Raw genomic sequence first — 144,179 nt, 5'->3', positions numbered from 1 at the left:
CTGTAAGGCTAATTTTATCTTTTTTTAAGACTAATAGTTTGGAAAATCAGCTTATCTTCATTGCATGACTTGCATAGCTATCAGCTTTTACACTTTTAGAGTCTACTTTTTAATTACATGTACATATATATAATGTGAACTGGCACATGAGATATTCCTTACCTGGAGGAAATATTTTGGAAAGGAAATATACCTTTGAAATATTTTTTCTGTGTGGCCTAATGTGGACTAACTAGTATTTCCTAGTTAATCATCAGCAGCATGAAAATATGCTTTTGATTTAACTTCAAAAAATATTTGTGATTTCTGTGCTCATTATTATTCTTCAAAGAAGTTTTAAAAGTATATCTTCTGAGTTTGGGGAAGGACAGTTCCTTTACAACATAACTCAAGAGATGTGCTGAGCCATTCCAAACTATTCTGCTCTTAATAACTCCATCAGGGAAATAAATCATCCATACTGTGAAGCTAACATGCAAAATAGCTGACTAAAAAAGGCTTTAAATTTATGAGGAAGCCAGTGGTTTCAAGGATCTGAATAGATGGCCCATAATATAAAATATATCTCTTCCACCAATCTCTATATTAGGAACAATATATTTTTTTTTTCAAAATGCATAGTTTCAAAGGAGATGTACTTGTTTTAAATTCTAACTCAACACTTAGTCAAGGTTTCCCCAAAGTTCTGACAAAAAGTCACTATGAACTGTGAAGTGTCTACATTGCTCCTAATAGATAGCTCAAATTCATGGAACACACGTTTTTCTGACAAAATTGGCAGTATTTCTAAAATCTCTAATCTTATTAGCTCTAAAATTTTCTTATGCCTGCATTTTTTTTCCCTAGGAAATAAAAAGACTACCTCAGAACCATTTTCTACAAAAATCAGTACAAATAATATAAACAAACTAACACATCCTGTGGAAGTAAAGATATTCCAGTCATAATTCTTGTACCTCCAGATTTGCTGACTAAAATTGGGTAAGAAGAGGAGGAAAGCAAAGCTTTAATTCTTTTCTTCATTGTCAAATGAAAATGTTAAATATTTTTATCAGAAGGTCTACAGGATATACTCTGGTGCCCAGATAACATTGTCAGAATAACCTGAGTTTGGGGCTCTTTCAAAATACATCAGCACTAGGTCTTTCAGTCTTATCACTGTGTTTTCAAAATACATTACTGCAATTGTTTGAATAACCTTCTGATTTGCTTAGCTCTTTAATGAATTTTAAACAAGTTATTTCATGTTATGGATTATTACTTTGGGAAGTTAAGGTGTGGCATATTTGAAACAGTGATTTGGAGATCTGCTGTAATTCAGAAAGGCGGAAATAAACCTGGAGCCCATCTAGGAAAATCTTTTTTAAAAAAATGGTAGAATTGCAAAAATTTCTGATTTTTCTTTTTTTAAAGAATGATTTTAAAGAACAAGTTCTGCATTATCTAAGATCACGGAAGTTTAAGTCACCTTCTCTTTTCAGAGAGTTATCTTCTAGCTGAAACCTTTGCTAGGGGCTGCAAACTTGGGTAATAAAACTAAGTTACAGGAACATCAACAGTTAGCATTGACTAGGGACTGCATTTTTTGCTACCTAAATGAACATTCAGTCAAAGGAGGGTTATTGTAAAGGTTGATTTCATAAAAACTCAGTGAGTGGAAGATTCACAGATACTATTTTTCAGTGAGAAATAGTAATCAATAGTAATCAAGGAAAGAACAAAAATTCTGTTTATAAAAGCATATAAGTAGCAGGGGATAAAAGTCACCAATATAAGCTTCCTTTGTCCAGAGACAGAAAAATGAAATTCTAGAGCAAACAGAGCCTCATGCAAGGCAGCAAGACTGAACAACCAGATACTCTCAGATGCCCTTTTAGGAAAGAATGGGACCTGCTGTGGCAGAAGCAAACCTTGTGCTACACAGTGATTCCACACACAATTTCATTTATAAATGCTAACTCTTGAAGATAGGCCTTTATTTTTCAAAGCCTCCTTTTTTGCCTAATTGTGCTTTCTTTTCATGCTCTGTTTTCTCTTTTCCTAAAATTTCTTCCTTCAGCCTCTCCCCACTTTGTCTGTCAGGAAAAACTTTCCCTTCACTCTGGCTGTCATTGTCAGTTAACTCATAAATTGACACAAGCCTGGCTTGTACCTCCAAATCAAACGAAATAGTGAAAACTAGGGTATTTAGTCAAATACAAATCCACTTACAGAGAGCATGAAAAAAAGTTAACAAAAGTTCCAATTTGTGCAAGGAATAAAGATCAGTTGTATATACTTTTATAATTTTACTTCCTTATATTGTAAGATAAAATGAAAATATGTTCATCACTGATTAATTTATATTACAGTGAATTTAACGCCGATGAGCTGGAAAAACAGGGCAAAGGTTTATTTGCTTCATGTAAGTGATACATTAAACAAACTAAAGCAGACAAAACAAACAGTCTGGCAAAATGTTGACAGTGGGTCTAGAAGTAACTACAATTGCAAATACTGACAATCTTTGTTTGCGATGAATCACTTATAAAAATAACATTCAGTTAATGATAAAGGGAAAACCAATCTGGCTTTAACCACTGTGCAAAATTTCAGCTAATGAGAACCTTCCACCCACCACTCCAGAGGCACTGAGGCAGCATTAAATTTCTGGCAAAATGGACACAGAAATGAAGCAGTTGAAAGGAGTTCTCTGGAAGCTTAGCAAAGACATTTAAATGCTCCTGATTAAAGTAAGGAATTAAGAAATTACATTTCTGAGAGTAGGGTTGAGTGAGGGATGTCGTTTGAACCTTTCCAATACCAGTTTCTAAGTCCACAAGATTCTATAAAATTCTGCCCAGTCATCCACAATAATACATCTCCCAGAAAAATTACAGAAGAAATCCAGATGAGGTGCCAGGGACGAGGGTCCAGAGGCCAACATTCTCAGATTGATGAGGGAAAAAAAAATGCTTGCTTAAAAAAAAAAAAAAAAGGTAAAATAAGAGATGTATTAATCTGATCAGTGGAGGTCAGGAGAGGAAAATGAGAGAATACAACAACAACAAGGAAAAAAAAAAAGGAGAAAGGAGATGAGAAAAAAAAAACACTGAACTAATTTATGAATTTAGAAAAAGGCTTTTAGTACCCACAGCTCTAAGAATACACCAGCTAACATTCAAGAGAAGATCAGATAAGGCAAGGGAAGAAAAATATAACTGTATTTTCAGAAGCATGGAAATTACTTTGGAAAAGACTCCCCAAAAAGCTGTTCATAAGTTGGCAGGTTATAAATAAACTAGATTAACAGAGCTGCTCATGAAGTTCAAAAGAACCTCTAATCTTTTAACTTATTAGACTTAATTGATCTATATGTGAGGATCAAGCAGCAAACTAAATACTAAAACATCATTCCTCAGGGGTTACTACTGCACATACAACTTCCCTGAGGCAAAAAATATCCAGTAACTTGGCAATTATCTGGAAGATATAGTGACTAGTTTATAAATGCTGCCCAAGAAGCAGCATTCAAAACCATGCTGGTTATTAGACACCTTATTATCTCCTGTGAATTATCTCTCTCATATTTGTCTCCTAGAAGAAAGACGCCCGATTAGCATCCACTGAAGTTTTCCAAATGGCTCTAGCTGCTGAAGACGGCCAGCTCCTGAGTGCAGCTCCCTTCTGATGAAGATGAGCTCTACCCTGGGAATGGGGGAAAACTACAAAGTGAATTTAAAACTGATTTTTCTATGCTTAACATTGCAAACTATTTCCCCAATCTAATTTAAGGGAAGCACCAATACTGCAATAATTCATGTTTGGTGGAAAGTCTCCCAAGCAGCAGATGGACCGTCCCAGAATAAGCAAGAGTGCAGCATAAGTGGAGGCATGCTCTTCCCAGACAGTTTTTAAAAAATGCTTTTTATGTGCCCTGTCTAATAGTAGTGATACACGCCAGTGCTTTATAAGGAACACTTACACTAAGTTATTACAAGGCAAATGATTGCAGGCTTATTTTTAGCTGCAGGAAAGAAGCTGCACAGAAAATGGTTGTGATCTAGTCATCATTTTTCAGGAAAATCTTCAGTGACAGTAGAGCAAGAAAAATTTAAGGTCACAGGGAATGAATATGTGTGGTTAGTGCTGACAGAGCTGCCTTAGCTTGTTTACTGAAGGACCACGGATGCTCCAGTCCTGGTTGGCAGTTTCACTTCGACAGTCATCTACGGATCCAGAGGTCTCCTCTTGCTCATTCTTCTCAGATTTTTGGTTCAAGTTCAGGTGGTTCTAGGGGTTTGACTGAGAAAAATAAATAATAACACACAAGTTTTGCAGGTTTGATTCAAAACATTTATAAGAAAATGGTTCCTCTTCTTTCAGGAGAAATGAACTGTTATCTAGTTGGCAGTGCTCTACCAAGCAGCCAACAAAATATCCAAGGAAAAAAAGTCTGCCTCACTTTTGGACTGCTTATAACACTGCAGGATCATAAGTGCATAACATGTTAAATGATGTACAATGCAGCCCTATGCCGTCTACGTCCCTAGCTTTCCAAAATATCTTGGCAGAAATTGACCTCTATTTTCACATTTTCCCAGTCCTGAATTTCACTCGGATCATCAGATTGAAGGGTTACAGGAAAAACTTCCAAAAACCTGGGACATGCTTGGCCAATGCCAGGAAAGACCCACGAGATGCAGAGAATGGGCAAAGACCTCTGTGCTGTGTGCATCTGCTTTTGGCATGGCTGTCTTCACCACAAACAGCTCATCACTGAGGCAGCCTCTCTGATCCAGCATGCCACAACAGCACACAGTCGTATTCATGGAATGACCTTTTATCAGTGACAGCAAACTCAGTCCTCATCATCGAACCTATCACCTGCTTTTCTGTTTTTTTTTTTTTTTTTCATGTTGCACCACTACAGCCTACAGAGCAAGGTCACTGAGTTGGCTGCACAATGACCACAGCCATTATCTGCAGATGGGGTCCACGTAATAAGGCTATGTACAAGTCCAAGTGACAATGTATACTGTGGAGCAGTGCCCTATACTTTGACTTGATATCAAAATGTCAAATACTATTGGTATTCAGCATTTACTCTTGTTTGCTTTGGCAAGATGCAGGTTTATTAGATAATCTCTTCTTTTGATACCATTGTGTAAAAAGTTAAATGCTTATTGGCACATGATATGTAACCCACATGTACTATGTCCTTTATGAATTTTCTAACCAGCAGCTCTCTCACAGTTTTCTCTCACACCGTGTAGCTACAACAATTCAAGAATTGCAGTAAAAATATCACTAGGGTATTCGGGGACCAGCACTTAATAACCTCATGGTTGAAGTGCATAACTGGAAAATAAATTAACCTAGACCTCTTATTAGATGGATGATTTTTATATTGTATTTATGCAATGGCTTAGAGGTTATAACACCATTAACACTAGTATTAATCACCCATTTCTGCCCCCAGTCACTGCACTATGACGCTGCAGCTGTGCAGCTCCAGCCTTGCTGCAGCCCTGCTCTTGCCCAGCCTTAGCCCGTCCCCGAGACAGTGCCTGAGGCTGGGGCCACCCTGTCCGTCCCCAGTGCCCTGTGCCCTTGGGGCAGAGGGATGAGCTCTATGGCCAGGCCCAGGCCTACCGCAGGACAAGGACCCCAACACTGGCCCTGACAGTGACCAACCTGTGCAGAGTGTCCTAACAGTTCAAATGCCAAAATATCATCTGACTTTTCAGCAAAAGATTTCTTTGGATGATTTGCAAATTCAATACCAACACTGAAAACAAAAGGAATAGAGCGGAGTTTTGTTTTCATGCTCCTGAAAGTACTCTGCTATTAAACACCACTTATCAGGTCTAGTTTATAAATGCATTAAAAAGATATCTGAAGTGCAGATGAAAATAATGAAGGATGAAGCACTATAACCTCAAAATAATTCTGACAATACACAGAACAGAATATGGTGCTGTCTTCTTTTCCTCCTGCACTTCATATTTCCTCAGCTATCTGGCAATTTACTTTATCTCTTTCTGCTCAACTGCACATTTTTATCTGACAGATAATTCAACATTAAGCACTTTAGGCTTGCTCGGTGTTATCTGTCCATTTACTACTGTTCAGCCAGAGAGCAATGCTATAAAGACAGAAGCCAAATGGCATCAAAAAGGTGAAAGTTGGCATTCAAACCAGCACACCAATTATGCATATATGAAAAAAGCAGGAAATCTGACTAGCTCAGGCATGATACAATTAGCTGCGATCTGATAGATGGGTGAAAAGCACATACATCATCTGACAAGAGGATAAGTGCATACATGGGCAGCTGCTTATAGTTGAGTGATAGAGTGCTTTTGAGGTACTAAGTGAATGGGACATCAGAGCCTTGGTTAATCACAACAGGATACCTTTGATCTGGCTTGCATCAGCTATGAAATGGTCTTGCTCAACAAGGACAAAGACCTGAAAAAGATCTTAATATAACATTTACCACAAACTAAATGAGTGACACTAACAATGGCGGTTCATGCTTAGCATGTAAATAAAATTATTAACTAATTAGGGGGTGTATTGCACAGAGGCAAGAAAGGAGACTGATAAACAAACCTTACTGGGGAGGAAATAGTAAAATGAATTACAGTTCCCTCTCTAGAGCTGCTAAACTCTGACTGCTACAGAGTAAGACTGGACAAAGTGCACTGCCAACCTCCTGCTTGTTTCTTCCTATATTAAATAGTAAAGCAGTCTGAATGATGAATTTGAAGTCAAGGATTATGTCTGGAGAAGGCAGGGTAAGTGATTTCTGGAAGAGGTGTGTTTAGGGGTGTGATTGTCCAGCTGTGACCTGTGGAAAGGCAGAGGGTGAACATAGCTATACCAGTTGCCAGCTTGTAAAGTCCAACACTAAGTCTCTAACAGTAACCTAAAGCAGATAAAGGTAAGAGCAGTGCAAGCAGGTAGAAACGCTTCTGCCAAGTGCTCTCCCAGAATCCAACAACTTGCAGGTGAAAGGTTCTTAAGCCAAATACATTTAGCAATTCCCAAAATTGCTATCCTTCCATGCTATCAAAATTACTATCTCTTCCATGATCTTATTCCATCTGCCCTTGACATAAAAATTTCTGGCACTCTCAACCTCCTGAAGTAAGGAGACAGGTTAAAAAGTGAGAGGTTCCTCACATATAGATTATCTGGTGAGGTGAACCTGAGGTGTAATTACTGCTAATCGAAAACTCCCAAAGCCCTGCTGTAGCAGCTTGCAATGTCACAACTGCAATTTAACTGACTGAATAGCAGAGCTCAGGGGATTTTGATCAGTGGCACAAAGTCTAGTTGAAGATCTGTAGTCGGGGATCTTCACTGACCGGGAGTCAGTACTGCCTCCAGTATTGTTCAATTTACCAGAGACCTGGATAATGGTCCAGGGTGAACGCTCAGTGAGTTTCTCATCATACAAAACTGGGAGCAGTAGCAGATGCACCAGAGGGCTATGCTCCCATCCAGAAGGACCTCAACAGGTTGGAGACATGGGCAGAGGGGAATGTCATGAAGTTCAAAAAAGACAAGTGCAGGGTCCTGAACCATGGGGAGAATGACCCTATGCACCAGTACAGTTTGAAGTTGACCCGCTGGAAGGCAGCTCTGCAGAGATGGACCTAGGAGTCCTGACAAGTTGACCATGACCAAGCAACGTGCCCTGGTGGCCAAGAAGGTCAATGATCTCCTGGGCTGCATTAGGAAGAGGTTTGCCAGCAGGTTGAAGGAGATGATCCTCCACCTCTGCTCAGCCCTGACTGTGGCATCTCCTTCTTTGGACATATTCAAAAGTGATCTGCACCAGGTCCTGGACAATGTGCCCTACAAGGCCCTGCTTGGGGAGAGGGGTTGGACCATGCGATTTATAGAGGTCCCTCCAACCTCAACCATCCGGTAATTCTGAGTCTTTGACTTAATCAGTAATTTCTAGAATGGAAGTCATCCCATAACTCTCATTGATCTTATCTTTTTTCTTTCTTTCTTTCTTTCTTTCTTTTTTTTTTTTTGGCAGTTCTGCTAGGACTGTTCTGAGATGAGAGGAATAATGTCACTTATAAAATTGCTGACAGTCATTTTTGTCTAGCCTCTTCCTTGTCTTTTCATTACTCTTTATCTCTGAAAACACCTTTCATTTTATTCAAGGACTGTTTTTATAGAATTCTGTGGTAAGGGAACTGATAGAATGCCTTTTGCAAATCTATGTGGATAAGTTTGAGGAAATCTTTCTCCATGTGGCTCAGAGTTCTTTGCTGCATGCTACACATTTTTTCTCTAATAGTATATCAGATTTATGCAAGTATCCAATGATCATATTCTTTGAATAAAAATACTTTTTATATAATTTATATATAGTTTCCTACTAATTTGCTTGCTACAAATATCAGGTTTACAAGAATTTGTTTACCCCAGATATCTAATGCAGCCCATTCTAAAATTCCTGTCACACCCGACACCTTCCACTCCTGAAGTGTATGCCATTTTTAAGGATGGGGCTGCATGCCCCTAATAGTAATTCTGAGATTTCATACTTCATCCTGGATAAACACTCTCTGTTCCTGGCAATTTGCTACAGTTCAGTTTATCTATTTGTTCTGCAATTTCTTCCATTAACACTTCATCCTGGAACAAATACTTAATAAATTCTCCCTCAGAGCAATTCCAGCGTAGAGACCTCTTGACTTGATTCACATTGAGCACAAAGCTTCATTTTAGTTTTCTGATATATGTTTACCTTCTCTAAATGCTTCTTTCATGCTTTGGTATCAAATGGTTCAATATAGCCTCTAGAAGGCTCCCTCCTCCTTCTGTCTTTGAAAAAGCATTTGATGTTGGGGTTGGGTTGGAGATTTGCCAGCTGCTTGTTGTTCCTTGAGGTTTTTTGCCTGCTTTATTAAGTTTTACATTTAACTGATAAGTATCTCCAGCATTGCTGCGCTTTCTGAAGGATACTTTTTGCTTTTAATAACTGCCTTTCCTCAGAGTTCTGTGTGAGCTGGCGGATGTCATAGCTAAGCTGCTCTCCATCATCTTTGAAAGATTCTGGAGAATGGGGGAGATGCCAGAAGAAAGCCAATCACGTCACATTGGTTTTCAAAAAAGGCAAGAAGGAGGGCCCAGGCAACTACAGGCCAGTCAGCCTCACCTCTATCCCCGGAAAAGAGACGGAACGGTTCAAACAGGCCGTTGTCTCCAGGCACATGGAGGCCAAGAAGGTGCTCAGTAGTAGTCAGCATGGGGAAATCATGCTTGACTAACCTGATAGCCTTTTATGATTTAGCTGGAAAGATGAGGGGAGAGTAGTGCATGTCTTCTACCTCAACTTCACCAAGGCTTTTGACGTCATCTCTCAAAACATCCTCCTGGGCAAGCTCTGGAAGTGTGGAATAGATGAGTGGACGTTGAGGTGGATTAGGAATTGACTGGATGGCAGAGCTCAGAGGGTGGTGATCAGTGGTGCAGAGTCTAGCTGGTAGTCTGTGGTTAGCGGTGTCCCCCAGGGGTCAGTCCTTGGTCCAGTCCTGTTCAATTTATTCATCAATGACCTGGATGAAGGCACAGAGTGCTCCCTCAGCAAGTTTGCTGATGATACCAAACTGCAAAGAGTATTCGATACCCCAGAGGGCTGCGCTGCCATCCAGAGGGACTGGACAGATTGGACAACTGGGCAGTGAGAACTCTTACGAAATTCAACAAGGCCAAGTTCAAGGTCCTGCACCTGGGGAGGAATAACCCCAGACACCAATACAGGCTGGGGACTGACCTTCTGGAGAGCAGCTCTGCAGAGAGGGACCTGGGTGTCATGGTGGATGACAAGCTGACCATGAGGCAGCAGTGTGTCCTTGTGGCCAAGAAGGCCAATGGGATCCTCGGGTGCATTAAGAAGAGTGTCTCCAGCAGGTCGAGGGAGGTGATCCTGCCCCTCTACTCAGCCTTGCTGAGGCCACATCTGGAGTATTGTGTCCAGTTCTGGGCCCCACAGTACAAGAGGGATGTGGAGCTGCTGGAGAGAGTCCAGCGCAGGGCTACAAGGATGATCAGGGGCCTGGAACATCTGCCCTGTGAGGAGAGGCTGAGGGAGCTGGGCCTGTTCAGCCTGGAAAAGAGAAGACTGAGAGGAGACCTGATCAGCGTCTATAAGTACCTCAAGGGAGGCAGTGAGGAGGATGGTGATGGCCTCTTTTCAGTGCTGACCACTGATAGAACTAGAGGAAATGGCCAGAAACTGAAGCATCAAAAGTTCCACAGGAAATTAAGGAAAAAATTCTTAACAGTGAGAGTGACAGAGCACTGGAACTGGTTGCCCAGAGAGGCTGTGGAGTCTCCGTCTCTGGAGGTCTTCAAAAGCTGCTTGGACACAGTCCTGTGCCACGTGCTCGAAGTGACTCTGTGTGTGCAGGGGGGTTGGACTAGATCACCTCTAGAGGTCTCTTCCAACCATAAACCTATGATTATGTTCATAGTCATACCACTCCATTTGATTTTTCTTAGGGACTTTATTTATCAGATAAACAGTATGCATTTGCTTTGTAACTCTGCTATCATGTCCTTAAATATCAACTTCAAACCATCCAACTTAACCAGGCAAGCCTTCCAAGGAATGTATAACTGGTCTTGTCTTTGGTTACTCTCTTCATTTACTCTACCCAGTGAGAATACAGAGATTTCCAGATGTAATATTTATTTCTTCCTAAATGCACCATAGTTTTCTCTAAACTTGGCCCAATACACCTTCACACTTTCTCATATGAAGATATGCCTCTCTTTCCTTACTCAGGAAACTTACTAAATCCTTATTAGTCTTGCAGATCTGTAACATCGTAAATCCCTAACAATCACCTGGTAATGCAATGGAAAGGCTGTACTCTCCCCGTCTTAGGGAGGGAAAGGGACCAAATATAAGGAACCATCTCTACCCAGCCTTCCTCCCTTTGCCAAATGCAGACCAAAACTCATTTGTTTCTTCTGTTAAGAAGAAGTATGTAAGATGACAAGAGTAGTTTCAGGGGTTCTAGACTGAACAGTAGTTAACATCTTATAGAAAAAGAATGGAACTTATTTGTAATTTAGTGGACAAATGCTTTTTCATAGATTCAAGGAAGTAGAATTCCCTCAGGGTGAGGTTGGGTTGACTGCTTTGCAGTCAACATTTGAACCAAGTCAGATGAGCAGCTCACATTCAAGACATCATTGTGAAGAACATGAATATCTCCCTTTCAGTTCTGCAGATTTGAAGTTCTGCAGGCTTCATATGACATACTCTGAAAAAATGAAGTTTATTGATTTGAGAACATTAATCCACTAGGGAACAGGGACTACGGGGGAATTTACTGAAGTGATTTTTATTCTATCAAGCAATATCTCATACTCAGAATCCCAACTGTTGTACTATTGTTGGCCAGTAGCCGACTTTTTTTTTTTTTTTTAATTGTTGTTACAAAGATAACAACAATTTCTGTTATCTTTGTCTTCTTTCATTTTAAGCACACTGACAGCCAGACAGATTTTTGAAATTGTTCTAGAGAGAAATGGAGAAAAACTACAGTAATTTTCTTCTTTCTACTATCAGATGACAATGCTGAACAACAACAAAAAAAAAAAGGTCAGTGAAATTGGTATGTTTCAGAGAGATCACAATCATGAGTTTTTCCCCAAAATTTTCCTTCTTGGCATGAAATTACATGGTCAAAGTTTGTAAATAATTCAAGCCAGAACTTGGTCTCATTTGTGTCAAAGTCAAACAAGGACAGATTTCCTGGTGCTAATGAAAACAAAAATAGGATGTGACCTCTTTGCAATTCTGGGATCAGTTCTTCCTACAGCATCCTAAAGCTTTGGGCAGACACAAATAGAATTGATCATGCCCTTATTCTGGTTACATCAATTGTGGTCCCTGAAATAATAGAATTATTATGGACCAGTCCCCAAGGTCCATAACTGAGAGCATCTTACACTGCACCAGCATAGCTCCTTGTAGAAATGATTCATTCCCTAAGATATTAGGATAACAAGATAGTTACTGAAGTCCTATAATCAGGCACAGCCCTCGCTCCCCAACCCACTTAATATTCTCCGTCTATGTGTGTAATGGTTTTCGACACACAATAATTGCCCCTCCAGGAATTTAGAATAGATGCCAAACATAACAGTGTAGTTTAATAGCATAAACAAGGTAGATGTGTGAGCACACAGGGAAGGGTGCATAATGAAGTAGAAAAACAGCCATCACATTTCAGTGAGAGCAGGTCTTCAGCACTCCATCTATCTATAGATGCAACCAATTTTCTCTCTCTGAAATTAAATTCTTGCATAAATACTTATTTCAAGTAGATCTAAGATAATTCTGCAGCTTTTGTCTTGCTTTCTTAGGAATGACAATGCATAACAAATTATATAAAAGGCTTTGTAAATACATACATGCACAACACAGCACTGTATAATAGAACTGTACATTTCTCCAAGATATCATAATGAAGGTCTCCAATGAGATTCAAATCTTAAATTATAGCAGCACCACATGATACCTTCTATTTAAACTACAAAATAAAAGTTTTTAGAAGTAATTTGGAACCTAACATCACTACTCCGCAATTAAGCAAGATTTGCCAAAATATGTTATTATAAATCAACTGACCAACCCATGACTATATGTGTCAGAAGTTAATTATTTTTTTACTAATCTGTATGTTGTAATCATCAAATAAATATAGTACACCTCTATGTGAGTCTGCATGAACTGTGTGCAACCTACTATCATTGATTCCTAGTAGAGTATGGAGGGAAGAATTGGTACATACTAACCTTTGCCTTTAGATTATTTTAAAGCTCAGTTCTAGAGTTAATGAGAATACTATCCAATTCACTCAAGCAGAGAAACCAGAACACTCAAGGCTCAATGACTTCCCAGAAATTTTGCAACCAGCGTGTGGCAGAACAATGATGAAGATGTTTTAGTCCCTGTGGGAACTATTCCTGTAAGATTGAAAGATCCCAGTTTTCACCTGCCACTTCCAGAATTTCTTATCTGCTTCAGGTACCAGGTTCCTAGCACTGCTACAAAATGTAATATTGGAGACACTATTTTAAGTATATTTAAGTATATGTATATTTAAGCATATATAAGTATATATATATTTAAGTATATATTATGTAAGTATATATAAGTATATATATATTTAAGTATATTTAAGTCTTCAGTGTTTTCTCAAGTTTTTCTCAGTCTACATGTTACAGCTTTTAATTTAACTACCTCAGATAAATCCATGTAAATAAATCTAAATTCTGAATTTCCAGGTTTACCCAGTGCTCCTTATTAGGGCTTTTTTTTTTCCCCATCATAATGTGGTGTTCAAACAACAGCTGTAAAGATGGAGCCTTTAGGGTAAACACACTATTTGATATATCAGTTATAATAAGAAAGATGGAAAAAATATGCAGTGGTTTTTCTTTTAAAGCTTTCCTGTACTCAAATGACAAAACAAAGTTAAACTGAACAGAAAGCACTAGTGGATTATTTTAGCCAAAAAGATGTGTGATTTTTCTTCTTTATCAAATAAATTCTTTTGACATCTTTGTTCAGCAATGCTCCATTTTTTAATGATCTTTATTTAAAATCTACACAAAGAACCATGTTTACTCTTGTCCAGTGTAATATGTAGTTTCCACAGTGAAAACATCATATTCAAACTGACTCTTAAGGTATTTTCTGAAATATGTTTAATGTCAAATTTGCAACTGTGAATTGAACTATTTGTTCTATTTTCTCTTTTGAAAACTTTTTGTTATCTTCTGCAACACCTGACAACAGACTCTAACCTGAGCCACAAGGACATTCAAATTCTTGCAGATCCGTGTTCCCTATGACAGCTACAATAAACTAGCAAGGACATGCTTACCCTTTGTGCAATGCAGCTACTTGCTGCTATCAATGGAAAGATCAAACAATGACAGAAACTTGGATGCACTTCAGATTTTGCTCCAAAAATGCAAACCACTATAAAAATTCAAAAAAACTCTACTTTTCAAAATACATTGTCTGGACTTAGAATTGACTACTGTTCCAAGCTGGTCTTGTTATTTTATTTCAACTATCACTCAGGTCACTCTGTGTTCCTGTTGTTTCTAACATTCATTATCAAAATTAAATGTTTTCTACAGAAAAACACGCATCCTGTCTCTACAGGCCTTTTCCTTAGTAAGGAGAAGAAGCTTAACAAGGTTTTTTTGTAAGCTAATTCCAGTAATAAATGCATGAACTGAGAATAAGACAGAAATGATGACAGGCTGTTGATTCCTGTTTTCAGGATATTCCTTTCAAAACAGCATGTTCTTATTAGATTCTTTCAATGCCGTGGCTCTATAAAGGGCTAATATTTTTTGGACTTCAGTACAGTAGCATAAAGGTGTAACAAAACTGTCAAACAAATCATGTTACTTAGGTTCTATTTCTGTGGGCATTATGTTATTTTGAGTTATGGATGTAAGCAACACTAAAGCCAAGGGAGAACACCCCTTATGTGCCAAAGTGTGGTACTGGCATGAACTCATTTTCATTTTGAGGATCAGGTTAGAAAGTGAAACAAGGCATTAAAAGGCTGCTTGTAAAAAAGTGTGAAGGAAATGAGCAGCAAGTCAATGGCCCATGGCACGGGGGCATCAGCAGCCCTGGTCCTTGTAATCTGCTCCGCTATGGTGCTGAGGGGCTGCAGGGCTTCCTGACACCATGGGAGCAAAGCTCAGTGCCTGAAATCCAGCAATTCCCCAGATGTTTACCAGCAAAGAGCCCAAGCCCAGCTTTCAAGTGCCCTTTCACAAATAGGACATGCAGGTTCTTCCCCATCAAAAATGACATTATTTTTCTTCCTTGAATAAACAAAGCACTTCATGTGTAAGTTAAAGCCAAACATATAAACTCAGGAACATTTTGTTCTTCCTGACAATAAAAGACAGTCACAACACTCAAAACAAGAGTAAGTAACAATATAAATCAGTACGATTTCCCAATTAAGACAATTTAATTGGGAAATTTAATTGGGTATGCTCATATTACCAGTAGCATACCCTTTTTTTAGGTCTTGCATACACTTTCCTTTTTCTCTCTAAAAACAATACAATTTTAAGGGAAGAATTTTTATCAGTGTACAGTTACAGTAATAATTTACGTGCTGATAAAGTAGGAAGAAAGGTAGCACTAAGACCTCAGCCCTAACAAGGCACTGTAGCGCAATTCAAATTACAGCTGTGTTTCAGGTCCCATAAGTCAAAGAATCCCAGAATGCTTAAGGTTGGAAGGGACCTCTAGAGGTCATCTAGTCCAACCCTCCTGCACACGCAGGGTCACCTAGAGCACGTGGCACAGGACTGCATCCAAGCGGGTTTTGAAGATCTCCAGAGAAGGAGACTCCACAACCTCTCTGGGCAGCCTGTTCCAGTGCTCTGTCACCCTCACTGTTAAGAATTTTTTCCTTAAGTTCCTGTGGAACTTTTGATGCTTCAGTTTCAATCAATAAACTTCATTTTTTCAGAGTATGTCACATGAAGCCTGCAGAACTTCAAATCTGCAGAACTGAAAGGGAGATATTCATGTTCTTCACAATGATGTCTTGAATGTGAGGTGCTCATCTGACTTGGTTCAAATGTTGACTGCAAAGCAGTCAACCCAACCTCACCCTGAGGGGATTCTGCTTCCTTGAATCTATGAAAAAGCATTTGTCCACTAAATTACAAATAAGTTCCATTCTTTTTCTATAAGATGTTAACTACTGTTCAGTCTAGGACCCCTGAAACTACTCTTGTCATCTTACATACTTCTTCTTAACAGAAGAAACAAATGAGTTTTGGTCTGCATTTGGCAAAGGGAGGAAGGCTGGGTAGAGATGGTTCCTTATATTTGGTCCCTTTCCCTCCCTAAGACGGGGAGAGTGCAGCCTTTCCATTGCATTACCAGGTGATTGTTAGGGATTTACGAAGGTGAACATGTTACAGATCTGCAAGACTAATAAGGATTTAGCATCTGAGTAAGGAAAGGGGAGGCATATCTTCATATGAGAAAGTGTGAAGGTGTATTGGGCCAAGTTTAGAGAAAACTATGGTGCATTTAGGAAGAAATAAATATTACATCTGGAAATCTCTGTATTCTCACTGGGTAGAGTAAATGAAGAGAGTAATCAAAGACAAGACCAGTTATACATTTCTTGGAAGGCTTGCCTGGTTAAGTTGGATGGTTTGAAGTTGATATTTAAGGACATGATAGCAGAGTTACAGAGCAAATGCATACTGTTTATCTGATAAATAAAGTCCCTAAGAAAAATCAAATGGAGTGGTATGACTAAGTATGAACATAATCATAGGTTTATGGTTGGAAGAGACCTCTAGAGATCATCTAGTCCAACCCCCCTGCACACACAAAGTCACTTAGAGCACGTGGCACAGGACTGCGTCCAAGCAGCTTTTGAAGACCTCCAGAGAAGGAGACTCCACAGCCTCTCTGGGCAACCTGTTCCAGTGCTCTGTCACTCTCACTGTTAAGAATTTTTTCCTTAAGTTCATGTGAAATTTTTGATGCTTCAGTTTCTGTTTGTTTCCCCTAGTTTTATCAGTGGCCAGCACTGAAAAGAGGCCATCACCGTCCTCCTCATTGCCTCCCTTGAGGTACTTATAGACACTGATCAGGTCGCTTCTCAGCCTTCTCCTTTCCAGGCTGAACAGGCCCAGCTCCCTCAGCCTCTCCTCATAGGGCCCCTGTTCCAGGCCCCTGATCATCCTCGTAGCCCTGCACTGGACTCTCTCCAGCAGCTCCACATCCCTCTTGTACTGTGGAGCCCAGAACTGGACACAATACTCCAGATGTGGCCTCACCAGGGCTGAGTAGAGGGGCAGGATCAGCTCCCTCAACCTGTTGGAGATGCTCTTCTTAATGCACCCCAGGATCCCATTGGCCTTCTTGGCCACGAGGGCCCACTGCTGCCTCATGGTCAACTTGTCGTCCACCATGACACCCAGGTCTTTCTCTGCAGAGCTGCTCTCCAGAAGGTCAGTCCCCAGCCTGTACTGGTGCCTGGGGTTATTCCTCCCCAGGTGCAGGACCTTGAACTTGGCCTTGTTGAATTTCGTAAGAGTTCTCACCGCCCAGTTGTCCAGTCTGTCCGGTCCCTCTGGATGGCAGTGCAGCCCTCTGGGGTATCGAATACTCTTTGCAGTTTGGTATCATCAGCAAACTTGCTGAGGGAGCACTCTGTGCCTTCATCCAGGTCATTGATGAATAAATTGAACAGGACTGGACCGAGGACTGACCTCTGGGGGACACCACTAACCACAGGCCTCCAACTAGACTCTGCGCCACTGATCGCCATCCTAATATAGCATTCCTGTCATACAGCATAACTGGCCATTTCAGCCACATTAAATCCCCAATTCTTTGAGAACTTGAATTCAATGATTTGTGATCTTTGTACCTGCTCCTTGTTCACTCCCTCTGTTCAGTTAGCTCTTCTCCACCACTTTATCACGAGGCAGATTTCTCCGACGAAATAACACTTCTTGGTAATTGCTTCTGATCTTAAACTTTCTGTGCTTCAGTTCCTGCCTATAAAACAAATCATGAAAATTTTATTCCCCCCATTTTGTAGGAATGTGTGAAGTGGCAGCTCGTCTTCACATACCAAACACACACAGACACACACCATGATTACACATAGAGAAGATCCCGTGAAAATTAACAACTCCGAGAGAAGTCTACATAACTTAAATTGACTATAGCCAAATACTAATCAAACAGGAAAAAGGTGAGATGCAGAATAGATGCTCTCATTTGTCTCCAGACACCTGGTGAATGATAAAGTAGATGATTTCAGGATATTCCTGAGTTTGGTAACATGTTGTTAGTGCACCATATACTCTGCAGGTCTATCTTCAGAGCATAACAATGTCTTTGTGAAAATGTTAAGTTTTTCTCTTTCAATTTCAGATTTTTCTTCCTACAAATAGAGCTGACAGACATGTAGGGCAGTACAGCTTTTGGATACAAACATTGCCAGGATTCTGGTTCATTCCTGCTTGCCTACTCACTTCCCAACTTCCTTTTTACAACTGCTGCAAAGAGCAGCAGCTGCCATAGTCCAAAGGTATCACAATAAGGACCCCAAAAGAAGGAGTAGGATAGCTTTAGCGTGTTGCTCTTTCAGATTGAAAATCATCAGGTTTTGAGCACACTCATCTACTGTTTGAAGGGTTATGGGCCTCTGAAAACATCTTGCTGCTTATCTCATTGAGCATAGCTCTGAAAAAATCATAATTCTGAGTCCTGCTTTGGTGACTTCAGCCTGGTTTTGGTTGCCCTCAGCCACCTTCTGAGGAGAAAATTGCCAAAAGCTACAGCTGTTTTCCCAGTGGGGGTGACAGTCACTGCTATGGGTAGTCTCGGGTAAAGCCCTCGGGATTAGGCTTAGGGGCTTGTGAGCCAGCTGGGCTCATGATACAGTCCTCCTCATGAGGGAGGGGAACTACCATTTGCTAGGAGCCCATTTTGGGTTTCTCCCTCTCTGTCACCTCTTCTGTCAAGGGTCACAGTCCCAAAAATACAGTGATTTTTTTAAATCATATTGACAAGCCACTCATTAGAGTCTATGCCTACATGCTCTTTCCTTCACCTTTCTGGGAATATTATCATATGCCTTTATCTTTACCAAAGGTCAGCTATGCTTTGCCTCATGAGTGCCAAGATAATTTTTATTCTGATAAGAAATGAGCCATATTTGCTGTATTTACTAGTGATTGCTAGTGAATATCAATGTCTTGGCCAGATCAGAAATGGATGTTGCCAAAAGTGGCTTCAGTGGTCAGTGGTTCTCTGGAGGTCATCTGGGAAAGTTAACTGGCCTTGGTATCAGGAAGCTACAGGACACTTGGAGGCTTTGAAGCCCTCAGACAGACAAACTGACATAATAAAGTTTAAAAAAAAAAAAAGATTAAGAAGAGCACACATGCAAAACATGAATGAGAGAAGTTCCTCCAGCTTTAATTTTGTAAGAGAGAAGAAATTGTTAGGAAGCCTAAGAGGAAAACTACTGAGGTTGCACCATCAAGGAGCTAAAAGGTGGTCAGTCAGGGGTTACGGCTGCTCTGTCCTTCAGGCCGCCGGGCAGAGAAGTGTTGTACGTCCAGTGCAAACTGCCTGCACTGAGCTGCTGCTAAAAGGATTTGGTGATGGTGGGAGGAGGAAAAAAGTACTTTAGAGAAAACACTCTGAGTCGTAGGTCTTCAAGATGCATCAAACCCTCTTAATGTGCAGTTTCCAGGGAAAACAGAGAGTGAAGTGGAAATCATTAATTTTTTAAGCTGCCTGTGCAGTGACATGTCTAACAGGTTTTGTAGACTTTTAGAATAATGCAAAAATAATAGCACTCAAGTTAGCGCGAATGCACTTAGGAGCTCAATAGCAATGTAAATGGAGAAAAGTATATGTTAAGGTTTTCCCCAGAGAGGATGCCCGGGAATTTAGCACTGAGTAGTCTGTAGTAGAGTTTCTATAACTTCAGGAAAATCCCATGAGAATGCTGACGCAAACACATGAGGTGCTTGTACATTTACGTTGAAGAACCTGAGTCCTTCTATACAATAAAAAGGAAAGCTTGAACATTGTGTAGATCTTTTCAGTTTCTTGCTCTGACCTATATTACTTTATTAAAAAACTTCTATAAAACTTGTGTAGGGTCTGAGATGCAAAGATCTAACAGTCTTTAAGAAACAAAGTTATCCCAAAAGGCATTTCAGGTGTTTTCTCCTGAGTCATATTGGAAAGGTTAGCACAGATCAATGGTACACTGAGCATGATACCAAATAAAAAATAGTCTTGCTTCTTTAAAAAAGAATTGTCTTGTAAAATTATGCAAATAACCTACAGTCATCTGCAAATGCAGATTTTTTTTTTAACTTGAAAGATTAGAGATTTTAAATTAGAAGCAGCAATGGAATTTTATAGTAACATTTTAACAAAGAGAAAAACATATAGAGTGAGTGAATTGAGGCAAATCCCTTGGCCTAAAAAGCCCTGTTGCTGCATCAAAGCATAGAAAAAGCCAGCTGCAGGAGAGCCCCTAGGGCTCTACTCAAGAGCTTAACTAAGTATGACATCTCTTTATTACCTTGGGAAGACGAGTACCTGGAGAGTGAGCTCATTTTAGTAGTCTTACCTGCTAGTCCTTCACACTGTGTTTCTTGGCAAATAATCCACATTCAAAAGAAAATGTAACCAAATGAACCTTCTGGTATGCTCTCCCTTAAGGCTAAGTATAGACAAATGTGTATAAAAACAGTGCAACTTCCTATTTTATGAAATAAATACGGCACATCAGAAGAGCCTATTTTCTATGAAGAGATGCAAAGCTGCATTTGGCTAAATGGGAATAAAAAGATTCCTGAGAGCTAAAATCCAGGTTGAATGGTGACTCTCTGCAGGAGGCTGCATTTTACTGAAACTGGTTTAGGAATGTGTGGTGCTTTCTAGCTGAAGAAAAACTGAAAATTATTGCAGCTCATTGTTCCAATCTGAAAACGACAAATCAAACAAATTTCTTCTTCCTAATTCAGCAGTGGGCTGGATAACATCAGGATGCCCATCATGATTGAGGACTTGGGCCCTTCCTACAATAATTGGAGCACCTCTATCTACTCTACTGCCAAAAAGCATATCCAAAATTTTAGCCTCCAGAGACTCCATTTGAAGCCAAGGCACTCAACTTCATGTTCTGCAAGATTAGGCAAAGCGTTAGATGGCTCTTGCAAGACTAAGGTCTTTTGAAGATGTGAAGCCCTGAAGCCATAGTACCTGAGAGATTAGGAGGAGACAGCAAGAAAGAGAGAGCATTTAATTTGATTTTCCAAAAATAGGTCACCCAAGAATCTCTGATTGCAGTCAGACACATTGTTCAGGCTGGGTAAAAGGGCTGTTGCTCCTACCCAGCCCCAGGTACTAACCTGTAGCTGTCCTACCAGATGGTATTGTCTGACTAAGCCTGCTGGTTTTGCTGCCTATATGGTGTTCCTCACGGAAAGCTTCCTAACTCTGCTACTCCAAATGCATTAGCCATCCTGGAGCATTTCCACAGAGTACTCCTGTTCCATTAAGTGCAACTAATTGCAGTCCAAGACTAAACAAGCTTCTTCATCAATTTATACTTCTTTTTTCAAAGCATGCTGAAGAGACAGAGAATGGATGAGAAGAGCAAAAGGCATGTGGATTGATTCTCAAATCAGTAGCCTTTAGTATTCAATGAGAAAAGAGGAGTTTGAAAGTAGATGCAGCATAGTAAAAGCTTGCATCCTTGTTTTTTTCCTAGAAATTTATGTTGTATTCTGAACTGACGAGAGCAATGCTGGTAAAAAATAAAGGGGCTTTGTAAGTAGAAATAAAGTGGAAAAGCAATTTGCAGTATTATTTCAGTAATTGCAGTATTACTTCAGTAAATTCACTGCTTCAAAATGTTTAATTAAAAATAAAAATAAAAAAGAGAAACTTGAAACTTGCACCTTCAAGAAGATAAGAAACCTGGGGCAATTCCAGACTCCAGTCAGAATAGCTAAGGAAACAAAACAGAACTACAAGAAGAAAGGATGAGAAAAAGTTAACAATGATGATGCCAATATGCGATCTTTCATGTAATGGCATTTATTGGAAGCCTAGATTGTCCAAGTTTGCTCTCACTTTTAAGTGTCTTCTCCTTTATTGGCAATAGTGTTGGCCTTTTTTGAGTTAGAGAGTTTGCTACAATTTTTTTACTTACGGTAGTCTGAGAGAAACCTCCCATCTGTTTACTCATTCCTTATCACCCTGTTTATGAATCAAGTTCATGTATTTATATATGTCTATAGAGCAGATAAAGTCATGACTATAGCACAATAGAGAAATTCCAAACCTAACTCTAACTTCTCATGAGCACACAGAACTTAGAAGGACCGACTTGGCCAGACTGACGTCTCTCACATACCAGTTTGCCACACTTACATACATTTCCCTTTATCTTAAGCGAGAAAGACATTTTTGCATTTTGAATTTGCCATTCAGGATCTGATCCAAATATCTAGTTTGATTTTCTGATGGCAGAAAACAAAATATACCTCTTACAAATGTTCTTTTCATTTAAGGAGGAATATGTTGCTTAAAATATTCTTATTCTTGGGGTAAGGAACTCCATGATTGATAAGGACACTAACACTTCAAAGTGTTAAAAAACCATCATATAGAGAAAATACAGTGGCTCATCAGGGCCTCCTGAAAATGTGGCAAAGGTATGCTTATGCAGGGGTATTGGACTAGATGATGTCTAGAGGTTGCTTCCAACTTTAACCATTCTGTGATTGTGCATTTTAACCATTCTGTGATTGTGATTGTGTATGCTGCAGGGATTTTAAATATCTGATCGAGAATATTTAAGTGAACCATGTATCACACAGAATATATAGGATCTAGTTTTCACCAGGTGTTGCACTATGTAAAATCACACACCCACTCAGGGACTGCTGAATATTGTGGACTATACTGCTAAAGTGAGCGAGAATAAGTGTGCTGGCTTGAATGGGATCAGTAATGAACCCCTTATATATATACAAAATGAGCACCTGAGTGCAAAATTTATTACAGCTTTGAAATGGAGATGGAAAAAATTCTGAGATACTGAGGTGATTCAGTCTTGTTTGTTGATTGAATATATGCCCATTCCCCAAATTGTGACCAATGTCTGCATGGGATAATGAATTAAGCTTTTATTTGACTTCAGATCTGTTAATTCTATTTAACTTTTTAACAACTTGTTCCTATCAAAACAATTAAAGAAAAATATTGATTCTTTTTATGCACATAAGCTGAAGCTAAAAAATAAACTTTTATGTAGAATTATGATGCTCTCAAGCTTTATAAAACTTGCATTTCCTCTTGGTCTGCAGCAGTTAAATTCAAGGTCTTACTGAATTAGCTATTCAGCTCATTTGTACCTATAATCTAAATATAGAAAACTCAGAAAAAGATTTAACATTTATAAATATTAATCATGAAACATTCATTTTAACAATATGTTATCTTTTCCTTTGTGCACTGTTTTATTTAGTTTTTAGTTAATGCTTTTATCTTTCAAAATAAGACATATTTGTCTGATGAAGTTCACTGAATATATTTAATTGCATTCAAATATTTCCCTATAGATTTTTTTAAATACCTAAAAAAGCCCCTGAAAACAAAACTGACTTTCACTTGTAAAACTTCCACTTCCATTGGATCAGAAGTTAAGTCTAACAGCATGTTTGTGTGCACAAGCTCTCCCTGCTTCTATCTGAAAAAGACAGCATATTTGTGAAGACAGAGAATTAACTTCTTATATTGTCATTTTTTCAAAAAATAGTAAAAAGTAATATTCACTAAAAATAATAGTCATAGCAATTCAGCACAGACTTACAAGATATTTATTAATATAATTTAGTCCCCACATTTTCCAGTAATTCGTAACTTAAAAGCACTAAAGAAAAAACTATTTCACAGAGATAGCCCATTTTGTGTAAAGTTACTAAAAGGAAAAAACAGTAATATTTCCAAAAGTATTAACTAGTTGGCTTGTGATCTAACTGACAACGAGAAGTGAAGTGTAGGGTGGAGAATACTTATATTTCAATGCTGGAAGAGTGGGCACAAATGAGAAGGTTGGGTTTTAATGAAGGTTGAATATCCATCTGGAGCCAAAATAAAAGCGAATGTAAGTATATCCTGGGGGAATAGATTCCTAAGGTTGGGAGGAGGAAGGGGACACGGAAGGACAAAAGGACTCACTGGAAAACATCACAAGCCCCTTAGTGCAGACAAAACTTTGAAAGTTCAAAGCAGGTTAAGTACTGAAGCTGAAGCTTCATTTTAACCTTTTCACGATTTTTTGATTTTTTTTCTCCTCCCTGGAAGACTACGTTGAACTATGTATGTATGTTTCTTAGGCCACTCATCTATCATGCCTTCAGCATTACATTACCAATAAATACAAGCATAGCAGTGCTAAAGAAGACTTTTTCTTCTCTCAAAGAGTGTAGATTCATGAGAGATATGCAAGTACCTAAAATAATAAGCAGCCATGTTGATATATGTATAAGTCCACCCAGAAAGGAAAGTCGGGCACAGTTAAGTGCCTTAAAGAGTATATTAGTATGTGTACACCCCCTTTTTAAATGATTGGCTTCTATCACCTATCATTTCTCTTCATAAAAACAAAAAATATATTTCTCTGTGCAAAATATATAAACTCCTCTCACAGAGGAGTTCTCTTTCCTGTAGTGCCCCAAGAGTGGGTTAAGCTGCTATGTGAGGTGACTGTAGCAACTAGATGAAATGGGGACAGAATATCCCAACATGGAACTCTCAATGGGGAAGAACAGTGAGGGATTTGGATGGCTTGAAGTGATGCTGAGACTTCACAGCTCCATAGTGAGAATCTTTTGTTAGTACTCCTCTGTGTTATACCAGATAAATGCTGAACATCCTTTAGAACTATTTTGTAAACAAAATTATGACAGTTATTGTATTTAGCAGTTATCAAGCATTAGCAGAAGATCTAGTTTTCATTGTTTTTAGACAGCCTACATGGAGGGGGCCATGCTCTTCTGTGCTGTTATAACAAATTACAGGAATTCTACAAATGGAGCCCTGACTGTGATTAATCCTCTCAGTGGTCTTTTGCTGGACCGTCTCCAGTTTGTCAATAGCTCTGGTCCCAGGGACCCTGAATTGCACATAATCCTCCAGATGTGGCTTCCCGGATGTGATGCAGAAGGGCGTCATCACTTCCTTGGGCCTGCAGGTGACCATCATGATAATACGGCCTCCTATGCTAATAACAAGGACACAGTGATGACACAAAAAAATAAAAAAAAGGAAAAAGAAAAGCCTGCTTAGTCTCTCTATAGTCTCTCTCTATAGTCTCTGCTTTTTTTTTTCCAAAATTATACATATTTATTTTATTTCTATGAGCAACAAACAGTTCCAGCTGTTTTCAGCCAGTGCAGACAGCAGCCCCAGGGAGTGAGGAGCAGCCGAGGTGGCAGCCGGGTTCAGGGTGACTCTGCAGCCCCAGTCTTGCTACAGGCTGAGTTAAGCGACCTGTCACCTCGTGCAATTCCCACCCAGTGTAACACTGCGCCTTGGCTGGATGGATGTCATGGGGCCTGTGGTCTACATGAGAATCAGGCCATCAGTGTTTGGGTTACAAGTCTGTTCATGTCCAGCTATGGATCCGCTCAAGAGACTGTATTACTTCTTTTCCCTCCTGTTTTTGCATTTTTCTTACTTGTCAAGCTCTGTGGCCTGAATATGGAAGACAAATGGAGACCCTATAGCCATTCCCAATGGCTTTCTCCCATGCTGGGAGAAGTTGCAGGTTTTGCTGGGACTCTTTGCTCTTGCTTTGGGAAGAGGCTTCCTTCAGGCAGAGAAGCAGCAGGTTACCTCAACATAAAGCTGTTTTCCAGGGAAAGGGTAAACAGGCACTGCTTTGCGTTGCTCCCTCATCCACGTGCCCTTTCGCGCACACACTCCCAGCCCTGTGCAGTTGATCGCAGGGCCTTGGATGCAGCTTTTTCCCCAGAAATTACAAAAACAGGTTTGAGCCACTCTCAGTGAAACGCTCTGTCTCCTGTCATTTACGTAGTACAGCATTCTCCCTTATTGGCTAAGATAGCGACCCAGATGAGGACATAAAATAAGGTTCTGAAGTTTAATTAGTGTCATTAGAAAATTGGTTAGAAAAGCAATTTAAGCTGCTGCTGCTGAGGGAAAAAAAAATCCTTGGTGATAGCAGAGAATTGGACTCATAATGTACTATTCACATACAACTAATCTCCCTATCTCTGAACTGTCAGGAATATTTTTTCAGTAATTTGAATACCAGCTAGCTTGTGCAGGCTTTCTGAATATGAACACTTGTAATGCAATTCTCATTATGTCTATATCTCCATTGCGGCTATGAAAACTTTCATTGTGGATTGATCACAACTTTCTCAACCTGGAGTAAGTCTATTCTGTCATAATTTTGCTCGAAATAAAGTAAGCTAAAAATTTAATCTTAGCACTGAACTTTTCAGAGTGAGTTCAACTCATTGCTTATCTAATGACTTTTCTGGGCAACCATGAGCAAGCTTAGACCATGCTCAGACCTCCCTACCTGGGATTTTTTAAGAGCTGAAAAGCAGATCAACTACTCTCAAGCACCAGTTATTTCTCAAAGATGTCTAAAAGCAGTCAAACCTAAGTTTTGTTGCAATTTAGAAATACTTTACATGTTGCCAGATGATATCCTACCCATATCACTAGCACTTAAAAGAATTCACTTGAAAACCTAAGAGGAGAGTGAAGGGACCTTTGCAAAGTGTTTTGGTGGTAAGAAGGCGTCAGAGGAAAGAAGCAATGAGGGATCCAGCTCCCTGCACCCTGGCTGGACAGTGTACGAGTGTGTGATTTCTTCCCAGACTGAAGGCAGAGAAGCACCAGAAATGCAAGATCCTTTACTCTGTCTTCTGGTAAGGAGAACAGGGAAGGAATAAGGTCGGTACCTGCAGAGGGCTATGGGAATACAGGTGGGAATGCCGTTCTGCCACTGTGGTGCCGCTGCAGCCACCGCGGAGGGGTAGTTTCCTAATTTAGGTGCACTCAGTGGTTCTTCAGTCCCACACTTCTGTCCTTCTCATAGCCAAACATTCCCCTGCCTTCTGTGTTTTGCTGAGTATTGCTGCATCAGTCATCTTAAAACTGCTGTTTGTGCCATCAGAGCTTGTGGTGAACCTAAAATATCTTACTTCATGCATACCCAGATTATTTTGTTTTTCAAATCCTACTCTGAATACTAAAATTCATTCAGAAAAATCTGTCTCAGATCTCTCTGTTTTTTAATTTTTTCTTACTACTTTTTTAGTTTGACAACAATCTGGTTTTATGAATGATGCCTGAATTCAGTGAATGGTTTTTACCAGAAGAAAAAGCAACAAGAAATTTCCAGGATGGTAAAGTATTTAATTTACGACTTCCATAACAGAATGTTCAAATGTTTAGGCTATAATTACACAAAGAAATGTAGAGAGGAAAAGACAGTTACATCAGTGGTGTTACTGCCTTTTACACAGTATAGCTCTTAGCTCACTTAAGATTCAGATAAAAACAGAAATTTGGTTTCCTTCTCTGCCCATCTGGATGCGGAGGTTTGAGCTGAGAACTTCACTTGTCCCAACAACATCCCAGAGCTCACAATAAAACAGCTTGTTTGCTTTACCCCTTTAATCAAGTCCTGTAAATCCTTGTCATATAGCTATTCTATAGCCCTAGAGATGCTGCTGTGATCCAAGCCCTGCAGGAGACACACAGGGATGTGCCATGCCATGCTGTTTTAAAAACACCAGAAGTGTTTTAGCGTGAGCTCGTATGCTTGATCATGAAGAAAGTAGCGCTGTTTTCAACCTGCTGCAGTGCAGGAGACCTTGCAGTCCTCCAACCACCTGCTTATTAAAACAAGATGATCCTGCTGTCTCAGACCTTGACACTCAACTAGTCACATCTGATAGTATTAAATGCATCTTTGCTTACAGTTTAAAATAATAAATGGGCAAGTATGAATTCTGACAGGAGATGGTAACTATGCAATTTGTTCACTGAATTACTACTTTTCAACTAAGAAGACCATTCACTGGCTTGTTTCTCTAAGATTTCTCTGACAGTGTTGTTTAATTTTTCAAATAAATCTGCAAATGTATTATACCTAGAAGGCACTGTAGAAACATGAACTCACCTGGCTTAAAGCTAAAACTCAGTTTTCATTTAATCCCTTTCTTTCTACCCTGCCAGCAATAAAAGACCCCCAGAAATAAATTGAGACAATTATCCATTCAATTTAGATTGCTCAAATTATTTCTAAGTTTGTTTAGCACATTTGTGTTTCAGGCAAGTTGTGCATGAATGGATTTTAAGGCATTGTCTGCAGTTAGAAGCCTATTTACAATGTTGGTGTTTAATTGTAGTTGGTTGCTGTTGCTGTTGGTTGCTTCTATATAATGTGTCCCTGGCATGCTGAAGGCGCTCAGACAGGATTTGCAGCAGGTGTGATTCAATTCGGGCTCAAGACTGAAATGCTGGGTATTCTTGAATGACTGGAGTTCACATTCATCCATCAGAGCTCCTTGGTTATTGAGGGAGGTGGGCTTCATGCTGAGAGATAGAATAGCAAGAGCCACACATATGGTATGTAGAGAAATGTGTTAGCTACATATGAAATATAGTGAGAAAAGTGAATGAATGAAGCACATGAATTCAGTAACGATATTTTGGAGTGAAACAAGGTTTAGCATTTAGGTAATGAGTTTCTTTACTTATCCCAAGATATAGAGCGGAAGAGTGCCCTTAGGAAGGCAGCTGGCCACCAGGCCTCATGCATAACACTGCATGGATCCTCCCTCTCGTCACAGAAACAAAGCAAAAAAAACCAAAAAAACAAAAACAAAAAGAAAAACAAAACAAGCAAACAAACTCAAACAGGACCCTGCTGGAGATAGGATGTGCTCTTAAGACCTCCTCTTCTATGGTAAAACTTCATTGACTTGCTTCTCCTTTTTTGTCTTCCCTTTTATCTTATTTTTTTTCCTTCCCATTTGCTTAAATAGCATGGTGATAACTAACACAGCCTATCCTGTCTGACTGAAAAACGGGGGACTCTTGCTCTTTAGTTGTTCACCACTGTGTAGTAAGATTGTAGCAAAATTGACTGTAGGTCCTGAAAATGCTCATTGGTCTAGTGGAACTGATGCAGCTTTCAGCTTAATTCAACAGTAATCAGCATGAAATGGTAAGCATTCAAAAAGCAAAAAGTTAAATCAATATTTATGGTAAATTCTGGCATTAGCCACAAACAAGCAGCTATGTTTGGTTAGAAAAATACAAACTGTTCGCAGTGTTGCTGCACTCTGTGCTGCTTGCACATTCAGAAGGAAGCAAACCAAACCATGTATATTTCTTCTCTGATTCTAGGTAAAGAAACAAATCGCAGTGAAATGCAGGCATTGTGGGGCCAGGACACTGTTAATGATCCCCCTCAAGAACTGGGGCTTTTTATTGCAGTACTGCAAGATGCAAACAAGTCTTCACTTCTCTGGCGTGTGTTGCTGGAACTGATTAGTATTCCCTTTGCTCATGGATTTGTGTCACCAGATCAGTGGCCTTGTGGTCACACATCCTGCTCCTTCCTCAGCTGCAGGCTCGGCCGCTATCACTTCTGCAGCAGGAGAGAACTATCAGGCAGCAGTGATGCCCTCCGTCACTGCCATTAAGGGGGAGATACTGAGATGCTTTTGCGAGGAATCCTGTTAGAAAATGAGACTTTAAGCCTGCAGACACCTGACTTTTGTCCTTCACTCCCCTATGTCTTCTTCACTATCTTCTGTTACAGACTGTCCCTGCACTTAAGTAATACTCTTCATTTTGAAAATACGTATTCCTTTTATCGCAGTATTTGTATACAATGGAGCAATTGTTACCACATATATAAAATATCTTTTTGAAGATGTTATGCAGCCACTTGGTTAGCTTTGCGAAAAAAAAATATTCAATCTTTTTCTCTATTTAACAAAATTAATGAAAAAGATGTATCAAAAGGACTAGATAACTACAGTTTGCTTGTAAGAAGAAACTTTAAATTTTCTTTAAACTCTAAAACTTTAAAAGTTTTAAAGTTTTTTTTGAGAAAGATCTGAGAAGGCGTATTTTCATACAAAAAATGATATATTTGGTGCAATTGTTATTAAAAATAGCTCTTGGACAGTTCTAGAAATGACACATGACTTCCAGACATTTTTTACACAGAGCGCAAACAGACTTCATAAAATACTCAATCTGATAATTTTACGATAGCTGATTTTGAGCTGAGAGGGAAGTATCTTTTAAAAAACTCACTGAAATATATCTTTTTTTTGTGGGGGGGAGGGAGCGGGGGGGTCCTTTAAATTCTCTCTGGATTCCTAGGGACTGAGAGCAACACCGCAAAAGGATATGCCCAGGTAATCCATTTCCCCTCCCAGCCTCCAGCTCGTGTTTTCAGTTCAGGTTCCAGCTTTTGTTTTAGCATTCCCTAGGAGCCAGCAGCCCCATGCATGGCCCAGCAACTCGCAAGCTCTTTCTGCGGGCAGGATGGGGAGATCCTCATTCATACAGTGCATGAAACTGCCAATCACCAGACGAGTGGGACTTCAATCTTTTCAAGGGGCTACTCGAACAGACACCACAGAATGCTTCTAAAAACTTTTCTCAGTACTGGTTATCTTAGAAAATCAATGTTATTGAATGTCAGGTCTCTTCAACTTATAGCTTTTCCAGTTTCCTTTCTGTCAGGCATTGGTTTAGCAATGTGAACAAGAAAGAAATCCTTGATTCTTTGTAATGAAAATAAAGAAAAAACAATGAAAGTTCATGCAGTCGTGTTTTGCAGGGCAAGAGAGTGAGGCCAGCATGAGGATGACAAGCAGATGACCAAGCCTGAAATACAGTCAAGATGACTGTGTTTACCTGAAGCAATATCAGAAAGGAAATGGGCAAAGAAATAAAAACTCTTTAAATTTTAACTGCGATGCCTCCATCACTGTATGGAGGCAGCTGTGCTCAGCCTAACCAAATACTCCTACTTTCTTTTAACCACATGTGTTTCTCATCTTATAATTAAATGGTGAGCTCAGGATCCATCTTCTTGCTCTGTGTTTGAGCAATATCTTGCACAAATTGCTCCCAAGTCTCTGTCTGTGAATAGTAAATGCTACAGAAATAAAAAAATAAAAACTGTATCCCAATAGTTTCGTAGAAAGATATTCTGAGTAACCTAGATAAAGATAGGGTAAATGAGTTTGGCTTCAAAAGGATGTGAATAGAAAGGAGACAGAAAGGATCAACGACTATGAGGCATGTCGGGGCAAGGGCGAGGGAAGAGAAATTGTTAGTGCTATCAAGTACAAAGGTATCATGTTTGCTTCAGAAGGTCTTAAACACAAATTGCTGGGAGCCAGGAAAGTCTGTTTTGTGTCCAGCCACTGCAGGTGATCTATCTGCCCACTTGGGATGGACTGACCCACTGTGGCCATTGTGATGGTCCTACACAAAGGACCAAGAGATGCTGGGGAAGCAGCTAGAGATGCGGGCAATAGTCAAAGAACAACAACAAGGCAAAAGGGTCCAGGAAGGTTAGGGAAGAGGCGTTTGGAGGATGGATTAGGTCTGGTGGGAGAGAAGTGATTGGGGGACTTTCAAGGCCAGGCTGAAGCTAAGCACTGGAGTGACCCAAAGTGCTATGGGCCTGCAGCTTCGTCCTTTGCTAGCAGATATAAAGAAAGGTGTGATGATGACTAGAAGAGTCATGCACTGATCAAGAAAAATAGATTTGGCCCTTGAGCAGAAGTAAATAGTTACTACAGAGTTGAATGGATTTGCTGTTGTCATTGCTTTTTTCTTCTCACTGCTATCTGTTGGTTTCTATTTCTCTAGCAAAAATTATACCATTAATTCACTTTTGCTTAATTCTGAAACCAAGTTCTTCTGGCCTCCTCTGACTGGAGAGACTTTTCTCTAGACTGTCTGAGTTAAGCTGGTAGCCTGCAGAACATCTGTCCTGTAGCACCTTGCTAAATGAGAGAAAATCACTGCAGCAAGCCAGAAAGCAGCAAAAGGCCTTGCCTCATACACAGGAGAACAGACAAGCACAGGACTAAATAAATTGCAGTTCTCATTTCACACAGCGAAATCAACCAACACATCTAAACAATTATAAAATCAGTCTGATTAGAAGCCAAAGTGAAAATATCTCAACCCAATAAAAAATACTGATGAATTATTAGAGATACATATGCAAATCCTTTATCATTTCTGAAGGAAAAGCAATGCACCCGTTTTGCCAAGACTCACATGCTAAGTTTCAGACATGTGAAGGACATTGACTTTGATAACACTTTTCACATATATGGTTCTTGCAGGATCCAAGTCAAGAGTCGGATTACAGAGCATCTAAAAGCAAATTACAGGAATAATAGCTCTAACCCCATCATGTTTATGGCAGAAATGCTCTCTGATACCTTAGACTTTACACAGATAGAGTCTGTACAGTAAGCTGTTATTATTCTGCAAGCAATCTGATAACTCCCCAGAGGGAACAGCAATGTGACCTCTGTGTGATGGATAGCAAGGAGCAAGACATGATATTGCTGGTGTCCAGACAAAAGCAAAGTATTAACTGGGGCAGACTCCAGCACTTTTTCATCCAAGACTTTCTAAGTGTCTCAAAGAGATATAACAAAGGGAATGAAATATCATAAATCAGATTCTTTAAGAGAGATTGATTCCCCAGGACACATTCTCTCCCCCTCACCCAGGAGTCTGGGCCCCTAACTTTGGGTATCATGCACCCTTTTAAATGCCCTTGAATAGACATATTATTACAACTTATCTATAGGAAGGATAGGCAGCGCCACAAGTGTACAACTCACAAGAGGCTCAGTGGGCAATATGGCATCATGTAGGGCTGGCCAAGGAGCTGCAGGCTGGCAAGCAACAGAACTCTTTGGGCTAGCGAGGACCACAGCTCACCGAGGCCGGGACGCGCACTCCACGGCACCCCCACGAGTACAGTGTCAAAGAATTATGCAGAATAAAAAGATTTAATTCAGAGATTTAATTCTCTATGTTTTTATTTTGGAAATACATTGTTAATTCATATCTCACAAGATATTACATTTAAGGCTTATTTTCTGTACAGTTATTCTGGAATAACCTTGTTACTGAATAGCTCTGGTGTGCTGCTGCTCTTTTTCTAGAGCAAGAATACATCTTTCTGGTGTAGTTTAAGCCACTTTCAATGAACAAAGTGCTCTTATTTTGGACTAAGAATGGCCCTACTTGGAGTTGTTCAAGGGCAGCAATTTCCTTCTGAATAGAGCCTGTAATTTGAGACGACTTTCAAATGTGGACAGGCCCTCTAATATTTCACAGGTATTTCAATGGAAGATACCAGGCAGGCGGGCAGATGTGCAGCCTGACATGCTGTGGGTGCTGCAGCTGCTTCTCGGGAATGAGTCATTCTGTCATTGCAAAGAATCCGGCGAAAACATCAATAGTCCAGTATCCCATTAGCTCTGTCTCCCTTTTTTATGCACATAGAGAAACCGGACTAACAATATATAAATGCTTGCAAATATCCAAGCAGCATTTTCACCAGGTTCTCTGAGGCTGGCTTGAGGAATTTCGCTATTTTCTGTGCCACAGCTGCTGAAATTCAATGGATGCATCAAGTTCTCAGAGACTTGAGACACAGGGTAAGTTTACACCACTGGCAGGTGATAGGAGGAGGTTGCTGGCCTACAGCTGTGCCTTGATGTGCAGCATCCTACACAGGGCAGGTGCTCTACCCAGAGTACAGTCCTCTGTGCTTCCTCTGGGCCCTGCCTTGCGAGTTCTGCTGCTTGGGAGATCATAGATCAAGCTCATGAGATGAATCTGGAAAACAGAATAACAGAGCAGCAAAGAAACTGCGTGCTGTTCTGCTGGATGCAAGAGATGCCTGAAATCCAGCCCTGCGGGGAGTAAGTCAGGAGAGGACTGATGGCGTCTCCTATTCAAGGTGTGAGATTTGACTGGGTCATTCTCCTGCTTCTGGCAGAAGACAAGAGGCAATGTGGAAACATCAGGATTGCTTATTTTGGATGCAAGCCAGAATTTCGCAACATTGATCATGCAGGGTGAGCAACACCAATGTTGTTGATTATTGGAGCACTGGTTCTCAGTATCTTCTGTTAAGTTGGGTCTTTCAGGCATACCTAAAATGTTTACACACTAATTTCAATTTATTTGTAAATTATTAACAACATCTGAAACAAGCGGTCAGAATCCCAGCCAGAGGAAGAATTTTTTACTGTAGATTTTTATGCCAGCTGATTTATGTCAGCTCACATTCTGTGGTGGAGTGCAAGTCAAAGTATATAAATAATTTGTAGCAGTTCTAGTTTTTTAATGAGTCTAAAACAGTTCAGGTATCTCAAATGAAAAGAAGGATACTGAGGTTGGTTCAGTAGTAATTTGTTTAAACAAAAATGAAAGATGCTCGTGTTCAAGTGCAAAATTGCTCCTCTTTTATATGAATGCAGCAGCAATCAGATAATTAAGTTCCTTGTTCTCAATATGTATATTTGTACAAAATTTGAATATCTGATCTTGGAAAAAAAAATAGGATTCTTTTCATCTTTTGTTTAGTTCAATTTAGAATTTGCATTGATTGTCTTGTATGTATCTTGCATTTTTTTGAAAGAAGTATATGTGCTGTAGTATCAGGACATCCTTATGCTGTACTGTGCTGAATAAAGGCTATAGCCAAAAAAGCTGATTTCCAGGTAACTCATGTTATCTACTTTAATCCTCATGATTTGAGTTCTAGTTGCAATTTTAGAGAATTTATCTAATAAAATTTAATCTACAGCAAATTAGCAGATTAAAATTAAGCTGTTGCTTTGATCTTTTTAGACTCTCAATTTTAGCAGGTAACCCTAGGAATTTCAAAGATATCTTGCTGTGAATACTATCTGTCCTAAAGGAGAAATTTCTGAGCTGATTCATCTGACTAAGAAACCTGTATAAAATCTCTTGTGATAGACAAGCTTGATTTCATTCAGAGTGGGGAAGAAGGGCTGTTTCTGTCTTTGGAGAGTAGGCCTTGTGTATTCAAGCTTGTGAAATCTGCCTCCCGTGACACAGAGCTGTGGACCTGCCTTCATATTTCAAGTCTGTGGGGAAGACGCAAAAGATAACACACGAAAATGGTAACACTTCTTTTTCAAGAGAATACCATTGGTGAAGAAGTACAACCCCACTCTTCATCAGGCTACCCCATTCTTTGTCCCCTGTGACCAGAGTAGTTTATTTTCTTGTCATCAATTTGCAAGCAAAAGTATTAAATATTTTAACAAACAGAGCATGTGTCCGCATTGTCGCCAGGAACATTTCTCACTAACCTGAGACCTTAACCGTAAGCTCTAGAAATAGCATTTACTTCTGTAACTGGCCTGAGAAAATTCTTTACTCCTATACACAAGAATATTTTATTCAGAACCATTAGTGCTAACACAGCACAAAAGACAAACTTCTATCACAGACCAAAGCTTCAGTCGCCTTGCAGTGATGCCAGCAGTACTTCCACAAAGCCTCTCAACAGCAGCTCTGTATATTTTCTCTGGCAGCAATACCCATTCTGCCTCACAAATTGATATTGATACCCACCAGATTAAAAGAGGCAGCTTATTCTCCTGTATGTTTTTGGGAGAAAAAAAAAGAAAAAAAAAAGTTGATTTTCTCAAAGGCTTTTCTATAACAGCACCTGCTTGCTGCCAAGGCTGGGAGGAGCGAGGAGGACTGGTTACCTCAGAGGAGAGGTTTTGCTGGAAGGAAGGCCATGCGGCCTGGTGAGCAGCAGCAGCAGGTGGATCAGCAGTGCCATCCAGCGGGAACGGCAGCTGCTCTGCCCCCGCCGGGCCCGCAGGGAGAAGGGAGCAGACCCTGTTCCGCGGGACCCCTTTCGCCTGTGGCCTTTGCAGGCACTGTCACGTATTAATGTAGGAGGGAGAGCAGGTAATTTTCGTTTCTCTAAGTTTCAAAGACTTCCTGAAAATTAGCATCTTTACAGCCTTTTTTCTTTTTGGGAAATTTGCTCAGAGGGAAAACTCAGTAATTGAGTTTATTATAATAGATGTAACACCAGTTTAACGTTCTGCTTTTATTTATTTGGTGTCTGCTTTTCAGATAAATGTTCTGCCTCAATGGCCAGGAAAGCAATTCTCTTCCTAACAACATTAGGTTCCTTCCCAAGGAGGGCAAAAAATGCATGGAAATCAAAAGTTGGTAGTTTCAATTCTCACAATACCTTACAGTTGCTCTTGATCATGTGAATACCATATTGAATGGATAAAAGTACTTATTTTTTAATATTAAAAAAGTTAATTTAAAATAAATTCTAGTGATATTTTAGTTTTTAACATCCCACTAGTTTTGAGACACTGATGACTTCTTAAGACCAAACATATTGACATGTTACAATCCTAAAGTCACCAGACTAAAGAATTTAAACAGCTGGCAGTATTAGGTGAAATCTAAAAGGCAGGGCTAGAACAGGCATGGAATTCACAGCGTGCATCTGCAGCGTCTCTTTGGCTCATGAGGTCTCCATGGGCGCTAGCTCAGCTCCAAGCAGCAGAGAGGATCCTTGGCACAGAGGTCAGGCTGCTCCTCGTCCTCCTCGCCCGCACGGTGCGACACGGCGCTCAGCCCTGCAGGCCGCCCCGCCGGCTCTGCCACGCTGGCATCGCCGGCGCGCTGGGGCTCCATGAGCACCCAAATCCTACTGCTTGCCTCCATGGCAGAGTGGCTGGAGAGCTGTGTGGCAGAAAAGGATCTGGGGGTGCTGGTTGACAACCAGCTGAACATGAGCCAGCAGCGGGCCCAGGTGGCCAAGAAGGCCAGCGGCCTCTTGGCTTGTATCAAGAATAGTGCAGCCAGCAGGACCCGGGAAGTGATCGTTCCTGTGCTCGGCCCTGGTGAGGCTGCACCTCTAATACAGCGTCCGGTTCTAGGCCCTGCACTACAAGACAGACATGGGGGTGCTGGAGCATGTCCAGAGAAGGGCAACGAAGCTGGTGAAGAGGCTGGCACAAGGGCCTTATGAGGGGCGGCTGAGGGAGCTGAGGTTACTTAATGTCTGGGGGAGGCTCAGGGGAGTCCTCATTGCTTTCTACAACTACCTGAAAGGAGGTTGTAGTGAGTTGGGGTCAGTGAGTTGTGGTCTTCTCCAGAATAACTACCCACAGTGCAAGAGGAAATGGCCTCAAGTTGCGCTGGGGCGGGTGGTTCAGGTGAGGCAGTAGGAAAAACTGCTACATGGAGTGGTGAAGCATTGGAACAGGCTGCCCAAGGAAGTGGTGGAGTCATCATGCCTGGCAGCGTTCAAGAAAGGTGTAGATGAGGCACTTGGGAACATGGTTTAGCATACAGGGTGTTGAAGGGCTCATGATTGGACTCAATGATCTTGAAGGCCTTTTCCAGCCATAATCATTCTATGATTTTATGGAACACTTAGCTTTTTAATTTGCCTTTCCTAGCACAACTGGAAATCACAACTAGCTCTTTACGCTTAAGAAAAATTCTATTCCCTACGTTATCCTGACCTTTTAAAATGACAGTGAACTAAAATCTGCTAATGACACATTCGATAACGTTAAAGTCACTAATGAAAACAATGTTAATGCCAACATGTTTTGTGTTGCTATAGCACAATCACAGACATTGCTAAAGAGTGGAAGAATCACTCTCTTCAAAAAATAATTTTATTCTTTAGAAAGAAAGCAGAAAATGTTACAATGAAAATCGTGCATAAACGAATGCATTCATAGTAGTTAAATACCATCAGATTGCCAGATTGCAGCATTCACCTCTCCAAAATGCAGATGAATCATTCCAGAATTTTGACTAGCAGGCCACTGACATACATCCAATCACAAAATATGGAGATTTCCCCCAAATACTGGTACAAACTTTGTGAGCCCACTGTTTTAAAGGCAAAGTAAACATGTCTTTTTAAAGAACGATAAAACACAAAATTAGCATATCTTCCCTTGAAACAACCCCCCACATGTCCTGATTAGAAGTGAGAAAAAAAAGTCTAAAAAATTGAGTGGATAAAGAAAAAGAAGATGTAAAGAAAGACACTTCTATCTCTTGCCTCCTAGTATGTTAAAAAAACAAAGAGACTCCCCAAATGGAATGTTTCTAAAATAGTTGTGCTATGCACCAAACACCAGATTGAAGGAGGCCAGTTACCACTGCACTGTACAGTCATGCACGACAGCTGAACATACATCAGGTATCCTTTTATCTAGATACCAAGAGACAACTGTTTGTGAGACTATTGCGTTTCCATGCATAGAATTGAAAAATTGAAAAAAAAAACAATAAAAACATGGAAGACTAGAAGCAGAACTATCCTAAAAGGCATCAATATGGAAAATACAATTCTAGCTCTAAAGTGCTCTTTTTTATAAAAATACTTCTGTGTAGAAAATTTCATGCAGGCACACTTCACATCTGCAAATGCCACAACTATCAAGTAACTAGAAGATCCGCGGGATCTATGCATCTAGTGGACGTCGTAAAATCCTAATGATTCTATCTAACATTTGTTTGTCATAACAGAACAATGTCTAGTTCCAGCTAATGACTTCACTGAAACAGAAAGCAGAAGATGCTGAAGTTTTTGTGGTTCAAATAAATAAGAAACAAATGATTCATACGGGATATTTTGTTGGTTTGTTTCTGAGAATTTTGAACTGGGGTGAGAATTCTCTTTCAAGTACTGCTTGTTGTCTAGCCATTGCTCCTGAAAAAAAATAGAGAGGAGTTTAATATTTTTAAAGACATATTGCCTTTGTATTAACCTACTACAAAAGATAATGAGCTGAAAGCACAGTACAGGATACAGTGTATTTTCTCTTGCTGGGAGTTGTCACTGGTAAGATCTCCATAGACTATATTTTGTAAATGTGATGTGATGTATGCCATGGTGCTGTCCTCATAAATTAACCCAGCAGTAGGTATATTTACAAAATCAGATTAGAAGATGTACAGAGAAGAGACTGCACCATAAAAGCCTCAACTCGAAAGAGAACAAAATTCAATGGCTTCCAAAAAAAAAAAAAAAACACTTCTTCATCAGCTGCTGGAATCCAGGTAATCCTGCTCGTAGTTCTAATTCAGGTCTGCAGTTGGAAGAATGTTAATTATGAAAATATGTACAATTGAATATATGCACATCCTTTTAATCTCCTATCCAACTATGCTGTGTCAGGACAAGATTCTCACTTCATTTAAATTGCACTATTTTAAAGTCTCCTACAGTTTTATTACAGGGCATTTTTACAGTCCACTTCTTCCAAAAGCCACTCAAGTCCAGTTAGCAGTCCATCTAAAGTAGCAGCTACGGTATCCTGCACCTGTAAAAATCAAAAAAGCCACACCATTACAGATTACAGGCAACGAATCTAACAATATTCTATCAGCACTTCTGTCTATTCTTATGCACTTCTGTCTATATCTTAGAAATATTCATGACAAAAATAAATTTTATCACTGGTTTCTAGGTACTTTGACAGCACAGGTCCCTTAGAATAAGGTTCAAAAAGATGACACTATTCTTTACATAATGAATTACAAGAGATGTTAGGAAAACTGTGCATTTTTGATATCATAGCAAATTTTATACCAATCTCTCCATCAGAATATTTATTATTACTTTAGAGATGATGATCTACTTGAAAATAGTTTTAATAATTCTTAGAGGAAAAATGCTGCCAGCTTTAGAATTCAAGACTTATTATTTCTTCTCCAATTTTCTAATATATTATGAAGTGATTATTATTATAAATGATACTTTAAAAAAACATTCTCCTTGTAAAAACAAAGGAATTAAATCTCTATTTTCTTTGATTATTACCCTTTAACTATGCTATGCTATCAAAGAGAAAAATTTGTGTTACTGAGATACACTGATATACATTGTGCTCAACAGGCATGAAAGAATGGACTCAGGACCTCATGGGCAAGACAAAAACTGTGATTTGCCAAAAACTCAGTACAGCCTGTCAAAACAGTGACAATTAAGTCTCCTGAAAAAATGACAGAAAAGTCTACCTTGTAGCTAAGGCCTTGGGGTGAAGGAAATTCAGAATAAATTATATTTATTGCTCAAGTGGAGTGTTCAAATAACAATGTTGAAAGCTACACATTTACTTCAGTATGTGCATTTCAAGAATACAATAAGCCTAAACTGCATTTAAGCATGCAGAAATGGAGGAAAGCAAAGGTTTAAAAGTAAGTACCATCCAGGGTTGATGTAAGAGATTCAGTTGCAAATGATGTGCCATGTAAACACAAGGAATTCTTTCCACACCAACATGAGAGATACAAGACAAAACCAGCAGAGGTCTGTTTCGCGGCCCAAGAGCAGGATCGGTCATTGCTAAAATATGGGCCAGTTCTTCTTCACGGTCATGCTCTAGGAAATAAGTTGTAATACATAAGTATTAAAGTTGTAATACATAAGTATTAAATATATGCAAATCCCAAGCAATTATTTTTTTAATCCTGACTTTTCAAATACTTATTGTTTTAGTTCACAGAAGTAAGGAAACACAGGGCTTAAAGTGGTCATGTGCAAATTACCTAATTCTGATATCTCAGGGCTGGATCAGCTGCACTCACATCCTTCTTAGCTATTTAAAGACTTCTGCAGATTTGCAGACAATCTTAACATCAGAGCATTTTACAAGTACCCCAGAGAGATCAAAATCACCACTGAGAAAGGCTGATGCCCACACAGTCAGTAACCCTTCCCTACCAACTTAATTCTTCTTGCCAGGATATCCTCCCCATTTTTTTTTAACCCCATGCTTTCCTGAGCAAGTTCTTTCCCTCCATTTAAAGTTGATGAATATAAAAGCTGTCCACCATAACATGTGTTTAGATTTCCCTTACTTAGGCTATTATTATAGGACAATCCTAAATTGTGGTGGTTACATCTTACACTGCAGTGCTCCTGGTAAAAGTTCTGTTTCCAGGTTATTACATCAGCACTGCTGTATTTCAGGCTTCTTCTCCCACTCTCCCTACCCCTATACTCCACTACTGCCTCCCAGGCTTTGTTTTGTTCTTTTAGTGCAGATCATTTCCCAGATCTGACTTGGCATGCAGTGCTAGCACTGACAGAATGGGCCATAACCCCTTGCAGAAAGGAGAAGGAGTGTGTCTGGGAGAGGGGACCTCTCCCTGAAGAAATAGCACCAAGGAAGCAAACATTGAAAGAAGTAGAATATGGATTTCCATGTTTTCTATATTCTTTACAGATTCGTTTATGACATTTCAATCATTTACAAAATATGCATAAATACAATAAAGAGAAACCTCGTACTTTTATGAGCTTCTGCATTAGCAACATAGATGAATCCATCAACTACTTGGCACACCTTTTTCACTTGAGCTATTACACTGTAGTGCACCGCTTGCTGATTTCCCACTGTAGTGCTGTCTTGGTAGAACATCTTATTGACAACAACAGCTTGTTCCGCCCTTGCTCTTCTCCTTTCCACACTGGAAGATATTAACATACTCCAGCCATTTAATAATAGCAGCCAGGTTAATTTAGCTAGAAATGAAAAAACAGAGTCTACGCAGAGATCAGCAGATCAAAGTTTCGGAAAAACAGCCTAACCAGGAAAATGGTTTTGTTGCTCCCATTTTTTTACAGGTGTATACATATAGATGGTTAGCAGGCTGCAATATGCACATTAAAACACACTCCAGGATGAATCTTTAAAATATTTCAAAAGGGAAAACGTCAGAATGTATATAGGGGCAGAATTACCTGTTTATGTATTTGTCTTAAAACATTTATTAGGCATTAGTGTGGGTGAGAAGGATTATTATTTTCACGTGGAATTTGAGCGAGTGGAGAAAGACACAGGGAATAAACCGGGGATGCAACATCTGTATAACGGATAACTATCTAGGCAATAAAGGCATAAGACTTACATCATGAAACCAAGAGAAAAAGTACAAAACAAGTGAGAAATTGTACCTTCTTTCTTTTGAGGAAAATACCCTTACCTGGTGGTTGAATACAATGTTAGAATGTTGAATTTTTGATTGTTACTGAACTGAAAACTTACTCCTGATCCAATCCCTAGAAGGAGAAAATGAATGTATGAGATTACAAGTATATGGTTGTTGAACACAACTTAGTGATAGGCTGAAAATTCTACCAGGGCTGTCAACTAGATGCACCTAAATCTGGGTGTTGTCGCTGCAGGGGAAGCACACATTAATATGAAATTTAGGGTTTGTTAGGAAGTAAAATCAAAAGAAAATCAGGAGGAATTTCTATGTTTTTCGGTTTTTGATACTTGTATTAGAACCTAGGAATTTAAGTCATGGAAGAGCTGATTTGCATCTGCTACCCAAAACTGACATGGGAAAGCTCTAGTCTAGTTAGGACAAGCTGCATTGAAAAAGACATGAAAGAAAAAAGAAAATAACACCAAAAAATGTGTATTTTTCCTATAAATGTAATTTAATTATCCCAATTTTGCTGTGCTTAAATGTTGTCTATGCTTACCTAAAAACAGTTAAAAGAATTGTATCTGTTTTGAACTGAAGCAAAATTACACTTGTCAGAAAGGTTTTTTTTTTAAATCCCTTCTAAATATCAAAAAGAATATTTCGCCTGAACCTCCATCCCCCTTTTTAATGAGAAAAACTTATATTCATTCAACACCAAAATATTTAATCAGATAAAGAATCAGTATAAGAAGACAAGCATAGCTTCCACCACTAAATAATAGTGGCACTTACAGACACTATTTAAAGGAAGTCATGTTCGTACTTTCCCACTACAGCAGCATACGAGGCATGGAAATTAGGGCAGAAATACAAAGAGCAAAATCTTGATCCTCTGATCCTGTACAAGTTTAACCATTAAGTCCACTGGTGCTAAAATTCTGGCCTGCCTTGTTACTGTGTTTGCCCTTTGATATATATATATATATATATAAGAGAAAATATTTTTTTACAATTACATTATTGACCTTCAACACAAGCATTAAAAAAAAATGCTCCTATTTTTCCACCAACGTTTTTTGTTTTTTAAGATGTATCTTTTCATAAAACTCAAATCACCACCAACAAAAGCGTTACCATGAATTCGTCTTTGAGGAAGGCCAGCCACTAGCAGAATTTCTGGGCAAGTCATCATCTTCTGCACTAAAGAGTCATCCAGCTCTTCCAACCCTGGCCCAAACATAGCAAAGCGAGGTTCTGTCTGAGTGACCAGTGATTGCAAGAAAGATGCCACAGCCCCATACCGGGGACGGTTTGATTTCAGACTTCTTCTACTCTGAGGGCAGCTTTTTTTGTATCTGTGTAAAATAGACGCAACTAGAAATTAAACACAAAATATAAAAGACGTATTAATCAAAGAACACCAACTAATTTAGGTCCCCAAATTCTCATGCTGTATTATCAGAGCATCTTAAGCACAGGTCTAAAATGACAGTTAAAAAAAAATCAATGGTTGAGATCACCAGCACCAAGCAGCTAAAACCACTACAGTCCTGCCAAGTTTCAAATGCTGATGTTTAGGACCTTATAACAGTTCTATACGATGGATTTCCTACTTTATAAATATATTCATAAATATTTATAAAGTTCTCATACATATGATATAAAAACTTCCCCCAACCCTCTAGCATCCCTTGCACACACAGTATTTGTAAAATAACAGGGAATGTGAGGAATTTAATACTATGTAAAAACATGAGAATTCTGGGTGAACCTGTAATCAGACCTCCCTTTATGCTTATTATTTCTAAAAAGGCAACTTCATCTGAAAAAGGCCTTATCCCTTCCACACATTAAAAAGGATCCTTTGATTTGTGTTCATTTGATGCAGGAGCTGGAAGGCATGAAAAGACTTTGGCCATCACAAGAGAGGACAGTGAAAGGGATAACAGGCGTTATCCCTGGAGACGTTTCTGCCTTTGCATCTGGTCCTGTGATGCTAGAAAATCACTCCCACAAAACATCAACTGTGTGCACCCTGCCTCCAGCCCAAGGCACTGCAGTTGGCATTATCAAAACAATGAGGTGCTCACAGACACCGTGGAAATCAGGGACGGCTGGCTTCAAATATGTGATGTGAGCAGAAGTATTCAGCCCTGAAGAGATTTAAACCCAATGTTCACAATTAAAGGGCATTTTGTACTTCGAATTCCAGGGTGCCTTTTACCTGCCTGTAAAATGGGGAAGAGAGACAGACAGACTGTCAAGGTTAGGGCATTTATTGCAAAACAAGAGGTTCATGAATCCCTCTAGGAAATTCTTATCCCATGCGGAAGTTGAACACTGCACATTAAATCAGAGCACTGAGTCACGTTACACGCACACAGCAGTCTGCCCGGCTTCGCTTGCCCCCCCGCCCCCAGCCCGAGCGCGGCGGGCGCTACTCACACCGCCATGTAGTCGCAGTGCGCGGCGCCGGCCGCGGGCAGCGGCCCCAGGAGCTGCGCCTCGGGCAGCGACCTCCAGTCCACCGAGGCCCAGACGGGCAGGTCGCGACGCAGCAGGCGCCGCCAGAGCACCGGGTCGCGCACGGCCGCCCGCCAGTAACAGCCGGTGCTGCCCAGGCGGCACAGATCCCGCGGAGACAGGTAGGACAGGATGCGCAGCTGCACGTCCACCTGCAACACGCAGAACGCCGCTCAGCGCCCACCGCCGCGGCCCGCCTGCAGCCCGCCCGCCCGCCCGCGGCCCCTCCGCTCACCGGCAGCGCCTGCAGCGCGCTCGCCTCCTCCGCCTCCCCCGTGCCGCGCGCGCGGCCGCCCCGCGTCCAGCGCTCCCGCAGGCCGCGCAAGCTGCCGCGCACCGCGGCCTCCAGCCGCCCGCCCTCCGCCATGGCACCCGCCCGGGCCCGCGGAGGGCGGCGCCGCAGCGCCTGGCCCGGCCCGGCCCCGAGGCGGGAGGAGGCGGCCGGCGGCAGCGCCGGAGCCGCGCGGCGCTCCGCTCTCCTCCCCGCGCCGCTCCCGGCGCTCCGGCGGCAGCGGCGCGGCGCGCGGGCGCGCTCCGGCGGCCGGGGCTGGGAGCGCAGCGCTCGGCGCCGGCGCGGCTGCCCGCGAGCAGCGGCTTCAGCGGGGGCCCCTGCTCAGGAAGGCCAACATCTGCCGCGCGCTGGCGCTCTTCCAGCCTTGTCCTTTCAGGGGCCCTTCGCAGGCTGCCACGTAGGTCTCCAGCGCCTTGGTGCCCACTCCTCGGAAGTCCGGCGCTGCGCTCTGCTGTCTGCCATGCGCCATGTCTGCTGTCTCGAGGCTTCCCGGCCTGCCCTCTGTGCAGTGCTTCAGTCCCCAGTAGCACATTTCTCCACTGTACACCATCGCGAGTAAGTGGGTGTCACTAAATATACCTGCAAAAAGATAATTTAGAACTCAAGCACTTTATTGTTTTCTTAAACATGTGATTTATTAACTTGTAAGTCTTTTGTGTTATCAAAGCAAGATTTTTTCAAGAAGTCACTAAATGCCTCCTACTAAAGAAGTACACCAAAAAGCGAATTTCTACCCTTAGAGCACTGCCACAAGAACCTGAATCAAACACCAAACTCTTCTCAGTGGTGGCCAGCAACAGACCAAGGGGCAACGGGTACAGATTGAAGCACAGGAAGTTTCATCTCCATATGAGGAAGAACGTCTTTACTATGAGGGTGACAAACACAGGAACAGGCTGCCCAGAGGCTGGTAGTCTCCTTTTCTGGAGATCTTCCAATACCTGCCTGGATGCCACCTTGTGCCAGGTGTCCCTGCTGGAGCAGGAAGTTTGGACTAGATGACCTGTAGTAGATGAAGTCCCTTCCAACCTCAACCATTCTGTGATTCTGTAATGGAAGACACTATGGGAACATCATCTTAACTCAGGGTGATCAGCAGCTGCTTTAATATTTAAACAAACAGAAAGCCACATAAGTGTCCATGACCATTCCAAATAAAATAAAATAAAATGTATGGAACATCAGCTACTGAACTTGGCTTTGCAATCTGGAGCAGACTTGGAGCAACCTATCTTGGTCAGAAAAAAATTAAAAAAATAGAAAAAAATAAATGCAAATAAAATAAATGCATTCAGAAAAAAAATAAATGCAAAGGTGCTCCATCCCGCATGGGCATCTGTTCCTCACAACCAGACTATGGTAAAGTTTAGGGGGTACAATGTTGGCCTCAGCACCAGCTGTTTTACTTGAAAATCCACTTCTGCTGTGTGATGCTAGTTCCATCACACAGATGTAGCTACAGATGCTCAGGTGAAATGCACTGCAGTAACACAACTTAGATAAAGCTACAGTAGAGAGTGATAATGAAGTTTTGCTACTCTGAACAACATACTCTTCTGTGTGAAATCAGTAATTCATCCTATCTGTTTTCTCCTACACCTACAGAGGAATGCAACATAAGAACATTTAACACTCACTGCAGTCATATTTATGCCTCTAAGATTTGTCATATGAGAAACAGATCCTTAGACAATATGCCCAATTTGTGTAAAACACAAGTAGCCTCTCTTGCCAACTTCCCAGGTGCGCTTACAAAGAATAAATGAACATTATCACCTCCTAAAAACTAAGTCAAAAGAAGGGAGAGTTGAAAGGGCAAAATAACACGATTGCTTATTAATCTCCATAACTACTCTCTTCTTGTTCTAAAAAGTTAGTTTTTCAATAAAAATCAAGTCCAGCTTGATCTAACAAAAACGCACAACAGAGTTTTATAAAGCCAGGAAGGCGTCTGGGGTGTTTTGTACTTTTTTATTTACTTATTTATTTTTACCTGCACTGAGTAATCTAGCTGAGTCTTTGTCCTGAAATGAGACATCTTCATCTAGCTGGAGAGGGCATCTAAAGCTAAGCATCTTCATCAAGTAATGGACTCCATCACTGAGACACTGAATACAATTAAAAAAAAAAAAAAAGGAGAGAAGAAAAAATAGACAAATTCTGAGCAACAAGATTGCCATAAATAGTTTCAATGTGACGTACCCAAACAGTTGTTTAAAATAAATAAATAGAAAAGCTGTACTTTAAAAAAATCATACTTGAAAAGTGTACTTATGGACATTCACATACTTATGACCTTTTTTTTTGTTTTTAAATCTCCTTTACCTTTTCAAATATGCCGATATTTTCCTTTAGCCATTCACTCCTTTCTTTCATAGTGTGACAATACATGTAAAGCAGGGCTCCTTTCCTCCAGTAAAGACACTCCAATAACTCTGTGCCAAGGATGCTGGTAGGCTGAAATAAAACCCAATAAAGTGTGCTCAGCCGAAAACAACCATTTGAACTATACACGCACACACTGAAACAAGCAAACGGACCTGCATTGAGCCTCTAGAGGATACTGTGTACCTATTAGTGATGGTCACAGACATAAGCTTAACACGTTGGATTTTAATAGTGGAAAGCTTCTGGCATCCTGAAATACTAGTAAGAAAATATCTTGGCATCCATTTAGTTACTTGAAAAAATATTTATGGGCAATGATTTGGGACTCGCTACTTAACTATAAGTAAGATTTGGACTTTTTCAGCTGATGTCAAATTTTGCTCATCAAAAATGCAAATACCACTTTTTTTGCAAAAATGAAATAATTAGTTTTCTGAGTAATGTTATTACTCACTTCTTCATTTATGTTACATTCTTTCATTAGGTCTTCTGGTTCTGAAAGAATACAAGTAAGTTCTTTAACTTTTTGTAAGGAATAGTCTTCTGGAAAATCTTGATCTACAAGCTGGTTTTCCTCAAAATATGTAATATCTAGAACAGCCTATGAAAATAGGAAGAAACATGATGTAAAAAAAGAAACCAACAAAAGGTAAAAATAAGTAGCATAAGCAAAACACACCACAAAAACTAATCGGTGGCATACAGTAAAGTACAGACTCGTTAAGAGTTTACAGAAATACTATAATTTTAAAGATAATCTATAACATTTAGTTTTTAAAAGTGTTGTAAGTTAAAAATATTAAAATTAAAATAAACTCTGAGACCGTTTTCTTTTTTCCTTCATATACTTCTGCAATTATTATCAACTTTTAACTTGGTTATTTCTAATTAAGAACAAAAGTGAGCCTGTACTTTGGAAAAATTCTGTAATCTGCACGCATTAAAAAGCAGAAATGGAAATACTTTTTAGCTATAGCTGCTCTGCTACACCCTAGCCAATCCTATACTGTACATGGTGGACTGTTTTAAAGTTGGGCCACAAATGCTTTTAATATATACTACCTGTGTATAAAGCTGCAAAAGCTCAGAAGGATATGTTTTTCCTTTCTCTTCTTTACAGAGGTCCTTCAACTTCTCCACAGCAGCAGAACCCTTAACTAAGAAAGTATCTGGAGAAAGAACACAAGGTTTCTTAGCACTGAAGAGCATCCAGCAATAGACTTCCTTACTCCCCCTTTGTATCTCAGATGTATTATCCTCCTTGCAATATCGACAATAGCAGCTGAATAATAAAGTGCTTAGGCACCTGGTCCTGTTAGGACTACTAGTGTCACAACCAAATTCATGGCACTAATACCTATGGTCCGATGCTTCAAAATCACTCATTTGCAAAGATACCATAAAAGAAAAACGTTGCCTGTTACTACACAGCTATAAATTTTAGCCCTCTACCACCCTGACAGGGAGAAAGGGCTCGAGCACTCTCCGTAGTGAGGGCCGCACAGTGCGCCGAGGCGCTGACGGGGCCAAGGTTTTTCCTGAGAGGGGGCTGGGCCTGCGGCCGCTCACCATCGCCTCCCGCTCCCCTCAGCGCTGCCAACCGCCGGCCCAGCGCCGCCAGCCGCGGCCGCAACGCGGACACAACGCCCGCCGCGGCCGCCATCCCAACCGCCACCCACCAACGGCCACCGGCGCGCAGCACGTGACCGCGCCGTGGGCGGCGCTGCGCAGGCGCACGGCGCAAGGCGCGCGGCCGCCCCGTCCTCCCGGCGCCGAGCGGCTGCCGCGGGTTTGCTGGGGGATTCTCGGGCAGAGCCTGCGGCGTGGCGCCCTGTGCCGAGCCGAGCCGAGCCGAGCCGAGCCGAACCGCGCGGCTAGGCTGTCTCCCCTGCACTGAGCTGAAGGGGGGGCTGGCGGGCTGCTCCCACGGCGCGGGCCTCTGAGACCGAAAGCCGTGTGTGTGTTTTTGGTTTCCCCCCCATCGCCCGCCTTCTCTCTCCTTCTCAAAATACTTCTTGGAGGAGGGGCCGGCGGGGGAGGGAGACGTTTTATTTTGAGTATTCAGTATGGGGTTTACTCAGCTCGTATTCATATGATATGTATATAGTGTCATCCAACTTTAGGCTATTTAATAAACCTCAGGTGATAAAGAGCTTCCATGATAGGAAAAATCTGTTTTCTTCCTGTTCTTCAAAACAAAAGGAGGTGTAAACATCAAACCCTGTATTTTATATTGCATGAACATAGCAGTAGAATATAACTCCTTAAAAAGCTTTCTGTCTTAACCCATCAGGAAAAAATAGTGCACATGTACTGTGTCATGATATTACCCAATGTTTTGTGTTTTGTTAGCCTAAATATTTTAAAGTAACTCACAAAAATTATTCCTACTTGCATTATAATCTTAACTTTTTTAAGGCATGTGATGCTTATTTGTTAGTGTCTGTTAGTGTCTTTGAAAGACAGTGGATGCAATTTGCAGATGTGTTTTAAAGGGGACAGTGAAAAGCCACCTACCTATATGTGCACTTTTTTTTTAATATTAACCTTGTTATGCCATATTTAAGAGATGTCAGATTAAACACAAGAAAAAAAGTAAAATCTAGAGGGCAAAATTGTGTTTGCTTCCAGAAAATTTCATTTCTTGAAGAAAACTGTTTATATAGAGATATATGTTGTCATTTACTTCTGGAAACTCTGTATTGAGACAGAGTTTTCTATCTAAAGAGCTGTATTAACAATACCAAAGTTTTCCTGGCAATCAACCATAACCAAGAACAGAGAATATGGTGCTCTGTGCATTAGACGGAAGTACAGCACTTGTCATGTTGTTCATTTGGTGACTGAAAAATGTCCGTGCGTTTAAAAGTTCCCTTTTGGTTCTGCATATTCCTTCCTTGCTTGTTGCTGACCCTGTTTTTGGTTGAACAAAACAACCTTTTTGTTTAAATTCCAGGCTATGGTTTTATGTCTTGCCTTTTTTTTTTTTTCCTTTTTACAGCTAGTCAAGTGGGTCTTTTTCTATCCTGAAAAACTGGTCATTCAGGGTATCTGTGGTAACAGAAAACTGGTAATACTGCAGTATTACCAGTTTTCTGAGGAAAAGGTTTTTACCTTTTACCTTCCCTGTCCCAGCCTGTTTTTGGCCATGAAGCATGGTATGGTTCATCCTCTGTGAGGGAGTGGAAGACAGTAGGAAGTGGCTTTCAAGGCTTTTCTTTTTGTGTCCTGCATTCTTCTTGTTGGGAGCTGATTTGCAAGAGAAGGGGGTGGCATGACCTTGGAGTCTGATAAGCCACAGAGCTAGGAAGGAGAGGCTTGTGCTGAGAGGGAATCGATGGTGCCTCTTTAGTGCACTGCAGGTACCCTGGCCTGTCCCTTGCCCCTGACTGGAACAGCCTCTCAAGAGCCCCTGTATCCATCCCTTCTTTAAACTGTATCCCTGAAGTCACTAAAACCCCAAGCTATATGTGGTAATGTAGAGAGCTACTGTGCTGTCATCCCACACCTTGCAGAACAACTAGTTCTCGAGTCTGAGAAAATGAGGGACGTCTGGTTATATGAGAAAAAAAGTGACTTTAATTCATTTCTTAGAGTCTGTTCAGATCAAATACCGTCCAAATGCTTGAATGAAAAAAATGTCCTGGTTGGGGTTTGCTACTTCTCCCTGTGCTTTTCAGGCCTGGGAAATCAGATTCTCAGAGCTTCACACAAAGAGAAAATTGCATCTACAATTTTTCTGAAAGCTTTACGCATTTAAGAAAACTCATTTCTGCCAGATTACTCTTAGGTAAGTTATACTGAAGCAAAACACCCCCTTTTTACTCTGTTGGTCTACTTTAGGGAATAGTTGCCATATGATAAAACAATTTCTGGTGAAGGCATTGCATGGGATTTGAGATAGTTTACTGCCTGGCAGTTGCAGTTTTTAAAGCTGCAGTTGCTAATGAAAAAAATTATGAAGTGTTGCCTATTTAAAAACAACTATATTCCTAACAGAGTGGAAGCACAACAGGAAAAGGAAGTGCACGGGGGTGTTTAAATAGCTGTGGTTGGAGAAGAGGAAGGCGCTTATGGTTTTGTCCTTCAGAGCCAAGAATGCAGCAGTGCCACAATTACATGTTCCTATCATTTGGCATTTAAATATACCTCTGTGTTTGTTGGCTCTTGCAAGTATCTACATAAACACAACTAATGTGCTTTTACCTAATGTATTTATATATATAATATTCTTTGTTTCTGTACAGTGACTTTGGAATTGTACCAGCAGTGAATAGGGCTGGGTTTTTTTGCTGTGTTGTGAATTTGTGTCTCCAGCACATGCGTTAGAATCTGTTTTTATTGAACATGATTGCTACACACACACACACATTTTAACCACAGTGGGTTTCACTGCTTCTTTCCTTCCAAACCACACAACTCTGTCCTTCAGAGATCTGTGTGTGTAAATGAGAATAATTACAAATGCACACTTTGGAAATAGCTGTGTCCCGTGGTATTCTACCAACACTTAACAACTGATATATATAACAATGGAACTTGGGGTATCTTTAAATCTTTGAATATTTGAAGAATTTAAGCATATGTATATTCAAGTTCTGCATTGTTCTAGCAATTTACATTGCTTTAGAAGATGATTTGTAGCTTCTTTTCTTTGTGAACATTAAAGAAACAATGTTTAGGTCATGACGTATTGTTCCTCTTTATACTTAGCATGACCAAAACTCATATTTATAGAGAGGAACTGGAAAACCACAGTGGTAGGAAAATACTGTTAGCTGCCGTTAGAAATGCAGAATTGTCTGTCAAAAACAGCTTTCCACAGATGTTAGGAAAGATACGTTTTTATCATCACTAAAAGTTTCAAAAACTTTTAAGTTTTCAGGTTGTGCAAATTTTCTTTAACTGTGTGAAATCATACTCATGTACATATGACTTATTGGAGAAAGTACCCTGAGAGAAGTTTTGTTGGGTATGAGTGAAGAAGAAATTTTGATTATCTGGTATTTTGATCTCTGGAAAGAAAGTTGGAAAAAAAATGGCTTTTTTCACTAAATTTCTGACCATTTTTTTGACCAGATGTTACTACACCTGATGAGGAAGATAGCACTGGATTATTTACTGTTTGATTTAGTTCTGGCTCCTCATTTGAAAAAAGGAGGGGGGAAAAAGGGAAAGCAGTTGGCAACATTGAATGGAAAGAGAGGCTGAACTGGACCAAACAAGACTCAAAAAGATACCAGATGTATAGCTATTGCTGATGGCTGATTTATCTGTGTTTTTAAATTATGCTTTTCTATTACACTGTACCTCTAATAACTAAAGAGGATTTTATAAAAATGAGTCCTAGAAATATACTTGTTCTTATTGTAATTTGGTTATATGTTTTAATGATACTTAATTGTACTTATCTTCTATGGATTTGAATAATGGAAGTTTGCTCAAAGGATGTTACTAGAGATCAGTTTCTCTTGAGATTGTTTCTTTTTACATCAGCTGATGAACTTTAGCCAGCAAAGAGGTGAACTCGATGGATGGGGCAACTTCACAGTCTGTTTTGTGGCACAGTGAGTCAACAACTGCCTCAGTAGGAAGTATGTTGTTACACTCAATCCTAGGTGCCAGATTTGCCTCATAGTCTGTGGTAGTTGAGGATTATCTCTGTGGATATAATTGAGAGAATCTTAATTTGTGAAACTATGTTATGGAATATTAAGTCCTTTGTCTGTCTTTTGTCACTCTACTATCTGAAGCAAGTATTTTTGCTCTTGAAGGCTAACAAAAAAAATCTTTATTGTTTCAGGCTCAGAAACTGTTAAGCAAAGGTATGAGAGCTTCCTGAGTATGTTGTACTTAGTATTATCTCTGTTTATAAGAAAGATGGTCTATATTGAGGTAACAATTTTCAAATGTCTTTTTGATTCCCAAAGGGAGATGCATGCTTTTACATATGGCATAGGTGGAACTACAAAAATACAAGTTACCAGGAAAGGTGTGCAAAACTGGAAGTTAATCTGAATGATGCAAAACTGAAGGAGGATTTCATCAAGGATTTCTGTGCATGTGAGATTAAGCTTTGTGAAATTATGTCCATAATTCTGGGTCATGGCAGATAAGAAAGTCATATTGGTGAATGTGAAAATCTGTGCATTTAAATCAAACCTCTTCTGTTTGCTTTTTATTTAGATATATACCTACCATATTGCTCTGCATTAAGTAGAAAAAAAAGAGTCTGTGTATTCAGTCTGAAATATATTCAAGTCAGAGTATTTGATAATTCATATTGCTAGTCTCAAATGTGTAATTGGGGCATAGGGTAATCTGTAATGGGATTTTGCTTTTGGGACAGGGTTGTGAAATGTATTAGCTCTGGAAAAGCATGTGAATGCAGCTATTAAAAGACATAGTTGTGTTGTATTTTTGTTTGCCTAACCTTGCAGGACTGTTCTTTGTTCTACCTGCTTCAAGCATATGCGTAGGTTGCTCCCCTGACAAAATACAAAACAAAATACGAAGCTTTCTCGGGATGCGGCCTTCTGCATGGGGGACAGTGTGGCACTGGCTGTGCAGTTAAACAGGACCCGGACACAGGAGATGATTTATGAGCTGGTTCTTGATTATTAGGAAGTGGCTTGCAGTGAACTTGGAAGCTGTAGCTGCTGTGACCTCCCTGTAAAAGGGAGTGTAAAGGGACCAACAAACAGGGATTGCTTTTTGCAGCTGAAGAGAATTCAAGTAGCTTTTGAAACAGTAACTGCACAGTATGCAAATACCTCTTCTAGAATGACTTGGCTTACTCACGACTGACAAGGAAGATGGATTTTTCTATTGTATGGTTAGTGATCAAAGGACTGCGAGTACTGTGGACACATGTGCAATACAGGAGGACTTGCTCACAGGAGTCTTCACCCTCTGCCTCCATAAAGGAGCATTACAGATTATTGTGTATGTGATTTGGGATATTTTTTAACACATGACTTTTAGCTAACATAAAAATAATGTCGTTTAGTCAAAAAGCAAGTGACCATAACCTTGTCCTTGACTGCATGCTCCCAGCCCTTACTGATGTTAATGCTAGAGCCACGTGACGGTAAAGTGAACGACATCAGCTTGCTTTTGTGATTATTTTTCCCATGGACTGAGCCTCCAGTTGGATCACCAAGGTGGTCTACGAGGCCATGAGCTGCCAAACTGTCAATTTGGAGGGTTTTGCCCCTCTCTGAGACTTGTAGCTTCTCTCCTGAAGCTGTAATGTGTAATTTGTACTTGGGGAACCTTCATCTGCCACTTACTAAAGTTTTATGCCACCATAAGAGGTTTTGTATTGTTAATTCTCTTGGATCATAGCAAAATTAAATCTGCTAATTGGGATTTGTATTAACTGGTGTGGCACTTAGCATTAGGGCTTTTCTGGCCCTTCTGTGGCTTCCCTGAGGGAAAACCAAACAAATCAAACAAACTTTTCCTAGAAGAATTGTGGAATGGATAAGAATGAACTTTAACATTCCTTTATGCTGCACAAATTTCTAAACCAAAGGGAAGCCACAGTTTTATACAAGACAAAGGTATCATGCCACAGTTTGGCAAGCATTTCTTTTGGAAGAGCACTAGTTTAATATCTGCTGTTTTTCCTCTTCCCACCAGCTTTGAAGCTGCCCTTTTCTGTTGTGCTCATATACTGTGGTTATTTAAAGATAACATATGCCAGACTTGGTACATAAGCAGCACCTTGTTGGGACCTGCTAGTTTAAGTGAAGTTAAGGGTGCTTGGGGAAGATATATTTATAACTGACAGGATTGCTGCTGGTCTGTGAAATCCCTGGCTCCCTCAGCAGAGAACGCTAACCTTGAGAAGATTAGAGTGTATCTATGAGATAGGGAATTCGCACGGAGACAGCAGAAAGTTATTAACAAGTTTAAGGAGGTTTTGGCCACGGAGCACAAACTGGCCAAGCTAAGAATCATCCAATCATAACTCTCTCACTAGCTACTGTCCTTTGTAGTCCTCACCAATAAGCAGCAGCCACGACGAGGAAAGCTCGGTATAAATAATGTGCTTGGAAAACAATAAAGCGTAGTTTGCATTGCATCTACCCCAGTTGTTTCTGTTTTTGGCTGCCACAACTGCGACAACTGGTGACCCCGACGTGATAATAAGAAGTGGACTGCCTGGCGACTGGCAGTGGTGACAGAACCCGGCGGAGCTTCAGAGCAGGAGGGAAGCTGCCTGGTCCAGACCTGTGATTTGACTCCTTGTGAAGGTGAGCCGCCGGGAACGGGAACGGGACTGACACCTCTTGAAGGTGCGGAACGGGACTGACACCTCTCAAAGGTGCGCCGCAGACAGCGGAAATACACAGACATGGGTCAAAACCTGACGAAGCAGGAAGCCCTAGTTTTATCTACATGGAAGGCCTTACTTGCTCAGAGAGGCATTAAAGTTACTGACTATGCATTACGCCGCCTGTTGCTCTGGTGCCAAGGACAGGGGTTTGAAGCCACTCCAGATGTTGCATTTAGCGTGAGTGCTTGGCAGAAGGTCGGTGATAAGCTGTGGGATGCCCTTTCTAGAGGCTCTAAAGAGGTAGAGGGTTTACCTACTACTTGGCGACTGCTGCAGGAGACTTTGGAGGGTTGGAAAGCAGAGCACGACCAGAAGAGCATTCCAGTGATGCCCGAAAGTACCCCTCTACTGGGGGAAGACAGAGAGGACCAGGAGAAGCATCCTTCTCCCGTAGAGTCTGTTACGGAGCAAATGGACACTTTGCAGTGCTCCATGGGCACCTCTGGGTCATTGAAACATGAAACCAACTTGAGTCATAACTACCCCTTGCCTGATGAGCTGGTTAAGATGCGGCGATGGGGGAAGTCTCCCAGTGAGCATTTGCCCCCCCTCTATAAGACACCTGCGCAGCAGCTGGCCGAGTGGGAGGCTTCGAATAAACCTGTGCTTCCCTCTGCTCCTCCTGGAGAGAGGGAGAAGGAAAATGATGAAGAAATCCTCAGTAAAAACCATTTCCCCTCCCCTCTCCCCCAAGACTCCTTGTACAAGGAGGAGGAGGCGGTTTCTGCTGTTCGTCCTTCTGTGAAAGAGACTATAGGGAGTTCTCAGTGTCGGACCTTGAGATTAGCAGCTGACCCCTGGACTCTCCCCCCCGCCACGGTGACTGTGTTGCCGCGACAGCCTGGCAAATTCTGGGATCAGGTTAGAAAAAAGGCAGCTGAAATGGGGCAATGGGATTTATTAGATAAGATTGGTTACCCCTCAGAGGCTTCCACTCAAGTTGTCGACTGCGGTTTGGGAGCTTTTCCTGCGTTTAAGGCGGCCCGCAACTCTGGAAGAAGGGATGAACATAGCACGATTGCCTGGAAAGTAGTGCAAGACCTGCAGACATTTACATCAAAATATGGCATTAACTCTCCAGAGGTAATGCGGCTGATCCAAATTATTAATGCGGATCTTTTAGCCCCGTATGATATATCCCATCTTGCTCAGATTCTGTTCCAGCCTGTAGAGAATCAAGTGTTTATGGCACACTGGAGGAGATTAGCTGAGCGGGCTGCACTAGATAACATGCAATTGCCGGAAGGAGATCCGCGGCAGGGAGTTGGGGTTGACGCTTTGATGGGAACGGGTCTTTTTGCTAACCCTGATCTTCAGGCTCAGTGGAACCCTAGTATTCTTGAACAGGCGCAACGTTTAGGTATGTCAGCTCTGGTACAAACTATGGAGCTGGCCTCGCTCCGTCCTAAATATACAACAATCAAACAAAGGGTTAAAGAGCCATTCTTAGAATTTGTGGAACAGATTGCTACATCATTGGAAAAACAAGCAGAGGATGATGACTTGAGAGAGAGACTGTGCACTCTGCTAGCTAAAGATAGTGCTAATGAAGATTGTCAGAAAATAACTGAAGCAATGCCAGGGAACCCAACTATTCCCGATATGGTAACAGCTTGTTCCAAAGTGGGAACAGCAATGCATAAAATGACTGCTTTAGCTGCAATTCTTCGTCCCGGTCCCAAGTGCTTTAGGTGCGGTCAGGAGGGGCATATCAAGGCTGCTTGCCCGTTTCAGAGTGCAGCTCCTAAACGAAAAGGCAAAGCGGCAGGGCATTTTGCCAAGCCTCTGGACAATACTTGTAATCGATGCGGTAAGATAGGGCATTTTGCCAGACACTGTCGATCTAAATTCCATATTAATGGGTATTCTTTGACGGGAAACGAGGAAACAAGTGTGGGGAGGCGCGCCGGCACACAGGTACCTCACACAGCGATTCCATGCATGGGAGCACCTCCGATGGCTTATCCCTCTGCGACCGTCTCGCAGGAAAAACCTGTGGATCAGCAGGCATGGATGTATCCACCACCGACACAGTAACTCTGTCAACTACGGATATTGCTAAAGTGCCTCTGGATGCAAAGGGGCCTATAGGTCAAGGACTCAGTGCGTTATTAATTGGACAGTCTAGCAGTGTTTTGAGTGGATTAATTGTTCATGCAGGTATTATTGATTCAGATTACACTGGACGAATTTATGCTATGATGTCTATTCCCTATCCCCCAGTAACCAATCCCAAAGGTACCCGTGTCGCTCAACTTGTGCCTTTTTCAAGCTGTGTTCCTCACACAGAACTTAAGGAACGACAAGAAGGAGGCTTTGGTTCCACAGGTCCACCTCAAGTTTTCTGGTGGCAAACTGTATCAGCACAGAGGCCACGAATGACGTGTACCGTCTCCAACAAAGGCTATTCACCATCAACGTTGAAGATTACAGGTTTGTTGGACACTGGGGCTGATGTGACTATTATCTCTCAACATTCCTGGCCGTCTTCTTGGCCCATTACGAACACTGGAATGGGTGTAGTAGGGCTGGGGGGATCCACTCAGGGGGCATGTCTCTTGTACCTGTGCTGATCACCAATCCTGAAGGGCAAGCAGCAACGATCAAACCTTACATAACCTCTGCACCCCTGAGCTTGTGGGGAAGAGATTGTTTAGGACAATGGGGGGCTAGGATTACGATGGATTTTTGATGGGGGCCACTGCGTTGCAGGGTGTTTGTCGACCCACACTTGCTTTAACCTGGTTAACTGACAGGCCTGTGTGGGTGGATCAGTGGCCCCTAGCAGAGGAAAAGTTGCAAGCCCGGCAAGAATTGGTGTCAGAACAGCTTGTGACGGGGCACATTGAACCCTCTCACAGTCCTTGGAATACTGTGATTAAGAAGAAATCTGGCAAATGGCGACTTCTGCATGACCTACAACAGGTAAATGCTGCCATGGCAACCATGGGAGCTTTACAGCCCGGCCTTCCTGCACCCTGAATGATCCCTATGGCCTGGGATGTTGTGGTAACAGAACTGAAGGACTGTTTCTTTACCATTCCATTAGCACCTGAGGATAGGGGAAAATCTGCTTTTACTGTATTACCTATAAACCATTCTGAGCCAGCCAAAAGATATCAATGGAAGGTGTTACCTCAAGGTATGAAAAATTCGCCAACAATTTGCCAATGGTTTGTTGCTCAAGCTTTATCTCCTGTTCGGGAGCAATTTCCAGACTGTTACTGTTACCATTACATGGATGACATTTTTCTTGCAGTCCAGAAACGGGAGCAGCTGAACAATCTAGAAAAAGTAGCTAGACAATCCTTACAGCATTTTGGCTCGGTTATAGCACCAGAGAAGGTGTAAAGAACTGAGCTCTGGAAATATTTAGGGCTTACAGTCACTGCCCGGCGAGTGACGCCCCAACTCATCAAACTTAGTATTAACGTTCAAACGCTTACTGATGTCAAAAAATTGATGGGGTCGCTGAATTGGATTAGACCCTATCTCGGTCTCACAAATTTTCAGCTGCAGCCCTTATTGGAAGTGCTCCAGCATTCTGTTAATCCTTCTGAACCTAGGACTTTGAGTCCTGCAGCAGTTCAAACAATCCAGCAGGTGGAGTCGTTATTACAAACTAAATTTGTATCCCGCATTGACCCATTTCGGATAGTTCAGTTGTTTGTCCTCATTGATCAGACAACTCATTTCGGTGCCTTGGTGCAATGGAACCCTGAATGGGCAGATCCTTTACATATTCTAGAATGGCTGTTTTTACCTTTTCGACCTCGAAAGACTGCACCAGGATTGTTTGAACTTCTATCAGACCTTATTATGAAGGTTCGTAAAAGATGTGTGGAACTGACAGGACGGGATCCGTATTGCATTGTTGTCCCAATACAAACATGGTATTTTGAATGGTGCTTAGCCAACAAGCATGAAGTTCGAGCAGCTATGGCTGATTTTAATGGGCAGATCTCTTATCATTTGTCCTCACATCCGCTTATTAGGCTTTTTCAGGAAATTACGGTGGGTCAAAAGCACTTGAGCCAAATGGGGCCAGTTGATGGACTCACAGCCTTTACAGATGGATCTGGAAAGACCAGTAAAGCTGCTGTGGTATGGCACGACAATTAAGAATGGCATGACGAGGTAATTTTACAAGAAGGATCACCTCAAATAGTGGAGCTGCGAGCTATGGCCGTAGCTTTTCAAATGTTTCTTCAACCTGTGAATATTGTTATGGACTCTGCTTATGTTGCCAATCTAGCTGCACAGCTAGAGAAGACGGTTCTGTCTCTTATTGATCAACGTCCATTTTTTTCGGTACTCTTAGACCTATGGTCTGCAGTACAACAGAGAACCGAACCCTATTTTATACTACATATTCGCAGTCATACTGCATTACCTGGCTTCTTTGCTGAGGGTAATGCAAGGGCTGATGCCATTGTATCTGCTGTGGCCTTGGGTCCACTCCCTAACAAACACCAGGGGGCTTTATTATCTCATCGCTTTTTTCGCCAGGGCAGCTCAATGCTGAGTTAACAATTTGGCTTAACACAATCCGTGGCACAATCTATAGTTGCTGCCTGCCCTAATTGTCAAGGACAGCAGACACCTGTTTTCTATGGAGTTAACTCGAGAGGCCTTCAAGCGTTACAGCTGTGGCAAACGGATGTCACCCATATCTCTGAATTTGCGTAGCTTTGGTTTGTCCATGTTTCTGTTGATACATTTTCCCACGCTGCTTGTGCTACAGCCCAAACGGGAGAAATCTTTACACGTAATTCGCCATTTTGAATGTGCCTTTGCAACTCTCGGCATTCCTCAAACAGTAAAAACTGACAATGGTCCTGCCTATGTTTCCAAAAAGGTGCAGAGTTTTCTAAATCAATGGGGTATTCACCACATAACTGGGATTCCCCATTCTCCTACAGGCCAAGCCATCGTTGAACGCTTACATGGCACTCTGAAGCACCTCGTGCAAAAACAAAAAAAAAAAAGGGGGAATGCAGGAGGAGTCCCCATAGGCAAGACTAGATAAAGCTGTATATGTGCTTAACTTTCTTTCCTTCCCTAACAACTCTACTCTATCACCCATTTTTTTGCATTTTTCCTCTTTGACTACAAGAGAAAATGTACCACAGCGGGTACCGGTGCAAGTTCGTGGTCTGGTTACTGGCCAATGGTCTGGGCCACACGAGCTCGTAACTTGGGGAAGGGGGTATGCTTGTGTCTCCACAGAGAGTGGACCGCAATGGGTTCCAGAACGGCGTGTGCGACCTGCATTGCAGTCGCTGCCCTTCTCATCCTCACAAGTTATGGAGGAGATCAGCCTCCAGCCTCTCCCCGAAGAACTGGCAGCAACATCTGGATAATCCTAGCCAACGCCATTAATCAATCAAAGCACCACATGCCTGGCTACCAGCGATCCTGGAAATCCCTTTTCTTCGTGTCTGGTGGGAGTTCCAGCAGAGAAACCGATTGGTGGCGGGTACCCATGCGAGCCAAATACAAGGGCTTCAACTGCTGCATAACATGCTGACAATGGATCAATGAGACCAGAGATCCAAACGGGGGGCGGTAGAGACTACAGTTGCTCTAACTGACAGTATGCACGCCGCAAGTGGATGATGGATAGGAGTGGTTAATAAGTTGTTTGGCAACTGGGGTTTGTCTGGGTGGTTACTATCTCTAGTGAAAACAGGTTTGCTGATTTTGGTAATTATTGTAATTGTGTTATTAATGGTACCTTGCTTTATTGGTCTGCTGCAAAGGGCCCTGCAGCAAACCGTTAGTGCCATTTTTGTAGCACAAATACAAAAAGGGGGAATTGTCAGGGATTGCAGCTGGTCTGTGAAATCCCTGGCTCCCTCAGCAGAGAATGCTAACCTTGAGAAGATTAGAGTGTATCTATGAGATAGGGAGTTTGCACAGAGACAGCAGAAAGTTATTAACAAGTTTAAGGAGGTTTTGGCCATGGAGCACAAACTGGCCAAGCTAAGAATCATCCAATTATAACTCTCTCACTAGCTACTGTCCTTTGTAGTCCTCACCAATAAGCAGCAGCCACGACAGGGAAAGCTCAGTATAAATAATGTACTTGGAAAACAATAAAGCGTAGTTTGCGTTGCCTCTATCCCAGTTGTTTGTGTTTTTGGCCGCCAAAACTAAGACATATAACTGCTTCCTTTTCTGTTTGAGAGTTCAGTAGGATGCCACGGGGTGTCACTACTGAGTTCAGTATAGTTTGGGATTTAATGGTGGGGGTGTCACTATAGTAATGGAAGTCTTGAATCGTTGTTTTCCCTAAATCTGTACAGATCCCCCAAAGGGTCTTCATTTTGTTAAATGAAGAATTTAACAAAAGTTTCAGATTTTGCCATATATTCTATGCAGAATATATACCTTCCTTGCTATTTTTTTTAACATTTCCTCTGTTTATTTGATTGCCACTGAAAAATGAAACGGAACAGTTTATAAAACTGGAATTCTAAGGAATTGGTGGCAGGAGATGGTGGGAGTCGAGTAGAGGAGAGGCAGTCCCAGGGCTGTGGTGGCTTCGAGCCCTGCCGCTGCCTTGCAGAGCTCCTTGAGGGAGGAGGGCACGCGGTGTGGCTCTTGTGTCTGCGTAGGAACCCTGGAACCATGAAAAGCAACAAAAGTTTTCATTTTGTGTCCAAATTCACAGCCCTGTTCTCTGTGTGCAGGCCAAAATGGAGCCCCTGCCCTCCTTACCCCATGCACAGTTTGATGTTAACTCCCTGCATAACACAAAGCTTCAGAGAGTTATATTTGCCCCTGATTCCCCTATATTCTCTAGGTGCCCCTGCTTGAGCAGGGGGGTTGGACTAGATGATCTCCAGAGGTCCCTTCCAGCCTCAACCATTCTGTGATTGTGTGATTCTGTGAACACAAAACAACTGATTTTCTGAAATGCATAATTTCTAGATCATGCTTTGTGTTGAGAATCTTAACCAAGTTATTGATGAGTTGGCCCTCTGTAACAGGGAGGTAGTTCAGAACTCCAGAGAACTGTTTGTCAGTAGCTGAATGGACTAGAAGAGTTGGGCAAAACTGGTAATTCAGATAAGACTATTGGCAACTAGTCTTGTCGGAGCACGCAGGGAACTGGATCCCTAAGGATGATAAAATAATTACGTGGGCTTGGGCTGTGCGCATGAGGCTGTGTGCCAGACTCCGGTAGGGAGAGATGGTGGTTGCCAACTGAGCACCACACCCATGCGGTGGGTGACAAAGTACAAGTTTCCAAGAGGAAACTAGCACAACCGGCGAAACTGGTCACTCAGACAGGTGGCAGCTTTTGGTGACAGTTCTGAGTAGCTTGGCTTGCTACGCAGCCCCGTCTGCAGCGCGAGGCGCGTGGCTTGCTCGCTGCACGCGGCTCCCGCACATGCGGTTCTGCAGTCTCCCTGCGGTGTCTGTGCTTGTCTTGCTAAGCTGCATAGCTCACACACACATACAGAGGGCTTGTTTCACTAACAGTTCTGCACATACTTCCTGGCTGCTGAGTTTAAAATACATGCTAATTCTGCTTGCTGATGGTTTGCTTGAAAGTACCTCTGTGCGGTTTTATCATGTAATTTTGCACTGCAAAGTCTGGAAAAGCCTGTTGCAGTGGCGCCAACAAGCATGAATGGACATGCAGCATGATGACTGCTCCGGATTCCGGTTTCAATTTTGTTGTTCCTGCAGCCCTTTTTGTTATGTTTAGTTTTAATCTTCTGCAATGCTATCCGATTGGAGTCTAAATTAACCCCATGATGTCTGCTGGGCCAAAGGAAGAGAAGACTTTCCTGTTCTCCATCATTCTTGCAGCAAAAACTTCTGGCAAAAAATTGAGAGTAAGACATCAGTAGCATTTTCTCAGCAAGAACTAAAAATATTCTCCATAAATATGGGTGTACAAGCATATGGCACTTTTGCAGCTGTGAATACCTGCTGAACAGTCCTTTTGTAATTTTCTCATTCCTGCTGTAAGGGAATGAATGATAAAGCACCTAAGCGTGTTCCAGAACTAGCAGGTATATAGGACTGTTACTGTTGAAGATTATTACTTTTCATTGTTTTGGACTGTATTGATGACAGTTACTAAATAGCTATTATTAAAATCTGAACAGACTTGCCAAGGAACACATTAAGTAATGTTTCTTTTTGATTTTGTTTTTAAAATGGACAAAATTGACTTACTTTAAATTGTAAGTACTGAATAATGTAATGTTTTAAGTATTCCAGTTTTGAATTCAGATGTAGCATTTGTCATGGCCAGAAAGTTGTAAGTTTTCTCTGTGTATTTAAGACCACAGAATTGCAATAATTAGTTAACTGTGGATTTAACTGAGTTTTCAGTGTCTATTTCTGTCAGGGTTGTAAAGGTTGATAACTGAGTAACTTGCTGTAATAACCTACACTCTGTAGCTTTGACCTTGTTGAAAACATTCAATGACGTCTAAGAAACTGCTTATCCTTGCTTATAATCACAAATGTTTGAAATTCTTTTCTTCCATATCTGTTATATTAAAGTAGGTCATCCTCACTAAAATATGAGAGTACTTAAAGGAAACTGGAAAGGGATGAACAAAGTAATAAAAAATCCCTCAGATATTAAAATCTGTTTATCCAATCTGCTCATGAGAATTTACTTAGTTTTTTTAGTTACTTGAATTAGCTGTATATTCTACTAAGAATTGCAGAAAAAAAAAAGTGTTTTTCTGTTGACAGCTCACAAGTTCATCCAGGGATAAAGAACTTTAACCAAAGAGGAGTTGATTCATTTTTATTGTGTAGCTTCGGCATCCCCTTTGATCCTAAGCTCATGCCTGGGAAGGAGAAACCTTGGCCGCTTGGCAAAGCTGCTTGCCAGCCAGTCATTTCCTTCTGAAGTCCTGACTCTGCTTCTCTCCCTTGCTTGGCATTTTCATGGCTACCCAGAAGTTAGCTTTGGGTTTTGTAATGCTTGTTTTCCAATTCAGTTTTGCCTTAGGTATTTATACTTAATTATGTATTTACTAATTAAATTAGCTTTCATTTGGTAGCTGCTTAGTAATTCTCAGCAAGTCCAGCTTTCAGTAGACTCACAAATACCCATGCTTCTTTGTAATGGGTACATTTTTCTTTTTAATGACCTTCCTTTCACCTGACCCTTTTTGATAAGTTTATAATTATAATGATGATATTTAAGCTCACATGACTTACCAGTGTAATCACCCATGAAGCTAGTGGCCGCCCTTTTCCCTTTCCCAAGGTAAATATATATCCTATAAATGCTGTTAGTGGATCTAAAATTACTAAACAGTGTTGCACAGGCACATGTAGTTACTCTCATGTTCACAGCTGGAATGCATTTATAACTATGTGCTTTAGGTTTCTAACATTCTGACATATTTAAGATTTTTAAATTTTTTTCCTTGATTTGCTTTTCCTTGTAGCATTCCCCTCTTGGAGGAAGATGTACCTGTTGTGGATTACCTTTTTTCATTCCGAGTTTCTCTTCCGTATCAAGGTGTTTGGATCCATTCCACTTGACCAAAGATGAGTACTCTGTGCTCTTAAATGAATAATATTAAAAATAATTACTTTAAGTAATACTGGAAGCTACGTAAACACCAGCCTTTTGTTTCAGATTAGGACCTATTAACATGTTGGAAAGTCTGTGCATGTATTCTAGATAACTGCAAAATTTAATGAGTTTTCCTTCTGCTTGGCTTGTTATGTGATTTTCATCGCTCACTGACCAATGATTCTTGCCAAATTCTGATGGATCTAATAGAAGTTTAAAAATGTTAAAAAGCAAGACCTAGAAAAAGATAGTTTATCTCAGATTTCTGGTTCTTCTCCCTATACAGATAAAACTGAGTAGATAAAAAAAAATGCCTCCGTGCTTGCTAGCTCTTTGATGATTCTGTTGTACTTCTTTGGGAACTGGTATTTCAGTGTATTGCACTGGTCTGACTTTGACATGTTATTATGGTTGGTAGTAGTATAACTAAATGGCAGTATATTGAATATATAATCATTAACCTGTGGTTGTTCCAAAAGACCTATCTACTGACTTCCATTTGGCACTAAGGGCTCAAAACTCTCCAGTATTCATTTTTAAATGTTGTTAAATGTGACAAACGTTTGACCAGTGTCACATGCTTGACTTTAATGGGAAAAAAAAAATATTCAGAGAATTACTTCATAGCGGCTGATTTGTTGTAATTGTTTGTGTGAGTAGCTTTAGAACACTGTAATGAAGACAAAATAATCTACTTCTGTAAAATATTCCAGAATAAATTCCTTTATCTACTCATTCACTTAGGTTTGGAACTTCTCTAAGCCAAAAAGAGAATACTTGTGATGTAAGTATCACTGTTACATAACCACAGGCAATACAGACAAGTTCCACAGGAACGTAAGGAAAAATATCTTGACAGTGAGGATGACAGAGCCCTGGAACAGGTTGCTAGAGAGGTTGTGGAATCTCCTTCTCTGAAGATCTTCAAGACTTGCTTGGACGCAGTCCTGTGCCACGTGCTCTAGGTGACCCTGTGTGTGCAGGGAGGTTGGACTAGATGATCTTTAGGTCCCTTCCAACCTTAATGATTCAATGATTCTATGATTAATACTTGGCACATACAGCACCTGCCTGCAGTTAGCCCCTCTCCCGTGAACGTGCAGAACCAGCGCAAAGCGGGCATGCAGCAAGTGCTCAGCAGCGTGAGCAGCTTTGTGGGTGAGTCTGGGAATGAGCACTGTCGGCTTCCAGGAAGATACTTGCTGAGCAGGAGAGAATAAACTTTTTTGATACACAAGTTTTTCTCACCTAAGGAAAATGTTTCGTGATAGGAAAAATGGCTTCATTCAGCAAGAAATGCATGCACTTGTATGCATCTGGGCAGAATCAAGGTTCAGGAATACTGTCCTGTACAGCTTTTCTGCTCTTTTCTTGCTTTCAGGCTTCTTCCCGCATTTTCCTCTGAATCCTCCATCAGGCCTGAGCTGATCAGGCTGGGTATTTTTAGAAAGCTCCAATAATGGTAGCGGCACACCATGCAGCTTCCTTCCAGCAACCACAGTCCTGCTAGCTCAAAAAAGCGCTCCAGACCACGTGTCAAGCAAGCACCCATCCATTCCAGTGACAGTTTTTCCATTCCCAAGTCCAGGCATCCGACTGCCTGGTGCGGACTGTGTGCCTATGGGTAACCTTGAACACGACTCCGCACCTTGGGCCTGCTCCTCCTCTCCCTGACGCTCATCACAGAAATAAAAGCACTTTTTTTTTTTCTTTTTCTTTTTCTTTTTTTTTTTTTCCCGAATACGTAAGAAAACAGCCCACAACTAGACCAGCAACTCTTCGATCACGCACGGAGTCCTGGGAGCTCCTCAGAGGAGGAAGGGCCGGGGTGTGTGTGGGGAGGCCCCTCTGCCCGGTCCGCGGCGGCGCCGCAGCGGTTTCCGGGCCAAACGGGGGCAGAACGCGCGGGACGGGACCCTTCCGCGGCGCTGACGCGCGCAGGACACGCGTGGGGGCGGCGCTCTCCAGCTCCGCCTCGGGCTGCGCCGACGTCAGTGGGGGCCGCGGCCGAGCCCCACGCGCCGCGTCGCGCCCCGCCCCGCCCCGCGTGACGGTCGCCGCCCGCGCCCCTCGGCCGCCCTTGCGCACCGCCGCCGCCCGCAGCCCGCCCGCGCCGCGCGAACATGGCCGCCCGCAGCCTCCTCCTGCCGCCGCGCGGCCGCCGCCTCGTCCTGGGCGCCGCGCGCGCCGCCCGCGCGGAGGTGAGGCCGGGGCGCGGCCGCCGCGCGGTGACCTTGGCGGCGCGGGAGGCGGCGGGGCGGGCGCGGGCCGGCTCCTTGGGGGGATGCTGGGACCGTGGGCGCGCTTGCTCTGCGCTGCCCTTCATTTATTTATGTTATTTATGTTTATTTATCTTTATTTGCGCGGCGCGGCCCGCTGCGATCCCCTGGGCCGCTCCGCCTCCGCGTGCGGCGGCCGCGCCGCGAGGAGCCCCGCGTGCGCGTGGGCAGCGGCTCCTGCAGCCGTTGTCGCCGCTCGGCGCCCTGCGGTGCGCGTTGTGCCGCGCTCAGGGCCTCCCTGCGCCGGGCCCTTCCCGGCCCGCGGCCGTTCGGCCTCCCCGCGGCCTTGGCCTTGGCTCGAAGCCGCCCTCCAGCCGCCGAGTGTGGGGAAGGCGCCGAGGAGAAGCCCGTGTGGGGCATGCGGGAGCTGCCCTCCTCGGAGAGGCCGTCGGGGAACGCGCAGCGGGGGCGCCGCGCCTGCCGCAGCCCCCTCGGTTCCGCGGGCGGCCAGGAGCCCGGGGCAGACCTTGCACTTGACTCGGCCTTTTTGCTTTTTTTTTCGTCTGCGTTCCTTTGGTCACTCGCTTGTTTCTCTCCTTTCATTGCCTTTTTTTTTTTTTTTTTTTCTGTCTGCCTTAGGCTAAAGGCAGAGTACTTTAATTATGTTTACATAACACCTGAAATGAGCTCGGAGGACTCCAGCTGGAACTGGATATTGCAGTCAATTTATTCTGACCATCTTGACAAAGTTTTGTAACCAGTGGCAGACAATTTTGCTATAATACTAGCATCACTTTTTCATTTTCGTCTCTGTTTCTCTCTAGCAGTAATTAAGATAAGTGATGCAAGCTTTGTCTGACTTTCCCTTAAGTACATTGCTTACAGTGACCGACAGATAAGTGCTGTTATCAGGTGTGTAGGGGCTGAGATAGGAAGTTTCCTAGGCTTTTAAGTGGGGATAAAGGAGCTGGTTTATACTCTTCTAGCCTTAAAATACTGTGCAGGTTTAGGAAACCTCTGTTGCCTTTAAAACGTTGTTGTCCATGGGCCTTGGAGCGAGTGCCCTGGCCTCTCTCCAGCCTGCGTGTCCTCTGTGGTGCCAGCTCTTACTGCTCCTTTGGTCACCCCCTGCAGAAAGGGGCAGAGGGAGGTGCTCTTTGCAATCCTACCGTGGTCCTGAAACCGTGTTTCTGGAAGAAATAGTCATGGATTAATTCATCATGACATTTGGTTCTTTACTTTTTCTCAGCCAATGTAGAATCCTCTTTATGACCTACTTACTGTTTTCCTTTTTTGAGCCCATGAAAGCAAAAGAACACCAATGTTTCCCTGAGGAATAAGATCAGCAAGCCGCCCGTCGGAAAGGTTTTCTCAATATTCACTATTCCCTTCCTTTTGGGAGGGGTCTTGCCCCTTCGCTTCAGCAATTTCTGGTCATCTGTAGCACCTGGGCATCTTTGAAGCCTGGAGTAGCTCTATACAAGCCAGAGCAGCCTTGCTGTAACTCATGCTGAGGAATTAGCATTTGAATCTGTTTAAACGGTTGACGAATTTTGTTTTTCTGTAATACAGGATTGAGAAATGTAAAATAGCTTTGAATATTTTCCAGCTGTATTAGGCCTAGAGCATTCATTTTGAATATGTTCAGAATAGTTAAATATGACTTGAAGGGAGAGAAAAGAGTTGAGAAGACTCTTGCTTTAGAGTAATACTGGTCCATTAAGGATGCTGCAGCTGAATCTCTCTGTCTGTCAGTATTTCACAGTCTCTCCACAAACATGTAGTGTCTGAAGTGGAAATATCAATCTCTTTTTGCACATTTCCTTACTTAGTTATAGAGATAGGCACCATTATAAGTCTACAGTATAATGCTTTTCATTAATTCGTTTATTTCTATTAATGTTGTTCCAGATTTGTGGGTGCTATTTTTCTACCAGCTGTCAACGCAACACCAAATTTTATACTGATCCTGTGGAAGCTGTAAAAGATATACCCAATGGGGCAACTATACTTGTTGGAGGTATGGGTGCAATTTTTTATCTTATTAAAGAGGTACAAAGTTGGGGTTTGATAAGTATGGTATCATTGTCTATATTCTGTAATTCCTTGTCAATGACTCTTTAATGCTGATAAAACCTGTTTCTGGTTGGGAAATGAAAATAATATCTACATTATCCTACATGGGTATGTGTAGTATTTTCAGAAGAGTCAAAAGTTGGTTCTCGTATATATTCAGGTTTGGAGGCTTCTAGGTGATTTTCAGAATTTCACCAATTCAGGCCACTTTAAAGAAAGTCTCTCTATGTTGCAACTGATTTTAGTCCTAAAGAATAATTAACATTACAAAATGTACGAGGCATCTTTGGAGATGAGAGACAAAATGTCTTATAGAAATAATAACTGACTTTTTTTTTGCATGATGAGAACAAGGGAAGGTCTGAGACTAAGTGATTTGGAAAAAATCTCTGTCTAAGACTTCAGGTATTTCAAATTTCTCATGCTACTTTGCTAGGCCTAAACAGTTCTGGCACTAGGGTACAACTGAATAAAGTGTTTTGACCAAACTTCTGAGGTTTAGGTATTTCACATTCAGCAAAGGTAATGTGCACTACTCCTATTCCAGAAAGGTTTAGTTTCAGAAGTATTGCCCTCTTCAGTCATCTAAGAAGCTTTACCTCATCTATTCAGAAAATACTTGCAACCAGACAGTGCATTTTGCCAGATTTTTGATTAAACTGTTTTCTTTCAAACACTTCTTGTGTATTCAGTTTTGTTTATTTTGCATAGGTTTTGGATTGTGTGGGATACCTGAAAATCTCATAGGGGGTCTACTGAAGACGGGAGTAAAGGGGATAACTGCTGTCAGTAACAATGCCGGGTAGGTATTCATTAAGTCCCTGGTTAAAAAGTACAGACTGAAAAAGCACCCAGCTTACATTGGCAGATTGATAAGTGTGGAAAAGCCTTACTATTTTTTTTTTCTGTATAACCTTCTGTATTAACTCGCTTAGCTGTGTTTGCTAGTATTATTTTTGGAATGGCTTTAAAAAGTACAGAATAGTATATCCAGTTTCACCAGGGAGTAATTATCGCGTTCGTAGAATATAGTCAGTATGTGTATATTTATATGCATATATAACCAATGGCTTCTAAGTGAAAAATCTGACTTAGACGCTTTAAACGTGGTATCAGTGTATTTTTTTATGTAAAAATAAATAGCTTTTTTTTAAACTGCTTTCTAACAAGTTTTAGTTCAGTTACTGAAACATGGAGAATGTTAATAACAAAACAGTGGAGACCTCTTTAATAGGTCTTTTTTAATGTTTGCTCATTAAGAAATTCAAGTGAAGTTGATGGAATATTTTTCATATTTTATATTTATAATTTCTCAGCTTCATATTACGGTTAATTTTTATACAAACTGTTCATTGTAATAGCCATCAAATAAAAATAATAGCATCTATTACTTCATATAGAGAAATATTTACAGCAACTTCTGTTAAACTGCATTGATAGTATAGAAATGAAATTAAAGTAAAAATATTGATATGCAGCAATATTGATATGCTTGGAATTGGCCTGATCAGAAATTCTGAAGTTACAAGCTGTAGCTGCAAAGGAAGCTAGTTGGTTTATATATATATACACAAATATGTATTTAATAGTGTTGCTTACATTCTGCAAACAGTAATATCTGATTTATTAATTTTTTGTGAACTTTTTACTTCTGAGTACTGCGTTTATGACAATAACAAGAATGTCCTTCTTAGCACTGGAGGTCTCCATCTGTTCTGTAGAAGTATTTGCCTTTGTAGCAGGCATGTAGAAGCCTTTGTAGGACTGCAGAACAAATGAGGCAGAGGAAAAAAGTTTGGGAAGTTGTTCTCTCCTGTGGCCTGTGTCAGAATACAAGAAAAAATGAGTTTGTTGTGTGAACCAGAAAGGTTGCCTGGGTATAAAGAAGTTGATCACCCATGTAGAGTAAAATAGATATCAAACTTCACCTCTCCAGCCTTGCCAAACAATTGAATTAGATTGAATCTTTTCAGTAGTGCTTGATAATACTTTTAGCTATATTGCTGAATCTCCCATGTACTTTGTCCCTAGGTTCATATCCAAATATTAGTGTTTCTTTTTTTAACCAGACCATGATTAACATGAGTTAAAACCAGAATACAATTCAAAAAAATGTTGTTTTAATATCTCACCCTACTGTTTTTAAAAATACTATCTATTCTTATGATATTGAACCATCTTGTTTTAGTTTTCATTTAAATCACCTCTAATAAAGTTTCTTGTTAATAGAACAAGGAAACAGCAGACAATCTTTATTGGCCTTTTGCACTGTCATTTTCAAATGTAGATTTAAACGTTAACAGGAATTTCTCTTATCATCTACTGTGTTGTTGATAGTAGAGATGGATGATAAGATAATACTGACCTGTAGATTGTTGGAACACCTCTTTTCTTTTTTTTTCCTTTTTTTTTTCCTTTTCTTTTATCATTGCTAGCTTCAGTATTACTGGCTAATATTAAAAGCTTGATACCAGGAGCTAAACATTTGAATAATGAGTTTTTCAGTAAATTTCCTTGTATACATCATCTTGAGAATCTTGGAATATTCTTTTTAGCAATGATCATGACAATTCTGAAGTATCTGATTAAATGAGCAAAGTATGTGGCCAATCTCCTCCATTGCAAAACTTCTGATATTTAATAAAAGATCACTAGTTTATTGATGGAATTAAATTAAGTAGAGAAAGTTATAAGATACTTATATTTAGTTCTATTAAGCTTCTCACTTCTCTTCTGTTTGAATTCTTTTTCCTGCCTTAGAAATAAGCCACCAGTCTTATTTCCTATATATACCTATCTTGTATTGAAATAAATTTATTATTTAAAGCAAAAGAGATTTAGTCTCTGTATAAACAGTCCAGTCTTCTAAGGATGAAGTTCAACATATGTATATATTTTTTTATCGGAAGTGTGTCAAGCTTGCAGTACCAGCAAGTGTGTCAACCAGCAAATGTTGCTGCAGATGATAGATACCATCACCGTCCTCTGCACTCCCTCCCTTGAGGTACTTATAGACACTGATCAGGTCCCCTCTCAGCCTTCTCTTCTCCAGGCTGAACAGGCCCAGCTCCCTCAGCCTCTCCTCATAGGGCAGATGTTCCAGGCCCCTGATCATCCTTGTAGCCCTGCACTGGACTCTCTCCAGCAGCTCCACATCCCTCTTGTACTGTGGGGCCCAGAACTGGACACAATACTCCAGATGCGGCCTCACCAGGGCTGAGTAGAGGGGCAGGATCACCTCCCTCGACCTGCTGGAGACGCTGCTCTTAACGCACCCCAGGATCCCGCTGGCCTTCTTGGCCATGAAAGCACGCTGCTAAAAAAAAATGAAAGAGAAACATTGTGTAATAGAATGAGAAGCAGCTATTTTGTGTTGTATTTTGTATATTTGTGGTAGTATCCCAGGCTAGAATTAGCTCTTGAAAGAACAGTAACTTCCCTGATAGTTCTGCTGTCTTTGAGGTTGGAGGGAGGTACTGTAAAAAGTTAGGTTAATGGAAAAGCATAGCTTAATGCAGCTCTCCTTGAAATTGTTTTTCCATGAACACTCATGGCAGTAAGATAAGCCCCTGAGAGGCCGCATGATCGTCCAGGCCTCCTGGCACACTCTGACACTGCTGGTAGTTGGTCTGAGTCCAGGGCAGACTTCTGGAACCTCTGCAGATTTTCCAGATCCTTCATGCTTACATTCACCTTTTCCTTTCATAAAGCTGCTACTGACTCTTGCCTTCGAGGAGCGGTTGGAGCAGTAATTTTGCCAGGCTTTCCTTGTGGAAATTGTTGTATGCAATTAGAAAATGTATAGGGGCATCCATAGAATCTAGTTTATTAAATGCCTGGTTTTGTTCTCGTCTCATGCTGAACAATTCCATTTATTTTGATATTCATTACAGAAGAAAGTGTAGTCTAATGTGTTGTTTTTATTTATTATGTTACTATTATATGGAGGTGAGCCTTCTGTCATTATGTATTAGCTGGGCCTGTTCAGCCTGGAGAAGAGAAGGCTGAGAGGGGATCTAATCAGTGTATATAAATACCTCAAGGGAGGGAGTGCAGAGGACGGTCATGGTCTCTTTTCAGTGGTGGCCACTGATAGGACTAGAGGAAATGGCCGGAAACTGAAACATCAAAAATTCCATAGGAACTTAAGGAAAAATTTCTTAACAGTGAGGGTGACAGAGCACTGGAACAGGCTGCCCAGAGAGGTTGTGGAGTCTCCTTCTCTGGAGATCTTCAGAACCCGCTTGGATGCAGTCCTGTGCCACGTGCTCTAGGTGACCCTGCGTGTGCAGGGGGTTGGACTAGATGATCTCTAGAGGTCCCTTCCAACCTTAAGCATTCCATGATTCTATGTAGGATATAGGAGCTGTATTAAAACAGATGGTGTCATTGGTAAAGTCAGGATACTGATTTGACAGTGAATTATTCCAATTAAGTCAAATTGCCAAAAAAGAATAATGAGTTGCCAAATACTGTGATAAATAGATTAATAGATAAATAAATACTAATAAATAGATTTGAAAACTGAAGTAACCAGCACAACCTTCATATACCCTGCAGCAGCAGTTTTGAAAGGTTCAGTTATTCCTGTAATCTTAGGCTGTCAAGTACTTTGTGACCTGAGTGATTTGCTCTTTTCCAAGAGGCTTCTGAGTTGAGGGTTTCGCTTTGGTGCTGTCCTGCTGTGTTTCGCGCTCCTGGCTGCAGCTGCTCTCCACTCTCAGCCCGTGGGCAGACAGTGGCTACTGGCCATGCACGGGGCTGCAGGGGGATTAGGAGGCAGCAGTCGGAGGTGGAGAGGAGCTGAGTACTTGGACAGACAGTTTATTCAGCAGAGCAGCATGGCCGCGTGGCCTCGACCACGTGGCTCGCAATATGTGTAACTGCGAGATGTGTTACTGAGCGATCTGTTTATAACCAAAATAGCAGTGCTGGAGACAGCATTTCACTTGCTTCTAGCAGCAAATGTTAACAGTACTGGGGCTTAATTTAAAACTTGAGCAGTTTCTGAGGGCACCCTTCCCAACAACTCTTCTTTAGCTGGAAACAAGTTCAGCAAAGTTACAAACTTTGACAGTTTTTTTTGGCAGCATCTGAAAACACCTTTAAAGGAGCAGGGTGGCCATCAGCTTATACCTAATTCATTGTAATGCAGTGGCGTTCCTCATGTAAGTCCTTGCTCTGTTCGTGTACTTACTGTCAGGGAAAGTGCTTACTTTTATCCATCACAAACTGGCCTGGGATTGACTATACAGTAGTGCAGGGGTGTTCCAGTGTCCCTCCTTCATTCAGACATGTGCTACTGCTTCCATGCTGTGTCTTCTGCTCAGTGCTACACGAGTGCGCACCTGTGTGTGCTGGCTTGCAAAACAGCCCCTTTATGGGAGTTACTCTTTCACCAAGCCAAACAAAGCGAGGTGTTGGAAAGAGAAGCAATACAAATATCCAGTATCTCTAGTATTTACACAAGTCACAGCAAGGGAAACTGGAAGCCTGTGAGGAAAACGGCAGAAAGTTACCATGATAGGTGGGTGTGCTGCTAAAATACCACCTCTTGCACCTTCCCTTGCTACTTGTTTTGTCTACATTATTCATATTTTAAGTATTTTCTTGACAGTATTGAATATGCTCTTTTGTGTAGAGAGCTCTGTCTCCATAAGGTACTTGAAATCTATTTTATTGAGTCTTTGTGGCATGTTGCTAAAATCTGCTTAGCTCCATGTCCATCCAAGCTCCAAGGATGTTTGTAACACATGTTGTTTGTTTCACATCTTGACCCAGTAAATCCCGTATATAGTTGTGGTTGCTGTACGATGCCTCGTAGCACATGACTGTTTTGTCATCTCCCTTTGACTTCATGGTGACCTTGACTCCATGGTTACAATAGACGTGGACACTTAAGGTCAGCTTAACCTGTGGGATCTTGGCATGTCAAACTTATTGTTTCAGGACCAGTGTTGCAACACAGCTATGTTCCTACAGCTAACAACCAAAATAAATATTAAGAAAATTTAATATTTGTACCAGATGGCTGATTTTTATTATGCTTTATGAAATGGATAACTGATTTTGCATATAAATTCTAAGATAAATTATCTTCTGTCTCTGCCAGTGTCAACAGACTGAATTTGGGCTGGGTGAAAATGAAGTCTCATTTATGCTGGTTGCATATAACTGTGGTCTGACAGTTGCATCAAATCTCTTTTATTGCCTGTTCTTGATGCTTTGTTCTTGATGCTCTGTTTTTGATATGTGCTTTTTTTTGAATGACATAGTGTTGTACTGTGAGAATGTCATTGTACTATTAACAGTAAAAAGTGTCTGAACAGTTACAGCTAATATCTCTAATTCATAATCACCTAGAGGATCAACTAAAAGAAGAGTAGCAGCTTGTTGTCAGATTATCACAGATTCAAACTGTCTGCTTAAAAGGCATTACCAGTGTTTTGAACCTTTGGTATCTGTGCTCTTGGTGAAGAAATTCTTTTTAGGCTTGTTATGCCTTATTAAGGAGAAAATATCTCTGTGATAAACATTTGAACTTGGTAAAGGTGCATTAAGTAAGAAAAGTAAGAAAGTTATATTAGTATTATATTATTTATAAATATATATAATGACCTGTTTTTTAAATAGGCCAACTGCAGTTGCTGAGCATTCAGGTCAGAAACTATCATTACATCAGTCTTTTAAAGCCCAATTTAGAGACTAAAATTGTGGCATCTTTCTGCATTACATAGTCTAAAGCACCAAACGTATTTTCTTCTCCTAGTATTTAAATACTTTAAAGAATTAATATACTTTATCTATTAAGTTTATCTATTAAGTATCTATTATCTATTAAGTTCATTTAAGTTTAAGATCCCATGTGTCAGTCATTGCTGTGAGTCATGTGTTTCTGTTAAAACCAGTTTCTACCACTTTTGCCACTTCCTATTGAGATTTTTTTTCATGTAGTGTATCAATAAAGTGTCAAGAGGTTTTTAATAGGCTAAAATTTGACAAAAAATCAAAGAACTTAAGTGTAACAAAGTATATGATGGAGTGGGAAGAAAGCTTGTATATTCACAAAGATATGATCAAAGTGATGCCCAGAATATTTTACAAAGTGTGTTTTATCTTTATGTACATAAGAAATTAGGTAAACATCCGAAGTTAAATATACTTTCAGAGTTGAAATGTAAGGACATCAACGCTCCTATCCCTTTTGACAAGGTTAGGTAAAAACTTGCTCGTAGCAAATTTGCCGCAATAATAATGGTAAAAGCTTTCTAAAATATTTTTAATAAGTTGATCCTTTTCTTCTTCTTTTTCTAATCACCATTCTACATGAAGATTCTATTTAGGTGCTTTATTATAGATCTTACATTGCTGACCCTGTATGAACTGTAAATTCCTGAAGCTGTGCTGAAGTCATCCTGCTAATTTTAGCATAGAAGTTGTTTTGGATTTGGGCAGAGTGAATTGTATAAAACTTTGCACTACATTAAACTACTGAGGAAGCAGCCGCGCAGCTGACTAGCTTGTGTGTTACAATTCCAAATGCAAGGCATTGGAAGGCAAAACAGGTCTAAAACCCACCATTATGGACCTGAGTCATCTTGGTTTTAGAAGATCAACAATAAAAGCTGACCTTATCTTCTAGCTGCGAAACTTGTTCCTCATGAAATTACGGTATTTAAAGGATTTCATCTATGCTATGCAGAATGTGGTAGATAAAATTTAAGATGTGTGAGTGCAGCAGATTTTGTTTGTTTTAATAAATGCTGCATCTCCTGTGGAGAAGGACAGCAAAGGAAAGGTCCTGCTATGAGCAGTAGCTGTGAGACTGGATCAGAGATGAAGCTAGTGGAGTAGAGAGGACAGAGTTGTTCTAAAAAAGCTTTAGTAGCAGAGGAAGAAGTGTTGCATGGAACTGCAGAGAAGGAGTTCAAGGATGGTAAGGCTCAATCGTGTCGTTCTGGATAGTTTGCAGGCCAGGCTTCATGACTCCCGACAACCACAGACTCCCATTTTGTCTTCCCTTTTTGTTCCCTCAAAGTGAAAGAAGTCCCAGGCTGCTGAGCTGGGAGGTCTTCAGTGTACAGGTTGCTTTGTCCTTTGCCGTGAGCTGAGCTGTATCGTCCCAAGGTTGTGTCCTTGGGAGCTGTGAACTCCTTTCTCTCTCACCTGTTCCTTCTGACCTGGGCTGCCCCAGCTCCTGCGAGCTGCAGCCCTTTCCTCCACTCTGCCAGTCACCTTCCTTTCAGGTCCTTCCGCCTCCGTTTCCTGCCTCTTGTTAAACAGTTTCGATTAAGAGACAAGAAAATATTCTAAGCCAATGGAGGAAAAAAACAAAAGGTAGCTGAAGACAGTGTCTCAAGGAACAATGGCACAAATAAACATTATGTCTCTCTAATTTACCTGTGCATGAACTGAATCTGTTTTTACCCCCATTAGTCAGCTACCATTCATCATCTTCCCCTCGATCCACATACTGTGCTGGGAGGGGGGCAAAGAAAGCGATCAGAAACAAAATACTGTTTGACCTGCTTCTGTGGAAATCTTTCAGCCTAACTCCTGGGAGAATACTGCAGGGCATAGTCCCACTGTTAAGTGCCTGGAAGATGGCTGGGGAAAAGAAGTTGTTAAGATTTATGTGAGTGGTTGTCCTTGTTTTGCTGTCTTCTGACAAAGGGCATCTAGTAGGATGAGTGATAATAGTTGTTTTCTGCACAAAAGGTATAAAGGGTCACTGTCTGGTGCTGCCAGGATTACATTTTTTTTATCTTCTTGTGGAGCTGTTCATGTGCATCACTGAGAACTTGAAGGATATCTTCAGCCGTGTACCCTTTTCACGCTGGTCAAGTTTTGTGCCGTAGTTCAGGATGTCTTGTGAGCATGTAACCTGAGTCTGTGCATCTAAGAGATGCAAAAGAGCCAGTGACTGATGCGTCCTGGTTGGGTGGGAGGCATATCTGGACTTGCTGAGTGAGAGTAGTGAGTGACAGAAAGAAGTAACAAATAGTGTTTTGTAGGCCTCTCAGAATACTGCCCTGGGGTGGTTGTGCTGTTAGGTGCTGGATGCCAGTACATCTGTTTTTTTGCTAGCTGGTTATCAATCCCCATGAAACTGTGAATAGACACTGGCTGCTTGTTATGTTTGTTTAGCATCTTTTGTAATGAGAAATCAGGGTTTTGTATTCTTGTGAAAGGGATTTTCCTGGTATTAGTGATCCTGTGCAATAAATCCGCTCACTTAAATGTTTTTATCCCTTCTTTTGTCCCCAGAACTTCTGTTCTCATCTCAATTCCTTTAGTTCCCAAGTGGTAGAAGCCCTTGCTATGGAGAATTAAAAATGTAGGTTGTTTCCAGGCAACACACATTTTCCTCTCGAAGCTTTCACATTGGAACATTTTTGACATAATGAAGTATTGCGCTAGAGTTAGATGTTTATAGGCCAGAGTTGGGGAGTGTAAAAAGCTTTGAAAATAAGTCAAGCTTGGTACATTTAGAGAATATAAATCCAGTCAGAGAAGTAAATTGTGGGGTTGTTTTGCTTCCTCTCATGCAAAGCTTCCAAGATGCTTGTGTATGCACAGAACTGGGCTGCCAAATCTTAAAGTAGTCCCTTTTTTTAAAAAATAGTCTCATGCAATTGAGAAGTCTTTCTGACTGTATGCAATAGTTTTGAGTCTGTACAACTATCTAAGTGTTGTGATAGGAGAAGAGCTGTTGTTGGCCCCTGCTCCTCCTGCTGTGTCAGTACATGTAGCACGTGCTGTGCAGAATCAGTGCTGTCAAGCAAGAAGATACTTGTCCTGTTATAATAGTGACAGTAGGCAAGTCGGGTCTCAGCCTGAAGAAGAGAAACTTGGTCTCCTCTGTGTCTTCAGATTAATCTCTTAGGAGCAGATACTGTGAGATAAAGGTTGACATCCCCCTAAGCACCTGATTTTGTTTGAAATTTAGACTTTCAACATCTCTGTTTGGAAAGCAGTGAGAGGTAAATATAAGTTCTGTTCTGATCAGTTGGTGTCTGTGGAGATTTCTGACATAGGGTATACAATGTATGGCATTACATCTGTGAAAGTTGGTCAATCAGCATTAAGCTTTAGAATAAAATCGGACGAGCATGTGGATTATGTTCGTCATTACCTCATCTAAATGAAAAAATGAGAACTCTGCTGTTTAATTTTACAAACTAGTCTGTTGAGAGGATGCCAGGAGGTAGCAGCTGAGATGTCTAAAATAGATCCTGGTGCCGTGGAGTATTAACACACCTTAAATGAGCTTTGGTTGTTGTCCAAGAGGGTTCTTTCCTTTGACATAGACTGATTGATTGTGCAAAATATCTTCCCACTCAGCATCGTAATGATTCTGTGATTAAATTCTGTGATGCTGTGAGAAATTGTTTTTAAAAGATTTTCTTTTTTTTTTTGACTTAGGAAGCTAGGAAGCTGTAGTATTATTTGCAAGATTTTAAACAAAAACAATCTTTGTTCACTAAAAGAGAGGTTGTGCCTTGTGACTTTTTTTAGTAACAAGACTTTCTGAGGAGACACATATGTAAAATAACACTATTGCTGTAAAATAACACTAGTGCTGTTGCATTTAGAATGTCTTTGAAAGAAAAGTTTGGGCTTTATTTGGTGTATTCTTTCCTTGTAAGTGATGAGGTCTGAACACTAGACTGCTAGATTTTAATTATAGTTCTGTTACTTTTCCCCTGAAAATTGAAATTTGATTAATCTCTGATTCCTTATATCTAAAATGACATAACTTCATTTTATTGTCTTAATTCATTAAACCTTATCAAGTGTAACAATTATGTGTACTATTATGAACGTTGAGACTTTCTTTTTCTGTCTTTTTCTACACAGTGTTGACAATTTTGGACTTGGTCTTCTGCTTCAGACTAAGCAGATAAAACGCATGATCTCATCATACGTTGGAGAGAACGCTGAATTTGAACGCCAGTATTTGTCTGGTGAGCTTGAGGTTGAACTCACGCCGCAGGTACGAGGGGGTCTTTAGGAGACCGGTGATTTCTTTTCATCTAAAATAGCGGTTATGATACAGTTTTCTCAAAGTGCTGTTTTAAAATTATTTGGCAATCTGGGTATTTTTTCTGTATGTACATGTCCAGTAAAGACAGATGGTATCTGCCGTCTTCAGATAATGGACTGCTAGTCTGTTAAGAACTGACTACATTTATTGTGTAAATTCCTTTTACAGCTTGTTGCCTTATTCTCATTTCAACTGGATTATTGAAATGATTCAGCACTAAAATACATATTTACATAGGTGTATATATATAAATATAGATTATTTTATATTTTTATATAAAACATATTTATGTTCATAAATCACAGAATCACTGAAATCAGAGATTTATGAATATAGATGTGTTTTATTGTACCGTATTTGGTTTTGGTCATCTCCTGATGAAGCAGCCTTGCTTACTGCTGTGGGCCATATAAGGGGAAAGAGTTGGATAATCCCTGGATTACCTTGTCGGTCACCTTCCTGTGTGTATAGGGACGTCGCGTGTGCCGTGCCTGCCGCCTAGTGGTTAGGGATCAAAAGAATATCTTTGGGTTCATTGGGAGACTTAAAATTTAAGAGTACCTTCCTCTGTTGTGCTTATTGGTTAAAACTCGACTGAACTCATCTGTCTTGTGTTACGATTTTACTATTTACGTTGTTTTAGTGCTGCCAGACTGCATGCATAGCCTGAATATGGTGAGATCTGTCAGAGGAGGAGCTATTCAGATCTATTTTTGCAAAATGAGTAATATAACTTTAAGATATGCAGCATGTCACTGTGCGACATTTCCAAATTTCCATTTCTTTAAACACATAACCTGCTGTGGGCACTGCACTGACACTGACTGTGCTGTAGATGCAGCAGAGCAGTACTGTGGAAGGGGTTATTTATTAAGTTTCTCCTGAGATGTTGGAGCATGACACATACATATACATATATATATATATGGTTCATATATAAACAACCTCTAGAATATGTATCCAGGTGGTGGAGAGAAAACTGTCAGCTCTTCTCAGAGCTCAGCAACCAAAATTCAGGAAAGGTTTTACAAAAGGCACAACAAAATGCTGGAGCCTGGGAGTCTATGATGAGTTCTGTGTCTGTGCTGTCCAGAGATTCATGGCCAAGTGTGACGGTCTTCTTGCCAAATCCTCTCCCAGTCCTGCAAAGGAGAACTAATGGGAGGAAGAAATAGATGATGGTCCACTGGGTTAGAAGGAAAAAACCCAAATGCTGGGTTATAAATAAGTTGGTGGAAGTGAAACATGAGAGTCTGATTTGCTTTCTCCAAGTGTCTAAGCTGTTGAGTGTGTTCCTCCGTAGGGGACGCTTGCTGAACGCATTCGCGCAGGAGGAGCAGGAATCCCCGCGTTTTACACCAGTACTGGCTATGGGACACTGGTGCAGGAAGGAGGGGCGCCTATCAAATACAACACAGATGGTACAGTTGCCATTGCCAGCCAGCCAAGAGAGGTAAGGGGTAATTTTGTTGTAAGGAAGTTTTGAAACTGCATTTCGTATGGATTTCCAGGATAAATAGTAATTTAAGTTTCTTCATGCCAAGCTTAACCTTGACGTGTTGGATTAATATCATCCATGCATGTAGTATTGCATGCATTCATTTACGTGGCCTGTCATTTCTGCTTGTTCTTGTGCCCCCTGGAGTGTTAACAAAGGGACTTAGAATTAAGAAATTGATCCAGGAAAAATCTTCCCTGCTGAGTTATTCTTCACTTGACTTAGTTTTTTCACCTGATTCTCTGTTCATGTAAGCAAGATCCTGTACCAGGTCACTGAACTTCTCAGTATCAATTGAAACAAACTGCTATAAGGGAGCCAGGTGCTCCTTAAGTTGTGTCATATGCATTAAGCAGCTCTGCAGTTGAATATGAAGCTTTAGCACTGGAAGAGGCAGGACATCTTCCTGGCAAACAGGAAAAAACCTCAGCTGACACAAATGTACTCAGCAAATACATATGCCAGCAGGTGAAATGCAGTTTAGTGTGAGCATTTGAAATTGCAAAGAAATAAAAAAACAGTTTAGCTTCCAAGTGAGAAACAAGGACTTCTTATTGAAATTGGATGGAGAATTTGGAGAAGGGAAGACATTCCTCAGTGTTTTGACTGTACCCGAGGAAATGGGATGAGATGGATGCTGTACATTCTATGAGCGCCATACTCTGCCTGAAGAGCCTCAATAAAATAAAGGTAATGTTTTCCTCCAAAGGATTTTGTGTATTTCATACATGGCATTTCCAGTATCAAATCAGTAATTAGTCTTTATATGTTTTTTTTTTAATGAGTGTCACCATGTTTTACTGTTTGGAAGACTATTTCACTTACTAATTAGCTTATAATTTTGATAGCAGTTTTCTTCTCCCTCAACATTTGTCAGAAAGTATATCTTATTCTCCTCTTTCGGAAGTCCTCACTTATGACCATGAAGAGAAGTTAATGAATCTAGGAATAAGTTTGCCAGAATATTTTGTTAGATTTCTTTCAGTTTCTACATTAACCACAATTCTAATGTTTTTGATTGCTTCCTTCTCCAAGTTGTTATGAATGACTTTGACAATGAATCGTCAAAGCTTTTATCTTGATAATAGGACATAATTATTTTTACAAAATGAACTTAGTTTTATGGATCTGTTAAAATGTTAACTGTTTGTCAGTTACGTATCCTGGCTTCATGCACAATATCATAAAAAAAAATGATCATGAATGTAAGACCAAGTGAAGTTCAGACTGCCAGCTGAATGAACAGATGATCTGCCTCAAATCCTCTTCGTTTAGATTTGTGGGAGGGGGGGTCTTTGCTGATGGGCATGCTTTTCCCACAGTCAATGCGACTTTTTTCAGCAGTTTTGCATTAACACTTCAGTTTAGTTAGCTGGTAAATTTGCAACAAGTGTTGATTCCAGTAGATGGAGCAGTTGGAACACGCATCTGATTCTCATTGTGTTCCAGTAAAGAGGGGCACTAAAGAAATGCGTTTTACAGCTTTTCCATGCTCCTTTGTGATTAGATATTTAAACTGTAATTTTTCAGATAAAACTCTGCATAGAAATCTAAATATAATAGACTGTGAAATTAATCCCATAAAATAAGTGTTATGTGAGAAATCTGTTTGAAGATACACCTCAATAGTGTATTTTTCTCTGTAGGTGCGAGAATTCGATGGTCGTCACTTTATCATGGAGAAGTCAATTACAGGAGATTTTGCTCTTGTGAAGGCATGGAAGGCTGATCGTGCAGGAAACATCATTTTCAGGTATGACTTGTTTACCAATAGGAAAAGATTCTCTAATGGTTTAGAAAATAAAAGAGAATTCTGTCTTCTATGTGATGGCAAAATAGTGTTTTACTGACTTTTCTTTCTTTCCTATTGCATTTCCCTACTGTCAAATGATACTGCTGTAAAAAACAGAATATAATTGCTTTTTCTAATGACTTCTGAGAACTCAAATACAGCTGGTATTAACTACGAATACATTGGTAGTTAAAAATGAGCCATAGCAGATAAAAGCCAATATGTTCACTACTGAGAAACAGAATGACATTCTATTCACATTGAGCTTTCCATGTGAGAGTTTGGAAATTTTCTTGTACATCTGAAAGCTGACCAAGAAGTATAGAGAGGAGCCAAGTTATTTCCTTGGCCAGTAAATAATGAACAAGCTTAATTCTGTGCCCAGAAAAGAGAACACTTAAAATGTGTTTAATCTGCCTGGTGTAGAGGGTCATCATATGAATTTAAGCATCTGTTGTAGGGGAAAACTTACATTTGACTTTATAAGTTGATGAAGTGCATAGCTTGTAGTGAAAATAAAATATTGTACTAGTGATAATATTTATTTAGGTTGTTACACTGGTGCTCTGGTTTGTCCTAAGTTGAAGGACAGGTTTGCTTATGTTTAATGTCTGTTTTTTATTTGTTTGCTTTATGGCTCTCAGATAAGAAGGTAAGTGCTATAGCAATCAGTTGCAGATTACTGCAAGAACGTGCTGAATGATGCAGTCTGCCTTTATATATTTTAGAAGAAATAAGGAACTGGGGAAACAACAGTGATAACCCAACTGTCCAGAAAATGTATAGAAAATATAAATCAATATACATGAATATTATTTCTGTATTAACAAACAAAAAAGAATTTGAAGAGAATTACCTTCCCATGCCCCAATGCTTGGTATAATGACTTTCCCACGTGCTAGAAAAAATTCCTTCTGATGGAAAATGGAACTTTCTTGTGTACACATGCATAAGTTTGGTTATTAAACTGCTTTCCTTGAGCCTCGGGACATGAAACAGAATGTTGTCTTTCTCGTTTGGTTTGTCTTTATCTTTGATCTTAAGCTTCTCCTTCCTGTGCTTCTACCCAGTGTCTGTCCCCTGATGTTTACTTATCTTTGAATTTCTTTCATCCCTCACTGATACGAGGTGATTGTGTTCTCTCATTCCCCACTTTACTTGCATCCTTTGGTCTCTGATTCTCCCATTACCTCTCCCCCCACCTATTCCTTTTGGAAGTCTTCCTGTTCCTTTGGCATTCACATAGTACTGTCCATACCAGAACTAGATCCATCTGGAGAGTAAAATCTTAGCTGCTCCTTTCAAATGCTTCCAAATGCTGCTGATAAAAGATGGAAACATCAGCATTTAATGTCTTATTCCATGCATAGTATTATTGCTAGTTCAAAGAATTGCCCATAGTAAGTGGTGGCCAGTTCTTTTTTTGATCTTGCCTTATGGTCTAGGACAGTGAAACGAACAGCCTGTTCTCATAGCCTGCCAGAGGCAACAGAGAGGAAATTGCAATAGTCTAGAATATAACACTGTTAAATTTGTAACCTACAAGTTGAAAAGGACTGTATGATTTTTGATGTCATGCTCTGTTCTGCTTATGTCAGTGGACCCATTCCATGGTTATTTTTACTCTGACCTCTGTTTGCATTTGCTGAGGGACACTTGGCTTAGCACAGGCTCTACGCTTCCTCTTATCTGCCACTGCTTTCACAGAAGTGGGGGATTATTTATGGTGTGTTTCCCATGACTCTGAGTCCTGTTGTGCTAGTAGAACTGGAGTTGGAGTTAGTTGAGCTGTTAGTTGCCCTCGAGCTAAGTGTTGCTTTTACATCTAAAGGATGCACTTAAGCTATATTTCAGTACACTTATTTGGAACACACAGGGCAGTGTAATTTTTTTTTTGTCTGATCTTGTACATGGAGCCATGTTGATTTCCTGGTGATCCTGTGTGGATCTGCAGTAGAACCAGGTCCTTAAGAAAGCAAATTTCAAACAAGGCTGTTAACCTAAGGCTTTATGTCCCATTTCAGTTTTGTTCTATACCGTATGTTATGACTGCCTTCCCTCCAGATTTGCTTCTGTTGAACAGACTTCTGCAATGAAACCCTTGCTTTTTATCCCAGTAGATAATCATTCTTGGTTATAATACATCATTACCAAGACTAATGTTCCAAGAACTTGATGGAATGATTCCACCTTGTTTCTATGCTAGGTCTAAGGATGCGTATATGGGTTTAAAACCTCAGTAGTCTGCTACTAGGCAGTAGTTCTGCTTCGCCAGACAGCTTGTCTCTAGGTCTTAGAGTTCTCTTGGAGAAGCTTTCCTTCTTAGGACAACAGCAGCAAGTTCCACTGCATGTGTGGATGTTGCGCTTGCGGTGGATGCGTTCCTTTTTCATGGAGCACCGTTCAGCTTTGGAGTTGTTCTGGCCTGGTATGCTCTCACTTTGCAAGTGAAGGTGTGGTTTTGTACCATGAAATACATGCTTTTGACATGGGGGCAGAGGAGTGGAAGGGGTGTCTTGACTTAGCTCGCTGTTATCGTAGGCAGGCATGTCAGGTCATCCCTTGATCCTTCAGGTGGCTCTGAAATATTAATTCAACTCACATCTGAAGTCTTTGCACCTCTATGCTATTAGGTACATAGATGTTGTACTTGGTTATTTTATCTTACCGTGAACTGGTCTGCTCTCTGCTGCCTTTAGGAGAAAAGACACTGACATGGCTGGGGGTATTGCTGAAAGCTGGTATCCAGTAAGGTACCTTACTCGATAAGGTACCGTTCATTGCAGAGTCTAGTGATCCAAAAAAGAGCCTTAAAATGACAAGTTAGGCTTAGCTAGCTAGTTTCTGGGTTTCAAACCACATTGTTCTGTGTTGGAAAGCAAGTTTAATATTTCTATTTTTCCCCTCTCCTGTCTCTTTGTTTTTATCTGGATTGATGTGTTCTTCAGAATAAAGACCTTTGAGACAAGTTTGATCTTATAGAAGACTATGTTCTCTGAAGTAATTTTACTAACTCAAGACCATTTCAAAATGAAGATAGCTTTATGAATAGGGTGGGAATCAAGCCCCTTAACTCTTCTTAATTTGTCCTTGGATTTTTTTTTCCTACTTGTAACTTTTTCTCCTGTTTGAAAATAAATTTGAGTTTCTTATACAGGCATATATACTGGCAGAGCCAGTAAGATCTTGTGACAGTTTTTGGCTCAGAAAGGCAGTCATTTGGGATGAAATTCTGAATTCTTTGTTGCCATTTCTGGCCTCATCCATCTTTATCCCTGAATTTTAGTTCAGCTTTTGTAACTTTACTTTTCATCTCATTTTTTGCTCTGCTTACTTTGTGTCTGTACTTCTGTAAGTCACTACCAACTAGTGTTGTATCCATGTACTGAAAGGAAGAATAAAAACTTTTTTTTAATGCTTTCTTTTTCATGTATTTTTTCATGTTTACACAGTCACAGAGGGGATCACCAGAAAAAATACCTCGTCTCTCCTTAGCCCCTGCTAGAGGCTTTATAATTGTTGTCTATTTCTGCTAAGACAGTCCAGTCCCAGATGTGTGCCTTGGGCTGCAGTTTTCATTTTCTTCGTCTTCCATGTTAGGATCATCTGAAAGCTGCTTGATAGATGTCGCACCTCAGCATTTGTCCAACTCCCTCCTTCCCCAAAACCACGAGAGGGCAGCAGCACCCAAAAGTTCAGCATGGCTGTAGCACTAGGAATGGGCCCTGGAAGAAAGGGTGGAGAAATGAGGAAAACAGAGTCAGGGAGGAGAGGAAAAATTAAAATAAACCCACCCAACTTTCATAGAAAAGGAAAAATGAGACTTTGACAAACCAAAGTCTTTCCTTTTTATCTCGAGAGGAATCTCATGCAGGATACGGGTCACACAGGTGCAGGTCCCTGCCTAACACAGCTCATGGCAAACACCTGAAACTCAGTTGCGTGCATTTTGGTGAAAAAAAATCAAGAATAGTATTATTTAAAAGAGGAGAAACAATGAGAAGTTGTCACTGGAACTCCACCAAAAACGTGCATCGCTGCCTCAAATATTATGCTGTACAACTGCTTGCTTTCTGCAAAATAAGGGGCTAACATGGGTCTTCTGTTGCTCCTTGAGCCCAGTAGGATCTGGGTGCAGATCCAGGCATAGTTACTTATGTCTGGTGTTCCTTTTATGTGGACTCATATCAGAGGCTTTTAGCAAGTACCAAGTCTGGCACAGCTTTTCTAATCAAGAAAATTGGTTTAAATTTATTCTTGTGCACAGTGCTAGCCCAAGTCCATAAAGCTGCCTAGACTGAATTATGAAGGCGTATGTGGGACTTGAGAGGTTTCTGCTGCTCTTGGATCTGACAAGCGAGGATAGTAGTAGCATACTCAATTTCAATAAAATAATGTGCTGATACAAAGTTCAAAGGAGCTGTAATTAATACTTTCCATGTAACAAAATACCATTAAATTTCTACACAATTCTGCAGTATTTTTCCAATTTTTATTTGTTTCCTTGCAAGCAAAAAAGATTTGTGTTGTTTATTCTACAGAGATACTTGCAGTAGTTAGTTCTGAGAGGTGTTTGCATGTATGTTTGCAATTTTCAGTGGTTAAACTCTTGTCTTTCCACAGGAAAACTGCAAGAAACTTCAACCAACCTATGTGCAAAGCTGCCAAGACAACTGTGGTGGAGGTAAGGAACTGAAATGCAGCAAGTCCCTAGTAGGAACAAAACCATTTGGTTTGTGTGGCATTCTGGGGACAGTGTTACTTTCTTTGGCTAATTTTGGTGGATTACATACTGTGCACAGTGATCTGATTGTTTTTTGTTTTCCTGGTGTTAGGACTAGCCAATTCATTGTGCCCAATTTCAATGATTAATTTATGGGCGTTCCACTAGTAACTGTTTTTCTGATCCTGGTCAGGCTTTCGCATTCTCACTGTGATTAGCCTTTGTGAAGGGACGTGGGAGCAGGCTTCAAATATGCAGAAGGATGTTAAAATAAAAGAGTGTGTGGATAAAAGAAGAAGCGTTAAGCTCTGCCCGAGAAGAATTATATGCAAAATTTCCTGACAATAATGATAAATATATAGCAGCCTAGACTCAGCGGATCATGGAGCTTTTACAGTAGAGGTCTTTAAAAAATAAATCAGATAAATATTAGTCATGACAGAGATACTTGGTCACGCTTCCAGTAAAGGCTGTATGATCTAGAAGTTTCTTCCAATCTCTCCCCTTTTTCTTTCTGGTCATTTTTCCTTTTTGTCTAAAATTCAAATGTTTTAAAAGCATGGGTCTACCTACCCTGGGAATATATTGGTGACTGAAGAGTTGCTAAGACAAAGTAATGCCTTAAAGGTGGACCTCCTCTATGGGCGTTTTCTTTCTAAATAAGATCAAGAGAAACTATTCTGGATCGCGTTTAGTAAGTTCTAAATGGAAGAGGCTTTTGTTTTTTTTTTCCAATTTTTTTTTCCCCCTAAAAACTTATCTGGAAAGAATGTTTGTTATATAAACATCTATATTTAATTCATTTTGGAACTTGAGTTATTTCTTTGTGTTGCACAGAGCTTCGACAAACAATACTGTATGATTTCCCTTAGAATTTGTTACTTGAAATACAGCGACAATTCAGCAACAATATATGAATTTTCACAATTGGTTTCAAAGAAAGTCTTAAAATATTTTTCTATTCAAAAATGAAATAAAGAATCCTTTATAATTTCTTTTCCTTCTCTTCACTTGCCCTTCATATTTTGTTCATACTCTAGTGTTTAGAGAATTTAAGTAGATCAAAGCCTTCCACCTACATTCCATCTCATTCTCTCTTTCTACTGTTCTTTCCACGTATGATGGGGTAGAATTTTCTTGTCAGTGAACAGTAATTATGTGACATCCTTCTTGCTATAATTCCACTTAAGAGTATTTAGTAGCTCTGCCATGAACAATGTCCACCTTGAGTTTGTTGTATTTTCAATACCATTTAAAACCTGATGGAGTTTTTCAGAATAACACACTAGTATTATTTTTCTACTTTGGTTTTAATGGACAAATTAATGGGCAGAAAAGCAAAACTAGAAGGTTAGGGAAAGCAAGTATTTCAGATTAAATGCGGTGCCATGTTAGCTGGGCTTTTACTGAGCTTACTTCCAGACTGAATCCCGAATGTTGTGCTAGGAATTAAAAGCTCGGATCTTAGGCATTAGAGAGATCTCGGAGTGGTATCCAGACCCTCCTGAGCACTGAGTTGGTCAGCGTGCTGGTATCCAGAGCTGAGGAGGCCGAAGGGGGCGATTCACCCTGGTTTGCCCATTGTCTGCTGCTACTGCTTCCTTAGGATTTTTTTATTCCACCAGTCTTTGCCCAGATTTCTTTCAGTTTCTGATCATTGATTAAAAATCTGGAGTGTCATTGAGCATGGTGAGGTCCTTATCAAGGAGAATATAAACTACTGGAAATGCAATCTCAGGATATCTGTTAGTGCAGTTGAGAGTGGGAAGTGCATTGGGAATTGACTACTTGTGTTAATCTGTCCTTTTAAAGGTGAAATATGCAGGCAAAACTATGCGTGCAGGGTAGAAAGCACCTTTTTAAATTTTACTTTATGCATTAAACTTGCTGTTCCCTAGTTAAGGTCACTGTGGCAATTCATAACCATTTTAGCTGAAATGTGGACATTTAATAAGATGCTTAATTTTTTTAAGAGTTCAAAGGTGAGGGAAATTGGCAGCATTTAGGAGGAGGATAAGAACGAAGAGACCAAAAAGGAAAGAGAAAAAACAAACAAAAAACCCCAAACCCAAACACTGGTAGCTATTGCTTGCATAAAAATTTTACCGTGTTGTAAGGAATTATACTGTCTGTGCATAGAGAGGCTCCCTAGGGAAATAAATCTAAATCCCTTCTGTTACCAGTTACATACAAGAGGCTTCCAAACCACAAATTTTTGGCAGTGTTTGGTTTGTTCTTGTTTTTCTAAGTGAGAAATGAAACCTGATAACATGCATGATAGCAAGGATCTTTGCTGAGGCCTAGATAACTTTCTCTAGAGGACTGGTGATGCTGTATCTAGAGGAATTTCTGCTTTAAAGATATCAGTTCTGAAGGTCAAAAACAAGTTTTAACAAAAAGTCATGATCCATGTTATTTGTAAGGTAAGTGTTGCAGAGAAAACAGTTAAATAATCCACCAAGATTTGTTACTTCGGCTTTATCTGTATGTGAAAACCAACTGATAGAGGAGTTCTGCTGTTTTTTAGTTCTTCTCCAGTGTTGCATTCTAAAAAGATACTCACATATGTATAGTCACATCTCATTTCATCTTGCATAGGCACTTGCAGTTAGAGCTCTAGTTCTGCATGTGGACCTGGGCTGACTGAGTCCTGCAGGTCAACTTTCAGAGCTATAAATTACACTTCTCTGGCATAGACGCTCCTGTTGCAAGGACCAGGGAGCTGGGAAATTAGGTGATCTTTAAAAAAAAAATAAAAAAACTATTTTAAAAAAGGCACTTACAGGTTCTGTACAAGCCCTGAACATCTGTACAGAGGCGCAGATGGGACGTGGCTTGTGAAGAAAGGTGAGGATTTGTGTGATCTTGCAAATGCAGCAGCATTTCTAATGCTGTGTCCTTCATGGGAGATTTGCCTGCTAAATCCGTTGCTTTTAGGCCTCTCAGCAGGTACATAGCCCATGTTAGGAATTGTGTGGTAGGAGAACACATGGTGTTTCAGGAAGGGCTTTGGGTGTGTGGTTTGGAGTGCCAGGGGAGGGCTGTGACACAAGGTCCTGTGAGCGCTCTCCCACTGGGGACAGCCTTGGCTGCGATGCTGCTTTCTAGAAGCAAATATCAAAGTAACCTAAAGCCACAGGAAAAAAAAAAAAAAAAAAACATGATGTGATTGTGCTGGGTTTGGGTGTCCTGACAACATAGGAGAAGCGAAGGGTGATTTAGCCTCGGGCACTCACTCTCTGCCCGGGAGAGCACATAAACATCCATAATGGCCATAAACATCCCTAAGTTGCTGGCTGTTCCCTGCCACGGTTGTTCTTTGCTGAGAGACTGCCAGAATATTGTTCCTGCCGAGGTGGCTTTACATCTCAGCCACGGTATAAATGTGTGATGGTAGTAATATTCTAATAGTCAATATGTTTAAAAATATTTATAGATGGGCTGTTTGGATATCTAGTTTGAATAATCTTTTTGTTCAGCTTGCAAGAGGATGGCTAAATATATCTCCCTGTGTAAACAGCGTTTCCACCTCAAATAATATCAGGTGAGGAAAAAAAAAGAGTGTACTTTCTCATAAAAATGCATTAAATAAAAGTCATTAAACACTGCATTTTATCTCTGGTTGCCTAGTAACAGCACAGCCACGTCAGCGAGCGCCTCCGTTTCAGGTGGAGCAAACTGCGGCGCTCAGAGGGGGAGAGGCAGCCGGGAAGAAGTCATCTGGATCCCAATGTCTGCCCTAAATCATGGCACTGTGTTTTAATGAAAAAGTGAAGGGTTTTTTGTGCCTAATTCTCCAGACATTTTTAACACCAACATAACTTTCCCCAGATGCATAGTTCTATGCTGAGAAAATTTTCAATGTTTTTTTTTTTGCACAGTAGTGGTTTGCTATAAAATGCCTCTGTTTGAAGGCAAAGTAAGAATCCTTTTTTTTTCCTCACCTGAATTTCCCAACCATGAGACTTGTAACTGTACCGTGGTGCAGGAAGGACATGGGAAATTGGAGTAGGCACTGACTTTGCATGAGGTTTTTTCTGAGGGGACCAGAGTCAGCATGTGAGGCCCAGGAGGACAGGTTACCCGTGTCCTTTAGCGTCCGTGCGAATGCTTGAACCGCCCGGATGGCTGCTGAGCGGGAATCCGAGCAGATTGCTGTGGAGGACAGGTTTGAGAATCCCATCTGGTACAGGATAGGTATTGGGCTGCTTTGTCCAGCAACACTGTCAGAAGGTTTTGGCACAAGCAGCAATAGAATTCCAGCTGCCATAGTAATTTATTAGTATGAGTATGGAAAACTGGATGTTAAGCTCCTAGGGGTTAGAAGGGAACTTAGATTGCATGAGTGGGTATACATGCGCACGTTCTGGTTAAATCCTGCATCGGACATGTTTGTCAATTTGGATTTAGATAAAATTAATAAAGTGAGCCTAATTGTAGGATACAGACGCTCATTATAATCTTTTCTTCCAAATGAAAGTGATTAGAGCGAACACTTGAGGGAGCGTAGCTATGGAATACAAGCTCAGGATGCTTAGAAAGCACAGAAGGCAGAACAGCAAAATTACAGGAATGACTCCTAGGAGCGCTGACCTCATGAGCTTTTAGGTTTGGCAGATAAAGGCTTCTAGGAGGTAAAAAGTAGTTAAGGACTGACCTTGTTAAGGGCTTGTGTGCAACCTTTCGCACAAAGAGGAAGCATTGGAAGAGCAATGGGAGATGAATTTAATGTCATCGCAGTTGTCACTATCATCTCAAACACAGAAACAAAAAAATGATGGAAACTGACACTAAAGTCAGACTTCTGCGGAGGAGCATTTTTTAAAAAAATAAAAAGCCTAAGCACATACACAAAAATTCAGAAAACATCAGACCATTGCTAAATAAAATAGGAAGGTAGCAAGACGTTCTTAGGGAAGGACATACATAGGGAGCTGGAAGACCAAGGACACTGAGAGGCTGATATTTCGCTGCTAAATGAGGGGAGGGAAAATTACCAATGCAAAGTACAAAGAAGACTGACGTGTTTAATGCTTTTTCTGCTTTAGACTTCAGTTATGTTAAAAAGCAGTTTGATGGCTGTTGCTATTTCTATGGTGTCAATCCTAGAAGGTTCAGGAACAAGTCTGAAATGGAAGTCGAAATGCAAGGAAAGCTCCTTGAATTATTTACATCCCTTTCCTACAGTAATTTTAGTTTCCTCCTCATCTGCCCCTAAACGTCCACACCTAGACTTGAGTGTTCTTTAATTGCTTTTATTTCCTTTAACTGTATTGGATTCCTTGTTTGTGTTTGTTAATGGAAAGGCAAGACAGAACAAAGCCAACAAAACATTTTTACAGGCATTATGCAGACAGGCAGTCTCCTGGGGATTGGAGAAGCACTGGAATATACTGGGCTAGAGGGGGCTTTATAAGGTAGTTACTTTTACATTTAGTTAACATGCTTCTGATTTTCAAGAGAAGAAACTTCTTTAATAGTCAAAGTAAATTACAGATTTTTTACTGTTCATTTTCTTTATACATAACCTTTAATTATGTGGATTCTGATTTGGCAGTCAAAGTAGCTAAAGTAGGAATGTTATGTTAATTGGTTAAAGTTAATAGCAGATGAGAATATTGCTACTTGCTGACTTCAGACAGTTTTGTCTGCACCACGTTGCGCTGAGAGTTGAATTTGTCTTTTCAAAGTGATTCTTGGATGAGTGTCATGAGCTTTAAGTATTCAGCTTCAGAAGTTCATTGTGGGGATGGTGGATATAATTTTTCAATAAAAAAACTTGCATTAACGACAACAATGACGCTGGATATGCTAAAGGAAGTTTGTGGTAGGTCAGTACATACTATAGATTACCAGGCAATGTGCTGTCAAAGTTGATGGATAGCTTCTGCTTACTCATAGAGCTAAATTATTTTTTTTTTTAGTAATAAGTAGTTGGTAGAAAGCACAGTCTGCTGGACATTTGAGGAGTATTTTGTTAACAGTACTCATGTTCCGTGTCAGGAATACTTGCAAATGGATAAGACTTCAAAATAGGTTGCAGTTCCCTTTGTATGTACTACATACAAATGACTTGCTTTATGACTTGCTTTATGTAACATGCATTAATTGGACAAATGCTTTGTCTTTGTGTTTTTATAAATAATGTTTGCCATGTTATAAAAAAGTTTTTTTTTTTTTTAAGTTTCTGGTGGAGTTTGAGTATAAAGTCATACGGGTTTGACATTAAAACTCAAAGTCTTACAAAAAGATTGTTCACAGCGTGAGTGACAATCTGCGGATGTGAAACAAATGCCTTTTTACAGATGCTCAAAATACTGAGATTTGAAAAGTTGCAGCCTTGTAACTATTACTACTATGAGAATTTTGGAATTGTCATTTCAAACAGCAGCTCAGATTTTAATCTTCTGTTGCAGCATCCTTCCTTGCAAATACTTTAAAAAATAATTATTCAGTGAACAAAGTGAGGATTTAAAGACCAGTAAAGGATTAAGATATCAAGGCTGTCTTAACTTCATATATTGTTGTTTTTCCTTTTGATGTGTGAGAAGGCAGAGAAAGTGATACATACTGAAACAGGAGATTGTTTGAAGATTTATGCAGTGGGTTTTTTTTTTTCTTTTTTTTTTTTTTAAGTAGGGACAATTCCCCGTTTTGTCGATCTTTGCAGTAAGTCAAAAGTATTGGATTTTTTTCTCTCCTTGTTGAAAGAAGCAGGGAAAAACAAAGATGGGACAAATATATTCCTTATAAAAATGGAGATTATAAGTAGCTGATGTAAGCTAAGCTAATGAGCTAAGGAGGGCTCTCCTGATAAAGCTGTAGGTGCTTAACTTTTTCTCCTATTTGTGCATATGTATTTTGGATTTTGACAGGGATATTTGGTTAACATGGGGTTCTAAACACGGCAATTTCTAGCATGGATATTTATCCTTAAGAATTTAAAGTGCCAAATTTCTCAGGCACTCAAACCCTCAAGAGCTGTAAATGAGGCCCAAGCACACAGAATCACAGGTTAAGGTTGGAAGGGACCCCTAGAGATCATCTAGTCCAACCCCCCTGCACACGCAGGGTCACCTAGAGCACGTGGCACAGGACTGCGTCCAAGCGGGTTTGGAAGATCTCCAGAGAAGGAGACTCCACAACCTCTCTGGGCAGCCTGTTCCAGTGCTCAATAGGATCGAAAAATTAATCATCAGAAAAGATCTCTTCTCTTCTCAAGCCGGTCATCATGGTTCTCTTGAGCTGTCTATATACGCGTCCAGTGTCTTCCAGCATTCATGCATTGAGGGAAGTAGAAAAATACAGCCTTTCTTTTTTTTTTTTTTTTTTTTTTTTTCCAAATATTGTCTTATATTTGAAAGAGATGTGGCATAATATGTAGGAACTAGCCTGTGATTTTAAGACACTGTAGACCTAAGGTAGTAGCTGTGCTAAATCTAGCCGTGGTGCCGTAGGAAGGACCTGTTGCTGGTGGTGAGTCCCCGCAGGTTCCACGCGGGCTGAACAGCCGCCGTGCAGACACAGCCGATGCGGTCAAGCACCAGGCAGTTCCCGAGGAAGGGGAGAACCACATCAGTTACGTGAAGCCGTCCACCCAACCACCCACTTCACGGCAATGCCGGGGCTTTCAGAAATTGCTAAATGAATCAAGTAAAGGTTTCTGTAAAAGCTTTGTTTTTTTAATAATGTGTACGAGCTACCAACAGAAAAGATACCTCAGATTAATGTGTTTCTATTTTTGATGGAGACTGAGGAAGGGTTTTTTAGGGGATGTATTAGCTTCGTGTGCTTCAGCTATTATTACCCCAATTAACAAATAGAATAGAAAGCTTGGTGTGACTGAGAGATTACAGATCATACTTGTTAAGACTTTGAGTATCAGGCAATTCTTCGCAGCTTTTGGAAGCTGATAAATCAGATTTTTCTCACTAGGTTCTGATAAACAATTTCTTTTTTCCTTCAATGAGGGTTTAGTTTTGATACATTTGTGTCAGTTTCAGCTTTAAAAAATATTTTTGATTCCATGAAGCACTTTGTGTTATATATTCCCATGCATGCAGGCAGTCTTCAGGATGGATAGGGAGTTTCAGTTTTCTTAATATTTGTTACTTGTCATCTATTGTTACCAAGTTGCCATGATTTCTGAATTAAGCTAGTGAGACTTTACTACTATTGGCCGCTGTACTACTGTCATTTCTTTTCTTTCTTCCACTGTTTTATTAAAAAATACTCTATTTTCTTCCTGAAATTTTACTCATTCAGAATATTTTGAGTTTTCGGATATCTGCTATGCTTTTGAAGGTGAGGTACAACACCGCTGTCCAGAGAAAAGCCAAAATGGTAGCATGCACTTTTTTGAAAAATATTTATAAGTTGTTACTGTTCTTAATGAATATGTGGAGTAAGGACAATTAATACATGCGTCTGTGTAGGGTGTCATTCTGTGATGATGTGTCCTTTTGTTGTCTTTAGTAAAGCACTTCACGTTTTCCCTCTCTTCCCAGAGGGAACCAGGCACTTAATTTGCTACTAGATCCCTGCTGCCTTATTGTATGTCTCGTGTTCAGTACAGTCTGGCCTAATTCTTGGGTGTATTCCTTGAAATTTAGAGGACTTTAGTGGGCCTTACATATCCTGGAGAATGCAAATAAATCTCTCCGAGTTCTTTGAAATTTTCCACTCTTCCTTCAGCAATTAAAATAATTTCATACCACTTTTGAAAGTAAACCTTAATTTTATCTCCTGACCTCTGAGTTATATTCCTTTGAACATGCAGGAGATGAGAGATCTCTTTCAGTCTCTCTTCATTTGCCATTTCTCTGAGCAGTAAAATAAAAGCCTACTTGTTTAGGTTTCTGTTACTCCTGATAATTTATGAATAATTTTAATAAAAGAGACAGTTATTTATTTTTACCTTCTAATCAGTTCAGAGGTTTCAGTCTTATATGTTTTGCAAATGAGCAGTGAAGGGATTTCTTATTAAAGCAACATAACTTTCATTTGCAAAAATGTTAAATTGCATCATTTTGATAGTTGGTATTATGAGCAGCTATTCTGTTCAAAAGGGGAAACATTACAGGTAGGGCCTGTTTGGCCTTAATTGGCATGTGCCCCTGGTACAGATTCAGTAGGTTATTTTGCTGTTAGTTAGTATTTAAGGAATAGGGAATTTGCAGGTGGATTTGGGATTTTTTGTTTGTTTCTCCCTCCCTCCCTCCCCATCCTGGCCTATTATGTTGGTTATTTGCAAAATAATTATGTCATATAAGCTAAAATCTATTTTCCAAAATTGCCCTCCAGGCTGAGAAAGTCCTTTTATAACTATTGAGTGTAAATGGTTATTTTTCATTTCGTTTTAAGTACTGAATACAGATTGTGTGCTTTCTAATTAAGAGGTGAAAACATAATTATGTGCCAGTTTCTGTTGCGCTGTTAGTTGAGTAAAGTAAAATTAAGTATTGAACACTATGAAATCACCTCATTTAATCACGGGAATACAAGCTGCAAAAGCGAATTGATTGTAACCTGGATGGGTTCATTGATGCCTTATATCCAAACAGCCAGATTTTAAAAAGGATTTTGAATACTTATTTTGAGAATATTCACAGCTTTCAGCAGTGTGAAAAGTATCTCCAGAAGTATCACATTGTATTCTAAGCCCCTTGGTTTTTTTTCTTCCCATATTGAAGAATTCTATTGCCATTAGGTTATAGCTTAGTTGTGTGGAAACTGAGGTTTATGAGTGAAGCAACTGAGAACATTTCACTTATTAGAACACATCTAATTAGGCTGCAAAAATAAGTAAAAAGTGAAATATTCAATTTTTACAATTCCTCTTAAGTGTTTTGGCATGGATTGGTATGATATTACCATTTCCTTGACAATTTTTGGTTAAGTGTTGTGTGCGTTAAGTGTTAACTTAATGGAAGTTCATCATCTTCCAGGTTCAATTTCCCTCTCTATAAGCTTTTGTAAATTCTGAAGTAAAACTTTAGGAGAATAAGCTGAATTTCCATAAGCAAAAATAAACTAACTACTTGCTTAAAAAGGGAAGATTGGATGTAAATTACGGAAGGAAGTGAGATTGCGAAACAAGTGACCATTGATTCTGCGACTGTTGATACCCAAAAGGAATGGCAGGAGGCTCTTGTGAATCACAGCAGAGAGCAGCTTTTATGTTTTGCAGATAAAGTAGTATTTGGAAATGATTGAATTCATTCATTCTGCCCTCATTGTTAGTAAGCACTTGCTAGCTAGGCATATTTGCAAGGATACTTGCATAGAGGAAGAAAACAGATATTGTGAAGCTCTTGAAACAATGGAAGGATTTTCCTGCATCAGGAATCAGAGCTGTCCAAAGAGAGGAAACATAGCCTGTGTGTTCCTTCAGAGTTCCTTCAGAGTCCTTTTGAGCTTTATCTGCATAGCAATGAGGTACTAACTTTCTATTTCCTGGTTGGTGAAGGTAAGATTTAAAATGATCACATGTGATCAAGACAGTCTAAATGATAGCAGAATATTTGTCACTCACTAATTAAAAAGAAAATACAGGAGGTTCTCTACCCTGATTGCTTCCCTCTCTACACATTGCCAGACTTCATAGTGTGTCTCCCAGGCAGTTTGTCATATGATGATTTTTGATGTTGACAAAGATTCTTCTGTACATGCCAAAATAAAGCCTGAGGCAAGATGAATCAGAGAGAGAAAGAATAGAAGGAAGAATAAAATCGAAAAGTAGAGCAGGAAGAAAAAAAAAATTGTGACACTGATGCACACTGTCCTAGCTATTCATATAGATGATTTCCTAGCTGTTCACAGGTGATTGATGCTTAGATTGGGCATGCCTTGAAGAAGAGAGTCACATGCAAAGAAACTGGATGTTCCCAGTTACAAAACTATTATTTTGGGGTTATCATCCTTATCTGGAAAGATGCTTGGACGGTGTCTTGCGGTGGTCACAGTGGTGCTGTGTACGCGGTTACGTTGCTGAGTCCCTCAGCCATCAGATTTGGTGCAGTTCCAGTTGGGTTGGCGCGGCCTCCTCGGCGGCGCCAGCGGGGCGGGCAAAGGCAGGGATGCTGGGGAAGCAGCAGGCACCCACATCCCTGATTGCCCTGTGGGGCTCCGGGCTTTCTAATTTCTGCCACCACAACAGGCTGATTAATCTCACTAGCAGGACCGGATGATATAAATTCTTGCAAACATTACAAGCAATTTGATAATGCCTTTCTAAAAATCTCTTTTACTGCTTGAAGGATATTTCCAATCTGCTCAGTTTTAATTATAATTGGTACTTGTTTGATAATGGTAGAATGTGGAAATTGCAAAGCAGCAGTGGAAATAGAGCGTGTTTGGAGATTGTGTGTGAACATGGAGGTGCTTCAGTATGTAAGAGTCCTTTGGCTCTCTTAAAATTCCTAGGGTAATATATATTTTGTTTGTCTACATAGACAAATACTTACTTAGGACAGCATACTGGGAAAATAAATGTGTTAGTGGTTCTTATGAAGAAAATGTATCATGCTGATGGCTGTTTCCAAAAAGCTAAAATTCTAAAGAGTTAAGGGGATAGAGGTAATAAATGATAAAATCTGGCATTGTTTGTTCAATTATTTATTCTGTGTATTGTAAGGGTGGGGAGAACGCAGTGTGTCAAGTTTTCTGATAGCATAATTCTGTTAAGCCAGCTGAACTTGCAGGAAAGATTCTGGTTTTACAGTACCAGTTACTAAAGCAGATTAAAGTAATTCTGTTGTAACAAGATTCAAATTAGTAGCCATTAGTATTCCCAAGACCTAATTTTTCACCTGATAAATGAAGACAAATGTTAATTAGAAAAGGTGAATTTGGCAATTCAGCTGGTTGCAGAGCACCTGCTTGTATATGGCTTAAATGAAAAGTCTTTCTTTTCCTCCCTTTTGATCCTGTTCTGGCAGTAGTACTTGGAGAACATCATCATCAGGGCTTTTTCATCTTTTACTAGGTTTGACTTGGTCTCCATTTGTATATTCATGTGTAAAATAGGAGCCTTCAGGTTAGTGAGACAGGGCATTAATGTCATTGTACCACTTTTTCTGAATGGAGTGTTTCAAATTTTTAAAATCCTAAATTGATCATCTCTGTATTTTGTAAAAACTCTCACAGCTTTTCACTTTATGGGTGTGTGATATGTGTTACAGGTTAGTGAAAAGTGGGGCTCATGTCACTGTGCTTGCTGTATTCTCTTCCTCACAACCTTCACTTTAGAGAACCTGCCTCTTGTCTTTTCCTATGTGCTTACTACATGGTTCCTTTCCGGGTCAGCTGGGACTAATCCAATGATCATTAGTCTGTTAATTTTTCCCTCTGCTGCTTTTTGTGGTAGATTGGTTTGTTTATTTATTGTCACTGCAAGGCACAGTAAGAAGGTAATTGTCCATCGGATGTACTATGGATTTTATTATTGATCACATTGTGCAATAGCAGTAGGATGTCAAATTGGATTTTAAGTTCTTTCGTGTTGCTTCATCGTCGATGGCTGCTAAGGGATGCAGCCTTACTGAGATGCTGTATTCTGGGTTCTTTGGGGTTCCTAGGCTTCTTTCTTAAACATTCCTAAAAATCTAACTAGTTCCTGATAATGTAGTTCCAAGCCATTTGATTTTCTGTTGAGTAGATTTTTTTCAGACGTTAGCTTTGACCCATTGCTTTGCTTAACATCGTATATTTCCTCAGTAGTGCTGGGTCTCCAGCCACAGAAGGGGAGACAACCCTGAACTCAGCCAAAGCAGGAGGGACAGCCCGAGTCTCTGTGGTGCCCCAGGGAAGCCCCATCTAACATAACACCATGTGCGGTTTAGTGCCATTTTGTGCTGCACCTCTGTTTCACTATATATCCTCCAATCTTGCTTAACATCAATTACTGCCTTTCAAATGTTTTCAGCATTATCACCGAGTATGGTGCAATATAACTTCAGTGCAGCTTCTGAGTTTGTATGGTTAAAATTTGTGCTTCTTGTTTGTACTCTGGCTTTTTGCCAGCAGTATGTCATTTTCTCCTGTTTACATGTAAAGTAATTATATGCACAAAGACCTTTGATGTCAGTACACATGGTGTATTTTTCTAATGTGATTTTGTATAATTTGGGCTGTTAGAACATCAACTTCTCTGAATTTGTATGTAGAAATAGCCTTGAACTGAACAAAAAAACAAGTAAACAAAAGTCAGTTGCAGCATGCTGCATGTGAAAGAAGATCTAAAAGAGCCTATTTACATGATATTTCAGATATTTCTATTTTGTCCCATTATTTGCATCTTCTTTACAGTGGACTTGATCCATTCTGTATATAATATTTGAATTTTTATGGCCAATAAAATAGTTGCATCAGTAAAAATTTTCTTTTTTCTCTTTGTAGGTGGAAGAAATTGTTGATATAGGAGCATTTGCCCCAGAAGATATCCATGTTCCCAAAATCTATGTTGACCGTCTGATACAGGGAGAGAAGTTTGAGAAGAGAATTGAAGTAAGTAGTTCAGCTTCTAGGTAATGACATATTTCAATTTGGTTTTTGCTTGTTTCTTTTTTTTACAGATTTTTTTTCTCTATCCACTAAGTGTTAGTGGTGAGGAAGCAGTATGAAAAAGACCTGCCAAGCATCACTAAGTATTGGAGAACAGTAGGTAGATAGTGCGGGCTGACAAGTCTGGTGTGTCAAGCCTCAGCCTCGCTGGTTTGGATCTGGAATTTGTAAAGTAGCTGCCTGTGGTTTTGAAAGACTTGATAACAGTTGAAAATTTGTTGGTGGGAAATCTATACTGCTTCCTTCTCCCTGCTCACCCTCTGTAGACACTGTGAGGAATGTCTGCACTGAGAACTGACTCTGACAGTCAGATACCTTCTTTCCAACTGGAGAGCTTCTGAGATGGGCAGGTAGGGCAAATCTCAGTCCTGTTTGTGCCGTTTACTGAGATACATTGCAAAGGTCATAGAATCATAGAATCATTATGGTTGGAAAAAACCTTCAAGGTAATCAAGTCCTATTCTTTAAACAAGAACTTTTTTTGTTAACAGTAGCATTTCAGGTCTAAGTACAAGATGCAAATGGCTATTAAAAATTGCAACAATAGTATTCCAACACTGAAAAAAATCCAAGAAATTGATGATTATGTAATTTTTTTTCTTCTTTTTTTTTTCCTGTTGCTTTTCCTCTCTCAAGCAATGCCCCAATTTTGATGATGCTCATTTTGATGATGTGACAGTGTACTTAAATTGCAATTGAAAATTCTGTATTTCTCCAGTGTCTCCATACTCTGGAGGTAGAAATTATTCAAAATGTTATTAGAGGAACTAGTGGAGGGGAAGAATATGTGATACAAGGGAAAAACCTTTAGAGGAAAGAAATTGTAGTAATTAAACTTAATATTATTAAAATTAAGTCACAAAGTCCTAGAAAGTCATATCCTTTTTAATTGGATAAACTCATGTTGGGAGTGTTAGGTTTTAAAGGTTTGGGGTTTTCTTTTTCTTCTTCTTTTTCTTTTTTCCACTTCCATCTGCTCATCCTGCAAAAACATGTTGCCTCTTTGATCTGGAAAAAAATGAATCAGACCTCTTTTTTAATCTTTGCACATGTTGTGTGAAACCCTGTTCCTTCCTTTAGAATGGATGCAATATCTCAGTTAAAAATCCTTTCACCTTTCATGGGAAAAAGCCATTTCACATTTATTGAACTGCTCTTATTGCAGTTTGGCACTACATAATAGGTGAGTCTCCATCCAGGAAAGACCTCTATACAAAACGAGTAAGTTCACAGAATCACAGAATGGTTGGGTTTGGAAGGGATCTGTAGAGATCATTTGTCATCTGAGATTTTCTTTAATTAATCTGCCTAAGTGGGAACTCCTCTGATGTCTAAGTTAACTGCTCCCTTTTATATGCTTAGGAGAAAAAGGACATGAGAGACAGAAAGAAGAGAGCTTTTATAAACTACAGAGCAAAGTTGCAACAGAGGTTAGCTTTGGCCCTGAAATTCTGTAATCCAGCAGTGGTGTATCTCATTAATGGGAGTAAAGGGAGGAAAGGGCAGATTTAGTTATTTACTTATATGTGAGGAAAGACACGGTACATATAAACACATATATGATAACTGCTAAAGGATAGGAAATGAGGAATAAGATTGTCATATATATAGTTATAGTTTGTCATCATCCTTATTGGTCTTAAATAGCATTTCCTGCCTAATTGGACTCAGACTTGGTCCTTCTAATGGAAGTGCCTGGGTCCTATTTCCCTTCCATTTGCTGCAGAGAAATCCTCTGTGATTGTTCTAACTTTCGCATAACTGTCAACTGAAGCAATTATAGGGAAAATAGCCAAAATGCACAAAAAAAAAAATGTATAATGAAATTTCAAATACGTGGAAAAAGGGAAATACAATTATTAATTTTATCTAAATATGAATCTTATTTTTCTGCAGCTGGCCTCTGTTCTTTAAGGAAATGCCTCTTCAGCACAAACTCATTGGCTTCAAAAACAACAAACAAAATTCCAGAAAATATTTCTGTGGCAAAGATTTTCTCAATGGACTAGACCTGAAAAGTGCCTAATAAAAAGACTTTAAGATCTCAAAATCAGGAATAGCTTTTCAAAAATTTTCAGCCTTTTTTTTTTCCTTTTTTTTTTTTTTTTTTTGCATTCAATTATAAAAACAATACTAATAGGGTCTGTGGGATAGCTTTTATAAAATAATTAATTTAGTAATAAATTCTGTCTTTTGTACAATTCCTGTAATTCTGATTAGTTTACCTTTAAAAAGTTGTTCAGATTTTGAAGAAGATATTCCAGCTTCCATAAAAAGAACCAATCCATGCATTAGAATGCTAAGTAAAAGTCAGTTTGAAGCTTGCAGTGCACAAGAAGAACCTCTTTCAAATGGGTCAAGAACCTTAATATTTCAACCAGGAAAAAAGAATAATTACTCTTTTCTTTCAAGAATTCTTCTCCTTTAGAATTCTGCTCCTAAGATACATGCAACAATGCACACAAAGTAAATCATTTTGGCTCGATTGTCAGGGAGACAGTCTGCAGTTTGTTTGTCCTTGTAGTTTTCCATATCCAGTACAAAGGGTAGAGATCTCGGGGCTAATTCAGAAGTCCCAGGGAGTAGCTGCCAGATGTCACGGAAAAGGGTATCACCAGGGCCGTGGAGATGGCACATCCAGAAGAACTGCTGTTGCTGTATGGTTGCACCCCAACTTACAAATTAGAAATATCGTCTAAAAATGCTAAACCACTCTGTACATAGCTATCATATGTGTTTTTATATATGTGCATATGTTTGTATATGCATATGTAAGTATGTATGTTCCTAAAGAGTCATTAGCTCCTTAAGTTCTAGTTGAATAAATGCTAAGGTGGCTAAAAGGATTTAAATTGAACAGTTTGTAACTCATTCTTAGAAGCTGAAGATTCACTTATGATATCTGCAAGGATATTGGCTATCCATAACCTTGTCTACAAAAGCTGCAGCTGAAGGTAATCCTGCATGATAGTGTACCATTAAGGTAACATGCTGCTGTCCTATTACTTAAAATGCATGGAGCAATGCTTCCTGACCTGAAGGGAAAGAAAACTGATAGGAACACGCTGGTTTGTGTGGAGCTGTGTAACAGCTATGGGCAAAATTCCTCTTTATTAAAGGCCGCATGAGTGAAATTTATGATGAAAAGCTGAGTCTTTCTTATTGGTTGAGTCAATGTTCTGGCTTCTAGAGAGGTAGTCATCACTGGCAACTGATATAGGGGAGAAATTGCTGAAGACTTTGAGATCTGACAGTGTTAGTCTGTGACTGCCCATGAAGAAATGGGCTCCAAATATAAGGAGAAAAAGGCACTGAAAAAGTTATTACATGATGGTGAAAAGGAAGGGAGAATGATTTTGCCTAGTGTGCTCTTGATGACCTGGAGTAGGAGGGAATGTGAGGACATATGGGGCCTGCACCCTGGTGTTGCCAGGAATAGTCCAAAGCAGCGCATGAGAGAGATGCATGGAGAATCCAGATACACAATCACTTAGAAAAGGGTTTTATGAACTCTTTGAATGTTGTGACATTCTCACCTAAACATGATTTGGAAACCATCAGCTTGAGGCCGGAAATCACAGGAAATGCCTTTTGGACAGATTTGTGCAAAAGTGTATTTGAAACTTAGTTGTTTAGCTCTTCACATGACTGTGTGTCTCACGCACATGAATCTAGAAGAGCACCATGGAGCTGAATAAATGCAGAGAGGGGGCAGTATCTGCATTTTAGTCTGACTTTTTAAAATGTAGTTATTTATGAGGAAATGAGTCTCAGACTTGTTAGTATCTGCACTAATGCCTGGTGCCTTTTCTCCCTTATTCTTACCCAGCTGTGTCTGCATATCATTCATCCAGCCTTGGCAATGCAGACAAAGAAATAACTTCTTCCCCTAAGGCTGTCTTTTGGGGTATTTGGTGACTCCATTCATTTAGATAGGACTCAACTGGTGAAAGAAAGGTTGTTTTAAGAATCAGATATTTAGCCTTATTCATAGCCGAGGTATCTCAGTGCAATCAGAAATCTGGCTTTCATGTCTGGGAAGCAGGAGTTCGGATGCCAATATTTGCTTATGATTTTTTTTTTCTCTTGCAGCGCTTATCAATCCGAAAGCCTGAGGACTCAAAAGCCAAACAGAAACAAGGAGACAATGTGAGGGAAAGGATCATCAAACGAGCCGCTTTAGAGTTTGAGGATGGCATGTATGGTATCCTCCAGATGTGCTATAGGTTAAAGCTGTGGTGATTCACTATAGCAGCCACAGCTGTTCTAACACAGCTTATTTTCATGTTTGTTCTTTGGGTTGCCCATGGATTTATACCATTTTATTAATGTACTTCTGAAATAAATGGGATGTTAACATGCATAGAACCTGGAAGCCTTACTCTGGTGCATCCGGAGTGTTTGTGAGCAGTTGAATGTTTCGTAAGTATGTCTTGAAAAAGTACATTAGAAATGAAGATTACTTGGACGTCTTTTTTTAGAATGTGAAGCATTTGGCAGAATGCAATTAGGCAGTCCAAATGCCAAAATAATTCTCTGCAAATGTGAGGCATCTAACTGAAAAATATGATGTGAAGAGAGCAGGTCTAGTCTACTTGTAGTATAATGGTAACTTTATCTATTTAGTAGTTTGTAGTAACCGTCTTCCCTGTTTGCCTTGACCACTTCACTCAGCGAATCTGGGTATTGGCATCCCGCTGTTGGCCAGTAACTTCATCAGTCCAGATATAACCGTTCACTTACAGAGTGAAAATGGAGTCCTGGGTTTGGTAAGAATATGTCGCTGTCACTGATAATTTACTGCAGGGTACACGCTTTGCTCTGCTGCTGGGTTTTAGTCTCCTCACCACCTTCATTATAGTTTGTAGTCTGTGTGCTGAAAAGCCTCCTCAAAGAGCAAGCAAATATTCCATGATTCTGTTATTCTCCTTGTAGTGTGAGGGAGTCTTTGAGGAAATGCTTATTTCAGGATTACGGTGTTATTTTCTTAAAATTAAACATGTTCTCAACTAACATGTTTTTTTTTTTTTTAGAGGGGTTGGAACATTCTCTAGTTTTTAAGAGCAGACATTGCAAGTTAGCTTATTAAACATAAGTAAATTTCAAACTTAAAATGAACATTACTTTCACTGTGATAAAAAGCTTTATTAAACTATATTTGCACACCTCCTCCTGAAAAATACCTGTCATTTTGTGAAAACAACTCTGTGGTTATTGAATAATTCTAACAGCCCCCAGCAATATGTTCATCAGTCCTGATAGGTTGGTTAGTAATTTTGACTTGTATACATAGGTTGGTGTTGTGCCAAAGAGGATAAAAAACCCCCAAACCTGCAAGTTCGTTATGATCTGCTTTCAGTAGTAGCCATTAGAAAGAATAAAGCAGTTATGAATTGTATCTCAAAGATATTTTAATACACAGCTGACATATGTCTGTTTTCTTGTCAGGGCCCTTATCCACTTGAAAATGAAGTGGATCCAGACCTGATTAATGCAGGTAAAATCTTTTAAATAAATTTCCTTTATGGGAAATGTTTTTTCATTGTAAATCTAGAATTCGTCTTTGGACTCAATATTTGAACCAGATTCCTGATCTGTTACTTACAAGTAAATGTATTAATGTATTTGACTACTACTAGTATTTAAAGCAATAGTTGGTTTTCATCAATATAGATGTTTCATATCTGGTTAGAGATTATGCCTAGGTATATGTTAGTAGCTACAGTCTTTTACAGCCTAGGCAGTAGAAGTTCAAACCTTTCAGAAATGAGATTGTTTTGTGAGGGGCATGTGGATTTTTTTTCCATCTGCTTCTCATAACTGTGTGTCTTCTGGAAAATGTTTTTCAGTGATTCAGGTCTAGGATACAGCTTTCAAAGTGGTTGGATTCTTCCAAAGTAGTGACTTATGTAAGTGATGCCCAGTTGTATCTTTGGAGAGGGAGCCGTAGCCGTAGCAGGAATATTTTTTCTTTCTCAGTATCACCTTGCCCTACAGTCTCTTTTTCTCTCCATTTTTTTGTGACTGGCTGCTCATTCCACCCATGGTTGCGCTTCCTAGGCGTATCCATATGCACTCTATGTATTTGGTTGTTACTGAGACTGATTCAAAGAACTGGCAGCAGAGAAAACAGAGGGCTCTTGGGTGGAGTTAAAATTGGATGCTTGCAGACGGTATATGCAGTGGGCATTGACTGAAATTTTTTGTGTTCTGTTGCTTGACCCAAGAACTATTGAAAGGACCCTTTTTTTTTGTGTGTGTGTGTGTGTGTACAGATGACACATCTAGTTTACTCCTTTATTTTTCTGTTTTCTGTATCAGTGTCACTCTAGACTGCGTAGCGTCTGGTCTGCTCATTCTTCCTTGCAACACTTCTATCTCTACCTCTTACTTTTGCTGGGGTGGGTAGAAGGGAAAGTTGAATTTTGCAGGGCTTTTCCGGTCTCTGGCCTCAGTGATGTCTTGTCTGGGACTGCTAGTGGTTGAACTGCAGGCAAGCCTATGAGACAGACTCATGTGAACTACTCCACAATTCATTATGATTTATTAGGAAGTACACTCAGGTCCAAAGCTGTTCAAAATCCACAGGACTAGATTTTTTAAAAAATCATTTCCTAGTGATTAATAGCAGTGACTGCATTTATAGGAGACACAAAACATGTACAAACTCATTTCTTTTGCAGGGAAGGAGACAGTCACCGTTCTTCCAGGTTCTTCCTATTTCTCTAGTGATGAATCATTTGCGATGATAAGAGGGTAAGTAACAACAGAAACATATAACCCTTTGAAACATGGAAAGGATAAACTGAGGCAGTGAAACATGGAAAGGATAAACTGAGGCAGTGACTGAGCTCTTTGGTAATTATTCAAAATAAGATTAGTGTTTAACAACCTATAAAATGATCATGGACTTGCTCAGTGACAGTTTACAAAGAATTAGGTTTGGCTATTGGAAATTGAAATACTGTGTAACTAATAGATACCGTACTGATGTTCATGTCTAGTACCACCTGGCTTTATATAAACACATTTATAACTATGTTTTAACAAATACTTTTTGGTGATTTCCAAGTATCTAATCTGTACTTGCAGACCGTATAGTCTTGTTGCTCAGCCTGCAACTGCAGTCCTCATTCCACCCAGCTAATGGAAATGTACCATCTGCACCTGTTTTTTGTTTGGGAAGGAGGTTGGATGCAAACAAACAGTAAATCATAATGGCTCTGAAAAGATAATGAGTACATATAAACATATGAAGGAGTGCACTTAAAATGAGTTCAGAACTGATTGACTGTGCATGCAATTAAGCAAAACCAGACAAAAAAATAATATTTTGAAGCTCAGTAGGCAAACAAAATTTTGCATCAGTGATACATCTACGAAAAACAAACAACTGCAGGTGTGAAACCTGCTCTTCACCTCTGTGGTATACCACCATTTTTTACATCGATGTAATGAGAGTGTGAGCTAAAGTTTGGAAAGATTTGTGAGCTGTTCCTTGAAGACAATATGTTAATTGCAAACTTTGCTTCTGCTGCCAGAGGCCATGTTGACCTGACAATGCTTGGGGCTATGCAGGTGTCCAAGTATGGTGACCTAGCCAACTGGATGATTCCTGTAAGTAGTTGTTTGTTTTACTGTCACTGCACTGTGATTAGGACAATATAAGAATATTGGTAGCTGAGAGTCAGGCAAAGTTGCTAAGAGCTGAAGCAAAAGTGACTTTGTGAAGCTCTCAGCATTGAAAGAGAAATGTGTGCAGCTTTAAGGTTAACACTGTATTTCTTGGTATTGTTGCAACCAGGAAGTCAAATATCAGCATATATATCAAATATTGCATTAAGCATAATGTGTGAGGAGCCAAACATAATATAGGTTAGCATTTTTAATTCCTTTAGGTTTACGTCTTTGAAATGACACATTCTTGGGCTGAGGGTTGGGGCTTTATATTGAGAAAGCAGCAACTCTTGTATGGTTACCTAACAAGAGTCAGAGCTTGACGACAGGTGAGAAAGGCATGCTTCTCAAAGGTATGATAGGTAAGTCATTCAAATTTAAATAGCTAACTGTTTAAAAGTTATATTTATTGAACTATACTTTTAAAAATTGTGGGTATAAATATATCTAAGTAATACATGCTGCTAGTCTAATAGTGCCGGTATAGGTCACTGAGAAGCACAGTGAGATGCTTTTCCTTTATGTCAATTTAAGATTTTCTTTTCTCTTTTATATGTTGACTTGGTGAGTAGCTTTGCCTTGGTCAAAGCACTTCCTTAGTTTAGCTTGCGATGGCTTTGATGTCTTACACAAACAAAATTAAGTACTTTTTTATATAATGACTAGTAAAAATGATTTTGAATTAGTACATTCTCTCTCAAAATTGATTTTTCAAGATAGACTAGAAAAAAAATTGTAACTAAATTACTACAGTATAAGCCCAGCCAATAATTAACTTTACTTGTGAATAGTATTTAGAAGCATTCTTACAGGCACAATTCAAGATGTTTTTAATCTATGAATCTTCCTAAATTTCAGTTGCCAGAAAATTCTGTGTTTCATTTGGGCTATCTTAGACCAATACTTTCTTTATACCTTCACAAACTGGAAGTCAGTGTATTAAAATGTCTGTAAATGGTGCTTTATATTCAAGATTACTTGTTATTTTCTTCCTGGCCTTTTTTATTTTTTTGTCCCACAAAAGCTCTGTTCCTGTGCTCAGGGTAGCCTTCTACTTACTCTGGCTCCTTCTGAGAGAGAGAGCAGAAAGCAGAAGGGGGTGGGTGAATTCTAGGCAGGAAGAATTGCTTTGTTTGCTTTATTGTTGCTATTGTAAATTGAAAGGGCAAGAGAAGCATCTTCAAAATACAGAAGTGAACCAGTGATAAATATGGGTCCCTGCATGACGGTGTTCTTGGCAATCCAGCAAAAATACACGAGTAGTGATATTTCACAAAGCTGAAATGCCTGAAAATGCATTCATGATTCATCAGTGGACAGATTTTAATGTCAAAGGTTCATGTAATTTTATCTGACCATACTTGATACTACGTTTCACACAGATGGATCTGTACTGCGTCCAAAAGCTTTTATTTAACTAGAGCATTCATTCTTTAAAAGCAAACTGAACTAGGAAGGTTCACTGCAATAATAGCAGCTCTTCTTCAGTCTTATCTGCTGATTTCTAACAGAGGAAAGTGCTGTGAGTAAAGGAAGATAAATGAGACAATATTCAAAGCACATGCAGGAAACCAAGTTAGTCGTTTACTTATACAGGAGATTTGTCTTTAACACAGGCATTTATTGATAGATGTTTTCTCATTAAAAACTATCTATCTACCTATGGATTTTTGCTTTCATCTCCGTGATGTTTCTCAAACTGAGAGGGCTTTGTGGAAGGAAAAGAAGAGGAGGAGGAGGAGGACAACGAGATGGCAGGTTTCTGAGGATACCCTGGGAGCAGAGAGCGGTTGGGACAGGGTGACAGAGGCAGTGAAAATGCTGAGGTGGATGAGGGCTGAAGACTGCAGGAAGACGGGCAAGACCACACGGGGGACCTTGAGTGCTGGCCATAGGTCCAAAAGCTGGGCACAAGTCAAAGCAAAACACCAGGAAAAAGGAAGGAGTCACCTTGTGACACCAGAGGCTTTCCCTTGTTATTAGTTCTTCTTGTTTTGGTTTAATTGTTGCTTTTATATAAAATTTTAGTAGAACAGAACTCCTCTTCCTCCAAAGAGCTCAGAAAAAATAATTTTCCATAGTCTAAATGCAAGCCCGAAAGACAAGGTGCAGGTGCCATGAAAGTGAAACTGTTGTGGCCTGCACATCATTAGTGAGAAGGTAAAAATACTGCTGGATGAAGGACATGAAAGGCTGAGGAACTGAACAGCTTTGCCTTATTTTACTGGTTCGGTGTCTGTGGCTGGTGGTGGAGTGTTGGGGAGTACCCACCATGCAAGAGGATTGATTTAGGGAAATCCAATCCCACCCTCAAAAAAAAAAAAAAGAGTAATAACAAAACAACAAAAACAAAACAAACAAAAAAGCAAAAAAACTTAGGGTTTTAAACCTATCAGTCTATAGTTTTAAATGTTCTGACTAGGAGTAGGCAATTTCAAGGATTAAACTGCTAATAATGAAATAAATGGAATAGAAAGAAAAAAAATCCAGAATTTCTTGAGCTTTATCAAAGGAGATTATCTGAAAAGAAAGTATGAGGAAACTTGTTCAGATTTATTAATAAATCTTTTAATTTGCTATCTGTAGAGGTCAGTATAACCTAGGACATTAAGATTACAATTCTGTACATTAAATGGTAGGTTTTTTTATGGGGATTAATGTTTATCTTTTTTGTACAGTTTTGAACTTTTTGAGCACAAGATGAACTGCATCTTCATCAGCTGAATCATTTCTGAGCCAACCATGGAAGTGACCTGTGGTAGAGGCCAGCTGCATTGCAGGAGGAATGCAAAAATGTTGCTGATCTATTTTATTTATTTGTAGCATCTAATCTAAAAGCAGAGGGCTCCGAAGCAACACATGTTCTGACTTGGCGTGTTCATTGCTATTGATGGGAAGAAGGGTAACTGTCCCTCCATTCCTCAGAGCATTGTGGCTCCTTCTCTAAGGAGTCCCAGTCCAGGCTATTAGACCCTAGACCCTTGCTTAAATAGGAGGTTTTTCAACAAGGCTTGTCTTCATTTTGACTCCAAACACGCTGTTTGCCAAGTGTTTCCCTTCTGCATCTCTTGCACTGGGGACATGGAACCATCTGCGCTTGTTTCTTGCTCCCAAGGTGAACAGTATGAAGTTGCAAGAAATTTTCTGAGAAATATATTTCCTTTTTTTTTTTTTTTATGGTTGTCAGTAAAATAGTGACTGAAGCACTGTGAATTAGGCAACTAAATTCTGTATGAATAGAAAACATGCAGGTTAATTATATGTAATGAATGTTTGCGTCTGTTAGCACTAATGTGAAGTTGTCTGTCTAACGCTTAAGACATACCTGAGTGTAGGACTTAAAAAGTAGTAGCTTAGCAGTGAAGAAGGATAGGAAGCCCAGAAGAAGGACAGTTACCTAGAATCTCCTTTGAAATTTAAATTCCAGTGTGATATTATCTTAATATAAAGTGACATTTTGTGGAATGCCTTGGACTGAAGGCTACCTTAGTTTATCAGTTTACTGTTTGTCTCCCCAAAAACATGTGCCTGGAAAGTGTGCAGAGCCTTTGCAGGATGTAATTGCTACCATTGGGAGAGTCCTGGAGCTTCAAAAGAGAAGGGAAGTATATTAGGTTAACTGTATTTTAATCTTCCTTTCACCTTTTTGAGGGCCTTTCCTGTCCTACTTTGTGAAAACAAATAAATCCGCCATGCCCTTTTCTTGTATTTTCTGAAAAATGCCTCATCACCAGAATAATCACAAGACGTAATTTTATAGTACCGATGCATTATTAGAAATCTCCTTTTTTTGGCTTTTTTTTTTTTTTTGAAATAGTTATAAGAAAGCAGAAAACTGAACATCTTTTTAAGAAAAAAAAGAATCCAGTATGTGCATGACCCTCACCCTTCCCAGAATATCTGGACTGAGGCTTAGCCAAAGCTGCTGACAAGGTGAGACGAGAGATACAGAACTCTTCACAGGATGATAAACCCTCTGCAGTAACTGCTGGAACAAAAGAGCTACAAGGAAACTGTCAGTTTGTCCTGTCTTCTCCCTAGCCCTTTTTATAAGTATACCCAACATTGGACCTCCCAGAGAGCACAAAGTTAATTTGAAAAGCTCTTTCTTGCTTCAGACTCGTAAGTGGTTAAGTGGGTTTTTATAATAGAACACTGTGATTTGAGGCACTGCCGTTGAACTAAATCTTTCTTTAAATTTTTCAAGTTCAGTTTCTTAAGTTAGCAGAACTAGTGTATTGGGGAGCTTACAAAGCTCAACTAAATAGAGCATAAAAAGATGTAAACCTTTTAAAAAGTGAAATGTGCAATTCCCATCCCAACTAGTATCCACTGCTATCGGCCGTACTTAGCTTTTATCACAGCTCTCACAGCTGCTTGTTGCAATTGATTTCCAGGAAGAGTCAATATTTCTTTCTGTGACCTGATGCATTTTACAAAGTATTCAAATAAAACAGTTTGGCTCATGTTAGATGCAATCAAATGTACTATTAAAATTTAACAAAAATAGAAATTGCTCATTGCTCATAGGTGTGCAGTGTTTACAAGGGGTAGAACTGTTTTGTTCTGTGTGCTTATCATAGGCCAAAAAAAAAAAAGTGTCTTGGGAATCTTTTTGTGTGGAGCATCTTAATTAAAATTTAGAGTTGTAAGATTTCAATAGATGCACTAAGAGGTGTAAGAAACTCTTTGGATATTCCTCAAAACATAAACATGGCTAGTTGGAGTTAAGGTTTTAGCTATTTGCTTTGCCAGGAGTGAGTGCTTTTGCCTTAAGAAGAGCAGCAGATGGATTGATTTGATTGTCCCAAAGTCCTTTTCACCTTGTATATTATTGTTTCTGAGCACAGGTAGCGATGAAATTCCTTGTCACAGTCCTGTGTGACATCTTCTCCAGCAGCAGATTTCTTTGTTAGTTCTTCACAAATTTCCCAGTTGCTGCAGCTCTTTACTATTAACCAGAATCAAAAAGCCTGGAAAATGAATTAATGGCATTATTAGGGAAGATAAATTGCTACCGTAATCCCTGATGCAAACCTGTTTTGAGCTAAGGAGACGCTAATGCCTCAGCTTCAGCTGCTCTGCGTTATTTTACTTGCCGATGAGAGGTCACTGTGGCCCCTGCAAGGATTCTGTACTCTAAAGTAGGGTGGAGAGTTACATGGGCTGTGCCAGGAAATCAAGTGCAGAGGTAAATCCCTTTGGGGTTTGTATTTATAAAGAAATATTTAGTAGGATGTAGAGACAAAAGTCTGAAATCTTTCAGGTGATTAATATTAAATATTAGTCTGACATCTGAGAAATACCATGTGAGTTTACAGATATAAGAAGTGGTGATTCATTCTTCACTCTGCAAACAATAAGAAAATAACATAGTCTATATGTTTTCCATTCATTATGCTAAAGAGTTTGCAGTAACTTGCTGGCTTGACAACTTAATGAGACTTCTCCTACATGTTTTGTATTGCAAACCACTGGTATGGATACTAGTAAGATAATGAATAACATAGTAATTAAAAGGAAGTGTAAGAGAAATATTCTGCCGGGGAAAGTTTCCAAGTTTTTTAACCTTATTCTTTTAGGTTTTATATGTAAAAGAGCCATCCAGATATTTCTTTCGAAGTTATATTTTAAATACCAGAAAACAGAGATAATATAGAATGAATATATAGGAAAAAAAGAAAATACAAAATACATGAGACAGATGTTATCTTCTTTTAATCTGTAATATTCCTTGCCTCAGGCTTCCTTCTAACCTTCCCCATCCTACCCTAATAACATGAAATTCTCCTCCCACAACTCAGGAGTGACATACAAAGTTGTCACCTAACTTGATTTTGGGGGTCAAGTATTTGCCAGCTGTCCCAAAATTACTACTGGGCTCAAACTGATAGAAACAAGTAGAAGTACAAAGTGCTTATCCAAGAAGTGTGCTAAGTCTGGACTTTTTAACTCCAAAGGTCAGATGCATTTTATTTAAGGTGGCAGAAGCAGGCAGGGCTTGAATTTCAATGAATGCTGCAGCATTATAGAGAATAAAAAAGAGGTAGCTGAGCACCAAGCCACAGTACAGCTGCTGTGATAAAAGGTGCAATTTTGTCACTCTTTTTAAAGAAGGATGAGGCACAGAAGCAGAAAACATGACTTGTTTTGAGGGACAAACAAAAGTGAATACTGATCCAGTGTTTACTCATGTTCCAAAATGACATCCAAAGACATCTGGATTGAAATAAGCAGAACAGTTTGTGCTGATACAGTGATATAAGCAATGGTTTTCAAAACTGGGAGTTGAAGAGCTTGGGAGTGCTCAGATGCTTTTGTTACATTTTCATAAGGGGAGTTCTTTGGAGGGAATAATGATATTTCTATCACCATGAGAATGGATGCTTTGCTTCTGTAATGTCAAAACCATTGGAACTAAATGCATCTCTACTCTGTGTTGGTGCTTTACTTAGATTTAATTTAAACCCTGGAACATCAAGCGTGTCAGCTGGTCCAGGTACTACTCTATTCTTCCACTATTTACGTTACAAAGAGCTTAGAATGTGACAAATATTTTCTCTCTAGTGCAACTCTGTTTTGGTCTGAATACGATGGTAAAATGTGTGGCCTTTCTATGCAGAAAGAAGATAAATATATTTTCCTGTCAGTGCAGCCAATATTATCAATCTTGTTTATAGTAAAAATGTTAAACTATCTTTTACAAATCTCGTTTCAGGGTAAGATGGTGAAAGGCATGGGGGGTGCCATGGACCTGGTATCCAGTGCACAGACCAAAGTGGTTGTCACCATGGAGCATTCGGCCAAGGTAACGCTCTGCCGCTTCTCTCTAAGCAAATATTTAGTGATGTCCTGGAAAAAAAGAGCTTACCTTGATTGTCCCTCCTTGCAAGCGTGTGGTAGTTCTGCTTTTGGCTGTTACAGAGATATAGCAGGGAGTTAGCTGGTTCCTGGCCTCTTGTAAGAAAACCATTCACCCTGGAAAAATGGAATATGCATTTGGTATTTAATAGTTGCACACATTTTTTTAGTTATTTCATACAAATACTATGAGAGTGACAATCAACCGAGCTGCAGTAAATGCGGTCTAGACTTTTTATTCTTTACCTCAGGAAAATTGGAAAAATGAAGTTTCCCATGGCTAGATGTTCTCTATGAAGAAAAGATACTTACCTTTGAAGTGGCCAATCAAATTGGAATTCACAGTTTGATAAAATGGATCTTTTTGACATTATACGGTATAAGCTGCCTTGCATATTTTCTTATTATGTCATAGAAGTTAGTCTGGAGAATTCTTTTCAGGAGAGGTCTGCAGAGATAAACAGCCTCACACAGAAAGTTACAGGGGCCTTGTCATTTGAAACGTCTGAAATGGGGCTGTCTAGAACTTGAGAAAAGTGGACTGAAGGGCCAAATCTCTGTTCTGAGGGAACTGGAATAGGCCTTTAAAAATTAAACTTCTGTTCCCTTTATGTTCCCGTTACATGTTTCTGTTATTCCAAATCTGTTGTATGCCTGCAATAAGAATTAGTTATGTATGTGTGAGATTTATATCCTTGTCAGAACATGACTGGGCAGGCATAAGCAGCTTTCATGGTAGAAATTGTGAAAGTTAAGTATATTAGCAGTTGTGTTTTTATTTTTGAATCTGAATTAAGGAATGAATTTTCACTTTCAAAAAAAAAAGTGCAAATTCTGTATTTTTATCTGAGCTGTGATCTCAAGGGGCCCCTTTTCAGTAACAGGACTGAAAATGACCCAACAGTGTATGCAAAAAAGCAAATTCATCTGTGTGTCTTGCTCCTCTACCGCAGCCCCCCCGCCAAAAGCTGGATATGCAGTTACCCATTTGCTCAGACACTTCAGGCATTACTGTCATCTGAATTAATCTTGATTTCTAACTTCCAGATACTGTGGAATTCAGTTAGGCCTCTGAGTGCAACTGTGTGCCATTGTCTCTTTAAAATATTATTACCAAAGTGTTTTTTCAGTAAAGTGCTTGCAAGTGTTGCCTGTTGTCAGTAGGAGTACAGAAACCTGAGGAGAACGGAACACAGATTGGTTCACTATTATAAACAGTCCAGGCAGAGGCTTACTTATTTTCGAGTTTATATACCTAATTTGGGTAATTAGGTATAAGGATGGCTGGTGTGCCCTTCTTGAAAGTCCAGTATGTGCCTTCGTAAAGTGTTTCTTCTGCTCCTGCATTTTCTTAGAGAGCAGTGCAAAAAAAAATTTTTTTTCCTTATATGGTTAGTTAAAAATGAAGGCTACTGGTATTCTTGGAACTCTTTTCTCTTATGTAGCTTCTTCATACTTCTTCCAGAAGTGAAAAGGCTGAAATATGTAAATCTTCTGTTCAGAAATCAAAAGCTGATGTTATGGTTTTGAAATGCTCTTTTTTTTTTTCTTTTTTTTTTCCTCTTTTTTTTTTTGTGTGTACATAAACACATTTATAGCACCTGCAACACCAATTCTGAAAGTCAGAAGCCTTTTATTTGGAGTGATTACTACTTGCAACGATGATTTTATATTCAGGTCCTTTTATTTCTTTACTCCAAAGACTTTCTCACAAACTGTAATTTCATCTGTATCTAAGAAGCACTGCCTACATCTCAGAAACATCTTTTGTCTGGCGCACGCTTCTCAGGAGCACAGTGTGCTGCTGAGTGAAAGAAGTGTCTGTGCCTACTGTGAGACCCGCTGGTTGAGTTAAAGGTGTGTGGAAAAGAAGCTTGAGGGTACAGTGGCTTTGTTTTTATGAATGTTTGTTTTGTTTTCCCAATAAATATCTGTTTTTAGATACTAAAGCCACTTGTAGACCAGCCTCAAGAGCTGATGGCCTGGAATGTATGGAAAGGCTATAGAATGTATATGGTACCTTTAGTGATCATGTTCCAGAGTTACTGCAGTAGTTAGTTCTTATAATCAGTTTTGTCCAACCTGTGGTCTTATAAGGGATCTTTTGATCCAAGTTTCTTCTCATTAATAGTGATGGCTTGTTAAACTTTAAAATACAATTTCTTAGAATTTGCAAGTGTATTCTCTGTTCCGTATACATGTTGTAGTTTTTCAGTGTAACAAGATGTTGAATCCTTGCAGTGAATGTAGGACACAACTCATGTTTAAATTATGAAGGTGAACCTAGTATCTCTCAACACTTAAAGAAATACTCAGTATTTTCCTCTTTTTAAAACTGCTGTGTAGTGTATTACAAACAAAGCTAAACACCTTCTGCTTCACATTGTTTCAATAGCAGTGCTGATTAGCAGTGCTGAGTTTATCTGGGAGTGATTAAACTGATTTACGAGGCTGGGTTCATCAGTGGCAAATAAATAGGATTGTCCAGAAGCAACCTCCATCTCGGGAAATCCATAAATCACAGCAAGTCACGGACCAGGAGGACACCTGTGGAAGGGGTGATGCTGTTGTTGCTTCAGAGTTTTAGGCCAGGGTGAGAAACGTTGCAAGAGGAGTCTAACTTATGATGGTAGTTCTTTTTATGTACTTTTTTACCATTTTTTTTAATACTTGCGAAGAGCAGTAGTAAAGCAGAACAGTAGTGTTTTTTAATGTACTGAACAGATGCTGTGCCCAAATTGCTAAATATTGCTATAAAGTTCCTTATTTAAAGAGAAATAAAAATCAAGTTTTTACCCCATACCATCCCTGGCCCTTTTGGCAAAAAATAGTACTGGCTGGGAATGGCTGCATTTTGTGAAATATGGAAGCTATTTTTAAATAGTGATTTATGTCTGACTGAAACACGGAAATGCTCTTTTCCATTATTGTGAATAGTTTTGATTTTGATGCATTGCAGAAGATAAAGGAAATTTTTTTGTTTGTTTTCAGCAAAAGATTTTTATTTGAAGCAAAGGGAAATACCTTAAGGTACAACAATCTTTCCTGAATTTATCTGAGGGAATCCTGTATGAACGTAGGCTGTAAAAATGCATGCAGTTCCATTTGGATTCCCATCCTGGGGCTGCCCTGGAAGCACAGATCATGATAGATGAGTTGTAAAAGGCACCTTTAATGCTCAGTGGTAATATAATAATCTTCATATCAACTGCTAAGAAGCTGGAATGTGTCAGTGCTCAGGGTCACAGGGACCACTGAAGCTGTCACCTCCTCGAGTCTGTGCATTCTAGTCTCAATCCCAGGAAGGAATATTGCCTGAGAGCTATACCTGGTATCTTACTGAAGATATTAAAAATAGCACAGATTAATCTTCTCTCTTGGGAAAAGAGTGCAAGAAAGTCCTTGAGATGGATATGATAAAAGTTGATCGATTGAAAGTGATGCTCTGTCTCAAGTCCTCATTTTCACCAGGAGGGAGTCGGGTTCCGTTTCATCAGAGTAGTTGCCTTGATAAGAGATGTGGATCTTGCCAGCGTAATTAGAATGAAGACATCGTTCTTCACAGAAGATGAATTTAAAATCACATAGATTGCTCATGTTGTCATTACTCGGGAATCAAAGTGGCTGAGGATTGGTTACCCAGTTTATATTAAACCCTAAGGCAACTCATGATTGTAAATTAAATTAAAAGAAAGCATTCAGATGATTAAATTTGACTCACTACACTCTGAGATCCTTGAAATGCATAACTGAAAGTTAATTAGAGAAAAAAAATTAAAAGCATGTGATAATGGGCAAGATGTGCACTTCATGCTACCTCTGTAAAACACCTATAAATAGTGGCTAAAAGTACAGTGATCCATCCATTTTGTATCCAGTCAGAGCTGTTTCAACTGACTGTCATTTGGCAGAACATAAAGCCATTTGCGAACCCCTGTTTAAAAAAAAAAAAAAAAAAAAAGGAAGAAAAATAGCAGAAAATAAAAATTACAACAGATAAAAAAGAAGAAAAACTCCCTACTCAAAACACTAAATATCCAGCTTCCCTTAAAAACTACATCTTTTTGTTAGGTAACACATCTCACAAGATTTAGTGCAGCTGACATTTTGTTTCCCAGAAAAGAAGTGCCTGAAAGTAAAATGTTGGGGGTGGGTTTTTTTTTTTTTTTTTTGCCTTTCTCTAATTTGTCCTTGACGTGTCATCAGTGATGTTCCAGTAGGAATATTCCAGTAGGATAGAAAAAAATCCTGGGCAGAAGTATGCTTAACTTCTAACCCTGGGAACGCACTCTGTGGTACCGTGCGATTCGCATTAGTCATTGCACGTTGTGTGGGATTTAAGTAAGAACTGTCCCAAATTATTTGCCACGTAATTTGCCATAAAGCATTCTAACAGCGCTCCAAGTACTGTGGAATTTCAATAAGGCTGAGTGTTTTCAGCTGTGGTTTTCCTTTTTCATGTTCTTATATTTGAATGCCGAGTAAGTGGCATTGTTTCTGAAAATTAATATTTGTTTATATCTTGTTAAACACAGGGCAATGTCCATAAAATCCTGGAAAAATGCAATTTGCCACTTACTGGGAAACAATGTGTAAATCGCATCATTACAGAGAAGGTAAGTGCTGGAATCCTTGTCAGTCCTTTCATCCTCCCTAAGAAAGGCCACTTGGCAGAAGCAGTAGAGCTTAGTCGCACTGAAGCTTCTGTTCTGTGTATGCTACCAACAAAAAGCAAAGATTCCCTTGAAGTTCAATTCCTCAGCCCAGTGCCTCGTGTTTTTTATTTTAAAGTTTTTACCAGTGCCATGTGACATACTGGACTGTGTTCTTAAATGCCTCCAGAACACTGACATGTGTGAGCATTATTTGTACAAAGTGTCTTTCTGAAAATTTTCCTTGAGAGACGTAAACTCTCAAATACAGTTGTGAGCTCTGTCGCAGCTCGTGTTTTCCAGCAGAAGAAAAAACGTCACACTTGGACGTGACACTGCTGGTATCTTCCTTGCTGCGCGTTTCAGACTCTTTTAGAGAAGCTGTAATGTGGCCTGTAGTTATACCAGGGCTTTAATTCTTTTGCCCTTATTTGAAGTCCATTTGTGAAGCATTTTTGTCTCCAGTTTAAGACTATGAGAGTATGTGCTCTTGCTGCTGCTCGAAGCAGGCCGGTGGATGTGTTCAGTAGAGGATGGGTGAGTTGGGTTTTTGCTTTAGTCAAACATCTCTCATTGTCAGTGTTTACATATTTAAGGGCTAAGAGTAGTCCGTCTGTGATGCCTCTGTCACACTAGGAAGAATGTGTTGAAAGTGCTGATTTGCTTTCTGTCTGTCACTACAGTTATTTAAAGTCTTCTTCCACACGGCAGGTAAAAATAAGGGAAAATGTGGAAGTTTGTTTACAGTCTTCTACTGTGTAGCCAAATACAAACATAAAGTGCAAAACAGTGAGACTGAGCCAGAACGGATAGAAAATAAACTCCTGAAGAAATTTGTTTAAGAGTTGGCACTGGTCAGAGCTGGTTGTTTTATAAGACGATAACATAAACATATAACAGCACTTTGAATGTATTTTAAACTGTGTGCCTGCTAGCTTCCTTAGGATTCCTTACTCCCAGCTTTTGTCTTAAGATTTAGGTTGGCCGTCACTTTTTAGTCCTGTAAATCAGTGTCATGTACCCAAAGGAGAAGAGTTGAGCTTCAGTGATAAGTTAAAGGCTTCGCTCTCCTTCCAAGTTCAATCTTCACTGGACATTTTCGACTGACTTTCTCTATGGCAATGTCTAGACCTTATGGTTTCCCTGGCAACTAATTGTGACCCGTGCCTCTGCCTCTGGCAGGCACCATTAAAGTGAAGTGCACATCATTTTACAGGTGTTTTTATTTGATGTGCTTGAGAGCCTTGCAAGTGGAAAGCGTGTCATGTGAAGACATCAGCAAGAGCAGCCCTTGCCCCTTTAGCAACTTCCTCCCAGGCTTTCTATTACAAATAAAACAAAAATTCTTGTCTTTCATTGCTGCTTTCTGAAAACTAAAACTAATATCTGTAATTAAATGGATGTACAACAAATGTTGGAAACGATGATGATGATGAATGGCCAGTTGCTCTGTACGTCACTGCCGGTCACAGACAGGGCCTCCCCTGTTCCCCTCCCCTGTTCTCTGCCGTGACTCTGGATGGGTTTGTCTTGCAGCAAGGGATGGCTCTGCCCTTTCTTTTGCCCTTCCCAGTTCTCACCAGACTGGGGCAGAAGGCAGAGTCCTCCTTTTATGCAAACAAAAATCAGACACATTTTATTATCCCCTCAGAATTAACATGTCTATCCTATATCCTTATATTCCTTCAAGTGCAGATGAATGTTGAAGAAGCCTTTATTTAAAGTGATACTGATTGATAATGGCATCCTTTGTTTGTTAGGAAACAGTACATATTTCAATACATTCTGTACAATATATTTCCTTGCTTTGTGTTTTAATGCTAAAAAAGTACTTGTATGTTATTTGAACCTGACAGGCTGTCTTTGATGTGGACAAGAAAAAGGGGCTCACCCTGGTGGAAATCTGGGAAGGACTGTCAGTGGATGACATCAAGAAAAGCACTGGCTGTGACTTCGCAGTAAGTCCTTCTGCAGTTACTCCTTTGTCCAAACAAATACCCATCATAGATGCTCAGCACATGGTGACTTCCGGGTCCAGTAAGTTTCCCCTTCACAGGTGGAAAGGTACTGGGAGATTACCTATGGGATTTATGGTGAAACTAGGAAGGCTCATTGAGTGTTACCGTGTTAGGTACTGCAATTACCTGGGAAAGTCAGAAGAGAGGAGGAAATTGTCAAGAGTAGAAAGGATAACATGGAAGGGGATTTTTTTGTAATGCTCTGAAGAGGGCAGCTGATTCTTATCAGAGGTAGATGAATATTTGTTCTTCTTCTGGATATGTCAGTTTACTCAACCCTACTGCTAAGTTTTCATAATATCTGCAGAGGGGGTTTGAGTCTTCTCAGCAGGAATCTGCGCATGTCCACTCTATGCCATGGGTGCTGTTCATTTTTATGCTTCTGCTATTGGTATTTCTGCTCTTTTTCCTGCTGTCTTACATGAATTAAACTTAAGTTCTGCATTAATCTGTGAAGTCGCTGCCTTTTCACCTTCATTTAAGAGACTCATTTAGTGCCAGCACAAAACTGGCTGATTAATGGAAAGCTGCACTATGCTGGAGCGTTACTGAGGAAACTTTTAACAAAACTGGTTCCTTATGTATGGCTGATAACAGGTATATATTTTTTTTCAAGTCCTTCTCCCACATGCACATTGTTATGTTCTTTCTTTTGTGTCATAAAGTCCTGTGGGGCAGCTCAGCCCTCTTTATGTGAGGAGGGTGACTGTGACAGTTTGTGCTGAAAGAAGAGCTGGGAAAGGTTTGGTAGTGCAGGGCAGTACTCTGGGTATCTCCCTCTTTGCAGAGCTGCATGGCAGGGCCAGGGCACATAACTGTGAGGCTGCAAAGCAGTTGTTAGGTCAAGATTTTGTTATTAAGGCTTTGAATACTACTGGCAGTAAGTATAAAAAAAAATCTGAACAATGGGCTTTGAAAGCCTGGGGAATTTCATTCATCCCCTCTTCCTATAAAAATAATTTTTGATAACCAAATATGATAATGTATTTTTTAATGGAGTTTGAAGTATTTTAAATAGTGGTTCACTGTATATTCATTCATTTCTATGAATATATTCATTTATCTGAGAAAAATTCTTCTCTTATAAGTGAGTAGCCTGCAACTGCATAGTGTAGGAAATTTGCTACAAAACCACTTTGCTCCATTATTCATTTTCCATGTAACATTTTATGGAAGACATTATTTTTTAATTTACAGTGGAAGCAACCTCCCATATTCAGCAATTCTGTGTGCAAAAGAAATCATTTGCTCAGTTTCTGTCAGTGATCTAGGGATCAATTCTTTAAAACTTTCATAATGTTTTAGGGCCCATCTCCCTTTGGCTGATCAACCTCTCAAACAGCTAACCCAATCCTAGAACATAAAAGCTAACATAAAAAAGCCTTGTGGGTTTATATTTGTTGCAGTCAGTCGCTAGCTTCAAGAGGCATTGAATGCACCATGTTTAGGAAGCATTTATATAGGCTGATGCTACAGGAAAAGGACGTTATTGACAGGGATGCTGTGCTTAGATGCAGGATTACCTGTTTGTTTGGAAGGAACCAACCTTTTTTGGTCAAACGAACAAAATATAGTTTTAAACTGTCTGTGTTTTACTCAGGGTGAAGTCCATCAGCCTGGGCTTGGCTTAAGGCACTGAATGCAGAACCAAGCAAGGGATTTGGAGAAGGGAGTAACAGGCTCAAGTAACAGGCCGTGAGATGAAGCTTTGCAAGAAGGGGCAAGACAGAGCCTTTGGGACCAAGGACAAGTGTATCACTATCCTGGCATGTAGTGCCTTCCTGTAAAGGTTCTGTAGGAACAGTGCAATTTTGAATCCTGTAGGTAGCCATCGATGTGAGGGAGCGAGCGCAGTGTCCTGGGGGTCCCTTGTGTCGGTCTCGCTGGCATCAGGAGGAGGCTCTTCCAGAGCCCCCATCCTGGCTCCCCAGCAAGCCAGCTCCCCGGCAGTCCGGCTGCCCAGTGCCTGGTGCTGAGCGAACTCCAGAGTGGCCCTGGAGGCACTGAGGGCACGGGAAGTGTGGCTGCTGCCTGGTTCACCAACGTCCCTCGACGGGCGGCAGCTCGCACGGGCGCTCTGCCGAGCCGGCCGGAACGGGCGCTGGGGCCCGCAGTCCCAGGAGCACCAGGAGCCTCTGTAGCTCTGAACAGGGAAGGGCTGAGCTGTAATGATTCGGTTTTGTTAGCACTAGCTTGGAAAAGCACTGGCTCTTCCTCCCGCTCTTTTCTGTCTCTCTGTTTGCTTAAGGACTCGTAGACTCTTTCCAGGCTACAGGGAGCCAGTCCTCACTGCTGTCCTCAGCAGAACTAGTGCCAGTGGCAGTGGCAGCAACCTCGGCTTGCTCTTGTGTGAAGCTGGGCCTTTGCGGGCCTGGTTCTCCTGTACAGAGAACACCTGCAGTTCCCTTGCTTCATTTTGAAGTGAAGCAAATAGAGCTTTGAGCGCTGTGATGGACAGTTGTTCAAAAATAGTGTCCTTGGTCCTTTTTTTCTATATCTGTACACTCTTGACAGGCTGCCTTACAAAGTTAGCAGTTGCTCTTGTGATTCTTCATGTTCATTGAATGAAACTTCTTGTTTCCATTGCTGACAGGGACTTTAGTGATATTTTATTCTGACAGTAAAAGCAGAATTTTAGCATATGTATCATGCTGGGTTGAAACAGGACTACTACATGGAAAATGAGGAGCTGATGATTGTCTAACTTTTTTTTTTTTCTGCAGTAGATGCAGAGAACTATCTTATCTAAAATTAGTATCTCTTTATGTTCATTAGAACTGAGAATTAAGACTCTACAATCACATTGTACTAGCTGTCTAAGATACTTTACTTTCTAGAGGAGAGCTTTAGCCTCTGCGATTTTCTTTGAGACATTTGGTCATGCATTTTCATAGCCTGCTTATTTGGGAAAACATCTCCTAAAGGATATTTGCAACAGCAAAATGTCATAAAAAAAGAGATTTAGAGTCAGCAATCTTGATTATAGACCGGTGTCGCATCAAAAATAAACAATTGACTCTCAATTTCACTGTGCTGTGAAGACAAAGTATTGGCTTATCTTATATGCTTAAATCAGATCTGCTGCTGCCTAGCATATAGATCACCTTGGCAGGGAATCTGTTTTGACTTGCACCGGCTCAGGCTTTTGATGAGACCATCAGAATGCACTGTGAAAAGGTACTTTTTCAGATGTATTTTATTATAAAAGTAGTCAGAGAAGGTCTGTCTACATAAAAACTCCTCTCCTTTTTTTTCAGTTCCAGTAGAACTGAAAGGATAGCATGGAGTTGAGGAGAAGTGTCTGCCAGGACAAAAGACACAAACACAACATGTTGAATAGTAATTGCTTCATGTTTGGTTAAAAAGAAATTGAAACTGTCCAAGTTCAAGCCAAAGGGGAGGAAAATAATAGAGTATTGAGAGAGACATGATATCAGCAAGCTCAGTGTGGCTTTATTGTATAACAGTTTTTTTTTCCTTGATGGAAATGTTGCAAGAAGAACTCTGTTAAATGGATTTTATGTCCTGATCAGTCAACCCCCCTATAAAAACCATGTTAGCAACAGAGTTCCCTGCAAAAGCAGGTGCTAGAATTATGGTCTGTTTTTATCTTCAATTTTAAATAATTTGGAGTTAGCAAGTAGTAAACAACTTTTGTTATGTTAGTGAACAAATATGCTAACATTCTTTTTAGGGAGTGTCTTTACACTGTTGGCATAATAATTTGCTCCTGCAGCTCCCAATGAGACCAGGATAGGTTGTTGGGATTCAGTGCTGTTCAAGATCAGGCCAGCTGGAACAGCTACTCGCTATCAATAAGTGTAAGGTGTTAGCATGCAGATGCTGCATAGGTGGAAGGGACAGCTTGGGGTTGGAGAGCAAGGAGTCAACAGGCTTCAGCTTCAGGAGTCCTGACATCACCCGTACTCAGCCAGCGCCTTCCCGCGTAGCAGCGTGTCGAGGCGCGCGGCTCCCGGGACAACTCGTCACACTGGCCAAGTATCCTCCCCTCCCAGGATGAGTTGTTCCTTCCTTACACGGGGTAGTATCGCGGGGATGTGCTCTCAGAATAATCTATTAAGTGTTAACTCCGTGGTGGTAGACTGCAGCAGAGCCCTTGGCAGGCACACGCAGCCCTCACCAAGCGCTCTGCTCTTCGCACGCAGTGATGCTGAGTTCAGAGGCTCCACTGGGATTGAAGGCTGTGGACTCAGGGGGCTTTCAGGTTTGATAACTCCCTGTTCCCCCAGCCCCAGTTGTTCCCCTGATCACATTAGCAATTTTCTGCTGCTTTAATCCTGTTTCTTTGTGTCTGGGCCCACTTCTGAGCGGGGCTGAGTCCAGTGGGCCCCTCAGCAGCCCTCACCAAGGGGCCTGGACTGGCGCTGACTGTGCAGACACTGCATTTCATGCACTGAGTGCACTCAGATGTGAAGCACTTCGAATTCTGATGGCACCAAAAACTGCGACAGCAGAAAAACAATAATCTCCTCTGGTAATTGTCTGCTGTTAGGATTTTCAAAATACGGATTTTGATGTTGCTATCTTTGCCCTACAGTTTTTGCCTTTGCTTCAGCAGAACCATTGCTCGGTGAGGGATGTTACTTCAGCATGGCAGAATAGTCAGCATTAAGGGAAGCACATATCCCCTTTGCTGGGAATGCTGGAGCTCTGCTGGCACCAATCCAAGAACGCTTGTACACTAGAGGAGTTTCTCCGGCTTCTCTATGTTTGCAGAGGAGCTACACAGCTAACGTCTGTTACATCTATTTATTATCCCATTCCCCACAGAACTTTGAAAAATCAATGAACAGTTTCCATCCACCAAAAATATTTCATTAGCATTTGATACAGTAAACACATTCTTCATGAACCAAGCTTTCTCCTCAGTGGCTATTCTCATAAGGGCTGTTTATAAGTGATGATATATTGTGGCTGGAGGAAGGGTAACTTGAAAATCTAACATACAGGAAATATAGACCTATACTTCTAAGAGGAAGAGGCTTTTGTGCTTGGGAAGGCCCTTATATATCATTCTTTCGTAAGTGAGCTTGCTCAGTGCTATTAGGCGAGCAGGCTGGTGGGGTCGGGAGGCAGAAGGAACGCGATGCGTCAGCAGGATGCTTCATCATTTGGGAGCCGCGTGTCTGTGGGGTTGTCTGCCATCCTTCACGAATGAAGCCATGTGAATTATCCCTGATCTTCATCCCAAGACACCTGTTTGAATAGGGTGGGGGACAGGTTATCTTTCAGCAGGTCTGGATCTTTTGTGGAGATCTTGCAGAGATGAGGCTGTTTATACAGAGCAGCAGGCAAGGTTCAAGCAGCTGTTAGCCACTGCTGCTTGTCACTCCAAAGTCTTCTCTGCTCTGTTCTTATTTACACATTTTTCCTCCTCCGCTGTTCTGTTTCGGCTTACAGTCTTTTATATTTTGTTTGCTAGATTTCTTATAACACCATTAATTGATTTGATTACTGGGCAGAACCAAAAGAATGCAATACATGAATGTGTCCTGACATGAAAGTGAATGTGAATGGAAGAAGGCAATGAATTTAATATTTACCAGTTTGAATTGGAAGTTTTGAACTTTACATGTCGTGTCCCTTGCACTGAGTTGCTTGTGTCTCCAGCTCATTCCTCCCGTGCAGACCCACGGCAGGCAGTGTCCTATGGCCTGCTGTGCGGGGAGAAGCTGCACAACGAGCCAGGCTATTGAGCAAAGGCGAGAAATCGTTAGTTTAAATCATTAGTTTATTATTGCAGAGGCAATTCAATAATGTGTTGAACACAGTCTGCTTTGTTGCCTCTCATCGTTCCGGGCACTGATGTGTGAGTACAAGTGGATTAAAAGGGGATGACTGGAGCAGTTGCCTGTCTCCAGCAGCCTTTTATGGTCCAGCACGTTACCGGAGCCGCAGCCTGCGCGTGCTGTGTTAACGCGCCCCGCTGTGCGCCGTGTAACTGAGGAGCTGCCTCACAGCTTTTTCTGGCATCTGGGGCCCTCTAAGAAGACTATGCAGCTGACAGGGGCCAACGCAGGTCCAGCTGTCCACATTTCATCTGCTCACGCTCTTGCATCAGTAGCCCAGCTCTGAGTGACGCTGCAGGGCGAGAGCCGGCTACAAGCATCACCCACATCGTGTAACCCTGCAATGCAAGATTTAGTGGTGGGAGTGTTCACTTCTGCAAATGTATCAGTTTAACTAAAGACAGGGTCTCTAATATTCCCTGGCACACAACTGACAGAGGCAAAACTGAACTGTGGGTTTTACTGCTATATCTGTATGCCAACTGTTTTAATTTCTTTTCTCCCTCTTTTTTGCTAGGTTTCGCCAAAACTCATACCAATGAGGCAGATTTAAACCTGAAATACAGACTGGGCCAGACGGCTGGTCTCCAGATGGGAGCGCAGTGAAGAGAAATTGATGTCTGTCTTGCAATTTTACTTTTTTTTTTTTTTTAAGGGCTTTGTAAGTAGTTTCCAGGTAATCAGACTGTGCCTAGCAGCCTAAATTGTATTTTACTTGTATAACTTTAGCAGCTTTAATGGAAGGGTGAATTTGTTCCCTAAATTTCAAATTGCATTGTACTAAGATGTTAGTGAACATTGTCAAAAAAAAAAAAAAAAAAAAAAAGCCTTGTAGTCTCTCTGCCAAAGACTACATTTTTTAAACAGAGTTCAGAAAATGCCTGTGTAAAGTTGTAATTGCGTCTGCTTTTTGCTAATGTCACTGAACCTACGAATCGCTCTTTCGCCCTGAAACTATAGCACTTACAATGTTAATGCAATGTTAGTACTCCTGTAAAATTGCGGGTTTCTTCTAGAGTGGTGTAAAGCAAATAGACAGAGCTGTGAAGAGGCAGCTGGAAAAATGGACTTTTCTTTCCTGGACCTCCTGAAGAATCAGTGGTACTGTGGAAACTGGGTCCTAAGCGTGAATGTACCTGCTGTTTCCACAGTGTCCAAGTGCTGGCACTAAGCAGCCTCTTCTTTCCAGAATGCCTTCTGTTCAGTCCTCCCTCCTGTTCAAGTGGGACAACCTAGAACGGGGCTTGTCCAAAGGAGGAAACCAAAAGGCCCCATCTCTGTCCAGAGCGGAGAGCGGTACCACTGTCCCGTGCAAATCACGGCCAGTCTGTAGGCATTGTCATCCTTCTGCCCCCTGCCTCCACGCAAAGGCAAATGAAGATGGTTTTGGTGAGAGATCTGTCCATCCAATCTTACAGAGACGAAAAGACATGTGGGCACTTAGGAGATTCCTCCCTAAGGAGATATGATTGGGTGAGTGTAAAAGCAATAAGTTTGCAGCACTTGCTGATCAAGACATCAGCAAAACTTGAAGTCCTTGGAAGCCAGGCTTTTGATAACTAGAATGCAAGCCATGAGACAATCAAAGGAAAAGCCATTCTGTCATACTGGTTCTGATACGAGGTAAAGATCTCCCTTTTCCTGTCCTTAATTATGTTACATTTTTGCAAAAAAAACTTTCCCTTCATAGTTAAGACTGTATTGGAGCTCCCCTTCCAGATCAGCACAGTCTATCTTCATGTATAGAGCATTGAGTTGACTGAAAATTTTCAATTACTAAAATATAATGTTCTTACATACTTAATATACTAAATACTTAAAACACTTTGATTAAAATAGTTCTTAACCTATGCCTGACATCAGCATTGGAACATGCTAAGTGACTGGAAAATATGTTAAATATACATGAACAAGTAAATACACATATGCCTATCACACCTACATGTTGGGATATGGTGCAGAAAGGCATAATAATGCTGTATGGATGAGGTATTAACTGTGTCCAGGGCACATTGTGGAAGGAATCTAACACATTTCTAGGGAAAACATGTGAAAAAAGAATTTTTTTTTTTTTTCTTCAAGGGACAGGGACAAAATACTCTTGATGAACACATGAGTTCTACAGCATTTGGAATGTTTTCATGAGAGGGATTACTCTTGTTTAGTTGGATTTATTCTAAGTGTTTCTTTGATAATCTCTTGTTGATAGCAGGATAGGTTGCCTCTGCTCCCACAAGAAATAGGAAACGGGCCTTTGCGGGCACCTTTTGCACGGGTACAAAGTGCTTCCCCTGCTGGGTTGTCATGAGTGTCGCTGGGGGTGATAGACCCTGTACAGCCAGGATAGGTACAGCCAGAGCCAGGATTTTGGGCATACATGAAAGAAATGTGTTGACTGGGGTAGTATTTCGTTTATACGTAGGATCTGAAGCTACATTGATCAAAGAGCTCCAGAATATTTTAACCTGTTTTTTTTTTTTTCTTTTACCTAGTTTAGATTTTCAGGTGTTTTCTGTATTTAAGTATATTCCCTAATGGCATTCACTGCTCTAGAAAAGTTACTTTCCTAAAGTTTGGCTGTATCTTAATAGAGTAGTCTAAGGGTTGGATTTAAGTTCCACTCACGAAGTCTTGCAAATTAAAAGTCTCTATGTAACAGAAGGTAACTGCATGGTAGCCCGGTATGAAACAATTTGGGTTTTGGACAGAGCCCCCAGGGAGGTGTCAGCGACGCTCCTGCGCAGAGGAGGAGGTGCCTCCCGTTGCCTTCAGAGCTGCGCAGGGCAAGGATGCAGCGCAGGGGCGCGCTCGTTCCTCATCGTTCGGAGGTCTAGGAGAGAACACTCTGAATGTTGTTTCTAGGGGGGGAATATTATGCAAGGGGCAAGAGGTGTTGCTATTAATTTAGCCAGTTAAAAAGCTATATATTTAAATGAACAGGGAAATCTTAAAGAAAATAAATAAATGTTGATCTACTGCGGTTACCTGTTAATTTTAGTACTGAACAGTAAATTAGAGCAGGCATTTCTGAGCATATGCAAGGTAATGGAGGAGTATCTAAGGAAAGCAGCAGCTACATGTTTCTTCTTCCATAGAATTATGCTTTGCTGGCACACGCACAGAAGCCACAGTTAAACTATGGCTATGAAAAAAACCTAATGACCTGATAATGTCTAGGAGTTCAGTTCCTTGGTTTCCAGAGAAAAGAAATAGGAGCCAAGAACTGCTGAGTTTCAGCTTTTCCATTTCTCCATTTATTGCCTTGAAAAATATACTTTCTGCCTCACTTCCTGTAGTTGTGAAAATAGATGTTTTGCTTCCTACCTCACAGGGATGTTGTGAGGATTAACCAGCTAAGATTTGTATGACAGGTTATTTTTTCTTTCACGTGGATATCGTGCTCGATCAAGAGTGTGGAAGACTTGAACACTGTCATACAGGCTGGATATTGAGTTCTGTGTCTTCTCTTACTTGTATCAGTGTAAAGCAAAGCCAATATGGTGCTGAAAACTGGGAAGAAAGAACAGGCTCTCTCAGTATACACCAACAGTGCTGCAAATATCTGTATGTTCCACTCATTTTTTTTTTTTTAATCTTAGGAACATTATCATAATAATACCAATATCCTCCTACCTGATGTCAGGTGTCCCTCAAAGGCACCTGCAAGAAGCTGTGACTCCATTTTGTGCTAAGGATGGCAAAGTAGAATTAGAAATGAAAACACTCTGGAAGGGTTTCTCTGGCCATGGGAGCCAGCATGGTTCATGGCTGCTGAACGCACACTCAGAGCAGCAGATCTCATGGTCGGTGTAATGAGAGATTCCTCATCCTCCTTCTCTCCCACAGCTCTAAGAAATACGATGTATGTGAAGGTGTAGGTGGTATCACCCATGCATCCCCTGGTTGGCAGCACCTCACAAGCTGATACTGTGTCCCACAAAGGTGGTGATTGTGCCATGTTATCATGTTGGACTTGTTTCTTGACTTTTGCCCCTGAAAAACAAAAAATAAAAGGATTATATAATTATACTGTAAGCTTGGTAAACTGTATGTCAAAGTCCAATGTATTTGCAAAACAATCAATTAAAAAAAAGTTAAAAATTCCAGGTTGTGTCCAGTGCCTTTTTTTTTTTTTTTAATGGTTTTCTATTCTGCTATTAGGAACATCAAACAGTTGCCACGTGCAGATGAGCTTGCGCCACCTCAACATGTGGAAAAATCTAAAGATTCTTCTTTACAGTAGAGGAATTTGAGAAAACAGAGCAAAGCTCAGAGAGTTACTAGCTTCTCGATTTCTACTTCTGTCTGTTTTGGGTCACAATGAAAGATAAAATTTTCACATTCCTTTTCTTTAATGACTTGCTTTTCAAACAGGTCAAATAATGTACTACAAATGTAGTTGTTTTTCAGAAAACTGATTAAAACTGCTGTAGAAATTATGACATTTAACCAGTTTATCACTGATACTAGTTTGTGGCTGCAAACAAATAGTTCAGAACAATGACTCAAATGCCATTAAAATACTTCTATATCCTGTGTGGCAGAATATTTGCAAAATTCTGGTTCCGTATGGAGATGCTTCTCACGGTATTCCTGATTTTTCCCTTGTTCTTCTGTCTTACAGGTGGTATTTGCTGATACTTGGACATTATTTCAGTTGTTACAGATGTTTACAGACCTTCTCTTTCTCAAGCAACTTGCAGCCGGGGGGGAGGAAAAAAAAGCCAACTGCATAAATGTGTTAGCAATAAAACTGAAAGATGGTGAAATCAGTCTGCAGCAGCATAACCCTGTTCTCATTAAAAGCAATTCAGCATTTTTAGGACATGTTAACTGCTGTTGTGAGGAAAAGAAGATTAAGATCAATCTGTAAATCTAAAATAAACCACAGATTTACAAAATCCAATTTATAAGTACCTTTCCTCAGTCATGTGGGAAAATCACTTTCTGTTTGTAAACAGGTCAATAGTTACAAAGAAAATGCCACAAACCAGTCGCCATGAGGAATCTGACTATTTTGTTGTGAACTGAACAGAGAAACATTGAGAATCAGTGATCGGTTCATTCCAGAAATGAAAAAGGTCATAACTGGTAATTATCTGAATCATCAGTCTTATAAATCTCTATCTAACAAGTTGTGTGACTCTCTGCAGAATAATCCCATTAAGAATGTATCAAACAGAGCTTGTTTCTATGGGGATTTTAATCGTGTGGCAGATTATTTTCACAGGTGAGCTGAAATGGATAGAAAGGTCAGAAAGCAGCAAATGGAAGTAACGTAGAGGAAATGGGGAACTCACAGGTAAGTGACCTCGTGACTACAGCCCCTCTCACAGCTGCAGTGCTGGCAGGAGGGTTTCACTTCATCAGCAGGATGGAGAGTGGCGACATGAGGCTCGGCTGAGCGCAGGACCTTGGCCTTCTCTTGAGGAATCTCAAGACTTCCACAATCCTGCAGGTAGATCCAAGAGCAAAGACCCTAAAAAACGTGGTTCTCATCCTGGTTTTCCTTGGTTTTCCTCAGTAGTTGGCAGTGGTTGTTCGTCCTGTCACCCTATCCTGTCTCTGATCCATAGGTGTTTCTTTACGGATTTATGTGTAACTTGCTACCTGTGCAGGTAGATGTCGTGGGTTTTTCATTTTTAAAGCCTGGCCTGTGTTTTTCATGTTGAATTGCCCCTGGCAGCCATTCCTTCATTTTGCTCCTCAGTTGATTCTTGCAGAACTTTCTTTGCTAGTGCCAGAGCCCTGGTGGCTCTAGGCTTTATTGCTTGTGGCAGATGGGAGCAGCTGCTGCAGCAGATGCAGCTCTTGGCCCCTAACGAGGCTTCAGGAGCCGAGGCTGCAATTTCTCACTCAGTTCCTGCTGAGAGAGCCGGGCTTCATGTGGGTGCAGAGCTGCTCAGCATGTTAACTCTTCTCCAGAGACAGTTTTGGTTTGAAGGTTAGTCCTGAAGCATCTCAACTGGTCCCAAAATACCGTTCCTTTCCCAAGCCCTGCAGCCTCTCATAGGCCGCCCAACAATGCATTAGCACTTACCCAATTTCTCTAGACCATGTCACATTCGTATATAAATTGGGCAAAATTATTGTTGTGCGCTGGACAAGTGCCTTTTATATATTTTTATATATCTCTATGTCTTTCTTTGCAATTTCCAGCTTTAAGTATATTCCTCTGCACCACAGTTATAGAGCACAGGTTTTTGATATGGGTGTCAGTATTCTCTGAAAAAATGGCTTAGTGTCTTTCACTGCAGACCACATTCATTCCTCATGCTGTCAGTTGATGAGCAAGTCTGGTTTAAATATAATTAAAAAATCATTGCGAAGTGGAGAGTTCTGATTTTGGCTCATGATAAAAGTATTTCAGTACTATTTAAAAGATGTCTGAGATTTCTTTCTTAAATTTAGTTTTAGAAGCATAGGTAAAGAAGTACCAACTTAGAAAAGAGCCCATCTATAAGAGTAGTGACAGGCCAAGTTTCTTGAGTATGTATTTTAATTGTCTCTACCCCTGAGCTTGTACCTCCCTTAAAGTATTATTCTCAATTGGAAACTACAGGTAGGAATTGATCAAGAGAGAAACACAAAACAGAATTCTGTAAATTGTGGATTATAAACAGGGCATTTTGCACAGATGCACAAAAGCTGCAGCAGAAGCCTCACTGAGCGAAGGTACATGGGCTTTACCATAAGCCCAAGCACACACACAGATCTTAGTTAAAAAATTAATTATTACACATTTAATAAACTAATTCAATATGATGGTAGCTTAAGAATCCCAGGTTTTTTCCTCCCAGGTCAGAGGGTAAATGCTTTAACCCTGTGGCTGTCAAGTATTGAGACAGGCTGCAGTAAAACCTAGAAATAATCTAATAGCCAAATTTAATTTGAAAAAGCCTGTAAAAATCCAATAAAGAAAGAGCAGAGGAGGAGAGAGGCTTCACCATGACTTTCTTGCCACTTAGCATTCAAACCCTCTAATGTTTGCACAATGCTTCAAATTTAATAGGAACGGGACAAATCAAACACAGCAGCATTCATTCATCTACATAATTACTGAGGGCCAGATAATAGAAAACAAGTGCAATTCCACCACACTAATTTTCAGGTGAAACTGTTGACAGTGAAAATGAATACAGTTTGATTTTCTCTAGCTATTCTGAACCTTTAAGGTGGAAAATGAAAAAAAAAGTGCTAATTTATTCAGCAAACCAAGTTGTCTCTCCTGTTAACTCACAATGCTTAGGAATATTTTTTTTATTAGCAGTAGAATTTGGTGCTCCCAAGGGGGGCTGTAAAGCAGTGAGTATCACAGTGAGAGGAATCTGCACAGCAGCAAGGCGAGCTGGTGAGGGTTGACTCGGCAAACACATCTGCGTCTGCACCCCTAAAAGCTCAATATGAAAAAGGCTGAAAATGCCAAATGGAAAGGTAAATTCTCAGCCTACTTCTGCCATAGATGCACAAGCCTGCAAGGGAAAGAAGGCTGCTACTTCCTCCTGGGTGAGTTAAACCAGAGGCCTGCACTGAGCACGAAGGCCCCTCTGGATACAGCCTGACTTGGGTGCCAGCATCCTCGCTGTGAAGATCCTCACGATGAGGAAGCCTGCAAACCCACCCGGGACCTTTGCCATTGCTTTAACTGTTGTTATTTTCAGAAATATTGCAAAACAATAGAAATTGGTAAGCATATAATCAGCTGTGGTAGAGACAGCATTTGAAACAGAGGGCTCTTGTTTTTGTTATCAAGACTTCAGAGATAACTGTGACCCACAGTAAATAATTAAGTAAAATCCCTGCAGTGGAGCCCCAACTCCAGAAGGTGCTGGCAGAGGTGCCTTTCCCTTGGGATGATTCGGCCCCCCCAGTCACATACGATTTGACTTTCACTCTCCGCCTTGTGTGGCATAAAAAACAGTATGAACTTTAAGCCTGCTTTCTGCAAGAGAAAACTTGTGTTTTTGCACCTTTTCTTCCACAGATGCTACCAGGATAGACAGGGGATCCTGTGTATTTGCCAGCCAGCATTTTGGGCAACGGCAAACCAGGCAAGGCAACGAGAAGAGTGGGAAGAGCAGTTTGCAGCGGAGCAGGATCTGGTTTGGGTAACTGGATGCGTGCTACCTACCCTGGCTCATTTTGGGCAGTGTGCAGCTGCATGTCCGAAGTAACAATAAACAGCACTCACTGTCACGAAAGATTTCTGGAAGCATGCCCAAAATTTTTTGTCACAGCAGGTGAATGTTTGCGTCGTCAGTGCTGACTGCTTACACAGCTTTGCTGCCAGCTCCTAAAGACAGCATTTTCTTGTTTGTTAGTTCAATAAACAGCAGCCTGTTAGCGTATTTATCTGCTGATTTAATCTAAATTGCACGGGAGATGCACACTGCAGGACTTCGGTGTGTATGTGCGCAATTAGCCATTAAATCTCCCTTTTTATTAATAACCTAAGTGTTGTGACTGCAGTACCTTCTGCAGATTAGATGGCTAAACCTGAAATAAGTACACACTGACAGGCAAGAAAAATACAGATAATCTCCAAGCACCTACTAACCCTCTCCTACTAAGTCTCTAGCCCCATTTGGCTAGTAATGAAGAATAGGAATAACTCAGTCAACGGAGATGGTTGGAGCAAGAAGTTATTTTTTTTCCCCTAAAAAGCTCTTTTATAGAGCTGATTGGTCTCAAAGGAGAGAATGAAAAAAAATGCAGGTCTCTGGGCTGCTGCCCTCAAATGCAGGAGCCTCAGTCAAAATCCTGCAAGCTCCAGCCCAAAAACCTGGCATGCAGCACTGACCTTTACTGACTCTCATTTAGAAGCGATATGAAGGAGGACTGAGGAGGAAGGCAGTCTGGGCCCAGAGACCCTCCTGTAAGCAGCACTGTGGTCGCGCAAGGGCATGGCAGGCTTGGTCCAGCTTTCCCAGTCAGGACATGCCACTCTGTTTTGAAAACCATTGCAATTTGGGACTAAGGCCATAAATTTGCCGTATCTTTTTAATTTATTGTTAGTTTGTTCTTGCTGTGCAGATATTTTGCAGCGGATTTTTGGGGCACGGGATATTCCTGTGCCAGGCCCATGGTGGGCTGGGAAGGGCCCTGCGCGGGGAACACGGAGCAGCCCCGCAGCCCCAGCCAGGGGCTCCTGCTCGCCGCCCTCCTCGGCACCTCCAGGCCCTGCCCGAGCACCAGCCCCGCAGACACATGTGAGAGTCACAGGGCTCCCGGCCACGACGCAGGTAGCAGCGTGTTCCTATCCACTTACCTCAGCTTTCTGCTCAAAAATAGTCACTAAGCCCACTCTAGAGTTACCTCAGCATTTCCCACCAAAATACTTGACCTGTCCCCTCCAGATTTACCTCATGGTTTCCCTCTAAGGACCTCACCCTGCCTGCTCTGGAGTTTCCTCAGCATTTTCTTCTGCATTTCCCAACCTATCCCATCCATATTTACCTTATAATTTCCCTTCAAAATGTTCACCAGGTCCACTGTACGGATTCCTCAACATTTCCCTCTCCTCTCCAGCGCTTCATCAGTATTCCCTCTACAACCCTTGTCTCTCCTCTAGATCTACATCAGCATTTCCCTATAGGGAAACCTCTCCTCAAACTCACATTCCTTATTTCCCTACAGAATGCCTGCACTCACCCCACTAGTTACCCCTTTTTTCCTGCCAAAACACTGCTGTCTCCTCTAAGATACTTCATTTTTTCTCCCAACTAGTCATCCTGTTCCCCTTTAGAGGTATCACCACATTCCCTTTCAGAACACTAAGCTTGTTGCCTGGGCAGTCCTTCACCCTTCAGTCCTAAACTTTGCTACTGTCTGCTCTCAGGTAGCTCAGCATTTCCTGCTAAACTGCCTACTTGGCTCTACTCATTTATTATCTCATGAAAAGCCTCTCCTTGTCATTTTTGATGTACAGTACCATCTTCCAGCAAAACTCACTGCTTCCACCTTCTCTTGGGTACCTAAGACCTTTCCACTGAAATCCACCCATTGCCTTTTGAGGTAGTTCCCCTCTACTTCCCAAGCAAGTCCTCTGCCGAAGCCCAAACCCATCTAAGCATCATCTCAAGATTTATCATCAGATCTTTCATAAACCCCTCAACGCTGCCTATAGGGAATTTGGGGCAGCCATCCATGGCTTCACCTCAGTGCAGCCCTCTTGGCCATGTGAAGGGGTGCAATTCCCTCACTGGGGGAGGGGGCGGCGGGAAAAGGCCTTTTTCTTTTTTCTTTTTTTTTTTTAAAGAGACTGCGGCCATTCCCGGTGTCTGCCGCCTCTCGCGCTACCGGTGCCCGCCGCCGCCTCAGCGAAACTGCGCCACAGCTGCGCGCGCGCCCGCCTTAAATAGGGGCCCGCCCACGCGCGCGCCCGCCAGCCAATCAGGGACAGCGCGGCCTCGTCCGGGTGTCGCCAGCCCCCTGCCCGCGGCCGCGGGCAGGTTCCTGTCACGGGAACTCTGCCAAGTTTCGGGGCATTTCAGTGCGCGGAAGTGCTCTCACAAAGCCGCTTTTCCCCGCCGTTGTTTCCCTACCCCTGTCTTTTTATTTTTTCCCTTTTCCTAAAAAATCTTGGGGATTTTTTTTTCTGTTTCAGCTGGGAGGAAAAAAAAGGGGGGTGGGGACTGGGAACTGTATTTTTTGTTTGTTTGTTCAACAAGACGAACAAAAACAACTAAGACTACTCCCCTTCCCAAATGTTCACTTCTGTAAAGGAAAATATCCTTCCAGTGCAATAGATGTCCCCCAAGTTGGCTTACCCCGCAATAACTAAATGTCTCCTTTATGAGGAGACTCCCTTTGGAACTCAGAAAAAGAGCCCTTAAGACAGGGAAAGATGCAAAACAGCTAATGTCATGTAGCCCAGTTATAACTATTCTTACAGACCTGCACCTAACTTGCTCAAGCCTCCATAGTCTCCCTAATAAAAAGTATTTCCTTAAGAAATTATACAGTAAGTTTCCAGAGGCAGTAAGTCTGTCTCCATAACAATTTATTCCAACGGAACTATTCTTTTGATCAGAATTAATCTACTCCAAGAGCCCAGCAACAAGAGAGGCTGTGGTCTTTGTTCTGTGTTTCTATAGAAGGTTGTTTCTCTGATGCTTATGATAAAGGGGGCTTACTTCCAGGATAACATATTTTTCTATATTTAAACAGAAGATCAGACAATTTCACCGACTACGCACAACGGAACTCCTCAAGTAACCCTGTGAAAAGATTAGAATATTGCATTAATATTTTTCAGAATAAATCACGCTGTGCAGAATATCTTGTTAATGCAGAGTCAGTGGAAAGCACTTTATGAAACCAGTGGGAGTGATGTATATTTCTGAAATATCAGCAAGGATGATTTCTTGCAAAGCAGGGACCCATTCTGCAGAAGATAGAAGGAGAGATAAGCAATCTAGCTCAGTGAATCAAGACTGTGCTCAGCAGGAACTTTTTTTCCTATTTTTTTTAGGAAAAAATGCTGCCTTGAGGACAGGGAGCCAGCCCCCTCTGCATCCTTGGTATCGTGGACCTGCTACCCTGTTTCGAGGACCTTGGCTCGTCCCCGGGAGACTCCCCAGTCGCTCCTTGCACGTGGACATTGGCAGCTCCTTGCTCCGTTGCTGTGCCGAGGGGACAGCGCCTGGATGCCCTCCCAAGCCGTTGGAGGGGAGACCCAGGAAAACTCCACATGGAAATGACCACACTGATAACAAACCCTCCTCCATGAAGCTAAGGACATGGGAAGGACCCTCCTTCATCACCCCATGAGATCTCACTGAGTTCAGCAGTAGTTTAGGAAAGGTGGTAGATTCAATTTTTTACCTCAGTGGCATTCTGAGGTACTGCATTTTTATAGGCCTGCGTCCATTCACATTATATTTACTCTCAAACAATAACCTCAGCCTTGACTTTGCAAGTCTTTGCTATTTGCTGAATGCTGCAGGGTGCTGTGTTTCTTCGCTAACAAGTGCTTTGAAGAGCCATGATGTATCTCTTGGGCAGGTCATCTTGGTAGTAGCTGTAAATAGGGAGGTAGATAATGTACTACACCTGTACTGATAAGAAACAACAAAATAAACTCTTCACCAGCTTACTTGCTATTAAAAATGTTTGTTAACTCCAGTAAAAATGGAATAAAAATCATTGTTTGTATAGATATAGTCAAAATTCTATGATTCATATGCTTGTGTGTTCAGCAATTGAGCTTTTTGTTCAGAACTGTTTTGAAATTTAATGTTTCTTTTCCAGGGAAAGCTCCACAACTTTTCTATGTGTTTTCATAACAAAATGAAAAACAAGCCCAAAGCATTTTTCTAGGTGACCCTGACTGAGGAGAATTGGACTAGATGATCTCCAGAGGTGCCTTCCAATCTAAACTGTTTTGTGATCAAAGTTACCTAAAACACCAGATGAAAACCCATTAATTTCAAATCAGTCATTTAGAACATTTCATTTCAATGAAATAGGTTTTCTTCATTTTCTGTTTTTAATAAGATGCGATACTGAATAATGTTTTTCCACTGGAAAGCAGCAGCTTGTAAAAACAAAGCTTTCTGGAGAATATCTCGAGGCTAATAATTTTATTTTGCAAATATACTGAAGTAAAATGTTTCAATCAAATCAAAGGGGAACATTTTGGTATTTTATTCTTAAATGGCTGTTCATTCGGAACTGTTTTGTTTTTTATTCTCTAGAATGCTTTCTTTTCATGAGCTTTTTTTCTTTTTTTCTGTAGAAGAACATTAAATTGAAGCTTTTAGCTCAACTGCATACGCTGAAGACTTTGCAAAAGAAGTGAGAATACAACAGTAAGATTTCCAAATAACAGTCTCTTAAAATGGCAGGAGGAAAAAGAAAGGTTAGAGCCCATGTTGATGGAAGGGGAGCCTTCTCAATGCTACAAGCCGTAGATGTCTGATGTGTAGGGCTGAAACTTGTCACTGTCACCTTAGGTTAGCCCCGTTAGCCCAGGTGGAGACCAAAGCTGAAGCACAGAGTGGGCGGAGAACAGCAACATGTTAATTTTTCCTGGAATTTCAGTTCATAGGAATGTGAGACAGCACTTCCCAGCTCCGGGTAGGAGGCCCCAGGCCGCTGGGTGTCCCCTCTCCCCTTGCTGTGCACAGGCTGACACACAAGAGTAGCCTGAGTCCCGACCTCCTTAGCTGAATTCCTCATCAGTCTGGCTGACTTCTGTGTGCAAAACGGGGGGCAGAAGGCAGGTACGAAAAGCAGCTCAGGACACTCAGTGAAACAAATCTTAAAATTATTTCTTCTTTGTGCAGCCCTTGCTTCTCAGATGAAGCTGAGTTCATAAGCAAATTATTTTTCCAGGGAGCCTTTGAAGAGATTTTGATCAACTACTAAAGGGAGGAGAAAAAATAAATTCTATTTTTTTAACAGACAAAAGTAGGGGTTTTTTTGTTTGTTTGTTTTTGTTTTGTTATTTTTTGGCCTTTTTTTAAGTAATGATTTGGTAACTGAGGCTTTAAAGCCAAAAAGACAAGCTTAGGTTTGGACAGAAGGGATTTGTAGCCACATAGCTTGTGCCCCTATGTGTTCTGAGGCTGTGGAGCAGAAAATTCTCCAGCACTGATACTTTTTCTTTTTTTTGTGGTTTGGGATAGCCCTTCAGAAAGAGCAAGACCATGCCTTCCTCTAGCGCAGGAACCACCTCGTGCTGGCTAGGGAGAGCCTGGCAGGTGAACTGGTCTGGCAGCGCCACTCCTGCCTGCTCACAAGCTCCCAAAGATGTCAGTGGTGCCTATGGCCTTTGTGAGAATTTGCATCCCATTACTTTTTTTTTTCTTTTTTTTTTTTTTAATACCATTACTTGAATATTTTGAGACAGATGTGTTCTGAGCGTTACATTCCCACCTTAAAACTCCTGCACATAGTTTGCAGGCACCCAAAGGGGCCAGCGTATTTTCATACTCTGAACTTCTGCACCATAGTGGCACAGAATTTTGTCCATAACGTCTATATCAAAACCGTAACTACCTTTGCTTAATATGGTGGGGAATCCATTTTAGCTAATCTAGATTAATTTCATATGAAAGCAGCCTCCTGGGGTTTTGTACTAAATTAAATTGCCTTTTAAAACTGATTTTGTTAAAGCAGTGCCTCTTCCAAAAATGCAAAGTTTTCATGGCTGTAACCATGCAATAACCTGCCCAGAGACTTCCTACACCCCCCTTCAATCAGTGCATGATATATGCCCTGAAGCAGGCTTTTGCTGAGGTGTTTTTTTTTTTTTTTTTTGGTAATTGTCCAGAATATTTTTTTCCCAAAGGTTACAGTTAATGCACTTTCTGGTAGTATGCACAGATGAGGAAATTATTCTTTCTGGTACTTGTTCCTTGAGGTTTGCAGAGAATTTTTTCAGCCTCTTAGTGGTCTCAGCTCCTGCAACTCACATGGTGTGTCTGCCCTTACTGGCCATAACTAATTGGGATCGTGTTTTCATGGCCTTTTGGGGGATTTTTCCTAATCGTACTGAACATCCATTCTCTCCATAACCATGATATGTCCCACAGGTCATTTTTACATTTTTCTTCTACTCTTGATTTTACTCTTAGGTTTTCATTTCAGAGAGTGGTTTCATTTCGTTAACTGACACTGATGAAAGAAGAACCAGATATGTCCTGCCAACCCAATGTCAGTTTGCTCATTGTTTCACTGCCACCATAAAAGCATTGCAATCTACTAGGCAGACATGCTGTTTGATTACCAAAGTTATGTTTGTCCATATCTTAGTATATTAATCAATTGTAAAGATGATGCTTTTTAACTTTTCAGCTTATAGCAATAGATTAATTCATTTTGTTGGAAACGGCCACCACAAAAGCAAGCTTACATGTCTGTAGCTGAATGAACACTGGAATGTATAAATGCATTTTTTTATGGTTGGTTTGGATAGTTTTGTGGTTAGAGAAAAAGGAAATCTTTTAATCACAAGCCTGATAAAATAATTTGAGCAGAGCTCAGTTGCTTGGAAGAGCTTTATATGCTTTCAGGATATCAAGTTAGCACAACCAAGACCTCAGAAAACTCTGAAATTTGGGATTAAAGTGAATCTTCGTGGAACTTTTGTTTTGCTGCTTGCAGTCTGTGCTCATCAGAACTGAATACTATGGATGGTGTAAATGCAAATGATGACTGAAGTATCATTTTTATTTGATCATATAGTACAGTATTAGGTCTATGTATGCAAAGCTGATGTGGGGAGGGTCTTTAGGAACCTGCCTGGAGGGGGTTTTGCCAGATATGGCTTTTTTAATGTATTGGTTGGTTGCAGCATTTCCTCTTTGGTTGCTAATTAGCTGACAAAGTGTCACCTTTGCCATCTGAACTAGCAGGTCCTGGTTACACAGTAGTGTATTATCATCTATAATGATGACTGATGGAAGCAAATTAAAAGCCT

General features: G+C 40.5%; 3 protein-coding genes across 3 annotated transcripts; 1 reads left to right on the top strand and 2 right to left on the bottom strand.

The window, feature by feature from the left end:
- Positions 1–38,913: 38,913 nt before the first annotated feature.
- FBXO4 (F-box protein 4) lies at positions 38,914–44,594 on the bottom strand. The gene is made up of 7 exons (XM_088540326.1): positions 44,463–44,594; positions 44,150–44,379; positions 42,839–43,059; positions 41,753–41,828; positions 41,058–41,236; positions 39,970–40,145; positions 38,914–39,084 (listed from the first exon to the last, which is right to left on the bottom strand). The coding sequence occupies exons 1-7, from the start codon at positions 44,592–44,594 to the stop codon at positions 38,995–38,997; spliced, it is 1,104 nt and encodes a 367-aa protein (XP_088396452.1). The 3' UTR covers positions 38,914–38,994.
- Positions 44,595–44,823: 229 nt separating this feature from the next.
- Positions 44,824–48,576, bottom strand: RIMOC1 (RAB7A interacting MON1-CCZ1 complex subunit 1). Its single transcript, XM_088540324.1, has 6 exons — positions 48,477–48,576; positions 47,970–48,076; positions 47,362–47,508; positions 46,845–46,976; positions 46,513–46,627; positions 44,824–45,098 (listed from the first exon to the last, which is right to left on the bottom strand). Exons 1-6 carry the CDS (start codon positions 48,568–48,570, stop codon positions 44,824–44,826), a joined length of 870 nt encoding a protein of 289 aa, XP_088396450.1. The 5' UTR covers positions 48,571–48,576.
- An 18,357-nt stretch (positions 48,577–66,933) lies between these two features.
- OXCT1 (3-oxoacid CoA-transferase 1) lies at positions 66,934–129,666 on the top strand. Its single transcript, XM_088540314.1, has 17 exons — positions 66,934–67,017; positions 68,947–69,055; positions 69,823–69,913; positions 79,972–80,107; positions 81,462–81,611; positions 83,303–83,409; positions 88,072–88,132; positions 101,570–101,677; positions 105,827–105,938; positions 106,409–106,503; positions 107,183–107,231; positions 108,418–108,490; positions 109,276–109,351; positions 116,130–116,219; positions 120,808–120,888; positions 122,781–122,882; positions 129,270–129,666. The coding sequence occupies exons 1-17, from the start codon at positions 66,940–66,942 to the stop codon at positions 129,303–129,305; spliced, it is 1,554 nt and encodes a 517-aa protein (XP_088396440.1). The 5' UTR covers positions 66,934–66,939; the 3' UTR covers positions 129,306–129,666.
- The last annotated feature ends 14,513 nt before the right edge of the window (positions 129,667–144,179 follow it).

Source organism: Tinamus guttatus, unplaced genomic scaffold (assembly GCF_059628265.1).
Source record: "Tinamus guttatus ecotype Peru unplaced genomic scaffold, ASM5962826v1 Tinamus_guttatus_pri_ptg000059l, whole genome shotgun sequence".
NCBI lineage: Eukaryota > Metazoa > Chordata > Aves > Tinamiformes > Tinamidae > Tinamus > Tinamus guttatus.
Note: the sequence above shows the minus strand (reverse complement) of the source record. Positions and strands in the feature narration are given on the sequence as shown.

Coding starts and splice junctions, on each gene's coding strand:
- FBXO4 (XM_088540326.1), bottom strand. CDS start 44,594: ATGGCGGAGGGCGGGCGGCTGGAGGCCGCGGTGCGCGGCAGCTTGCGC. Junction 44,380..44,462: donor GCGCGCTGCAGGCGCTGCCG/GTGAGCGGAGGG, acceptor TGCGTGTTGCAG/GTGGACGTGCAGCTGCGCAT. Junction 41,237..41,752: donor ACATTGTATTCAACCACCAG/GTAAGGGTATTT, acceptor AATATCTTCCAG/TGTGGAAAGGAGAAGAGCAA.
- RIMOC1 (XM_088540324.1), bottom strand. CDS start 48,570: ATGGCGGCCGCGGCGGGCGTTGTGTCCGCGTTGCGGCCGCGGCTGGCG. Junction 48,077..48,476: donor GAGGGGAGCGGGAGGCGATG/GTGAGCGGCCGC, acceptor TTCTTTCTCCAG/ATACTTTCTTAGTTAAGGGT. Junction 47,509..47,969: donor TTTTGCAGCTTTATACACAG/GTAGTATATATT, acceptor CTATTTTCATAG/GCTGTTCTAGATATTACATA.
- OXCT1 (XM_088540314.1), top strand. CDS start 66,940: ATGGCCGCCCGCAGCCTCCTCCTGCCGCCGCGCGGCCGCCGCCTCGTC. Junction 107,232..108,417: donor TCCAGACCTGATTAATGCAG/GTAAAATCTTTT, acceptor TTTCTTTTGCAG/GGAAGGAGACAGTCACCGTT. Junction 116,220..120,807: donor CCATGGAGCATTCGGCCAAG/GTAACGCTCTGC, acceptor TGTTAAACACAG/GGCAATGTCCATAAAATCCT.